This window comes from Ambystoma mexicanum, chromosome 14, assembly GCF_040938575.1.
Source record: "Ambystoma mexicanum isolate Mex_15411 chromosome 14, UKY_AmexF1_1, whole genome shotgun sequence".
In the NCBI taxonomy this organism is placed as follows: Eukaryota; Metazoa; Chordata; class Amphibia; order Caudata; family Ambystomatidae; genus Ambystoma; species Ambystoma mexicanum.
In genome coordinates this window covers 239,656,887-239,801,065 of record NC_090940.1, presented here as the reverse complement: position 1 = coordinate 239,801,065, position 144,179 = coordinate 239,656,887, and the positions used below count along the sequence as shown (strand labels likewise).

General features: G+C 43.8%; 1 protein-coding gene across 1 annotated transcript; it reads right to left on the bottom strand.

The window, feature by feature from the left end:
• Positions 1-48,623: 48,623 nt before the first annotated feature.
• LOC138526728 (cytochrome c oxidase subunit 7A-related protein, mitochondrial-like) lies at positions 48,624-133,851 on the bottom strand. The gene is made up of 4 exons (XM_069637377.1): positions 133,618-133,851; positions 52,872-53,012; positions 51,205-51,362; positions 48,624-48,784 (listed from the first exon to the last, which is right to left on the bottom strand). Exons 1-3 carry the CDS (start codon positions 133,687-133,689, stop codon positions 51,219-51,221), a joined length of 357 nt encoding a protein of 118 aa, XP_069493478.1. The 5' UTR covers positions 133,690-133,851; the 3' UTR covers positions 48,624-48,784; positions 51,205-51,218.
• Positions 133,852-144,179: the final 10,328 nt, after the last annotated feature.

Sequence of the window (144,179 nt, the reverse complement as noted above, 5' to 3'; positions counted from 1 at the left end):
AGGTGGGAAAGGCAGCCCTCATGGACCTGGAAAATCACCTCATCCCTCCTGAAATCACAAGTCACATCTTCCTTACCATAAGGGCAAGAAGTGTACACCAGGAAGTTCCCCCCATGCCGGGTGAAAATCCTGTCTGGTGTTGTATTGTCCTCACTGTCACTGTCAAAACAGTCCTTGGGGATCGGTCCTAACAGTTCATTTCCTAAATCAATGGAGAAATGTCGGTCATCAACCGCCATTCCAATAATGGTGCCTGCGGCTAGAGTAATACTCTTTAAGTCGCTGTTATCCACCTCTATTGGAATGGTGTCATGTTCTATGTTGACTAATGGTGTTGGGTTTACCCCTAACCCTTGCTGTTGGAGAGAAGCATTTAGATGAATATAAGCATCAGGGTTTTTCAATGTTTGTCCTCTTTTAACTTTCACTTCCAGGGAGAATTGTCGGGTTCTTTCTGGAATGGTGACTTCCTCTTTAATCTGAATTTCAACTGCATAAGGTAGCAATTGAGCTGACCTAAATGCTTTTTCTGGATCATCAAAGCCCATGGGATTATCCGCTAATCGGGACCAAGCTTTGAAGTTTATTAGGTCCAAACTAATGGCGAAGCGATTGAGAATGTCACTGCCTAAGTAAAAGGCGGCAGTGACATCTCGCACGACCCAACAATTATGGACTATGCTCTTGTTGCCAATGGAGATTTTGAGCATACACCTGCTTGGCAGGAGATATTTTGGAATTAGGTGCTTCCAGGTCCATTTCCCATGTGCCTATGAGTTTGAATGTGGGAATGGCTGGATCTTTTGGGAGTTGGCGGAACATGGCTTCGCTGATGAAGCTCTTACCGTTGTTCACACACACTCGAGCGAGAACAGTGTCCTTCCCATCATTTAACTGAACAGGGATGAACAACTGCTCTCCAATTTGCTGAATATCAGCCAGGCTCTGAGCTGATTTCACATCTTTCTGGACCATAGGAGTGGGAGTTTCTGATTGTGGATTAGTAAAGAATTTCAGGGTGTTTCCTTCCAGTGTGGAATACCACCTTAAACTGGAAGGAAGGTTGATTTTCAGAAATAGAGAGGACCCCCCATCACCAGTCTGTTGTCCTACTGCTATTACTGTCACGTCTGGAATTTGGTTGTTCTGGAAGTGAAATTCTACTTGGTCAGATTTTTGTTCAACCATGTGGCAGGTGCCGTTTAACTAACATGGTTGACACTCTGTTTTAATTTTATTGGTCGGCTAGTCTGGGTCCAGAGGACCTTGTTTACGCAATCTATTAGGGGTGACAACCTTCTCAGGAGGTCATTCCCTAGTAAACAAGGGGTGCCCTCTGGAGTCGCTACTATGACCGGGTGTTTCACCTTGTGTCGCCCAATTTTGATGTCCAAATCTGCATTCCCCTCGACAGGAATTTCCTTCCTGTCAAAGTTCTGCAGTTGTCCAGGAAGAGAGGTGAGAGGAATACGGTAATTCTCCCCCCTTCCTGCATTTAGTTCCTCAAAGGCCCTTTTGGACAGAAGGGTAGCTTGGGATCCAGTGTCCACCAGTGCCAAAATTGTACCCTGCCCCTGTACTTGTACGGGGGCATAGTATCTTCCCTCCTTCTCCTCAAGGGGGCACAGATAATGCACATTTTTGGACAACTGGTGGGCTAACTTTCTGGTTTTGGACATTGCTAGCGAAGAGATTTGGGCAGAGTTCTGTGGAGAGCCTTGGGAATCTGAAAGAAAAAGTTGGCAACTGGAGATCAGAGCCATTGTGGGTTCCCCTGGTTCCGGTTCTGGGCCGCCCCCCCTTTTTGGAGGCAGTCACCAGGATGGGTTTGAACCAGGGGATTTCGGTATTGTGGGTTCTGGGATGAGATTATGGGCGGCGGTAGCTCAGTCTCCATATCTCCCCAGTCTGGATTGGAATCCCTTGGGACCCATTTTTCCTTGGGAGGAGTTCCCCCATCTCTGAATGAGAAGATCCTTTTCCCAGGATCTTCTGAGGATCCCTCTCCCTCAAATTGAAAGACCTGTACCTCCTCCACAAAGTGGGTCTGTTTGGGTCCTTTGTTTCTCCTACCCCCCCTCTGCTCCTTGGGAGGCAGGCTTTCAGGGGTAGGAGATTTTGTTTCCGGTTCCTGGTTTTCCAGGGGCTCTTTACAAGTTGGGAAGGAAGCTTCCTCCAAGGCTTTACACCCCCCTTCCCCTTGTGCCTCCTCCCTGGCAACCGGTGGGTTATCGGGGTGCTGCCCCCGTCATTGTTCTGGAGCACCAGGTCCAGAATTTGGGGCATTCTGCGGTGGCATGCTCATCTGAGGGTTCTGTTGAGCCCTCAGTATGTGACCCAGATCCCGTGCCATATTTTGGACCTGGCGCTCAAGTTGTGAAACCCGCTCCGGCTGATACGGGGCTCTATTTTCTCCCCTGGGCTGATCCCGGGAAGGGTAGCTATCCCTTCTCTGGTAGTACCCCGGATTGGGAATATTCGGGTACCCCTCCACACTTGGCCTCTCCTCTCCCGGATTAGGTTGTCTGGGCTCAGGGAATTGGGGAAAGAAGGATGGATGATTTTGGGGCTGGAAATTGGTTGGATACCTGTGGAAAAAGTTCTGCCCAGCATTTGGAGAATTTCTGCCCTCCTGTGGGAAGTTGGGAGGGAAGTTCCCTGGGTTAGGTGCTTGGCTGGACCCCCCCCCCCATGGGCGGGAGGAGTCCACACATAACCCAGGATGGGTCGGTTTCCCTTGTAGCGGGGACTTACATAATCAGGGGAGCGAGGGACCCCATTTGTGGGACTACCTCCTCGACTCCCTGTCTGTCACTGGCCCGAGGGCCTTCTGGGCTGTGAATTATTTGGTGCAGGCAGGTTTTTAGGCCCCCCATCTCCAAATCTAAAACGGGGGTGACCTTTACCTCTGCCATCTTGGCAGCAGCAGGGGTGCTGTTGGTTTTGGGGTTTTTCTGCGCGTTATTTTTATTTTCGATGGGCTTCTGCACCTCATAGATCCGGGTAGCCTGTTCAATGACCCAGTCTAAAGATCTTTTCTCATGAAAATCTCTCACGAGCTTGGTCATTATGTACTTGGGTAGGGCATGGAAAACGTATTGATAAATTCTCTGCTATCCGTGCGCACCCTTCTGGTGGTCTGCGCAAAAGCACGCTTTAATTCTTGCACAAACTCTTGTGGGGCCTGATCCTCCCCACATTGCAAATTGTAGGCTGCCTTGCGAGCCTCTTGAGGATTTCTGTGCACAGAAAAATGTTTCAAGATGGCCGCCATGTATGTGGACCGCCTTGAATGGTTTTGATCCTCCAGACCCGCAAAGAAACTGGAGTATTCTGGTGAGAAGATCCACTTTACATATTGAATACAGCTTTGGCTGTCCTTCAAATGGAAAGTCTCCATCATTTGCTCATAGAGCTCCAAGTGTTCCCAAACAGAATACTTGGCGTTCTTATGATAAGGCGTGATGACACTCCTTATTGCCTTTATTTGTTTCAATGTGTCCTTAAGCAAGGCCCTTTTGGACTTTTTGGTTCGGGTAACCCTGGTCCATTCATCCTCCGACTCAGAAGCGCTGCTCCCAGAGGTGCCCGTCTGTTCTTCCAGGTTTTCCCGGATTCTGCGAGCCTGGGAATGGCTGGCAGAATGTGGGGACCTGGTCTCCTGTGTCCTATGATGCTAAGAGGAGTCTTCAGATCCCTCCTTGCTACGAGGATTTGCTGAGTATCCCCCCCACTGACCTAACTGAGCAGAGGTTTTCAGGATGCCCTTAGTGGGCCTACTCTCCTGGGGTTCCCCACTAAATTGCGCTGTGCTTGGGTGCCCATACCCGGATGCCCGCCCATCCATTCCTGGGAGGTACTGGCCGATGAGCCCCATACTTCTAGCTGGATAGTAATCTGCCATCCCGTGGCCCTAAGCTCATGTGCGCGAGGGGACATGGGGGTGGCAGAGTCCAGGGACTGGGAGAGATGAAGGCCTCTGGTACTAGGGCTCCTGAGGTTATGCTCAGGAGTTTCTCTTTCCCAGCGAACCTCATCTCTATCCGCCCCTGCTTCCTGTTGCAATGCAAGAGCCTGCGCTTTCAGTTCCTCAGTTAAGGCCTTACTAGACTCAGTCTCTCCTGCATGGCTACCTGTTGCTGGAGCCTATCATTGTGCTGAGAGAGAGCCTCATTTTCTCTCTGTGCCTCCTGATTGGTCCTGGAGTACTGGGCCAGTCTCTGCTGCAGGAGGGTTACCTCCTCAGTCCCATCCCTATTGGCCTGCTCCTTTCTTGCCAGAGCCTCCTCCACCCTCCTGCTGTGGTCTAGCAAGCCCTGATGCTCTTTTTGGAAGTCACCCAGCCCCTGGAGGGCCACGTGATTTTCTTCAATTTTTCTTTTTAAATGGCAGACTTCCTGGCCTAAGGTATCCCTTTCCTGACCAAGAGTCTGCATTTGTGATGCCAGGTCGTCCCTCTGCCTTTGAAAGGCACCAGCTTTCTGGCGTTCTCCATCAAACTCTGCCTGGGTATCCAGGTCTTTCAAAATCAATTTATTACTTTCCTCTTTCTCTCTGCCTAGTTGGATTTGCAGGGTGGCTACCTGCTCTGTGCATGCCCTGTTGAAATGGATCCGTTGCTCCAGCTTTTTCTGGCTCTGCAGTAAGGAGTCCAAACTGTTTTGGTGCTCCTTCTGCAAAGCCAGAATTCTGGTATCCTGGTCTGTCTTTTCCTGTTGCAGTATATCCATGCCCTCTTTTATTTTAATGATATACTGCCTACTATCATTTTCTGACTCCTGGCTCCTCTGCAGCCTCTGCTCAGAAGAGACCGGGTCAGATTGGGCCTTTTCTAACGCCATCTGTTGCCTACTTGCCAGATCTTGGCCTTCAGCGCATTTGTCCTGCATGGCTCCCATATATAGATACAAATATGCCGCTATCCTAACCATCTTGTCGTGTTCATCTTTAACTTTAGGAGCCATGTATAATTCACTCAGGGCCACATGTAATGGACCCTGATCTCTCCATTTATCTGACCCTGTTTCAGTGACCTGTTGCGCGATTGCCTGCAACCAGACCGTTTGGTCCTGATGAGTCCACTCACCTCTCACAAATAACTTATGTAAGAAGTGCTCTCTGGCTATTTTCATATCTACCAAGGTCGTCATTCCAGAATTTGAGTTCCTTCCTGACTTACAGAAGTTTGTATTTTATTTTGCAAAACAGACCCTTTCCTTAGAGCGTTCCTTTGAGGGATGCTTTCACAGTGTAAAACAGCGTGGTTTTCTAACCGGATATGTGTATCTGGTCAGTTGGCACACTGTATTAATCTGCACAAGTGGTAAATCTAACCCAGAATGTCCCGGCTCCGAGCCCCCACTTTTGTAAGCGATATTCAATCAACACTACAGCTAAGTCAATGCCTAGTCTGGGATGCTGAGGAAAACCCTTATTGATGTATTTTTATATTCAGTTCAGTACTCTGGATGACAACCCTTGTATAACACCCCCCTCTTAGAATCCCCCTGGCCCCACTGAACCAAGAAGTAGGTTTGTTTTGCAAATTAAAAGGTTTATTTGAAAATGTAAACAATATACATATATATCACACTTCTATAAATAAATTGATAATGGATATTACACTTGCGAATATGAGCAGTAGTCAGCAAGAGGTAACTTATGAATAGGAACAGAAGAATAAGGTGGGAAAGAATGCTTTATATGGTTCAAGGAAACGCAAGGTGGAATAAAATGCAGTACAGAAATAACTTGTTATGATTTTTGCAAAAGGTAAGATGATCACTTTTTCTTTTGACAATTCACTCCCCCCCTATGCAATACAAGAAATGGAAGGAGAGCACACAGTCTTCAAGAATCCCCACAACTCACACTTTATAATGCAATACACAGTTCCAGTTCCCCCAGCAAGCTTAGAGAAAACAGGGATGAGTTTTAAACACAGGCGAATTACTTTAATGTGGTTTGCAAGGAAGTGAAAAGGTGCTAAAATTGCTTTTAATTCCCTCTAGAGGTTCAGGGTAGGTGATAGATACTTTATATTAGTTCAGGCTCACTTTAACAATACTCTATGAATGATTAGCAGATTGCAAACGAATTTTAGCAAAGAGAAGCAAAAAGCTGCTGATTTCTACAGATGAAGAAATCGGGCCAAATCGCAAATCGCGGTAAATTTCGCGAGTGCGTGTCTCGTTCCTAGCACAAACGGTTCCGGAGATACGGATGATTTAATAAAGGTAGATTTTCGGATTTAAAGTAAAAACTCAAAATGACAGGTGACAGCTTGGGTTCTGCACAGTTCTGGCGGTACTCACAATATATTTTGGGCAGGAATGGGCCTCGCCACGGATCTGGTTAGGTTTTGGACTGGACTCCGGTTCTGGTCTCGGCACTTCACAGCGATCTGGGTCAGCTCTCTGGATACAGCGGCCTGTGGTTCTGTGGATCTCTGGTCTGCTTCTGGTCCGGATGAAGTGGATTCTGGATGTAACACTGCTTTCTGGGTACTGGCAAAAGTTCTTGGCACAGAATTCAGAGAACTCGCCCGGCTGTGGAATAGTTTGCAGATGATTTTAAGGATGCTGAGGCCTGCTGAGAAGAGTTCTCAGTTTGTGGGTTTAGGCCCTTGCTTTAAGTTCTGAAGTAAAGTTCTGGTCTTTGGAGATTGATGGATGTGAAGTCTGGAGTCTCCCGGCAGAGCGTCCCACAGAAAATGGAACTGAATGTCCTCTACCTGGGTTTCTGTGGCCCTTTTTATGTGTTTTCAAAATGGGTGTGTGCCTGGGCCTAGCTAAGCCTGCCCCTCTCACTTATCATTGGCCAAGCTTTCCTCTCTCCCTTGATTGGGGGGAAGAAATGGAGCGTCAGAGTGATGCTGTAGGTTTTATGGTCAGAGGAACCTCCCCTTGTCAAATTGCACACAAATCTATTTCTGATCCAAATCCATATTTATCTATGTACCATTTTTCTCATATTATAGGTCCAGTTTACATATTTTCTGTAGCACCAAACCATCCAATCCCTGTCTTTGTATGATGTTGTGTCCACTGATGACAGAATTCTCCCATTTTCATCCAGATAACGACCTCTAAACCTTTCCAGATTTTACACAAATGTGCTCCAGGGAGATGGGTTTCAGATGATAAAGTGTCAGATTTTTAACATGCATACATTTGGAGTGAGACCCTATTTTCCGCTAGCAACCCCCCAGAATACACCACAGGGTTCTAACGCCTCTTAAAACGTGCACAGAAAAATCACAAGAACAATGATATTAATTATATAATTTTGACCAGTCCGCACTGTGCGTTATCTATCTTTTTAAAATTATGCTCTGGTCAAAAAGGGGTGTGGCTTCCCACATCACAGGGTGGAATAACTGGTTTATCCCCTTCCCCAAGCTCAGCTGCTAGCAGAGGCACTGCCCCTCCCAGATTCCCCCAAGAGGAAGCCACTTTACGCCCCCCCCCCAATATAACATTTGCCTGAGCCAAAGAAGGCCCATTGTTCAGTTTCCTGCAGTCCCCAGCTGCCACACTCCTTTCAATCAACAGGGCCATGTGACCTCCTTTTTGTGGGTCAGCAGAATGCAGCCAGTCCTGGGAACACAGCTGTTGATCCAGTTTCAACTCCTGTCGGGGATAGTTGTCAGGCAGAATCCAGTTTCATTAAGCCAGGTTTCAGCTAAATGTCACTTTTTGTTCCCAGTTTTCTACATTCAAATCAAACTGACAATTTTTACACATGCAGCTAGAGTGCTGATTCTAAGTTCAAAACTATGACATTTCAACAGTTACAAACTATGTGATACTCAAAAGTAGGTCCCTCATTTAATTTAAACATTTCGATTTTAGTGTTTTTCAGTTCAGTTTAACTTAAGCTGCTGACCTCCACAGCTCAGCCAGTTTTGTTATGAACATTGTTTTGGGCTCTTTTTCTTTCCAGATTTTGTATGCACACAAAACTTCATTCTGCCAAACGTCTGCTGGTGTTCAGTGAGATTTTTGAATATCCTGCAATGTTTGACATAGGCATTTTTAGCTTGCATTCAGAGAAGCCAAGGTGATTTCAAAAGGCTTTTTAAGCTAACGGGCACTGCTGTTTTTCCTTTGGCACACATTCCACTCATGGCACCCCTGGCCCATCACGCTCGCACTGGTGGGTGGAAGGTTAGGTGACCATTTTGGTGTGCGCATAAACTGCGCGGTTCTCCTGGATTCTGGTGCACGTGTGGGCTTTTTGGCCATCTTGGATTTTCTAAACCCACAGCACCAAATGTTGCAGCTTAATGACTCAAACATGGGTCAATACACCTGACACCCTTACACCAAACCACTGTACACACACCCTTTTACCTCTTAACCCATCAAAAAAATACATCTCCATGAAAACTGTTGATATAATTGCCACATAGTAATTTACTTTGTGGAAACAAAGTGATACCTGATTGTTTATGAGGTTGGGGGAACACTGGTGCTCTCACCCGGATGAGTTTTGCCATTTTAGCATATGTTTAATTCGTTTATTTGAGGTGTGTTGAGCAATATGACCAACATTTGATCTGGGAATAATAAATAGACTGAAATTGAAAAATACGTACAGGTAGGTATAATACATACATTTATTAATGGTGTATACATTTTGCTGACTGAGAGTCAGTCATTGCATACTTTGATGCATCCATTAATATAAGTATTCAGTCCAGATATTTTTATATATTCTTTTAGAAAAACATATCTATTTAATAAGCAGTTGGTGTTCAAGTGATGGGTTCCAACCTTTTGCTGACAAAAGGGAGAATTCTTTTCATAGTATTTGAATGTCTTCTGTGTTATGTGACTTGAAGCCAACTTTGGTGCGCGCCTCCCACTCCACACCAGAAGGCAAGCCTTGGAGTGAAAGAATCCGGTCACCAACATTCTTTCAGTGTGAATATACCTTCACGTGACAGATTTGCATCAGTTTGACTTCTCCCCCACATGTTGCTCCCTCTTACACTAAGGTACGGAGCTACATTATTTCGTATAGAAGTTGCACCCTACTTAAAAGAACAAAAATCTCTTACGTCCTTAAAAGAACACCTCATATGACTTCTCTTCTGTTTCAGGAAGATAGGGATTGTGTAGAGGAGAATTCCCATACCGTTTTGTTTCCGGTGTCGAGGGAGATATTGACATTCAGATTTTTTCAAAGACTTCCATTGTCATCCTATCCTTTACATCTCCACATACTGCTCACTTGTTATCACACAAGGAACTAGGAGCAGGCCTGAGACTGCAAGAGAAGCAAAGGAATGCAATAGGAATGACGTGCAGTCAATCGATCGAAATCTTCATCCACTATGATGCAGGTTTTTTGCGTTTCCAAGCATGAACACTCTACCGGGGAAGAGCTTTCAAACCTAGACTCTCTGACAATCTGATTTGGAACAGGCACATATTCAGATTTCCAGTGACTTGAGAATTTGTCAAATGTGTGCGAATGTTAATGGGAAGATTCTGCTTTCCTCCTATAACTGTTTTTTTTAAAACAAGGTCATATCTAAAATAAGGGCTAGGGAGGGCTTTGAGACGAATTGAGGAGGCCATCAACAAAATAAATGAACATTTAAAAGAAATCATAAGTATATTTTAAAATATATTTGTAAATTATACTTTCCACTTCAACTGTAAAAATATAACATGTAATTCCAGAAAGTAAAACATTAAAAATAAACCACAACTTAAGTCTTTATTATTTATAATATAATTTTAGAAAACACTGAATACAAATACTGACATCCAAAAATGAATACACATTCATGCACATATTATTTTCACTAGTGTAACAGTTCAAGGTGAAAAAACAATAGATAGTGAGAAAAATAAATCTTACAGTTAAACCATTAAAATGGTTACCGTTAAAAACAGTAGAACTAGTAAGATTAAGGTTAGAACACAATTTACTGTTCATGCAAAATGTTAAATATATTGCCCATAAATAAAACAGCATGTTAACTTTAAATCACCCTCATAACTTAATTATCAAAGACACATTTTACAGTACATAATTACATATATTGCACATCTACATATAAAATTAACAATGTACCCAGAAAATAGATTTCAAAAACATGTACCTAAAACAATAGTTATTAACACAAAAATAACATACACACATCAACAAAACAATTATAACCAACATGTTAAAATTAACACCATCATAAAAATACATCTTAAAAGTAGCACAAAATCAGAAGACATTACATACTTGTAGACACAACTTGTTATTAAATCACATTCAAATTGTGTGTGCAAATAAACAACATAGCAAACTGAAATAAACAACAGAATAGTAATTATAAATACTAACAAGCAGAAACACAATCCAGATCACAGATTACATAAAATAAAACTTTATTTAAAAACTTAATTCATAAACTCAATAGGTGCAAAATACAAAAAGCAAACAGTATATCACTTTTACTACCCAAACATATGTCTATAAATACAGATAAACTCAACATAACAAAGAAAAAAGGCTGAGTTAACTTTACCGAGATGTTTGATTTATATGTACTATATTTTACCTTTTGCATAAACAGTATTTGCAATGTAATTTTAGCATTGTTATTTCTAATGTTGGTTAGCTTTAGATTTTTTTGTTGGGTTTAACTATAACCTTTTGCAAAACAATGTTCTGCTGGTAAAAGCTAAAGCCAACTATCATTAGAAATAACATTGAACGTTTACTTTTGGAAACCTCATGCATGTATTTTTCCAATGTGTTGGAAATGTTTGTGTCTTGGTGGATACCATAGATATACAAATATTTTGAAAATTACCCACACATTGGATTCGCAAAATGTTTAATTTGGAACAATTTAAAATAGAAACATTCCTTTATTTTTGCTTTGTATAGATGAGGTAAAGGCAAAAAGGGAGCCTAACACGTTTCGCTCTCCCTCTCCGAACTGAGAGCTTTCTCCCAAGTGTTGTTTGTTGTGTAAGGAACTCATGTGAAGACAGACACAAGTGATCACAGTTCAAGGGTGTTTATTAAACTGTATAAAGGGTGAGAAAACCACCTAATCTAAGCCTAAATCTAAAATGGGACCAAGCTACGACCATCAAATAATAACAAAGGAATCCTAGTGGCATCTTATCAAATAAAAACACCCTATACTAAAAAAAAAACTATTGCCAACCCTTATAACTAAGTTACAAAATAGTGTGGGATAAAATCCACAAGAAAAGAAAGAAGTGTTCACCAAATGAAAAGTCGGGGTGGTTTGGCTGGGTCTCCCTTTCCCATGTTTTTAGCACGGGACGAGGCAGGACCTTTGAGCACAGCACCCTCTTAGGCCTCGCCAGCAGCAGATTACAGTTCCTTTCAATGATGCCAGGAACTCCCGGGGCCAAGTCCGTTTCCTGCAAAAGTCTCTTGCCTTAAAAGGCCTGCTGTACCAAAACAATAAACAAACAAATGTTACTTTGGCAATCTTTTCACATTGGGCGACAGCTCTTTGCCCCTTGGATCCCCCTCAGCTGGGCTCTGATCCTTCTTGTAATGTTAGCCTCCCTCAATCGGGTTCACAACGGCCTTTCACTCAAAAAAGTATCACTTAACAGTCTCAATGTTCTTTAGACCAACTATCCATTGTGGACATCCCTCAGCCGGGTTTACACTTGTCATCACAATGTTCACGAGTATATCACTATTCACCTCAGTTGGCAGGCATCCCTCTGTCGGGTACAAATTTGCTAGTTTCCCAGTTGAATCAGTTTTCTCTCATATGTCAAAGACTTTGGAGTGTACTAAAAGTTTTGCTCGACCCTTGTAGGACCACTTTGACACTTTACACTAGCCTCTCTTAAGGCCTCTTGGTCTTTGTAGTTTCAACAAAACAACACAACCCAAAAGGGCTTTAGTCAGAGTCCTGCCAATGAGTGCCCTGCGACGCCTGACCACTCTGCTTCTGAACCTTTTACTAGGCTTTCTTTAAAGTTCAATTATACAAGTTCTTTGTTCAACAAGGTTGCTGCCTGCAACTTTGGGCCCAGCACAGTTCGGTTTTACGATCTGTCTTCACCGACTCACCGGCTGTGCAGAACTATTGAAGTTTGTCTCGCGAGTCAGGACTGCACCATGGAGGCAAGTGCTTCTCCTCACTTTGGCTATCAGCGCGGGAGGGTCCTTTGTGCCATTGACACCTGTCACACAACACGCCATCTGGGCTTCCCAGTTTTATGGTTTCCCTTTCGGAGGCTTCATGAGTCTGAGTTCAAAAGGGCAAAGGCAATTTGCTTCTCCTCGTCCCTCCAGGTCTCTCTGCCTTTCTCCTCTGTTTGAACTGCCGGGCCGGAATAGCTGCTTCCTCGTGCGTTCATCCTTGCTCGAAGTGTGCTTTCGTGCTCTGCCTTTTATCCCTCTGGGGACGGGAACAGGCAATCAGGTGTGCGTAGTTATTGTCAATTGCCTGACTCTGCCTGACCCTCATGTTGGGACATGTCAGGTAAATGGCTCGAGTGTTAGTCCGTTGTCTGTCACGGTGTAGGAAAGTGTTTGTGTCAGAAAAGGGGGGGTTGGACTTTTGAATATCCTACGGAGTAGGATGGGGAAAAGGTTTTATAGTGAAGTGGGTACTGCATCTGACCTGTCAGTGTCTCACTTCCACAACCTGAGGACCCCTCATCCAGGTGATCCTCCCACACTGGTCCACCTCAAGGAACTGGATCCAATAGCGATGGCCGTGCCCTGGCCACCTGGATTACAGATCCACTGGGACTCTGGGGTTAAGACACCTTCAGGTTTCTCACAGTTGACAATATTGATTGCCTATAAAGCTTGCATTGCATCAGAAGATAGTCCATCATTTACTGCTGTCACCATAGTTCTCTGGATACAATGTGATAAAACAGTTTTGGCATTTTTGGAATGTGTACTTTAATCTAGGCTTAAATGCCAGTTTGAATTGGCAGGCAATGACAATAAACAATGCGCATCTTCATTATGGATGTAAACTATATCTGCCTAATGGCGGCTAATACATATTCACACATTATGTTCCATGTATGTAACATATGCATTCTCAAATATTTTATACACGGCCCACGGTAAAATATACCTTCGGCCATGCACCCAAGACTCTAGGCCCTGCCCACAACCACCTCAGCATAACACACCCATAGAGACAAACACTTTGATTGTGGTATGTGGATTGCTTAGGGGATATGTTTTCAAAAATGTGAGTACTGATTTCTGTGGTGCTTGGAGATGGGAGAGTCTGAAATTAAGTAAGGGTTGCAAGGAAGGACCTGGTGCTTGTGTTGGAGACTGAAGGGAAGGGGGGAAATGTTGTATGTCTTGCTTTACAACACTGTACATAGTTGTAGATGATGTGATAGATATGACTGCACCTGTGCATAGTTGAATGCTGTTGTGAAATCTAGACCAGAATGGGCAACCAGCTGGAATGAGAGAGCTGTCTAGCTTGGAAGAACAGTTGTAGAGACAGTGGTGTTGTTTCAGCTGGGAGCCTTTGAAATGATATTGGCTATATGTCTGCATAAATAAAGATGCATGTACACATCCTGGCTGCGTGTAATTTTATAACACTCTAGAAAGGCTTTTTTGCATAATTATAGTGTTATTTCTACCATCTTTGAACATGAAATGACACTTTGTTAGATAGCTGTGTGTTGTGTCTGATTACTAATATAGTCATTTGCAAAGGAAGTTGAAATGATAGAATGTATGTGAAATATGCAGAATGTATAGAAAGGACATTGTATGTACATTTTATGCACTATTTCAAAAAAAGGTAGCAGGCGCTCCTCTCCAGAAGGGACATGGCATGATAACCTGTTCTTAGATGAGTTTGCAGCACACACTTTTTGCTCACTGTACCTTTCAGAGATGGGAAATATCCATTTTCATATCAGTCTTTGTCCCGCCCACATGGGCAGTCCAGCACCGAAATGCTATGGCAATTCCTCTCTGAACAAGAGTACCAACAACATCCCCATACACGTGTTTCAGCCTAGTTGGGCCTCATCAGTGAGGTGAAGCTGCGCCTCTCTGAGCACGGTGAGCAGGGAGTCCACGTCTGGTTGCCCTCAGGGAACTCAGGGTGACCAACCCCAAGTTCCTTACAAATATTTCAAAAAAAGGTAGCAGGCGCTCCTCTCCAGAAGGAACATGGCATGATAACCTGCGTGTGCTGCAAACTCTCATCTCAGAACAGGTTATCAGGCCATGTTTTTTCTGGAGAGGAGCGCCTGCTACCTTTTTTGAAATATTTGCAAGGAACTTGGGGTTGGTCAAAATGTTGGTAGGTGCTTAATCAACCGAGGCATGTTTGCTTTTATGACTAGAGTTGGCATGTTCTTTTGCAACAATGAGAACATTGACTCTGGTAATGTTGATTACTTTAAAGAAGATGGCATGTCTTTATCTTTTATGGGAAATGATGTGCTGTTTTGGAACATAAGGGTTGCTTTGTAGAAGCTATTGTGAAGATTTTTGGAGGAAAATAAGAAAACAAAAATACAAAATAAAAGATGTTTCTGAAGCATCTGAAAAAAGGCTCTTTTCAGAGACAACCTCAAAGGGGAAATGGGGCACACTATTTAAATTTTAATTCCCCATGTTCAGATTTACGATATGTCCGCGGACACCACGGTTGTCCATGGAGAGCATGTATTACATGCAGGATTTTTGAGGTTGTGAGGGATGCAAATGAGACATAGCACAGCACAGGATTGGTCAATAGGGTTTACTGGGTGTGATGTGTGAGCAGAGAGTTTGTTAGAAAGTCGTTTTCCTAAGAGGAGAGGAGATGGCTATGGCTGTGTGTTTCAGAAAGCAGATTGTCTGGATTTTGGGAGATTTGTGGATAAATTGGTTGGAGGTGCATTCAGATTGCTGCAGAGTGGCTGTACATCTTGGATTCCTTCCTGTGGAAGTGCACTGGCATGGAGTGCGTGCAATGAAGTGGCTGGATTTGGTACCTCTTTGTGCTACTTTGGTGACACTGTGTCAACCACACACTATTCATTGTGGAGGGAATGTTTTAGGACATGTGTCTGGAATCTCTTTGCCATTGGCAATGAAAGAAGGACTTGGGAAAGTCATCAACATGTATCCAAACTCCAAAGTAATTTTTTCCCATATTGCTCAGAGACAAATGTGGCTGCGTTCTTCTTCATTTGGTCCACACATGGAGAAAGCAAGGCGCAATGTTAACAAGGCTTTCTGTGCCTTTTTGAGAGATGTTGGTATGTCCTCTTTTCACAATGAAAACTATGTTTCCTAGTACACACATTTTTCGCAGAGATGGAGTACATCTTACTTATGCCGGCAATCCGATTTTTCTGCGAAATATACAAAATGCATTGCAACCTTTTTTGGACTACAGCAATCAATTTTGCGGTAGGTGTTGACAATTTGAAGTTTTCGAAACACAAAAACACACCACAAAAAGGCTCTTTTCAGAGCCACCACGTCATCCCAGCAAAACGTGCAATGGTTGTGACAGGGCAGCACCGGAAAGACTTTAGAGGTCCACGTACATCTGCGCTGTCCCCGAACATTTCGAACACCAAGAAAGGGCTCAAAAAATTCCAAAAAGTATGCAGATTGCCAGGGACATAGTGTGGGACATGTGCAAGGGTGAACTTTCCCAGGAAAATACCTTGGATTGCTGGGAAAATTACTTTCTAGGTGTACGGGGGCCCAGACAGTGTTCGTTAAGCTTAGCACAGGTGCAGCCAAATGATGACGTCGAGGACACATTGGCAAATGGGACGGCTGTCCGTAGGACACCAAATGTGTGGGATCGGGTCTACGCATGCGTGCGGGTGTTCTACGGACAGTGGTCCAGTCCCCGAACTAATTAAAAGTGTGACACACATGCGGCGGACAGTTGCAGACAGGCACAAAGTTCATAGGGGCCAGGGTGTGCTACGCATGCATGCGGGTGTTCTATGAACAGTGTTCAAGTCCCCGAACAAAACAAATGTGCATCACAACTTTGCGGACAGGCGGACGGGCTATGTGTACTACGGACATATTCATTCTGGTTACGAACAATGCAAAAGGGAGAAATGTTCTTATGACGCTTTATTTTGCATAGCTACGAACATGCGGACATCTTTAGTGTTCTGCGGACACCCCTATTTTCTCTACGGCCAATTCGAACAGGTATATTGTCCTTAGGACACCCCTCTTTTGGTTAATTATGGACAGGCTGACATCTTGTGTTTTCCTAAGGACAACTCCATTTTGATTGCCAACAATAAGAACAGGTATAGTGTCCTTAGGACACCCCCATTTTGGTTAATTGAGGACATCCCGGACAGTTGCACTGTCCGCGGACGACATCCTAACTGCCTTTTAAAAAAATAAGACACAGAGGAACATACTAGCAACACACTTCATATTTTATTATTGTATACACATATAAAAATTAAGAAAGAGAGGGGGGAAGCAGAAACTGAAACAAATACAGGGGAATTAGGGGTTTGGACATGATGGATGGTAGGGGAGGAAGGGATGGAAGTCTCATCAAAACGTTTTTCTTGCTGGGGAGGTTTTGGGGATAGTTGGGTGGGACATGGAGAGGGCGAACAGGTACATGTGGGACAGTGATATTTAATTTTGTCTTTTATATGGTCCTCCACAAAGGTTTTTATAAGAATGAAATGTTTCATTAACAGTTCCATTTTTAGCTCCTTTCGCTGAAGAAGATTTTCTAAAGTCTCTCTTGGTATATTATTTTTAATGTCTGTATGGTCTGCTACAAAATAACCATTACTTTATGTGTAATTATTTATTAATTGGCTTATAAAGAGAAGGGTAGTGTCTACCATTAGAATCACTGTCTTCACTCATTTCATCCCGAGGAACATTTTCTTCCAGCCATTCTAAAGTACTGGACATGTATGTGTAAAAATATATATATATTTATATTAGTTTTAGTGTACCTAATACAGAATGTTTATGAATATATACAATAAATGTAGTGTACTCACTAGTTTCTTGCAAGGTTTTGCTCTTACTGCTGCGTAGGTGCTCTGTTGATTTTTGCTGTGCCGTTTCTGTGAGGTAATTCTGTTGGAGGCATATTTATTGTGCTTTGGTATATTCCACTATGTTGCATATGCTATGCAATTGGACTGTTAGTGTCTTACATACACAGTTTCACTTCTTATTTATTATTGAATGTAATTTATTTATGTGCTGCTTTTTGAACATGTTTAGTGTTTTTTTAGGATGATATAACAATGTAAGGTACCCCTGGGTTTTTGGATAGTGTTGATGTTGTCCGAGTCCGTCCGCAAACAGGCGCATGGTTTGCGAATATCAGACGCAAGAGCGCAGGTAGGGGGTTCAGTATGTTCTATGTTATATGTATATAAACTAAGGGCATCCTCGTAAACATTTAGCACATTTTCTTTATCTATATACCTATATTCAGTGAAAAAACTTTGTTACAGGAACGTTATGGTTAAGTTGTGCTACTAAAACCCTATGAAATTCAGTGAAAAAACTTTGTTAAAGGGACATTGTGGTTCCAAGTAAAACTGAAAAACTTCTGAAATTCACCAGTTATTGTAAGCTAAGCAACCATAACTCACGCCACCACCGTGACTACTAAGACTAACACTCAAGACATCAAAGATGACATCACAAATGTCATTGATGACATCACTGATGACATCACATGTGCATTTAGTTTTCATGCACAGCCTCCACAAGGGATTGTCATTATAATGTTGGCAGAAAAGTATCGAGATCATTGAAGAACTATCATATGCCAAATTGTTCATTAAGCAATGGATTGCTATAAATACCATTGCATTACTGAGTTCTTTCAGTACATGAACAAACTCATGAAGAAATGTAGGCATTGTCTGTAGCATGCGCCATAGAGGTGCAATATTCTAAATCTTCCCATGTTGGATAGTAAAATGATTAATGCTTTCATTTCAAAATGTTGTATACTGTGAAACATAAGTACCTACCAATGCTTCACTTACTGCATAATTGTACTACTACACACAAAACAAAGAGACCACAATGCATAGAAATAGAAGCATATACAGGGAAAGTAAAGTAAGCAAAAAACTGCAGCAGGGGCGTTGCTAGGGGGGGCTAAGGGGGCTATAGCCCCTGATCTTTTGGTTGTAGCCCCGGATAGAATCTCAGGAGCTACAGCCAAAAGACTAGCTAGCCCCTAACCCCAACCTTTCCGACATCAGCTTAGCCCCGGGTCTTTTCCAGACCTAGCAACTCCCCTGAACTGCAATATTACCAGAAAGTGTTCATAACCTAACTAATTAACTTCATGCACAGAGAAGATTATTGTGTTTCAGGATTCCTTCTTCTCCTATGTATATGTATCATATAATGGGACTGTACCCTAACGAAAGTAGTGTAAGAATATATGAGAAACGTAAGATCTTCAAATATAGTACTTTTTACTTTTTTAATTCCTGATTTACATTGAAGAAAGCCACCTGGCCTAGATATGTCAGTGAACAAAAAGGGGGAGCCAGACATGTGATGTCATCAGTGACATTTGTGATGTCATCTTTGATGTCCTTGGTGTTAGTCTTAGCAGTGCACAGTGGCGGCGGCGTGAGTTATGGTTACTTAACTTACCATAACTGGCGAATTTCAGAGGTTTTTCGGTTTTACTTGGAACCATAACGTCCCTTTAACGTTTTTTTCACTGAATTTCAGAGGTTTTTAGTAGTGCAAATTAACCATAACGTCCCTTTAACAAAGTTGTTTTACTGAATATATATATACACTGTACATTCAGTATGCTTGTACCAAGTTAGTGAAGGTTTAGATAAAAAAGCGTCAATGCGTAAAAGGGAACAAGTTGATAATGTTAATTTAAGTCATTTATTTGCAAGCTTTAATGATCTTCATAAAGTACAGCATGACGTGTGAGCACTTGTCTTTAACCAAATCACACCCCTTTCACCTAAACATCAATATGCTCAAATATAATTTCAGCACAGAAAAAGCAAGGAAATACATGCAGAATTTAAATACACTGGCAGGTGGCTTAAACAGACATCACTGATACATGAGTGATTATCCCAATGATCAAACTCTCACTCTTTCCACCCATATAGATTTAGGGGTCACAAGATCCAGACCTGACACTTCCTCTCATTTTTTCTTAGGCTCATCACTGGCACCGAACAGGCACTATCCGCCAATCTGAGGAAATGGTGTGTTGTCAGACTCACTTCAGCCCAGCACCATCAGTGCTTTAAAGGCCTGAGCCTCTTAAGCTTGGCAGTGTTCCATGATTGCCCCTTTCCCACGTCATATTTTGCCCTTTCTACATTGGATGTAGAGGATTTGGCCCGTCTTTTCATAACATTCTTCACATGACAAAGGTCTAGCACATGCATCGCATCCCCTCGCTCCAAGGTTTTACAAGCCAAACATGTGGGCGACGGCGCGCCACCGATTTCAAGGAGAAATCGTACATATCGGGGACCTGACATATGGCCCGATTTACCTCAAGCCGATCAGCCTTTTAGAAGCAATGACTGGAGGAAAAATACACTGCCCATGGCCTTTGGCATTTGCTCTGCAATTGTCTAACATGTGGGGTTCTGTGCTCCCTATCCCTAGCTTAAATATAGCTGGGCATGTGTGTATATGGGTGTCACAGTCATGACACGGAGCTTAGGACTCATAAAACTGTACATTCGAAAATCAAAACATTTTTCCTGTGTAACATTCTCCAGATTTGAAATAAATGCATTTAAATAGCTCATTTTCATGATGCATATCTCAAAATTATCTGCTTATATTTTCGATATTTTTGGCACAGTACTAGACACTATCTCGAGGTTGTGCACATTGTGAAACTTTCAAAAATGAATGGAATCGCCATTCACTTTTTAAGAAAACAAATGTACTGATATATTTGTATGTACACAGTAGGACAGAAGGCACACAAAATGCATAAAAGGAAGTCAACACCAAAACTTGGAATGAAATGATAATACGTTCACAGGTCAAAGGAAACATCAATATTTGCTAATGGAATAAAAACACCAAGGACTGGTTAAAACACCACAAAACGTGAAGTTTTTCTGAGGATGAAATTGTACAAAACACCTAATGAGCGGGTGAAAAGACTAGACCCACACTCACACATGAAACACATATGCAAACATGCGGAAGATATATGTCCACACAAAAGCACCATTAACCTCAAGAACCAGAAAGGAACACACATTTGAAACTACCACACAACCAGGATGCTACACATAACAATGCGCAGAACTGCAGCAGAATGACAGAACAAGAGCAGGATGCATGAATGGAGACACATATGGGCAACAATATGCAGGACACTTCAGATTGAAAGAAAGCACAGCATGCAAAGCAACTTGCTTCAATAACATCCCAGGCTTGAGGCTAGAAATTTACCTGGGGGCAACCTGAGAGTTGAGACCCGCCACCCACTCTGTGTTGTAGGTCGTGAGGGTGGGGAGGGGGCGGCAGCCCATGCCCATTCATATTTGTGTAACCAACTGTGGTTCCCCTGAAAATCTCTTGTTGCATAGAGAGGCAGCAGCCCCTGGGAAATGCTGGCCAGAAGACCATCTGCTTTGAGCCACCAGGACTGGGGCACCCCTTCATGCCAAAACAGTAGGCAGACTTGATTCACTACAAGACTAACGTTTCTGAGCACACTCATTGTGGCGTCCATGAGCACTGCGAGCTCCGGCCTGCGTAAACCAAACCAAGACACAAACCTGAACTCTTACATGAATATGGAACACATGAAACTTGAGCCTCACCTCCAAAGGTTGCACTGTCTGCCTGGGGACTATCTGCTTGATGGCACCACCACAGTGACACCCATTGATTCTAAAATACTAGTAAGTAACTCTGGTTCATTACAGGATAAGCGTCTGTGAGCACACTCACTCTACCGTCCACAAATGTTGCTCCCTCCTCACCTGTGCAGACCAAAACATTTCACAAATCTCAATCCTTATTGAACACATGAAACTCAGGACCTCACCTCCAAAGGTTGCAGTGTCTGCCTGGGGATTAAATCCAGGAGGCCAGTCAAAAGTCAGCTAGTGGTGCTGAGTCGCAGTCAGTCAACCGATGACCACCACCTGCTGCATCTATAATCCAATTGAGTAGCACCCAATCCCCAGCATGCTCAACTCACACCTGAACATACTTGATTATTTACCCAGTGCGGGCCCGTTCCCATGCCTGGATAAAAGTAGGGTCATGCTGATGAGAGGTATGGGAGTCAAGAGTTTAGAGAGAGTTACAATTTAGAGCATGGTAGTGTCGCATGGAGATAAGAATGAGAGAAACCACCACACAGGTGAATAACGTAGAAAAAAGAATGGAAGATAGGGAGTGAGAAAGGAGAGTGGCAGTGAAGGAAACAGGAAACAGAGCACAGGTAAAAGTGGGAGAAAAGGAGCGCAGACGAAGGTGGAAGGAAGGAGTGAAGAGCGGAAGTGGGGAGAGAGGAGAATAGATGTTAAGGAGGCTGAAAGAAGAGTGCAGGCAAAGGAGAGAGAATCATACATGAAGCAGAAAGACAGATAAAGGAGACCAAGAAGAGAAATACTGGGAAGAGATAGTAGAAAGGGGATGGAGCGAGCAGATAGCTGAAACAGAAAGAGGTTTGGAGGAGGTAGCACATCAAATGAGAGGTAAAGTGGGAAAGAAAATAGAGAATGAGGTGGAGAGGAGAAACAAATAAGTTAAAGAGACAGAAGGTCGGAAGGGTGGGAAAAGAATAAGAATTAAAGAGAGGAGTTGAGCGAAAGAAAGAGGACATGGTGAAGAGACGAGGCAGTAAGATGTTAGAAAGAGACCCAATGAAGAGAAGAGGGATAAAAAAGAAGACAGGAGAAGAGGACAAAAGAAAGGAGTAATAGAGAGAAGCGAAACGTGAAGAAGGAAGGTGAGGAAATGAACCAAGAGGTGCAAAAGTCCTCAAACTTTCAATCCGGATTAAAAATAAAGATGTGGTGGAAGGTTCTCAGAACATTCCTGTGGGGCTCATGAGACTTACTAACCAAATAGTCCACTGTGCATGAGTGGAGGTAAGCATGGCAATCCCCACGTCCAACCTCTAGGAAGGAATCTATCACCGGTCTCCCAAACAGACGACCCAATGTACCAAGGGTGGTGGAGTACTGTAATCAACATGCCCTGAAGATACAAGGCAGCATCCTGAGATAGACCAAGAGGGGCCAGGAAGGAATCTACAAAATTCCAAGGAATAACTATGTGGCAATAAGAAGCCTGCAACATTATGAGTGACTGTTATCTGCTAGTAGGGTGGACCTCCTATATTGGAGGTTGTGGGGACTGAGGACCATGGTCCTACAGGAGGTTGGTATAAGTTAAGTTATATTTACTGCAGAATGCCACCAACTGGATCCAGTTTAAACCTAGTTCCACAGAATGCTTTTGTATATGATAAAGAAAGTTTGACCTCAAATGTTGGCCTCACATTTTTAGTCGATCCCTAAACCATGACATACAGTGTCAGAAGTGGGATTGCAGACATTGACAAAATAAAGGTTGACCAAATCTTCCAAATCCAACTCTTTGAATTAGACCCATAATGTATGTCCATCTCAAAAATGGGAAAGGTGGGGACCTAGTGAAGAAAAGGAGCTTCCACAGTAGGTCTGAGTCCGACTTAGGTGCCAAACCTCCACCCAAACTGTAATCAGGCTGGAATCATGCTCAGAAGGGGAGGCATCTTTGTCTGATATAGTGATGAAGAGTAACAGCTTTCACCTGGAAGATTCAGGAGGAACCCAAGCAGAAATGAAAGAGGGTCTCAACCCTACTAACCCATACAACATCTCACCTGGATCAAGCCCTCACTACCAGTCTAGAAAGTTGGACTGGAGCCTAAGCCAGTAAACCCCACCTCTGAAAAAAAGGCCAATACATAAGGGTGTCAAAATTACAGGAAGCCCAGGTGTAATGACTGTGAGAGACCTGATGGTATTCTCACCCCTACTCCCCCTGGATCCTCTGCTTAGGTGGCCAGGGAAAGGCCATCACTCTTGGATTCCGGCCCTGGGGGTGGAAAAGCAAAGGAGGATCCCTGGGTGGAGAATCCTTGGGGATTGGCAGTGGGATGCCCATAGGAGAGACATGGTATCCCCCTTTTCCTGTTGAGGACCAACCTAAACCTGCCCCGACCTTTGTGGGTTACTATAAAGCTGGTTCCCTTATTTCCCCACATGTGACACTTGACAGTACTGGGACTAAGAGTTATGAACACTATACAATTTCATAACTTTAGTATGGGGACGAGAAAGATGCCTGCAAAGTGCTGTGAGGTTCAGGGATGTCCCTTTAATGTTGGTAAGGCAAGTCTAATTATACATTCACACCTGAAGCCTGCCAAGGGGCTGCAAGTGTATAAACGGAGACCAGTGGTTCAGAGACAAGAGAAACAGGGAGGCCTGTGTGGGAGAGACCAGCAGGGGACCCAGATTGAAAGGAGGCAGCCGTAGAGGGACCCGAGAAGGAGCCAGGATGACATCAGATTTCCCAGAGGACTAGCGGGGCCCGGAGCAAGTGGGTCGTGGACTTGATGTTGGTCTGGGAGCCTCCGTGACAGAGAGCGGGCAGCAGGAGCTGCGAGGAAGCCCCAAAGAAGAGGACACTGCCCACGTCCATAGAGAAGCATGCGAGTTGCCGGCGAGCAGAAAGAAGCACACATCATTTGAACAAGCATCGAAAGAGGAGACGCACAGAGCCGGTGAGTGTCGGAGGAGGCGCTTGCACACTGGGACTGCAAATAAGCAACGGTCTTCGAAAGTAAGCAAACAAATGCATATTGAATACCGAACTGAATGGAAACTTAACATTAAGCATCATGAGTGTATGTTGAATAAATCGAATTGAATGAAATCCTGAAGCTAAGCATATTAAACATTGAATGGAACAAAACTTTAGGAGCCAAACAAATAAAGAGGACAGCCAATGCACCCATGGGAAAGCGAATTCCAGAAAAGGACACAATTGTGACAGACTGTCCTAGAAAAGTGGGGTACAAACAAAACCCTTTTTTAAAGTGAACCTTTATGAGTAGATAAGTGTGGCAAGGCTAAAGACTGGTGAGGGATGTGTGACACATGATGGCGAAGGAGAGTGTAAATCTGCACATAAAAGCCAAGAGAACGATAAAGTGGAACTGAGTGAAGGTGACTTGATACACAGGGGCAATTACTGAAGAACATGTGGAGGTTGCAGAGCCCAGGTATCCTGGTTGCGCAACCTGTGATGGGTAGACAGTGCAGTCTAACAACTGTGCCTAGACCAATGAGCCTTGAATGCTGACAACCAAAGACATTGTGACATAAACTAATGAAGAGCACTGTAAGTGAACTGGTGAGGCAGTCCAGAAAGAAGGTCAGGTTGACCTTGAGTTGTGTTAAACTGTTTGAAATGACTGAAACAAATATAAGTGGCAAAGCGGAAGCAAAGGGAACCCTGAGACTTGAGTAATTGCCTGCGGGGTCTTGAGGACAGAGCCTCAAGACCCATTTGCTTTTGAACTGTGTTGCTCATAACCCCAAGTATTTTTTGGAACTGTATCACCATGAACTTCAGAAAGTTAATCCTAAGACTTTTGTGGAACTTTCTTACACTTGGGGAAGGGGAGCAGGAAGAGAACTAACTTTGGGTCAAACACTATTTCTTTGATTATTGACATTCTTACACATTGTTTACCTTTTAGTTGTGAGAGAAAGTGTAGGTTTTGGACGCAGACAGACTTTTAAGTTGAATTATTGACTAAGACTTTTCCTAGTTTTGTTCAGGTAGGGAAATAGTACCTTAGCATAGGGCAGTGAGACCTTCTTCCATCCTGACATTTGATTTAATAAAGCATTTTATTTTGAACTTTTTGTCTGTTGTCTGTGTCTTGCTTCATGATGCCTTCACATGACATAACGACCAGGAGATACATGGCAAACCTAAAGTTGCTTCATCAGCTCTGCAGGTGGAACACCCCAAAACATTGATTACTTCTTCTGCATTTTGAGTCCAAGCACCTCACATCCATTTTGCAGCCTGGACACCTATATTCTTAGTGATATAAGCTAATATGTAACACATCAAAATGTATCACTAAATGTTGGAAGGGGAGGTACAGAGGTTTGCTATATGTCTTCTATGAAGGCTTTATTAGCCTTAATGTGCAGGCACAACTTAATGTTGGGCTTCCTTCCCCTTAACAACTCAATCAGAGAAACATCAGCTTTTGAGTGTGGCATCTGGGCATGCCCATTGACTTGGGGTGGAACATCACTACAGAACATCAGGCTCCTAAAATGATAAGAACAACTTTCACCATCACCAAAGAGCCCTTAAGCTAGCCATTATCAAAGCTAAAATGGCTGTCTTCTCTCATGCCACTGATAATGTCTGTAAAAACACTGCATCCTTGTTTAAAGTAGATTGTAGACGTATCAAGCTAAGCTCTGTGATCCTATCAGCCACCCCCACAAATCCTCTGTAACCAGTTCCATGACTTCTTCAGGTCCAAGATCAGAAAGCCAAAATCTCCTTGACACCTTCTTCAACCTTACAGTTGCTTCCCCCTCAACACCACTGCAAGCCAGTTCTCCAACATTGTCCCTTTCAGCAACAATGACATCATAGAAGCCATTAAGACTGTGGGTCACTCTAGCATCCCCAATAAACCACGCACAGCCTCAATTTACATCTCCTAGCCAAACACCTCAATCTCACCATCAACAAATCCTTGCCAGAAGGCTCATTCCCACAATTAGTAAAACATGAAATAGTGACTCCCTTGTTCAAGGAGCAATCATTAGACCCTTTGTCCCGGTTTAAGTACTGCCCCAATGCTAAGCTTCCTAGGACCAGAACAATCATGGAGAAGTTAGTGACTAAGCCACATCAAGGCTGGTTGGGGAAATGTCATTTTTAGACACCTTCCAATCAGGGTTCCAACCTGCTCATGCTACTGAGAGACCTCTCATTGACATCCAAGAATAGCTTCTTGAGGAACTAGACTCCAGTTAATCAGTCATCCTCACCGTCCTCGATCTGTCAGCGGCTTTCAACACTGCCTGCTCTCTCATCTCCAGGAGTGGTTAAGCATCACAGACAAGAAACTTACCTGTGATGACACACAAGGCCAGTCTGCCTGGCAATAGATTCTCTGAAATCTGGGGTCTTTTACCTCTCTTTTTACCCAGTGTCACCAAACTACTAAAATCTCAAGAAAGCACAAGGAGGTTGCATATTGATGGAACCGTAAAACGGTCTGTCATACCACTTATTTACTTGAACACTGACAATCCATCTAAAAACCATCATCCTATCTAATAGAATGAGCCAACTTCCACCCCAGCCTCTTCTAACCTTACGGACTCATAACACCAGATACTCACCAGGGCTTTTCCAAGATTACACATGTTGCCTTTTTTCCCTATTCACTGATATTGTCCCATCCAATCTGTAACCTAGTTTATACCTTTCATCCTTCTGCCAGACTAATTTTTAATCCCCAATTTATTTCTGATGTTTTGCTCTCATGTTTTCATTCAACCCTTTCCCTAGCCCACGCCTTTCACTTGTGTGTACTATCCACTTTATCACCACCTTTAATGCTTACAACAAAGGTGCACCTTCCACTCTATCTGTATGCACTGTTCAAGGTTCACCCCTTCTCTCCTCACAGCCTGTCATCACTCCCCCATTTAAGCATGTAGTCGAGCATTCCCTCTTTCACCACCCCCATGATGTGCTGCTTTTATGCAGTAAATCTCTCTCTCTCTCTCTCTCTCTCTCTGTCGAATTGTCCTTCCTCAATCAGCAGGCCTTCAGGAGTGCTGGTTCAAAGTTCATCAATAGACAAGGTGAGTGGCCAATGTGTGAGCACTACACCCAATCGTACACCAAGCATCATTCAAACAGAGAGGTGGTCAGCCAATGGCTGACCATCCCTCCAAATAGACCCAGACACTCAGGTAGGACTAACATGCACAAAGGAAGACAATCCACATTGTCCAAGGCAGGCATCTGCAACCAGTCATAGGTGGTTGCAGGCTAGTTACAGCACCCAGTCCTGGGATACAGGCATTGTGCGGCCAAATATGGCCACTTCCTCCCACCCACACATAGCGGTGAACGTCCAACACACACAATTAGAAAAAAATACAACCTGTTAGGGAAAAACAGCCAGAACACCTTTTACAAGGAGAACTAGGTTTAATCACACAAAAGAAAAATCATGCCAGCAAACAGCTCTGGTAACACGGAGCACACTGACAAATCCAAGCGAGACAGTACATTTTAAGGGTGCATGTCATCACTCATGACTTAGATTACATATAAATCCATGGAACAGGTTTATGCGACCTTATACACAGGCCACCTGCTCAATAAGGGATGCCAGGCCATTGGATCCAGCTTCATCTGCTCATCTTCTTCCACGTGGTGTGATTCTTCGTACATCATCAAGCGCAAAGCTCCTAATTGGCAATTACTAACACAGTTCAGTGCATCCCCTATCTGTGGCCTAATGTCCACCTGGTACTTCAGACATGGGCGCAGATGCTACTTTCTAGCTCACAATAAGTCCAAACCCCTGCTCGATCCCGGATGCATCAGCACCATCCCAGTTCTTACCACCACGAGATTACATGTGTTACTTTCCCCCTGGCACCTCACAGCACAAATTACAGGGACCCCACGGCGACCTCTCCTTATGGCTGGGATTCTCCTGATAAAGTAGTATACTAACAGTTTTATGGTCGGTGGTCTGGGCTTGATCGGTACACTGGAATGCCGGGATCAGGGGCTCGGGGTGCCCAGCCACTATAACTTGGACTAGTGAAGGTTGGAGGCTTTCATTCTCCTTCTCGTGGGATAGCATTTCAGCCCTCGTGGCCTTGCATGCAGGGCACATGCCTTCTGGGATACATGTAGCAAGGGTGTGGGACCATGAGAGGTTTATGAATCTCCAAGGAGTTAGCCTTCTATGCTGTTGCCTATGCGGTGACCCGAACCCTGATGCACACATTAATTTCTATGATTTGGTCCTAGGCCTAATACCCTCACTGCAGTGCTGCTGTAGGCCTCGATTTTAAAATGGCTGCTGATTTCTAAAATGGTGTTTCACTACCAGCCCATCTATACCTAAACCTATGATGACCTATCACAAATCCTGCTTTATTGACAGCCCCCCTCCCTCCTGTAACCTCCTCAAGCACATTCAACATGCTCTTATGCCTCTGCCTCGTTCGAAACCTCTTAGGGGCCTGGGACGATCATTCCTGCTCATCCAACTCGCCCGAAAAAATCCTGACTTCAATGCATCAACATCATGAGCAAATTTGCTAAGGAAAGTGTGACTGATTTTATAACTTGAAATGTGTTTATTTATTTTTTTACCCCAATCCTAGGGCCCCCCACCTCCAAAGCATCCATCAGGTTCAGCCTACATTTTACAAAATACGTTGTACTATTTTATTTTGAAAAAAGGTATGCATTTTTGTCAGTGGCCTTAACGAGTTAAAGACACTGCGTGCTCCTATAATGTGGGTCTTTTTTGAATTGTAGACACATAGCATAAACATTCACACTGCTTTGTTTTAGACATTAGATTATGTTTGAATCCATAAGGTTTTCTGTGCTATGCACGAAATCGATAGTTTCAAGGAACTCCTCGCTCATCTCTTTATGTATACCAAAATGTCAAGGCATTTTTAAGTTGATGGTCAATTGCAAAAGTTGTTTCATGTCTCCTGTTGTCGCCTGCATAATTCTAAGAAAACAAACAGCCCTTGTAGTGTTTACCAATGTAGGGAGTGATACTAAGCTCAGCTCTAGACTGATTAGGGGCATAGAAGAATTGCATGGCAAACCCAAAAAAAGCGCCAGAATTTGCCTTTTATTGTTTATTAGGGCATTGAAAAGAATTACAGCATTGTGAATGTTGGAGGTTAAGGCCCCAGGTAATTTCCGTTATATAAAATGATGCAAGGAAGAAGAAAGAAGCTTCCCATCTTCTGATCAATACCACGGATATAGACTCCCATCATCATCATCGCCTTTTTTGCTCTGCTACCTAACAAGTTCTTCTCAGTTGGTCTTGTCTATATCCCTTGAATCGAATATTTGGACTCATTAACAAATTTTAGATAGCTATTTTCTATAAGCCATGTGAATTTAGTTCACCCCTGTACTACTTTTTGAGCTGAGAAAATGCTTCAGTTTATGATTAGATGGCTTTACTCAGCATGATGATTGAAGGCATTTAAGACGTTGCAAACCCATCGGTGTACGATTGAAGATAACAATGTCATCCGCATAAGAGGAAAGGGGACAATGAATCAAGTCCTGCTTGGGTAGGAAAATGCATGAACCTTCAATAAGCGGCCCCGAAGGACTGCCAGGTAAATGTTAAATAGAAGGGGAATAAGAACACAAACCTGGTTTAGGCCTAAATTAGTATTATTTTTTCAAGCAAGTGTTCCATTAGCATCTAACTTGATTTTAAGAGAGGTCTCTAAATGAAACTCCTTAATACATTACCAAAGGGAAAAAGGCAAACCCATTTCTGATACCTTTCCAAGAAGGCAACTGTGGAATACCCTGTAAAAAGCTTGTGAGAAATCCATGAACGCCACATAAAGTGGTAAACTTTCTTTTATGGAAGTGTCTTTAGTGAGGGAGTTCAATATCATCAAATTGTGGATCAGTTTTCACTGAAGCCAATCCGTGCCTTACTCATGTTAATAGCCCATTTATGCTGTGTAAGCTTATACTTGCAAACGACTTGCTCCAATAATCTAGCAAAGGCAATTAATCGAGATGCAGAAGGAAAATATCTTACTCCATTTTTATAGATCGTAATGGTTCTGGTCTCTTTCCAAGATTTCCAGATAAATCCTATCCTAGCTGTTTGTTCAAAAGAGTGTCAGCAAATTTAGCCCACTTCTTCACCAGATGAATCAATGTAATATTGGCAAGCCCGTTCTAGATTTTTTCATTTTTTTTTAAATGTTCACTATTTCTAGAATAAGTCAGATAAACCTTTTTTTTTGCCTGTTCGGGAATTCTCTTGGAACACACTTTAGTTTGCAAACAGAGTCCTGAACATTGTCCTGAATATAATTGGTCCATACATCTTCTATGATGGGCAAGACCTCCCTGGAATTCCTCATGTCTTTAGACTTATTTAGTACTGGGTGAAAACAATGAGTGACGCTAGTCAGGGTTGTTTTAAGCATTGCAGGCCATTCCCTCCTGGTCAATTTGTATTTGTGGTATTTACACCAATTTTCAATGTTTCTGCAGAATTTGATTCTTGGTATAAATGTAATTTCCATGGCAAGAGGGCTCTTCAAGAAGCGCGTCAGATGAGTTCTGAGTACTTTTTTGTGGCCTTTAGCAGGGAGTCGAATGTAATCAGCTCCTCCGGATAGATGTGCCTGGGGTCACCTCCTTGCAGCTTCTTGCAGAAATTCCACCCTTTCGGTTTGAAAGGTGGATCTGCTGATTTAACTGCAAACATGCACATTTGTCAAAATGTCCCAGATTTAATTGGAAAAATAAAGGAAAGATTTTCACCAAATCAAATGAAGCACTTGAGATGGTCCATACGTCTGCTCCTCACAAAGGGGACATGCAGCTCTGGGACCCTGGAAGGAACTATATACATTCAGGCATGCCTATATTTTTGCCAAGTTTCGTTCAGATCTGTGGAATGGCGCCAAAGTTATAGGCATGTCAAAATTGCTTCTTCCAATACCAACCTTACCTCAGCTAAAGTCGCTATTGTCCATTCTGAAATTAGTATAGATGTATTCTCATATCGCACACAAAGCACTGAAGCATATTAGTTCGTGCTTAGCATCCTTTACAGAAATCATGCATGTGCATACCATGTGGTGAGGTCAGTTACACAAGCCTGGTGTACAGATGGAGGAAGTGGACTGTCTCAATGGTAATTAAAATAGATTTATTATAGCATGGAGCCTCTATCCCCTTGCAGCAAAAGGCTACGTTGCATTTACTGTAACACACAAAGAATGCCATTGGACCATGAAATCCTCCATTTCATTTTAACCTCAGCCCTTTGTTCGGGAAATGCCCCTTTTAAGCTGTTGGCACACAGTGCAGGAGTTCAGAGGGGTCCTGGCCATAATCCGGGGAGGACAAAGGACATCTGCTGTCAAGAGTTATTTTGAATGCAGGGCTTAGCAGAATGTTTCAGGGTAAACATCCCCTCGCAGAGGAATGAATAAAGACGGCTGTGTCCCCGAGTGATGAAATGTGATCCGGGCAAGTGAGGTAATGGAAAGCAACTACATTGGACTATGGTGTGCTCCGTATTAAACTACGCTCCACGTGACAAGTGTTAAATATTTAGAAGAAAAGTATACCGTCGAGATGAATTTCGGCTTTGTTTGCTACTGAAGTAACAAACAACAGATATTGAAAATACGAAGTACTGTGATGAAATTGATGGAGTCATGCTGGAATGGTTCATTTACATTTTCATCTCAGAAGACAGAACTTTTTAACCAAGTCATTTCTTTATGTGGACTGTTTAGGCCCACAAATTTCCAATTTATTTTCGTTAATTCATGTTTTCTATAGCACACATGCCTCTAGAAGAACGATTCCGCTAGTAGTGCATTGCACCGGTCTACAGGTGTGCATCATTCAGCATTTGCCATCCAGTCAGTCAGGACTGGGTGGGCAAAACTCCAAACGTTCAGGGACACCTATATATTTTATGAACAGGAAGTCTTGAACACCCCAACCTGGTTCAAATGAGTTAGGCATCCAAACACAGACCCCCGGTGGGCTCAGAGGAGAGTGAGTCTACATCAACAAAACAGGCATTTTGACCATCCCTTGGGGTTCACACAGACATAAAAAGGCCACAAAACAAACTTACCAGGGGTGGGATTAAAGAGATAAATCCCTTAATAACCGAAATGGCCACCATATATTCCTGATTGGCTAATAAAGCAGTAATATTGGCTACACACTTAGTGTCGCCAAAAGAATAGTGGAGCAGCCATCTTGATGAACGTGTTAAAAGGGCTTCTGGGTCCTGAAGAATGCTGGGCCATTATTTGTCAGTCTGTTAGTTAGCTGGAAACTTTAGTCGACCATTTACTCAGCACTAACTGATTGGTGAATACCAGGTTAAACAAACCAATGGTACCCGATTGGCCACTTGCTCTGAAAACACAATTCTAACACCCATATGATGATTCATACATTTGTCATCATCATTTATTGCCAAAGTGAATTGAATTAGTTATATTAAAAGGATTTCTATTGTCTTTGTTGTCTATGCAAGTCATTTATGTTCCTTTTTTTGCACTGCATAGTTATATGTCCATTTTAGGATGTTTTGTGTAAATTGCAACCACTTATTAAGTTAACGATTATATGTATTTTGATAGCTGAAGTTTTTGTTTTTCTGCATATTTTTCTTCTTGTCACATGAACTAACGAAAGTGTCATTTATTTATTTGGAAAATTATTGTTTTCCATTTTTTTCTCTGGAAACTTGATGTGGGCAAAACATTGGCACAGCTGCCATCAATCTCCTTCCGAACATACTTGCAGGGTGAGAGAACTCGCCCTGTCACCAAATAAGGTGATATTTAAGCACGTGTTGTTGTGCAACAATTTACACGGACTAGAAAGGCTAGCACAGCCAGAAAGCAGTACAGCTGCAGCGGGACGTCATTAGATATACCGCTGACAGAAAAAAGAAAAGAGAAAAGCCTCAGTAGTCTGCAAAAGGATTTGAGGGCCTACAAAGTTAGGCAAAAAAAAAACAAAAATGGAATTCCTCCCTAACAGGTACTCTTGTGTTTTCACCCATGAATGAGTTTACAGCAACATTAGTACTGTGAAATCACTCCTACCAATATGAGAAAATTAACCACAAAAATAGCTGCGATCTTAAATCTCCCATACTTCTACTGTGAATTCTAAGGTATCTATACGTATATATGTATTTAGCCAACCGACTCACACCTCACACCCCTACACGGCCCATGAGAGCTGCACAAGCCAATAGTTTATCTCTTTCTAGATTTAAACTACAAAAAGCTGGTGGCACCAGCTTCCCCGTCCTGGCTTCCAAGCTGTGGAATACCCTGCCTAATAATATCAGTGCTGAGTCTTTCTTCCATGCCTTTAAGAGCAAAACCAAGGCATGGCTCTCTGCACTTGACTTCTGAGACACCCATCACCTGGCAAACACACATTGTCACTTCTGCACAATGCTGCAGAAATTACTTGCACAGATGGCTTGTATTCCTCATTGTACATATTATGTAAACCTCCTACATCTGCCTTGCACCCTCTTGTTTGAAGAACTGTTTTTATATCTCTCTACCCGACTGTGCATTATATATTGTCTATATTTCTGCCTCACTGTCGCTCTACCTGCATGACTACTGTAAGTGGGTAGGGTTTAGTTTGAAATGACCTTAAAAAAAAAAAATCGTCGCATTGACCAAAAGTTCTAAAAATGCTACCACCAAAGGTTCGAACACCAAAAGTTCAAACCTTTGGTGGTAGCATTGAAAAAAAAACAGAGGCTGCTGGGGTGTCCCCCACATCGCTCGGGTCACTATACTTTATGGATGAAGTTAAGTGGGGTTTGGTTTTGTTGGGGGTGTGGGTAGGGGTGTGCGGAGGGTGTGGGTGGGGGGTGTTATGGGTGTGTTGTGTGTGTGTGCGGGTGTGAGAATATATTTGTTCGCATGAGAAAGGTGCAAACTTTTGGTAGTTGGCACCTTTCTCATGCGAACGATTTGCCCGCGGAACTTTCAGCCGTGGGCAAATCACTCGGATTCAGTGGGTAGAGCCTCCCATTGTGATTCTTGTATTTAATTGTAATGTTGCTCCAATGATATGCGCCCAGCTGCCCTCGGGCCCAGCGCGCTATACAAATAAACAAAATACAAATACAAATATACCGGTTGCATTAATAAAGTACAAGAATATAGCAAAAACGCTACTACTAGTCAATCGTTTAAATTGCTTATTCAAGATAGTGCTCCTTAATCTTTCTCTACTTACCCCCTCATTATTTCATCTCTTGACCGTCTATCACCTTACACCTACCACCACTGCACACTCTACCCTACACTTAGCAAGTCCCCTGTCCTCCTGTTGCTTTGTCTTGTCCTGGGTCTCTGTTACATATATTTCCCCATCATCCGCCAGCCATTTAGTTACTATCTTTCATGATAATGTATGGATCTGGTTATAAGAATTCCTTGTTCACTGTTAGTCCTTTTTTACGTGTTTCTAGATGATACAACCTGTAACCACAATTGATATGAAGAGATGTAAATCTATTGTCCGCAAGAAAGGGTGAGGGGCGGTCCATGCAGTAATGTCAAAAGCCACATGCCAGGCAGTAGGGTGCTGCGCAAAGAAATATACTCGCAAAAACACACAATTAAGATTTAGTTCCAAGGTATAGATAAATAGGGGTGTGAGAGCACAGTGATTGTGAAGAATAATCACACTTTTAATAATGACAATAGTATATGCACTTGTGTTCTATTTTTATTGTTTAAAGCATATTTTTACAGGGTTTTGTGGCACATATGCACATTGGGTTTTGTTTATTGTTTATTTTGTTAAGTATAGGTAGAGTATATTTAGGCCTTTTAGCTAGAGGTAATTGTAGGAGTAAAATAAAAGTATAATAAGGATTGGTGTTATGTGTATTAATGACCCACAGCACAGCCATCTTTTAGCAGGCCTAGGGCATATCGGATAGAAGGTATTATATTTTTAAGACCACAGCCCACAGTAAAATTGAATTTCTGCTGGCAGGTGAAGAAGCACGTGTTAAGCTGCCACAGTCGAAATACATGGGAGAAGTTTCTCATGGGAGGACGGCTTAAGCAAGACGCCAGGCGCCAGAGGTCTGGCAGTGAATACAATAGCAATTGAGAATTAAATAGCAGACAATACAAATTCACCAATGGTGGGGCATGGAGATGTTTGAACTAGAATTGGCACAGAACATAGAGGGAGTTGGGGAGATAGCAGAGCATGGGAGCTGGAAGGATGGGGGGAACTCAGAGAGCTAGGATGATTACACATTTTTTTTTTACCTTGGGGCCGTTATGATGGTCTTGCGTTATCTCCAACCAACAGAATCCAATTAAAACTTGTAGGTGCGTAGCTATTTTTTATGTTGAATTGTGCCAGACAATCTGGTCAGCTTAATGATGTAACAAAGAGCTGTTAGGGGGCAGGATTATGACATCAAAAAGGGGTGGTAGAGGGTTGTGTTCCAGGAAATATGTTATCCAATAGAACTACTCTTAAGCAATATGCCCTGAGCAGCGGGGCATTACCGAGTCGAACGCCACGGGGCATTACCTGACTCGGTAATGCCCCCGCCACGAGGGGCATATTGCTATTCGTACCCTGGCCCGCAAGATCTGCAGGACCAGGGCACTAAAAGCAGTTTTTTCTGTCCCAAAACGCTGCAGAAGTTTTTCCAGCGCGTCAGTTCCCAAAAGACAACAGAGAAGAAGGTAAGTGGGGTTGAGGGGTGGGGGAGGAAAAAGGGGGAAAAGAAGACACACCAGAATCCCCGTTGGGGGACGATGGTACCCTCCTAGCCTCCAGCCGTGTGGAGGCGCGGAGCGGGGATGGCCCCGCTTCGAGCCTCGACACGGCTGGAGGCTGCCACGCCACCAGCCATGGACAAAGGAAGCAGAAGGTAAGCAGGGTGGGGAAGGCAGGGAGGTGGAAGGAAAGGGGAAGAAACAAAAAAAAAAAAACCTTACCTGAGTCCCCAGTGGGGGACGAATGCAGCTTCTCAGCTGTGGGGAGGCTCGGAGTGGGGATGGCCCCACTTTGAGCCTCCTCATTGGCTGAGGGGCTTCCACGTCCCCCACTGTGGACAAGGCAGCTGGAATCCCAGCCAAGAAGCGAGGGATTCTCGGCTGGGTAATGACCCGGCGAGAGCCAATCAGAATGTGTGTTGCATTCTGTTTGACTCTCGCCGAGTATTCATAATCTATACAGCAATATAGGAGTCTGGTGATGCTCCATCAATCACTTCTTTGACCAGCCCCAAAATGTAACTAATTTGTTTAATTATAATTCTGTAGTTTATTTCAATACATTTTGAACCCACAGTAGGCAGAGATTGAGAACTTATCAGCCAGTTCAGCTTGCAGGACTGTCTGAATTGCTGACTCCCAGCTGTGGGGAGTTAATACATTTGTGTTTTTTCTTGCACTGTGTTTGCTCTTTTGTGGAGTATTGTTTTTTAAAAATGAGCAGAATCATGAACAGTTCATCTTTGTCACCCTGGAAAGAAGGACGTGCCAATGAGGGCCTTTTTGACCGCAGCAGTTAAAAGAAAAAGGCGTTTGGATCAAGGCGTATCTGTCCCTAGCCATACACAATCAAAAGGTGCAAGGTAATATTCCTATTTTCAATTCATCTAAATTGTGTGAAAATCCAAATGTAGAACTCCAAAACAAACAACAAAACAATCCTTGTTTCCAGGCGCTGGTTTCCTTCCCCTGAAAACTATTCAAAATGCTCTGATCCAACAATATTCTGTTAAAGTTAATGAAATGTCTCTTTCACATAGTACTTTTCTCTGGATGGCAAAGCAAATGTCTTCTCCACAACAATGTTGGAGTATAGCAAAAAGTATTTGCCACTTCATAGGATGGCAAAAAATGTAATTTCAACAACTGCTTCAAATGTCAAAGTTTCTCTTTCACACAACTGCTCCAAAATGATTTCCTGGTTTACTCCCCTACCAGGAATCCCCCTTTTAGGCTCTTGCAGATCGTCTAGTGAACTCTGCTGCCAGGTATCTCTTTCCAAAAAGGGTTTACTGCCTGGTGTGTACCTTTCACCAGGTCTTTCCACAATGTTTACTTTATTTCAAATATGACACAATTGCACTTCTTCACTGTTTATTCCGCCTTGACCTCAGATATTACTTGTTCCAATTTCCCCCATATTGACATCCCATATATGGGAGTTTGTTAAGTTCTGTCTGTCAACTTCTTTCTTAGTATCTCTTGGCATTTGGAGATGCTTGTTCCAAGTTCCCCAAATTGACATCTCACATAAGGAGATTTGTACCACTGCTGCCCTTCAATTCAACTTGGTCAGTATTCAAAACAATTACCCAAATGTTCAGGATTTTGTTGACAAGTCCTGGGGCCCCCAACTTTTCTGGGTCGACTCACTGATGTAAAGTGCAGCTGCGGTGAATATTTACAGTTGCACAGGCTTCCCTGTTGGAGAGGCTCTCGTTCTGTTCCCTTGTCGGCTTTCCACTTACTCGCCAATGGAACCACAGCAATCCCACAGGACCACGTCTTCTCCAGTCTTGCTGTGGTTGTATCTCTTCCAGCGGTCCGTTGAAGGCACTCTTGGTGGGTTTACCGCACTCCCACTCCTCTCCTAAGGTACACCTCCAGGCAGCTGCCTGTAAGTGTTTAGCTTTTCTAACACGCCTCGTCTCCGTATATCTGCTTCTCCTTTGGGTCTGCTTCTGGCTTCGCCTTCTCTGCAGCTCTCCTCTCCTCTCTCTGTTTGCTGGTGATTGCACGTTAAACTTGATGTTACCCTCATTCCACATTGATTCCATACTCTCCTTCTTCTTCTCATTACTTGAGGCTTTCTCGGACTTGGAGTCCAAAGACATTTTAAACCGTTTTGTATTGTATTGCTGGACATTTTTGTTTTCTTTGTTTAAATAATCATCATATACAATAGATGTTAAATGTGTTTTATAGGTGTTATGTACACATGAAGAATGAATATTATTCTGTCTGGAATGCTTGAAAAGACCGGCGGGCAGAGAAGAATATTGCGTCCCTCCTGTTGGAGTTATCACTTCTCCCTGAGAGCCATCTCATCCCATCCCATGTGATCCACCTCCAGAATACCACCCCCAAGGTCAGGATCAGGTAGCGGCTGCCTTTCCCTGGCCACATGGTAAGAGACTAGACTGGGGATCAGTGATGACTCCATAGGATTCATCACAATAGTTTCACTCCGCAGCACACAATGTTTATTCCCGTTAGATAACATTTTGACATATGGTTACATTACCAAGAATGTAATCTTGGCTGAAATTGAGAACATTGAAATTTCTGACCATGCCCCGATTAAATGAAGGTTTTCGTTAAACTTCACAAGCAAAAAAGTCTCAATCTTGGAAGATGAATACGTCAATTTTGGAAGATGAGTGTATAGTGGAACTGTTAGTACAGGAAGCTGACAGTTTCGTTGAAATTAACAAGAATGGTGAGGTCGGCATAGACACTGTTAGGGAGTCATTTAATGTGTTATGAGGGGGATCGATATGGGCTTCTGCAGCAAAAAAAGAGGAAGCATCAGGCATGAGAGTTGGAATTGATGGGAAATCTGGTTAAAAATCAAAAATCTGGAAAAGGATTTGATGGCTCATCTGGACGAGGCAAAGAAGAAGGAACTCTTTAAATATAAATATGACATCAATGTGCGTTTAAGTGACCGGGCTGAGCAACCTTTGATTAAGATGAGGTGTGCTTGTTTTGAGAATGAGGAGAAGAGCAGTCACCTGTTAGCTCACTGTTTGAGAACTTTGGAAGGGTAGCAGGGCTATTTGTGGTATAGAGAAGCAAACGGGGGAGTATGTATGTATGTATTTGTATGTATTTAATTTTTGTATAGCGCCGGTAGCCCGCGGGCATCAGGGCGCTTGTACATAAAACACTGATACTGCAAGACGAACAACAAGTACGAGACGGACGATGAGTACAAATAGCTACTGCCTAAAGAATGTCCCTGAGAGATGGCCTTCGCCCGAATTCTCATCTAAAGAGGTGTGTCTTCAGCATCTTCCTAAACGCGGAGTGATTGACTTCAGACCTAAGGGATTCGGGGACGCTGTGCCACAGTTTAGGAGCCAGCACAAGAAAAGATCTGCCTAGCCCGGTTTTTAGCTTGAACTTGGGCACGTTCAAGAGGCATTTTCCACCCGAGCGTAGATTTCTACTGGGGTTGTAGGGCACTACACATGTTTTCAAGTAGGCAGGCGCTGTGCCATAAAGGCACTTGTGTACCAGGCAGAGAGCTTTGAACTTAATGCGCTCTTCTACTCTGAGCCAGTGCAGAGCAAGCCTCTCTTCAGTAACATAGTCTTTCCTTTTCAGATTTTTCACTAACCTGACCGCGTTGTTCTGGATCACCTGACAACTAGATAGATCCTTGGATGAGGCCCCCAACAGCAGGGCATTCCCGTAGTTGAGCCGTGAGAGAATAATGGCTCTGGCTATCGTTGCCCTGTTTTCCTCTTTAAGCAGTGGCTTAATTGCTTTCATAAGCCTGAGATAGTACGCTGTGTTTTTTTGGAGGAAACTGGTCTGGGCGTGAGAGTCGACCACTGAATCAACCATCATACCCGGAGTCTTCACCTTGGTGACCACCTTAATAGTGGCGTTTTTAATTTGGAATGAGTTGTACTCTGCCCCTAGTTTTTCCAACTGACGACTGGAGCCAAACAACATCAGTTCGGTTTTTGAGTCGTTCAGGCACATCCAGTTTGCCTGCATCCAGTCGTCTATTAACTTGTAAACCCTAGTGATCACTTCACTGTCCGTGGCATGATTCCTACCCCCCAACTGCAATATGAGTTGGGTGTTGTCTGCGTAATTTGTAAACGACACTCCGGATTTCACCAGAAGGCTACACAAAGTGTGCATATATATGTTGAACAGCATTGGAGATAAGCTGGCCCCTTGAGGCACTCCGAATAAGATGTCACATGGGTCGGAGAAACTGCTACCCCAGTGTACTCTCGCTTGGCGGTTGGAAAGAAAGGATAGGAGCCAATCAATAGCTCCCTCCGAGCAACCAACATTCTCTCTAAGCGCCTTGATGAGAAGGTGGTGATCCACCAAATCAAATGCGGCACTAAGGTCTAAAAGCATCAACATCCCCAATTTGTTATCGTCCAGCAAAGTCAGCATCTGATTCTGCAAGTCTAGCATGGCTGTCTCAGTGCTGTGGGATGCTCTGAAACCAGATTGTTGCTGGTGCAGAATCTCCTGGTTCTCTACAAAGTGTTGGAGTTGCTGTGTAGCTACCTTACCTAACAGTTTGAGAACAAAATTTGAGTTGGTTATGGGACGAAGATTTGTGGGATCCTTGGGATCTAGTCCCGCTTTTTTAACAAGTGGGGTGATAGTGACTTTCTTCAGATCTTTAGGCACCATGCCCTCTTGAAATGAAGCATTCACTATTCTCCGGAGGATGGGAGCAAATATATCCTTGTGTTGGAGAATAATACCAGAGGGCAGGATATTTTCTGCGCAGGTGGTAGGTTTCATGTTTTTCATCACCTCTAGCATATCTGCTTCTGAGATAGGGTCGAATTTAAAAAGTTGTTCTCTGGCAGATACTTTCCCTTCAGTGGGGCAGATCTCCTGATTTGAAGAAGTTCTGGCCTTAATAATGTTTTGTCTCACCTTTTCCATTTTGGCTTGAAATGCGTTGAGCACCGTATTACAGTCCTCCTCAGATGGCGTGAATGGGGGAGTAAGAGATGCAGGTTTTTCTATACTCTTCAAAATATTGAAGAGTTTGCTTGTATTGTTATCAGCATGCTCGATTTCCGCGTTAAAGAAATTAGCCTTGGCTGACTTAATGTTCTCTTTATATTCCATATCCTTACTTTTCCAGCTCTCTTTACTATCCGCCGATTTATCTGTGATCCATTTTCTTTCCAAAGTCCGTTTTGCCTTCTTCAATGAAAGAAGCTCTGGTGTATACCATTTTTGGTTGTTACTGTTTCTCCTAGTTAGCTTGGTGGTGAGTGGTGCCACGGTTTCTACTAACTCATGTAAGTGTTTATTATATTTGTCTAGCAATTCGGCACATGAGTCCTGATCCTGAAAGGAGCACAGAATTTTGTCCAAGCAAGGCTTGAGCTGTAGTTCATTTAAATTTTTAAAATTTCTGATTGCTGCCTTAATGTGAGGGTTATGCTTATGTGCATAACAGGGCAGTTTTAGGTTGGCCGATATCAAATAATGATCACTCCAAATGCAGGGATTGGTGCTACAGTTTTGTAAAGAAATGTTGTGACCACACAGCCAGTCTAACTGGTTTCCCTGAAGGGTAGTGGGATCTTTATTAAGGACTATGAAGTCAAGGTTATTCAGAGCTTTTTCCAATGCTATAGCCCATTTGTCCCTCTTATTGCCTCGCCAAAGGTTCCAGCCTCCCATAACGACCGTAGACACGTTGACGGATCTCAAAGTGTTTAAGTGAGAGCAAAGTTCCAGTGAGAAGTCTGAGACCAATGACGGTGGTCTATAGATAGCTATCAAGTTGAGGCAATTGTTGGGTGAGAAAATCAATTTGAGGTGTAGTGCTTCGCACCCGCTAAATCCTACAGATACCTTGAAAAGTTTGAGGCTGTTCTTGGCAATAATTGCTACCCCACCTCCCCTACCCTGTACTCTGTTGTCGTAGTAAATAGTGTAATCTGCTGGAATGGCCTGCTCGCATGTGGGCCCTACTGGATCTTTGAGCCAGGTTTCTGTTATACAGAGTATATCGAAATTATTGGAGGATATCATGTCTTTGATGTTGATAGCGTGTTTGGTTAGGGAGCGTGTATTGAGAAGACCAATGTTCAGGCACATCCACTTCTCCATGCCATCCCTAAGGGTGTCAACAGACGAATTCCCCTCCCTCTGATGGCTAGTGGCCTCCTCCCCCTCCCTCAGGCTCGCTTGTGTGTCTAAAATTGGCGCCTGCATGTCTCTCGCCCCCGCTTACCAAAGCACTAGGGCACCTGGTGATCTCAAGAGACCCGTGGGACGGGTAGAGGAAGATGATGGTCCCAACTCGGAGTTGCACCGAGCGCCGACATGTCCGGCCACGGACCGGCACAGAACGGCTTGCCCCCTTCACGGCGGCGCGTTCACGCCGGGTTTAAACTGATAAGGCAGCCGCAAACTACAAGGCTGCTGGGAAGTGTAGTTCCACTACCCAGACAGCACGAGTAGGGAAACAGTCAGGTTGCAGTCAAACTGCACAAAGATAAAACAAGTACTAGCACGTAATCAGCTGAGCACACTAATAAAATTACATGTGAAAATTCTTAAAAGCAATACTAAAATTACCAGATGCGACGAAATACGGCAGCGTTTTAAATAAAGATTGATTTATGTCCTTACACTAATAAATGATGAGTTCAGGAGATACTATGAAAAACTTTTCTCTGAACCCCTTGCAGATGTTAGCCGTGATACCACATCATTTTTGGATGGTCTGCATGTACTGAGGTTGTCGATAGAAGGCATAGGGTCTTGGACTCTGATATTTCAGTGGATGAACTTAAAAAATCAACATAAAGACTTAATTTGGGAAAATGTCCAAATCTAGATGGGCTTCCAGTGGAATTGTATAGGATAAAAATACCAGATAGTGTGTTCTGACTCCTAGGGATATGTTTCGGCTGAGTAGGAGTAAGGTGTTAGGCAGAAACTTGTGCAGTCCCCTCTGGGACCACTGCAAAAGATTTAGGACTACAGGTGTTTGGCAGTAAACCCACTTGGTAGCAGTCTGTACCACACAGATTCACTTGGTAGCTGTGGCTGAGCAGTCAGACTTCCCTCAACACGGAACAGAGCTTTGGTGTAAAGATATATAGGTATTTATTTATAACAACACATCTATGGAAAACACTCTGGCACTAATACGGCAAACAACTTCAATAACAATTGCTATAAGTAAATCAATCCCCCCAACAATAGTTCGACAAGTCTAGGTTCAACGGCACCACTTATTTGCAGATGCCACTCTAGTATTCGTTAGGACGGGAGAGAAAAGGCAGGGTATGAAATCAACTTGGTACCAACACTTTTACGAACAAATGCAAGGCAAATGCAAGGCAAGTAAGGCAGGGTCTACTGTAGATCGCAAAGTTCAGAGGCCAGGCCCACTCGGAGAGAGGCAAGGCGAAATGTTCCAAAACGTATCACAGTGGAAATGCACTTTGAGTCTTTGGCGCAAATTGTCACAGAAAGATTGGACCAGTTCAGAACAGAAAGTTAAGAAGGCTTGGAGGCGACCCAATGGAGAGGCGAGGATTAAGACACCTCACTCTAACTGACACAAAGGAAGCCAGGCGGACACGGTACCTTGTATGTGGAGAGACAGCTCCGGCGGGGGCAGTTGTTCCTGGTGGTGGATGCAAGTTGGGGCTTTGCCAAGAGAAGAGATGATCTCGTCGTCGAAGGAAAGTTGAAGATCGTTGCACCAACAGGAAAGAGACCAGCCGCGGAGTGCTCCGTCACAAGGCACCACCTTTTGGTCGCTGTACAGGGGTTAGTGGCTATCCGGTTGCCGGGGTGCTCAGCATGGGCAATTCGACCACTACGTCCTGGAACAAAGAAAAAGCAAAGGGGACTGGTTGTTCCCACCAGTCAGGGGAAGAGACTCTCCGGCGGGGAGATCTCCTCTGTCGTCGGGAAGTGGTGAGTCGGTTCAGCAGGGCTCCACCGGAGGTGTCATCATTGCAGGTCGGCTCAGCTTTAACCTCGTCGGATTCTTAGGTCCTGTGGTGACTTCTGAAGATCCGGTCCCAAAAGCCCTGCTTTTATGCAGAAAACCCCCATTCATTCAGCCTAGCTGTCAATCAAAACACGCTAAGTGGTGAGCGGGGTGGCTCACCACTTGGGCCAATCACACCAAAGGCGACTTGAGTTGGCAAGGCAACTCAGTCCAGGGTGCCTAAACCCCCTCCCACATCCCCTGTGGTACCCAGACAGAATGGCACCACTTTGGAGGACTTCTGTGTAGAAGCCCGCCAAAAGTGGAACAAAGGGCTCAACCTTTGGTTTAGGAGCCACAGAGACAAACACAGATGCCATTTTAAAAACCGAGTTCTGGCAGAAAATACCAACCGATAGATTTATTTAAGATAAATAAACCGGTGGTATGTTAGAGATTCACGAGAAAAAGTATTAACCTCCAACAATGGGAAGAATCCCATAGGGTTATATTCGGGGTTGAATATAACAAGTAGTTTCCACTGCCACCAGCCAAAACTCGACGAGGGGGGATGGGACAGTGCCCCCTCGAATAAGAGACCCAGCAGTAATCGAATTACCCCTACTAGTACATCCACAATAGGATGGTTTGTACTAGTTCTGTAAGTAAATTTAGGTCTAGTAAAGCCAATGGTGACTTTACATGCCCTGGGAGACAGTAGTCAGTCCCAGGGTATGGAGTCTATGGTGGGGATCCTCTAGGACGCCCCAGTGCTACGGCACGGAGGGTGCGGTGTAACACGCATAGAAAAACATATGAGACCCTATGGAGTAAAAGGCCCCATAGCCCATAGAACACATTGACATTCAAAGGAATTACACACATTCATGTCCAAGAGTGGGAGAAAAAGAGTCTCACTCTTGGCAGGATGGAAAAAAACAAACTCCAGAAATCCAGCAAAACTGCTGGGGGACTCACTAGGTTAGGAAATTCAGCCTAAACAGAGAATTCTCCCTAACATAAGGGTGTACTGCCCTCCTCGTTTTGACATGCCACACTTTCAATATTGCTCAAGAAGAACAAATCACCCATTTCTTTGAACAGTAATAGGCCCATTAGCCTCATTAACCTGCACTGTAAAATGTTATCTAATGTTCTGGTGTGCAGGCTGGAATCAGTTCTGCCTAACCTTGTTAATCCTAATCTAACTGGCTTTGTTAAAGGGAGACTCTTCAACGAACATGAGGATGCTAATACCATTGTCCACAAGGCCTTCTGGGGCCTTGGGCCAAAATACCTTCAACTCTCTCTTCTGAAAAATCTTCCTTCTCGAGCTCTTCGCTCATCCACCTCCAACTACCTCCGGGTCAGCCGCTTCTCCAAGCAACGAGCTGTGGGTAGATCTCTCTCCGCAGCAGGGGCCTCCCTCTGGAACAGCCTTCCTGCCTCCCTGAAACCTGAGGAGAACCATCTCCGGTTCCGGAAGCACCTCAAAACCTTCGTCTTTGCCTCTGCTTTCTCTCCCTCTCTCCCCTGCTAAAATCACTGAACCTGCACTGAATCTGCTACTGGGCCACTCTCCGATCTCGGTCCTTGGCCCAGCCACTCTTCCCTCAACTGCCTACCTGCACTACGGGACTGTCTCTGTATCCTACAGCCCCTTCTCCCGGCACTTACCTTGCAGTTGCCACCAGCTGGCCCTATTATTTATCTTGTATTGCACCAACCATGTCCTGCACTTTTCCTTGCACTTGCCACCAGCTGGCCCTATTATGTATCTTGTATTCTACTAACCATGTACAGCACTTTCCCCCTCTCCCTTCCCCTTGCACTTTTTCCCAGTCCCCTCTACCCTTGCACTTGCGCGATCTGAATGACACCTGGCCTAGTAGGATCGTTGTCTGTCTCCCCTTGTTCCCCCCCCCGCCTCGTCGCGCCTTGAAACACTTGTGTATAGGCGCGTTACTAATACCATATCATATCATATCAATAGTAACTCGCACAGAGGCAGCCCAACTTGGGACAGGTGTGACTGCGGGCTCTGTGGATGGAGAAAAAGCATTCAATATGGTGTACTGGGGATTCATGTTCCCGACTCTTGACTTGATTAATTTTTGGTAGAAATTTCTAGGGTGGGTTAGGCTAATATATTCCTCTCCAATGGTAGCCAGTGGTGTCTCATGGGATTTGTTCAAAGTCTTTTGAGTTATACATGAGTGCTCATAAGGGATGCCCTCTGTCCCGTTTGTTGTTTGTGCTGGCTTTAGAACCAAATCGCTAGTGCGATTATGGAAGATTAAAGGACCATGGGTGTTCAGTTTCACTGGTTAATACAGAAACTGTGGTTGAATGTGCAGGATATACTGCTAGTTTTACAGGATCTTTCAAACTGGATGCTGGCCCTTATTTGACAAATTGAGCAGTTTAGGATATTATCTGGTTATAAAATAAATTGGCTTAAATCAGAGGTTATGCCCTGTTCTTCGGCATCTTTGAAGTCTGATCTGATATCTCAGGATTTCCGGTGGTGCCCTAGCAGGATGTCAAACTTGTGCATTTGGCTAACATCAGATGTGAACGTGCTGATGAAGGAAAATCTAGATAGTGCCATAGATAAATTGGCAGTGGATTTAATGAGATGGGAATCACTTAAGCTCTCACTATGTGACAAAGAGAATGTGTTGAAAATGATGGCCGCAGTATGTATTAATTACCTTCTTAGCATGGTCCCTCTACCTGCTTCTAAGAACTTTCTGAAGGGTGTAGAGAGGATGGTTCAGGGATTTTTTGTGGGATCATAAGTTGTGGAAGCTTCAGCTCCCATGTAGCAACAGTGGTATGAATGTCCCTAACTTTTCATGATATCATCTTGGTTTTCTGCGCAGCACATGTTGCCCGTGTGGAGAATTCCCCTGATGAGTGGACATTGGCTGTGATCAGTTAGAATGGCCTTTTAGACCCAGCTGCATTGTTTTTGACTAATAGTGGCAAAGGATTTGAAACAATGGCACCAACAGAATTTTTGAGGGATTGCTGGTATGACATTTCAAAACTTATGAACAAGGGTGCTTATTCAGGGAAATATGCTTCCTTATGGTTTAACCCTTCCATTAGGCTTCACAACAGACCTATATTTTGCCCAAATTGGTTTTTGGTTGGAGTGTGTTGGGGACTTATTTGAGAATGGGAGTTTCACCTCTTTCAAAAATATCAAGTTGTCAGAGGTCTTAAATAATTCACTTAGAGGGAGTATAGACCTCTGAAATCAGCTTTGTCCTTGCTGACTCAGGACGTTTTAAACTGCACTGGTTAAGGGGGCCTTCCTGCATGCAGGTAAACAAGATCACATGGCTTCTCTGGTGTACAAACTTGTGATTCGTGCACAATTGGTGACTGCTAAACTGCTAGACTCTTGGACTCACTTCGAAATCAATTTGTGGGAACATTCCTAAAATGACTTTTAATTTAGGGGAGCGGATAAGGCACTTATTGGACCACAGGTAGAACGTACAGGAAAGGAATGATGACTCCAATGTGTGTTGAGGATGTAGCATAACACTGGTGCACTGGAGCATATGTTATGGGATTGCCAAAGGGTTTGGGATTTTTGTTACAGAATTGCTCATGTGCTGAACAAGGTGCTAGGGGTGGACTTGGAATATGATTTTGAGATGTTGATTCTGGGTGAAGCTGCTTTACTAGAAGATTTGTCTAAGTCGCCACAGGTGTTTGACTTCAAGGATTCGCTTATTGTAAAATAACTGATTTTGCGAGAATGGCGATCTCCCAATTATACAGCTAGATCGGCGTGGCTTCAGGAAATGTACGCGCTTTCCCACATTGAAAGGGTTGTACTGAAGGGACAGTAGAAGTGTGAGGCATTTTATGAGATTTGAGGGAGGTTCTCGGAACTGGATTTGGTTTAATTGTTTCGGAGCGAGATTTGGTTAGAGGTGCCGGGAATTGAGCTCCTTTTTTTTTCTTTTCTCTCAGTTGTATCCAATGTGTTTGCATTGTTGCTTTGCCTGATGTTTAACGCGTTTGTTTATTTTATAAAATGTTAATTAAACATAAATGTGGGCAGCTAGCACCAAAATGCCTATAAGGTATCATTGTGTCAAGGCAGGAGAAATGTGGTGAGTGGAAAATTGAAATTTGCAGCCTTTTTCTGAACAGGAAATGTTTGCAAAACAGCAGCAGTTCTCCATCTTTACAGGTTTTCATTTCATGGGGAAAAGTGAGGTTTGTCTGTTGCTAGGATATGCTTTTCCAAATCAAATACATTTTAACAACTTTGAACAGCAAATCCAACTTTTACAAATTGTTAAACACATTGTCCTCTGTGTTAAAAGATAATGAAGATGAAATTGGAACCATTATAACAATGAATAAAAAACAGCCAAAAAATGCAACCAAGTCTACCCTGAATGGCAGCATGGTTATTTTTTTCATTGGATTTTTCACGATAATGGAATGTGTATTTTCTAACGCAATCCTACTCCGGTGACTGTATCAAGATTTAACCTTGATTTATAGAACTAACCCGCCACTCTAAATTCTGCAGTCTGTGCACCCAACTTTTTAATGGCCCTTGAAAATGTAGTGTTTGTATTTCTCATGGAGGCTGGTTTCAGGAGAGGCACCACTCCCCAAAAACAACTACTGTACCACCTGCTTCTGCCTGAGAAGCACACTCAACTTGCCCTCCGCCCGTCCCCTCACATGATGCCGCAATGAGCCAGAGTTATGAGGTGCCTGCCTGAGGCAGTGCAGGGATGTTTGCCCTGCTACTATCCAATATGATCCGGCTCTTTATTTCTTTCTTTATTTTATTAATAACGTGCATAATATCTCAGGTGAGATTCTAACCTCTGTGCTCTGCGTGGTCTTGCTTCCAAGACCAGCACATTGCCCCTGTGTTATCCTCAGATCTCTGTAGGTGAATAGTGATGTTATGGTTTAATGGAGTGATGTAGAGCTCTCAACACTATGCATGGACTGTAAATAATCCACATCCGAAGAAAAATAGACCTTTTATTCATGTTGTGCACTGTACATTCCCAAAACTCTTTAAGTGACCAGCTTTGAAAGCTCAAATACTTGATTCTTCACTGCTCATTAATGTTCTCCTTGTGATCAACGTTCTTCATACGTGATGTAGGTCCTGCTGGATCACCCATGTCTGCAACACAAAGAGAACATTAGATTTTCTAAGCCGCAAACTTAATTTCACAAACCAATCAGTACAGGTTGAAATATGTCAGATGTGGGTTTATTTTCTGAAAGGACTCTTTGCAAGAGTATGCTAATTTGTAAATTGAATGCCTAATTTAGTTTCTTCAAATCTGGCAAACAATTTTCAATCAGAACAGAAATCTTCCTTTAGGGTCAGACTTGGTCTGTAAAGTAAAGGTTGGTGGAGTGTTGAGATAAGCATGTGTATGCATTGCTAGAAAGGTATAAGCCATTTGAACGAGGCATTCCCCCAAACTATCGCACCTCCTAAAGGCAGTGCTACGAGCTGCCATTTCAAAGAAGAAAAATTAAGGTAGAGCATGCTACCTAACAGGTGCACACCGTGAAACTAGACTCTATAATTGTGCAGTGCTATGAAGAGCTTGGCATTCGACTCAAAGGCCCCATTCTTTGTTTTGTGGTAATTCCAGAGAATTGTTGTCAAACTGAGTTTATGTTCTTGCAACCCATTATAGCAGAATTTCTGCCAGATTACGGGCGACATTATGGCAGAGTTAGTCCCATGCTTCTAGTCTATAGACCTCCATTGGGACTTAGACAGGTGGTAATGCCACGTGCGGCAATTCCTAACATTCTTGTCATTAGCTACCTCCAGCAACACGCTCGAGGTACATCCTCCACTTCAAAGTCACAAATGTAATCTGGCATTGCAGAAACATGTGTTGGTAATTCCATTACCACTGAGGAACTGGCCAGTTGCATAATTACAGCCATTTTTCTTTTTTATCACGCTGCCAAAACAACCCCCTTTCCTGGAATTACACTTTAAAAACGGAACTTGATTCAAAGGCCTTCGATAATCTTGAATTCTGACCCTCTTCTCAATTTAAATAGTGGAGGACTCAGATTGTTAAAGATCCAAGTTCACAGCTCATGTAAAATGTCTAAACCAGAAGTGAGGATTCAACGAGCTAGAAAGAAGTGTGCTGCAGAGAGATGAAGTAATGACAAGGACATGGGAGGGATTCTGGGATTCGCAATAAGGCAACAGGGACTCGGTAGAAGTTACAATCAGATGTGGTACCAGGGCAGGGGCTCCACATCCTGCGGCTCTGCAGATATTTTGGACAAAAGCTTCTATGATCCCTCACACTTGACTATGCTGGCTCGAGCTGATGGGAGCTGCAGCCCCAAAACATCTGGGGAGCCAAATTACACAGACCCCTGCATTTGAGAAATCCCATCTCGTTCGTGTCTTCGGGAGAGCAAAACACAGAGCAAAACAGTCCAACACGCCCGTGAATTCTTACATAAAAATGTGACTATCATGCTGAGCCTTCAATGTCGATCAGTTTTGCTAAGCAAAGCAAATGGCTCTAAAAGACCCTCTCAACGCTGTGTAAGACAGATGTGATAATAACATGCACGGACTGAAAGTGTCCCATTACAGATCCATCCGAAGCAGCACTGTCGAGGGCTGTGGATTCAGCTCCAGGCAAATACACATTTCTCAAACGCAGAGGTCAAAGTGATTAGGAACTAATGGGAACTGAATCCGCTACTTTCAATGTTAACTGCCTAATTTTCCATCACTAGTGAGTTATGCAATTGTATGTTTTTCAGTGCTCGCAAAATAACGAGGGCAGCAGCTGCCACACATCTGTAGGATTTGCAAAAGCATAACCTAACAAATCCCTCAGCTCATATTTTCAAAAACGAGAGGTATTAAAAATACCACTTTTTTTGTTACCTTCATACTCCTAATGATGCCTTTAATGATTACTATATTCTTAACAATCTTGGGGTGAGATGTGGAGGGGATCTACAAACCATATCTATGGCACAGCCTCACACTCACAATGCTCCCTTTAACCTCTGGCACGGTACTGCTTGGGGTTAAAGACAGAGACATTTTTTTTTCATAAATCTGTTCATTGACGATTGACGTGATGTTCATAAACAACGTGATGTTCATAAACAACACATCAAAGTAATACATTTCATGGCAAACTGAATACAACTGCCACATGAGCCTTCCGTCAAAGCAAGTGATGCTGTCCCTTCACAATTTACAAGAAAATACACAAACATCAAGTGTGTCACTTATCTTATGCTGCACCTCGACCTAAGTCGTGTTTATTCTGTAGCCACACTCGACACCTGCCAAGCATCTGGTGGAGGGTGCCCCCTAGACTCCCAACCACTAGATCTTCAAGAAATGTCCCAGTGACTCCAGATCTTAGCTTGTTTTGGGGGGCAGCTTCTCTAACAGATACATCGATCCATTCCCACCCACAACTGTCCATGCTATGGACCTCCACAAGACTCGGTTCAGTTGAGATATCCACTTTTGCCATCATCTGAGCTGTGGGTACAAATATGTTCTCATATCTGGAGAGGGCATACCTTTTGATCAGCATCTATTTCTTGGTTTGGGGTTGGGCTGCTAGGTAGAGCGCCACCAGACTGTAGATGGTTCCACCAACAGCCAAAGCCATGGTAATGCGGTAGAGTAATTTATCGGCATAGCCACCTTTAAGATGCACCGGCAGCCCATCGGGTCTCTAGAATAAAGAATGCAGGAGAGACTCATCAGTCACATGGCACTCTTACTATTCCTGTAGCTTTGCTTAATGACACATGACAAAATTGGACACATAATAGAAAAACGCACCTTGTGTGCTCCAGAACCCCCAAAACCTTTCAAAATGGCCCACCAAGACTTGGACGGAAAGCATGATTATTTGCCTACTCTCACCTAGCACAAACATCCGTACCCCAAATATAACCATTTTCATGCAACAAGACACACTTCATAAGTGTCCTTAACTCATTAATCTTCCACCATTGTTTTCAAGGCAGCCATGTTCTTCCAGCCTGGACTGAGCCTTCGTATCCATTCTTTAATGGTTGTAAATGTGACTTCTTTCTCAATTTAAATGGGACCCATATGTCTTGGTGAATGTCAGTCTGGCATTACATTAATTCAAATAGCAATATTTTGGGGTTAATACTCCTAATTTAAAGAGGGAAACCCAAGTTACCTTCCCGTTTGCCACCTCCCTTCTCCAAACACTCCTACCACCAACCACACCTTTTATAATAAGCGCGTAATAAAATCCAGATATTAGCTTCGGAAGAAGGAAAGAGGTCAGCCTTTTTAAACAGTCCACAATGTCAAAAGATCCAGGCATGCACAAGTGTATGTATACCGGGAGGATAGGCTAGCGGCAACGTGCGTGCCTTGGAAGCAAGACAACACGAAGCAACTCAGGTCCGATCCCCGGCACCACCCTTAGAAACCTCTGGGTGTTTAAGCGCGTTATAAATAAGCAACTAAGAAAGAAAAAAAAACAATTCCTGTAACAGCGCCTTAATGCCCACGGGCTGTGTGAGCGCTTTAAAAATGCAAAAAAATAAAAATATGTGTTTTTAATAACGTTTACAAAGTATGCTTTTTTCACATTGCACAAATCGGAACGCGGCTCAAGTAAAAAGTGGCACCATTCCTACACTGGCCTTGTAGTCTATGCTGAACACATACCCACTCTATATTCCAGACTACAAGAATTGTAAAAATGTTCAGTACATGTTTAAAACTCAAAACAATATCTTCTCTAACCAGGATATGCTTTAAAAAGTTATAAACGGTAATGTGTCTTAAATGAACACACACATTTTAATGAAGTATAAACGTAAAAAGTAGATTTAAATAGTTCTATTTCATTAATGCTAGTGTTCTCAGTATAGCTGGTTATAAGAGTTCACGACATTTTTTGTAATTTACTTCAATTGAAATAATTAGCAAAAGTAATGTGTACTTTAATGTCAATCCGAAATTTGGCAACCAATACTTTTTACACACCAACAATATCCTAACAAAATTAACAGGTCCCTGCCTTAACTGAAGTCATCTGATTTTAAACCTTGAAAGTGAAACGACTGCTCTGTGTTGTATGGAGATTATGCAGACCTTGCAAGTGAACCTGTAAGCAGGACAGTTTTAAACGTATGGCCACTGCCTAAAAAGATCCAAGAGAGCTATGTAAGCAGACAAGTCTTACAACATGTACCTGGAAGAGTTTCTGCAGGTGAGGCACTTTGTTCCTTCCTAAAAAACTGGATTCTGGGCGAGAGCCGTGGTCTGGAGCTGGCCTGATGGGACCAGCGAATACCAGTGGTGCAGGATCCGGTGGGATAGAAGGATTCAGTCCCTAAAAATAACAGGATTAAAAACATCAAATTCATTTAATTTCACATTGGAAATGGGTGACCCAGTTAAGTGGGGCAAGTGTTGTCTATGCTGTACAGATCCTACAATCAACAGGCTTTACTACACATACACAGTGCTATAAGATGGCATCTTCTTCTCAAAGTGTATTAGCTTTTATACCAGATTCTTTAAATCTATCATAAAGAATCAACATCTATTAAAACAATATTCCTTCCACGAATTACTGACCAGCATGAAGGACTAGAAGGAAAGTGGATCTAATAGGTAATGAAGAAACTGGTAAATTAATTGGGTCTGTGCAAGTGTTACTGTTGCTGGATTAAGCGGCCATGTAGAATTCCTATCATGATATGAACCTTCAGAAGGTGCAAAACCATCAGGGAAACAGCCCACTGTGAAGACTGATGCCAGCCATAGATGGAAATAACATAATATACCAAGCCTAACAAGTGTGGTATGATGTAGTGCGAAGTGTAGCGTACGGGAGGGAACAACGAACCGTGCATAGATGAAAAAGAATGCACGTTTTTAATATTTTTAGGGGATGGTTGCACTACCAGTATGATTGGTTATTTATAACGCGTTTATTACCCAGCGGTTTTGTTTCCAAGGCGAGCACGTTGCCGCTGAGCTATCCTCCCGAGACTAATAATAATACACAGGCCGGTTGGATCCTGCTCCCCGAAACGCGTTACAAGGTAAGGCAGAACAACTTGAATGTGGGAATCTACAGCTGTGACATGAGGATATATGGCCTATAATAGACATGAATTTGTTTGTACACCGACCTATTGGCACAGATTCTAAGGGAAGAAGATTGTGAAATCAGAGCCACTGAAATAGCCAGTGACTAGACTGATAGTAGTTGCCCTTCTCTGTTGGCAACAACCAATATAGATGTTGGGAGGCAAGCTGGTGTGCAGTACAGCCTTTGGTAGAGATGTTAATGTTGCAACAAATTAGGCACAAAGCACCTTAAGAGCTGGTGGGAGGAGAAGAGCGAGAGAGGGAAGGAAGAGATAGAGATATTGTGGTGTCGCACTCGTGTTCGCGTACGGCTTGGCCATGAATGGCTCACCAGCATTAGGCAAACTAGACCTGGGCTGGTGGCCTTTGATGGCCAAGCCAGCCCGTGAACAAGGGGATACATGCCATTAGCAACCAGGCATGCTGTGCAGAGTGTTATTAGTTTGGAGTCCAGAAAAGTCAAATGTTCCCTTTGATGAGAGGGCACGCAGAGTGTAGGTATGCCAAACCAAACATGGCAATCATGGAAGGACATGTGATATGCGCTTGCCACGGTCTATGATAACCACCCTGGAGGAGGAAGATTGCAGATGCCAGTCTCACGCGTGCACAACAGCAGGCCAGTGGGGAGAGAGGCGGGCATGAGGAGGATGAAAGGGACATTTGAGCCCACATTGAAACCCTTACCCCATTGGTTCTTGCACCATTTAAGTGTAGGTTGCCATGGTAACACCTCATGTGATTGTCACAGATGGAACCTCCCACAAGATCATATAAGGTGATAGGGAAATCGGGCATAAACTCTGGTAGGCCGTTTAATACAGATGAATATAAATTGAGTGAAGTGAAAAATCAAAATGTGAAAACAGAAAACTGCGCAGAAAAAAAATCTTTTAAAAGTCACAACACTGACAAACATATACGCTCCTGCTGAGCGAGTCCATTAACATCCGTATGCCTGAACATTGTGCCTAAAAGATACATACCACTATAGTCCTATGTGCTGCTAGCAAAATGCACCTCACCAGGCAGACTATTTTAAATGGGCGTATGGAAAGTAGACCGACTGGTTTAAACGTAAGCTTCATAATTGTCTGAAGTGCAACCTTCCAAAAAAAGAAAAGAAATAGTCTTGGAATCCGGCAGCGCATTATATCCAGAGTGAAAACTTGCCCGACCGCATGGATAGCGAGTGCACTGCTGCCATATCTGCGAACCGGCTTGGACTGCCCAAGGCTCACTGGGGACCTTCGTCGGTTCCTGCTGATTGAAACATTGCTGCTGAAGTGGGGCCCAACTATGGATTTATATCAGGATTAAAAAAAAGGCTTTTCAATGTTATTGTCTTCAAGTCTAACAGAAAAATGCATAGGCAGTAGGAGGTGTTGCTATTTTCCTCCCACCTCCTGTACCACCAAAAGCAAACACCTCATGTAACCCGAGGCAGTCCTGCATTGCTGATGGTCCCGCAGACACCCTTATTCAATTCTCATCATTAAAAGCCCTGTGTCCACAAATGAACCAAGGCTCTGGAATGCAGTGTATGATGCAGACTTACACATCGCATAAAGTGGTGCCAGCGGTTAAGTGGGGTTCAAGTTAGCAGTGGGAGAATTGAATGTAGTAGGAATTACGGCGACAGTGGTGAGTGACGAGGTTTCATTATAAAAAAATGATGTCCTTTTATTTAAGTGGTGAAAGTGTGATGAGAGAGGTTTGACTGTGGATGCCTGGGGCAGAAGTGTGCATGAAGATTCAAGATAATGGAACCTTCAGAATTTCTCACTGGGTTATGCATGATGTTCCGGCAAAACAGGAAGATAAGACAGTAGGCTCAGTAGAGAGGCAGTGCCGGGCCGCGGAAGAAAAAACCACACTTGTTTTGGACAGAAGTAGCCACAGAAGTATAAACGTGACCCTAAAATTAAACACATACCAAGTTGTAGGTACATACAATTATTGGTTCCCCATGTGACAGGTGGTCGAGGTGCAACCGCAAACTCCACCCACATACAGCAGTGAGTTCCCCCCTGCGTCAGCGTGGACCTCCCCGCCATAATCTATTTTGGAGGATGATCCCAGGAGGCACCCCTTTCTTGTCCACCACCGTCCACCTCCTACCCCCCCCCCCTTTTCCCCTCCCTGCTGAACCCCCACTGACCCAAATCCACCCAGTGAGAGGCAGACCGTGCCCTGGGCACTGCAAATATACAGGCCTCAGGGTTCCCGGGGAGGGGAAAATCAATGAGCAAGTGGTGCTCCCCACCTGCCACAGGGATCTTGACCAACTGGTCTGGGGAAACCCTCCACCCCCTCCCTCCCCCATCAGTCTGTGTTGTGGTATTAACGCCATAAGGTTTTTCTAGTAACAAGTCTGTCCCTTGGACCAATAAGTGAACACCATCCTGATGCCGGTTTTCCCATTCCCCTCATTGGGCCAGGGGTGCAGGCAGCAGATATCCGGCGAATCCTAATATGAGGTTGGGCTCATTATGTCATAAGCACAGACTTATCTTTAACTATCAGTTAGCCTGTGTGAAAGTATCTATGCACTGAAACCTGAGGTCGATGTGTTGCTCTATCTGGGACCAAGTACAAAAAAATACGAGAATCATGGTCAAACAAAGGTATAAAAGCTATTGTAGATTCAGAATGGCAGAAATGATGCAAAAGGACGCTGAATTCATGCCGCATACCCTAGTTAAAATTGATTTAAGGGCATTATGGGCACTGATTAATGATCAAGTGTGTTCTACCATCGTTAGCCAATTGAATGCAATCTCTGAAACAGAATGGGTCGATTTTTTTCACTGATTTGCATGGGGTTAATCCAGGGGGTTCGAACAGAGACTTCATTGCCTGTCCCCATATGGCAGTGTGAATCAAAGCCAATTATTGACTATGAGGTGTGCTGAGGCTTATTAAAAGTGCTAAAATCTCCCATGTGGCAGGACCGAACGGTTTGATCAATAACACCTTTAAGGGACATCTGATTGTTTGGGCGCAGGTCCTCACCATGCATTTTAAGAGTATTGTGAAAAATGTTGATTTTCTGATCTCTTGGCAAACAGCCTATGCAGTTCCTATTTTGAAATGTGGGGAGAGAGATCAGGCCAGAAATTATCGATCCATAGCATTAATTGACGCTGACTGTAAAATGTTTGTCTCCATTTTACTAAGCCACTTGACTACATCAAACCTATTAAATAAATTCCAGACGGGGTTTCGAATAGGTAAACTTGAATGGATTGGTTATAAGGATGTTATAGGAAACAGCCTGGGGAAAGTATGGTGGATAAAAGTATGTGGCCTCGATCGATCTGTCATCAGCCTTCAACTGTGTTATTCGGAGCCGTTTGTGGGCTAAGCTTGTGAATTGGAAGCTTACGGGGGTCTGTTGTGTGGGGTGCATTTAAAGGCCACAAAAAGAAGTCCCTTTCACATCAATAGCAGGCATTTAAACCCTGCAACAAAAACGGCCTGGCTTTTGCTTTTGTCTTTCACATGAATGGCAGGCATTTAAACACTGCAAGGAAAACAGTCTGGCTTTTGCTTTTGTTTCATGTAAAGTTAAAGAGCCATGTGGAAAGGGGCCTGCCCATCATTATCAATGGACAAACAGCAGTTAATTTACAAAAGAAGGAGGAATCAAAGAATTCTTTGACATGGAAAACATGATTTTTAAACATTGAAAGCAAAATCAGCTTGCACATGTGTTTGCAAATAAAATTGGGCTTTAAAGAGCCACAATGGAAAAAATATCACTGCTCACAGAAAAATGTAATGAAAGCAAAATATGATGTGTGGGCTGACAAAAGCAATGTATATTATGTTTCACCCACAAAACTCCAGTGACATTTAAAGAGACACTTAGTCTCCAGGAAAAACCCGTTTCTGGCTGAGGACAAAACTTCACAATGGAAAGCCTTGCTTGCAGCTGGATGTCACATCTCCCATCTAATGACCCCACAACAAAATTTGATGCTGCTGAAAGGGTAAAAATTCAGAATCCTCTAGACCTGCTGACTAGGAAAGCAAGGACTTCAAAAGAAAGCCATCCTTGGCAGGAGCATGACTAAATGGTGTGAATCCTTGTTGCACCGAATTCAAAGAGCACAAACTAACTTCAAAGAGACTTAAAAAAAACCCTGGTCACAGGCTGAACCAGGGGAACAGATGGCTGTGTGGGATGAAGCAGCCATCCCATTTGCTGAACAGGAACACCCACAATTAATGTAAAAGCCTAACATGTTACAAGTTATTGTTAATTTGAAAGGACATTTGCACTGCACACTATCACCACCGCAGCGGCACTCTGGCGGCTCTGAAAAAGGGGGGGGCTTAGTTAATGGGAATATGCTGGAAAGTGCAAGAGAGCAGTGATGTGCTGTTGGCAGCCTCAGCCGGTGGGTCCGTTGGCTGGGCTTGGGGTGTTTTACAGTCGGTAGTCATCGTGTGCTGTTGTGCAGGTCTATGTGTGGTTTGTTTTGTTGTTGAAACATAGTGAGGTTTGTGCGGATTGCTGTGTTTAGGCTTGTGGTTGTGTTTGGTTAGAGTTTGAGAGGTGTATGCAGAGGGCTGAAGTTGTTAGTGGATTGTTTGTTGTTATTGAATCTCACCTTTTGTCCGGCATAATCTCAACACTGGTGAGGAGGAACCCGGAAAGGAAGGAGATTCACGGTGGACTGTGCTCGCTGTAACGAACCCAGCGCTGCAGGTCCGAAGACAGGAGGGGCACCAGCCATGTGGGCATGAGCAGAGCGAGAGAGCGAGAGGAGGAGGTGCTGCATTCCCCCGCCACACATGTCAGCAAGGGTACTGTGTGGTGTGGTGGAGGTGCAAGGAGTTAACAGCCCCAATTTTAGCTTTTGCTCGAGCACACCCACGAGCTGGACTACGCTGTGAGAGATTGGAAGGGAGGCAGAGGAATCTGCGCATGTGCGCAGCTAGAAATCCCTGTATGGACGTGTGTAGCTAAGCAACACAGAGCATCAGAGGAGCTCCTACGAAGTGCATCATCCCTGATTGTGACGTACGCTGCTAGGCAACGCAGCACGTCCCGGCAAACAATAGCAGCTGAGAGCTGAATTTGCAGAGACTGTGGGGAGATTCTCAGGCGGAACTGTGATGACGCAAAAATACTACAGAGACTCGCAACAGCAGAGAGAATTTTACATATCAAACATACAACACCTGCTGTGCTGGAGCCCATCATCATCAAAGTTGGCGAAAAGGTGGAAAATGAAATTATGGATATGCGTGATAACTGACATATTCATAACTGTTGTACATTTTATGAAAACAACAAAAATGTGACCCATGGCCATGCTACATCATAAGGATTTGGCGTTTGGCTTATCTAATTCCCCATGATCAGCTAAAACAGAAAATATGTTCAGTATGGCAGTTGCTAGTACAATTATGAAGCAGTGATACACATCTAGTTTTTGCCAAAAAGTTGAAAGGAAAACAAACGATGATGACAAATGGAAAAAGACAGATGTTTCGCCAAAACCCTAAACCAATCCTGACTGGGGGCGGAGAGAGAGAGGGTAACTGTCCAATCCTAGGGGCAGTGATTATTGCAGTGCTCTAGATTCCCTAGTCCACTAGATTGTAAAATTAGTGATGTAATTTCTGCTATATAAAAGGAACTGCACTAGGACAGAGGGACACAAAAACTGGGGAGATAGGAGGAGGACGGAGAGAAGGCTGCTGAAACTTACCATCTTTGAGGGTGGAGTGACCAGACCCCTGCCCTATCTTTCCACAGTGTGCTGAGATGCAGCCGGCTTTCATGAACCTTAAACAAAGGCTTGCTATGCAAGTAGCAATAACACCAGCCCTCAATTGCATAAGCCCTTCATTCTTGTAACATTGCAACCAATATTTCCCCATTGAAAACCCCAACTACCAGTGCATTTTAGTCATCTCAATATTGAAGAATCCTTTATTTGCATGTGTAGTTCAGTCATCTCCCCATAAAAGAATATCTTGTTTGCCTGTGTATTTTAGCATAATCCCCATTGAAAAAACCCTCATTTGTCTGTGTAAAGCCCTTGTGTATTTTGCAAGTAAATCAATTAATTCCCCCATTGAATTTCACGGGATCGGGATTGGTGGAATTCAAAACCAGCAATCTTTTTCCCAGCGTTTTTGTTAATTGTTATAGTTCTAAAGTGTTGCCCGAAATAATTAATACTATTGTGATCTAAAAAACAAATGTGTCCCTGTGTTAAACTGTGCCCTACAAAACGAATTTCCACCTGTAACTCTATTTTCTCCTGGCTCTGCCATCCTAATCCTAAAACCAATTTTCGTTTTGAGAGCTATTCCTTTGCCCAGAGACTACCTGTTACCTGTCATTTTAACTACAAACCGATTTCCTTATTGTGAGCTAACCCCTTTTCCAGAGCCTGGCTGTCATTTGCAACCTCAGAATAAAACAAATTCCATTCAAATTTTCTTTCCCATTGAAATGAAGCTTAATAACCCAAAAATCAATTTTCCACTTCTGTTCCTCTTTCCCTATTGTGTGGTCAAAACAGTTTTTCATTTGCATTCCCTTTCCATTACTCATGGGTTGTATATTCTAAAAAAAAAAAGAAAAAAAAAAAAACGATTTTCTGCTTGTGCGCTGACTATTCTTCCCTAAAAGCTATGTCAGTCTTTCTAAATATAAGCAAGCAGATTCCCTGTTTTCTATATCTTTCCCATAGCAGTTGTGAGAAATAATAAAAACCTGTTCTTCCATTGGTGCTCCAGTCTTTGAACATCTCTCTCATTGTGTCATTTATTAAATCCCTGGATCTATATAATGATCGGGATACAGTATAATTGGTTTTCCCCTCATTCGCTTCTATCCTGAAAACACAGTAATCAATGTATCTGCTCCCATACATGCAACTCAATTAGTGCAGAAATACTGTTTTAAAATGTTCCTACAATCTTTTTCTCTCTTTTTTACCTCTTATCGCTGATTAATATGTAATTTGTGATGGAATGTGTGGAATTTTAATGTTTGGTTTTATAAATGAGGATTGGGTGATCATTTTTAAAAAAATTAAACATTTAAAAAAACAAACAACAATAAAAATCGATGAAAAGTGCTAAAACTGTTTATTTTGTGGAATAAAGCTACCTATGGTGAATGGAGATGTATGCAATCATTTTCATATTCAGGTTCTATGAATTCATAGTATTTATGAAACTGTTTATGTTGGTGCAATAACACCAACTATGATGAATTGAGATGCATGGAACTGTTTCAATAACCAAGTTTTGTAAGAGCTTGACTGTTTGTTATCTTGTATTCCTTGTGTGTATGTATTTCATTCCATATTAAATGTTGTAAAGGTTTCTTCTGTAAACCAAAGACTTTTTTTAAAAATGTAAAAGATATCCGACGTGTCCCCTGATGGCAGGAGCGGGGGTAGTCCAGGAGTGATCAGTGGCGTTGATGGGTAGGAAAGAGGAGCGGATGCTCTTCTGTGCTCCTCTGCCCCCTTTTAACTTTTAATTTTGGTGCAGCTGACTGCCCGCCCGCCACCGTCACCCCTGCCGTGCCTCCATTGATGCTTTACCCCGCCTAGTTCTAGGCAGGGGCTTCCGGCAGCGTCCTGTTTCTCCCGCCGATCCAGGCGCCTCCCGCCCACCCAGCTGCCCCTCCACTGCAGGAGGGGACCCACTTTCATTAGCAGTTGAAGAGAAAGAAGGTCATGTAGCAATAGGAACAGAACGAACCCCTGACTGAAAAGACTCTTGGGAGCTCCTTGTGGTTCCCTCTCCTCCTAGGCTGGGGTGCGGGGGGCTCCTAAAGATACCTTCTGGTGCAGGAAAATAAATGGGCATCGCTCTGAGATGTTGAAACAGATCATGCCAAGAAAAGGTGGGCTGTACACATGAAGGGCTGAGCCCTGGCGTTCCTTTGTGTCATGATGAAATACAAGGAGTGGCCCCATTTTAAGATAAAGGCCACCACTGATTGACCAGGAAAAGGAGTAAGGGATTGTGTTGCACATTGTATTAGGTGCCTTTCATATTAGGCTCCTGGGTAACTAGGAGTCTGTGGTGCAATAACAAAGCGACTCTGCTTTTGCACCAAAAACCGAAAGGTGGAAAGGAGGGCCGAAGCACCGATTCTTAAAAGTTTCTCCAACTGAGCAGGTGGAGGACCCTAGATGGAGGGGCCGCCTTTGTAGAAGGGGAAAGAGGTGGCCTCATAGTCCAACTCTTAAAAGTGAGGCTTAAAATGAGGACACCGAATTTCGAAGATAAGGAGTTGATTTCATTTTCGGATTCATCAAGCCCAACTGTCTAAACTCAATCGATTCTAGGCGTCACAACAAACCAAGCACTGCCAGTTAGATAACATCGTCCATTTTATGATAGACTTCTAATGGGAGAAGATTCCACAGTGCAGGGGCCGGAATCAATCATCTACTATCTCGTCTCCTCTTGGTTTTAGAAGGTGTACATGTCAACATCAGTCCATTCAAGGGAAGGGTGGGAACTGTTCTTGAAATAAAGCTTCATTTTCGCCTCGAGATAAGGCAGTGCCGACCCATGTGCCCGTTTAATGGCAAGGAATATATCTTAAACAAAAAGCAGACATGGGCAAGGAGCCAGAGTGCTGCAGGACGCAAACACGGTTTCTCTTCCACGATCCAAAATTCAGCGAAATACGGGCATTCTGGGCACAATGTGGATGGTTTTGTGGGATGCCATTGCTTGTAACTCCAGGTGAGCGACTACACTGGTAATAGCCTCATTTTTGAGGGGTCCGGAGAGGACGCTCTCATCCACAGAATCCCCTGTTGCAGATTGGAGAAATTAGTGCATTGGCACGCCACTTCCGCTTGTTTACAGGAGCCTCTGTAGCAAATTAATTCCATGTAAAAAGTTGATTTAACTTTGTTCAATAAAAGGCACCGGCGCTCGTGTTTGTGGCCGAATGGTATTCTCTGTGAATCTTTCTGTATACGTTTTGCTTTTCAACTCCTGGTAAGGCATGAAAATCAGAAAATGGTGAAAGGCATTCTGTGCGTTATTTTAATTTAACACACACCCTGGCGGCGACATATGGGGTGATAAAAGCTCCGTCAGGTTCCAGAAACGTGTCCCTCCCCCGTTACAGAATACAGGTTAATGTTATTTTAGTGGGTGAGTAAATGGCGCGTGGCCTCCTGCAGGCACAGTGAAGGAGTGTAACCAGCCTGAAAGAGAAGATGGTCACAAGTGACTGCCCACTGGTAACTCCCACAGGTGCCTTGAAATTAACTCTCCCGCGAAAGAGAACGACGCTCGCGCCCCAAAAGCAGACACTTTTCCTCAAATGAACGCCGTGGGCAAGAAGACTCCACCGCAGGCTCAGCGAAGCCCAACTACTCTCTAACGATCTGAAGCAATCGACTGTCCTCCCGGGAGGATAGCTCAGCGGCATCGTGCTCGCCTTGGAAGCAAGACGGCACGAGGCAACTTAGAAACCGCTAGGTATCAAGCGCGTTATAAATACGCAACTAAGACATGTTCCGTAACAGCGCCCCATGCCCCCAGGCAGTGTGAGCGCTTTAAAAATGCAAACAAATAAAGACTGTCATAAGCAAACGAAACAACAAAGCACCCGATGCACACGTAACAGGCAAATATTGCAAAATATGTGCACGCACCACAGCAACAGACACAAATCGACAATCCACAAAGCAACTGAGTCTACAAAATAAGGCATTCCTAAACCTGCACTTCGGTCAACGTGCGGTGGGCTGGGGGATGGCTTAGCAGCAACGCGCCGAGCTGCATGGGTTCCTTACCGGCCCCGTGCTTAGAAGCTGGACTCTGGTATGAGGCGCAATACAAAAAGGCCAAATGTATACAACAAATGCTGCTTTCCATTATGTAGAGCAGCACATCTGTGCGGACAGAGAGAGCAGAAATGCAAATGCACAGCATCATCGAGCACAAGAACAGAGACGGCCCTGTTTGGGAACACGAAGGAAGGCATGAGGTGGGAACTTTACAATACATTAGCAGAGGAACGCCAAATGACGCGAGCATTCGGAGCTCCTGGGTATAGAAGGAGACTCGGGGCCAGATTTACAAAGCCTTTTTCAACGGGGTCAATGTTTTTGTAGATCAGGCCCTGCATGACTGCAGGTGCTACTTTATCCACATCCTTCGGACTGTCTAAGCAGCTTCATCTTAATACACATTCCAATGGCAATGGGCAGACGGAGCTAGGCCGCTATTGTTCCTTTGTAAATGTGGGCGGGGTGCAGGCTTCATGTATCTTGGTTTTTGGGGCTGAGTGAGTCAATCTGACCCCCCCCCCCCCCCCCGTGACCCCTCCCCCACCAGCCAAGTACCTTGGCTGCATACGTTTTTTGCAACCTCCCAACGGATACCTGCAAATATCCCCAAGGTCCTCTGCAAGAATTCGCAAACGCAATCCCACGCCCCTGTTCCAGATTCTGGAGTGAGCATTCTTGCTGCAGTGCTGCTGGGGACAGGTGGCAGGGGTGTAGTTGCACTGATTTCAAGTGTCTTATGCTATTGAGAGTGGCCAGGTGCAAGGGGAGAAGGGAAAGTGACATAACATGTCCTACCATAAAGAAGTGCACATGCCAGAATACACTCTGCCTGTCCCGAATCTTTTTAATGGGGTCTGAAAATGTCACTATTTACTCGTTGCAATGTCCCATATATTCCCCCTCAGTGAGGCTAAAAAGTTCATACTCGGGTTCCAGACCTCACAGTGGAACAGTGCAATGCTGTGTGGAGGGAAATGTTTTCTGCTCCATGGAATCCAGTATTAGTGTCTCAAGAAGATTGTAAAGTGTAAATTGCTATACCACAAAAAAGCATCAGAGGGTATTGTGGCAAACGCATTGCTGAAAGATCCAGGGTTTCTAGTAGGACAGCACACTGCAAGATGGCTGGTGTAGTAATGAAAAGTACACATTTTGGTTCCCGGTCTTTCTGTACAATGGCACCTTGCAAAAGATGTGCTTTATCTGTTGCGGGAGAATAGTTCAGGGGCAACGTGCTCGCCTTGGAAGCAAGACAACATGGAGCAACACAGGTTCGATCCTGGGGTCCACACTTTGAAACCTTTGGGTATTAATCACAGTATAAATAACCAATAATACTTATCGAAAAAAAGTTAACACGTTTGAATATGCTACAAGGATATCTAGTCCTGATCTACCAAATTATTCTACTCTCCACTTGACACAGACCCAGATCCTCACACACACACATGCTTACTTACCCCGGAACTGGCTCAGTCACACTTAGTAGACATGTTCTCAATGGCACGTCCCATGATGCACGTGGGGAGAATGGTGAACTACTGACAAAACAACAGCCTACGCAGCCTTGTCCTACCCATTTACCAGCCCACCCGCATTGGCTTTGTTTGGGTAATACGGCATGGGTTTGTGGGATGGAATTTCTTCAGAAAAGCAGACTCATTTAATAAAATCAAGAAGAGGCGCTTTGGAGAGAGGGGTGGTTTGATTGCTCCTTCTATGGGCTGGGTAGATGGCTCAGGGACAGCGCGTTTGTCTTGGAAACAAGACAACGCAGAGCAATGCAGGTTCAAATTCCAGTCCTGCGCTAAGTGACTAGCCTCTGGTTTTGAAAATGTGTTAAAATATTAGTTATAATACACGCAGACAGTCAACGAAAATGGGTTCATATTCTGCTGCCACCATGTGAGTGTTTTTTGGCAATCCACAACCCTTTCATACCACACAAATGTGCATGGATATTAGATCCAAGTGGATTGCTGAAGAAAGTAGGCGTGCATCTCCATAAGAAGTTGCATTTGTTCCATCCAGGGCAGCATACACTGGGCAAGCCCTGCCCCTCCACCTTTATTAAACTCAACTAGTTGCAACCTCAACCCCAACATAATTATATACATAGACCATATTCTGCTACTCCCCCGATTGTGCTCTGTAACTAAAGGCGTTGCTGTCCATGCGCTCATGCCACAATATTGTGTCAGGGCATAGAAACAGTGGACACAAAATTTCTGACAGAAGATATGCTATTTAACATTGATAGAATTGTTCTAAGCTAACACTAGGCAGACAAAAGGTTACCCTCAACATATGCGAAAGAAGGATCTGTGGTACAGAGGACTAGATAGAAAGAAAGTCAGATGGCACTCATCGTCCATTGGTATGACAAGCACTATTAACCTTCCCTGACTGTACAATTCCGATAAGAAGACATTTTTCTACAGAGAAGTTGGATACGTTTTATGATATTTGGGAGGTGAGAGGCAAGATCTTTAGCAATGTATGACTGTATCCCCGGGGTGAGTAGACCAATACAGAAGTAAGGAATAAGTGGTGATGATGTGAAGTAAAGCGATGCGTGTCACTGGCTCACAGAGGTGCGAGTTAAGCTGGTGTTTCAGAGTCTACATCTCCCCTTGTCTTTGCTACCCACTGCTTCAGCGCTTCTGTTCACACTCCGTTTGCCGGCCGGCTCCATCCTGCACCGTCTCTCGTCAGCCGGCATTGGCCCATCTGCACCAGCCCTCTGTTGGCATCGCCAGGCTATCCCTTATTCACAATCAATAACCCCTTATTCACTTACTGTCACAATCAATAACCCCTTTCCCAAACTCACTTTAAAAAAATTCATGTGTGGTCGTTGGCTTTCATTGGCGTGAAAGTTCTGCAATGAAATCACGGGGTAACTTAAGGCTAATGCAGTCTGGCATGAAATGCTTCAACTGACATTGTTTTGGCCAGAAAAAACGAATTCTTCCATCTTACACCCTTTTGCTCTGGTTTTCTTCTCTACAACAGCCTTCCTGCACTGAACCACCCCCCCTAACCCCCCCCCGAAGCCCCCGTCCTGTCCCGCACACTGTACAACTCCTCGGCATGATCAGAAAAGTAGTCAGGACCCAACCCCATTTTGCTTAAGAACTGTGCCCGTGAGCAAATGTCCGCCTTTGGCTCTTTCCACAATTTAGATGATCAGCTCATTCATTTGTCCAACATTCGGGTGAAGGCGGGGCTGGATGAATGCATGGATGGATGCATAGATGGCTGTTACCACAGTGAACACAAAAAGCCTTCAAGCAGCGGTGTGGATTATTGTCTAGACACATACTGACCTGTTTTTGCATCACTTGCCAGATCAGGAATCCTTTAGAGTCAGCTCGAATTACATCTTCATGAATTAAACTTACAATAACAATAGTACACAGCAGGTGGCCTTAAGTACAGCATAGGGGCTTTTCAGTTCGCACCATGTGATATACAAAACACTGGAACACAACTTATTTATGAGAAAAGGAAACATTGTGTAGGGTACACCGCAAAGCAATGCAAGAACGTCTCCTCCATGCTTCCTGCACCTTAAAACACTTAAAGGTGTACTCTGCAGCAGGAGCAAGAAGAAATGCCGTAACGGTGTGCAAAGCTTTCTTATATCCATCTTCAAGCGATGTGTGCAAAGAACATGTCTTCTGGAACTTTATTCCTGCACTTTTAAAGTTCAAAATCCACTGACTGGTAGAGCCATACTCAGCTGCGGCTCAGTAGTAAATCATTACAGCATGATCTGCATGGTCTACAAAGGAGCTCCAATTCATTTGCGTCCAGCAAGAGTCCTCCAAGTCCTGCCCATAATGGCCAGTCACACCAGGTTTTCAGGATAACCAGCGCCTGTGTAAAATACTCAATGGGCCAGATTCTCCAATCTTTTTTGGCACGAGACAAGCCAAAATCACAAAGGACATTCTAATGAGAGCACCCGCTCCACCCTCCTGTCAGTGCATTTGCGCAAATATGAGGGCATGTCAGGGTATTTAGAAGTGCCTCCCGAATTCACAAATGGAATGAAATGAGGATCACCCCCCTGCGTCTTTTGAAACAGGAGTGGTGGGGGGTTGCAATCATGCAGGTCATGATTTTCCTTTGAAATGTTACAGCTGCGGGTTAAACCATATCACACTAGTATCTCCACCCCCAAACGGAAATGGAAATGCTTTTCTTCTTTCTTGGGCATTTAACCAGGAGCATCCCAGTGAAATGCGCTCCTACCAACCACGTGGTTGCAGGGAGCCTGTCATACATTAGTGTCTGGAGTGCAGTCCCTAAACAAAGGTATGCAAGGGAGCTGGAAGACCAGGATTGTGCTACAGTCCAGCCCCTCCTAAACTGAGCAGGCCAGCTTTCTGAATGAAGTACCCTGAGCATTTCTCGAAGCATCCCAAATTCAACGAGTGCATTCTTTGTGCTCCTTTCATTTGCACTGGATTTTGAGGATATAGCCCAATATACTCAAATATATTTTGTTTGGCTGTCCTGAAAACATAATGTGGATCATGTTTTTGAGTATCAGACTCAAAAAACACTCCACGAACACTATGGAATGGTATTCCAAAATATAAAATATCAAAAATATTAGCTCCTCAAAACAATGTATATAGAAGATTTTAATAAACAAAAAGGCCTATGTAAGCATCCTTCCCCCTTGCCCTTTCAGGATGCCACATTGGCTTCTTTAACCCTTTCAGTGTCATGTATATACATGCAGCCCCAATAAAGTGGCCTTATTTTAGAATTAGGGGGGACCTCTATGTTAAAAAAAATGGGTGGTCGAATGAGATCTGTGCATTGCCAAGTCATGCTGATCCCCGGTCTAATGCAGCATTTTAAATTCTGTACTGTGAACTTGCCAAGAACACAATGTTGCAATTTCACTGCAAGACAGCATTTTCTACACATTAAGAGGGAATTAAACGCTTACAAGAGTTCTTCCAGAACCAAAGTGTTAGAAAAGGTAGAGTGAAAACCAAAATGGCAGACAGGCCAGAGGAAGGATCGACTCAGCACCTTAAGCCCAAAGTTAGGCCAGGTGCATCCAGAAGCAGCAGTCAATCCCAACCTTGCCACAATTACAGAACACGGGGGTAGCCACTCAATAGGAGCCCAGTAATAGAAGAGCAGTATAAAACCCAGGGAGCCCAGTCAGCCATTCTGGTTTGGAGGAGTGGAGGCCTCCATTTGGCGGTGGCTGGAGATTGGAGAGACTCGGAGAAAGCGGACACTGAAGAGAGAGGAGAGCAAGTGACAGCAGGGGTGAGTAACAGGAGGTGGCACAAGCTAAGGGACTGAAGGAGGCGGTAGTAAGATCAAGGCTGCCGGAAGAGGTAGTATCATTGGCAAGAGAGATTAATGGTTGTGAGGGGGGGTCAGAACAAGGGTTCAGGAGGTGGTGGTAACCTCATATAGAGAGGTTGGCGTAAAGAGGAGGTGCTAAAACTAAGGGTACAGGGGGAGTGTAATATAAAGAGAAAAGAGTATTGATCAGAAGGCAGTGGTAATGCAAAAGATAAGGTGTTAACATCCGGTGGCAACAGGGGAGGGAAGTATGTCCAGCAACAGTGGAGGCAGTACACACAGATGACTAGAGTGGAACAGAAGAGGTGGAGGTAGTAACATCAGCTGAATGGAAGGTGATACAGCAAAGGAGAAGGTGGTACTATCAGTGCTAATAGAGAACACGAGTAGGCACAAGTGACAATCTGGTGGAAAAAGCAGTAGCGAGGAGGGGATAACATCAAGTGGCAAACCCCGTACAGAGGAGAGGGTGGTAACTCAAAGGTGGTACGGTCAGGAGGAGAAGGTGGTGGTTTGGAGGTAGCAACAGCAGGAAGAAGAGATGGTAACATCAAAAGATAAAGGGAGGAGATGGTTGGAATAACCTCAGGAGATGAAGACAGCTTAGAAGAGGAGTGGGTAGAAACATCAGTAAGTGAAGCTAGGTCTCAGAGGAAGGAAGGCAGTAGTCCTAATGTCACAGAGGAGAGGAAGGCACCAGTGGGCCGTTTCTGCCCTAGGCAGGTGGAAAAAGATGGGAGGAGGAACTAGAGTGGGTCCAAGAGGTTACGACAGAGGTGAGAGGAGAAAAAGAGGCACTCTAAGTAAGGCCAAAATCAAGAACTGCCTCTCCACCCTACTCCTTGTGACTTGTCTTCTGATAAAACTCTGCCCCCCCCTTCCGCATTAGTGTTGGGGTGCATGATGATAGAAAGTTGTCCACCTGAAGAAGGGTTTGGATAATAAGGATGACATTAGACTCCTGAGAGGTCGAAGAGGCCTGAAATCCTGGATATCTGCAACAGACTTAGTGGAAACTCCCAGAATTGGAGACAGTGTAGTATTTAGGTGTTCCGCTGACCTAGGCCCAACTAAGTGTATGAGCACCACCCCAACTTTACTCCCTCTTTGCCAGTCTCTGCACCTTCACCCGATTCCGCCCCTTCACCAGACTCTGCCCACTTGGCCAACCTACCCCTCTTCACTGCCATCACTGTCTTAGTTGTCCTTATAACAACAAAAAGATGCTTTCAAGGCTGAGGGGATTACAAATGTATGGCTTCCAATCTGATTCAAGCCTGTTATGTATTTAAAATCTATAGCTCTTACCTATTATTGGAAAGGTTACTTATAAACATAACTGCTATGTTTTGCGTAGCATACATTGCAGTTCTCCTGGCTGTACTACTGAATGTGCCGATGAACGTCATGAAAGCCCAACAGGGCTGCCATTTGACTGCTTAGCACTGAGCATCTTCTCTAAATAGGGCTTTTCTATATCTTATCAGGACATTTCAGAAGGTTCTGTTTTATAACTGAGAAACACTGTGTGTACCTTTGGCACCCTATATTTTTTCTATCTAGCCTTTCTTTCGCTTTGTGTGTCATTTCACAAGAAGTAAAGAAATTGCACTATTTTCCACGCGCGTTCCTTTTGGGTGCACAGAGACCTCTTAAATGTGAGGCACGGGAAGGAATGCAATGCTTGCTCCTGAACATCATTTTAGTGCCCACCTGTGGGAACTCTCTACTTGACTTAAGCATTAGCAGGAGTTCTATATTGTAAAATGATGCATCATTTATACTAATTTTCTAGAGGGTAAATCCTAATTTTTGCAATATCTTAAAAAAGGCATGCCATGTGTATTTGACATGCAAATGATTAACTGTGTGTGTGTGTGTGTGTGTGTATATATATATACATATATATACATATATATATATATATATATATATATATATATATATATATATGAAAGAATTCCAATGAGAATGGGGAGTAGCAGTAATAAAACCAATGAGGTTTGTGATGCTTTGCATTTCAAGGGGCATTTTGGGAACATATGAATGACCACAGAACTTTACATCTGTCATATGTCTGTGAGAGTGGTATGATTGAATCACTACACACATTAAGCATGCTGGGTTTGATACAAGTTTCCTTTTTTATACCACAAAATGTATCCTAACAATAAAGCTTTTGTGGATATCAAGCATATATACAAGTTTGTACAGCAAGGCCTTTGGCGGTCAGAGTACATGACTGCTAATACCAAACATTAACCCTCCTTCATAAAAAAGCAGAAAGGCCATGGGCCACACATTGTGAGAAAGGAAATGTCAGCAGCCAGAAACAACAAAAAAAGTGTGCTTTTTAAAAATGACAGTATTTTGTAAATAATCAGCTATAAAAATGCTGCTCTAGTGGCAATCTGCCTCCCTAGGCTTCGGCCTAGTAGTCCTTATTGTAAATACACCATTGGTTGAGAGGGTACATTCAGACCAAGGAGAAGAAATCCTGACACACTTTGGTTTTGGGAAGATACAATCTATACTTTAAATTGGCCCCTTTTTGTAACCACTCCCCTAATGAAGTTAAACTTGGTACATTGTATGGGCGTACTAGTTTGTCTCCAACATCCTCTATGCTATTTTTTTTTTCATGTGTGAAGATTTTCATTGCATTTTTTTCAAAATGCAAACGTTACCTGCGAGACTCTCATAGGCGTGGCTCCTAAAAGAAGGGTTGAATGTTCTTGTTCAGATGGAGACAATGCATGGATCGTACACCACACAGTTGTATTCCACTCTTTCAAATGGGGAATGCACAGGAAAATATTTTTGTTAAATGCTGACATCATGGATATGCTGGTTGCTGTCAATCTTTAGATTTAAGAATAGAGAAGCATCCAAATATGGCTATTTTCCAACTGGGCTCCACTGGTGAAAGCCTGCCAAATGCCAAAGGCTTCATACTCAACACTGACAGGTCGCCAGCGAGCTAAGGGTTCAAAGGGCGTTATCTTTCCACCATTCAGTTTCTTCCTTCTGGAACTGCCACTTGCTACGCCTCTAACTTGAGCTAGTCCACTAGTTTGTAATGAAGTCTCTGGGGACACAAATATTGCAGACCAACGAAACATGGCCCTTTGTTCTAGCAATGAAATTCCACCCATGAGGTGTCCCCTTGCAACATTCTCGCCAATTCTGTGAAGCGACTTGTGGCATGTTTACTGAAACCCCAAAGAAAGAAAGAAAAAGAACATCCAAGAGATTCGATTATTTTTGTTCTTTGAAGGCAGTGAAATGGTAAGCCATAATACCACACCCCCGGTTCTTAAAACAGAACTTCAATATGACAAATGCACTGAAAGGCTGCATATTCCACACACTCTCGTGTTGTAATCGATCCGTATTTTATGCTAATTAAGATGTCGCTAAAAGTAGGAACTCTAGCATGTAAATGTTCTTTTCTTTACCTGGAGAACCTGGGGAAAGCATGATCACCTGGGGATGGTTCACAGCCAGGGAGTTCATGAGGTTAATGGGCCATACCTACCTGCACCAAAGCTTGGAACTTGTGCCATCCTGTTAAATAGGATCCTGTTTCTGGGCAGCAGTACTTCCTGGTTCGCTGGCGGCTTTGCTGCACATATCTGGTGACACACACACTCCTTGAGCAGCAAATCAACCAACCGGCTCCAAAGAGGAGAGGACTCACAAACAATCCTTCTCTTCTCATGCACTCACCCTCTGGAACTCGATATCTGCTTGGAATGCCCCCACAAATCTCCAATTTTGCAAATCTCTCAAAACGTGGCTTTTTCAACAGCACCTGGCCATGCACTAATCCCAATGGACGAACAGAAAATAACTCACAATACGGTGTGACTGTTAAACGACCCTGTACAGTGCTCCGCCGCTCTCAAGCTAGGTCTGCGCTTTAAACAATAAAAGAAAAAAAGAAAAAGAAAATATTCTTAGGTCATGAAGCGGGCAACTTTGTAGAGTCCAAAAGAGTGGGGTCTCCACTTTCCTTCCATGTTTTTTACCAGTCCTATTGTTATACTTGACTTTCCTTATGTCTGTTCAGTTATTGAACTCTACAATTCCAATACAAACAACTACTATAAACAGACAGATCCATAGCACTGAGCCTTTAACTTAACTGGGCCATTTTATCATCCACATTTTTCTGTTTATCCTTAGCTTGTTGGAGTAAAAAAATCTCTGACTACCCTTATATTTTCTCTGGTGCTTTGGACAAGCTAAGGGGTGATAGTCCCCTTGGTGCTCCCAACTCTTTTCTAGCGTCGACAAAATATCCTGACATGGTCTCCCATAAACCAACTCGAATGTGGATGCTTGAGAGGTTTTCCCCAGATTGCAACCGGGGCCACGCAGGGGAGCTCATTCCAGTTTTCTCCATCCTGCATCGCAAGTTTCATCAACATGTTATTCAGGGATTTACTAAACTGTTTAACCAACCCATCAGTTTGGGGTCTGTACATGGAAGTGCAGAGGGTTTGAATCGGGGGTATCTTTTTGCCCCCCCCACCCAGGAGATTGGACATAAAACTCATCCCCTGACCAATTAAGATCTTATTAAGGAAACAATTGAGCACAATGGGGTACTTGAAGTTTATGAATATGTCTGCAAGTGCAAACCCTGAGGGGAAAGACCCTGGGATAGCTGGTTCCAAAGTCCACAGATTCAGAACATGCCAATTTCCAACTCCAAATGACTCCATTGGTCCCATAATATGCAAGCATATGGGGCATCAGTAATGGTTCAGTGTTTCAGTGGGGCATTTGTCCCATCTGACCTGTATGTGTATATGTTTGTTTGCATACAAAGCACCTTGTTCAGTATTTATTCAGATGGTTATAAATCCCCACGGGACAGAACATGGTCCTATGCTTTTGCTGCACACTGATGGTCAGCAGGGAGGTGATAATGTCTCATCTCCATCACGCTATAATGGAAAGCTCAAGGTACCAGGACATCTCCTTTGGTGTTATTCACAGCTCTGTACAACAGACCCTCCCTTTTCCACAAAGTAGCGGCCTTGTATGTCCTTTCCCTCTAACTCCAACATAACAGTGCAGAGTTATTTCTTTGGGGGCAGCAAAGTTAGGGGACTTTAGCAGCTCTGCTATCATTTTGTGAATGACTTACAAGACTGTCTAGAGCCAACCCTGCCACCCTCTCTCAATCGGTGTAAATTCAGTGGCAATTTATCAGGAATCGCCAATAAAAATCAACTTGCTCTTAAGCTGGGCAATGGGATCTCCTCTTCCCAATGGGTATGGTGCTATCCCGATATTAATGAGCAAAACCATAACATTTCCCAGAAGTGTACGTCAGCCAACCCTTGACACAATGGTTGTCAGCTAGCTATTCCGTAGTGGTGTTAAGAGGAGAAGCTCCCAAGGAACTTGGTATGCTCCGCCAACAGGGCGGGGGGCGTGCGTTTGAATGAGGTGTTTTCACCTTTATTCCTGTCAAGAGGCCCCGGCAGTTCAGGGACTGGTGGGCAGGGCAGAGTTTTATAAAAGGTGCCCCGGTGTGGCGCGAAGAGAGAAGCTCCCGGGGAACCAGAGAGGGCAGCCAGACTCTCGATTGCTTGCTTCGGGCTGGCCTGTTTCTCTCCCCAATCCTGGTTCGAGAGTGTGTGCCCGTCCGGAGCAGAAGTAAAAGGTTGGGCGGTGTGTTCCCCACTGCCAGCACTGCTCTGTTAGGATAGAGCCTGGGCTCCCTCACGGTAAACAGTGTGTGACTAGCTCTGAGGTAGGAGGGAGAAAGTGAGGGGTATGAACGTACATTCTCCAACTGTATAGCAGTATATTTTTCACCTGCATCACACAGACGTGCTTGGTAAAGTGTACAGTTTCTGTCAAAGTGAGGAGGAGGAACGTACATTCATGAACTGTATAGCGGTATACCTTTTCGCCTGCATCACACAGGCGGGCTTGGTAAAATGTACAGTTTCTATCAAAGTGATGGGGGAGGACCGAGCCGACTGGGTCCATTGGTCCCTCAATACGTATTGAGGGAGAGGTTTTTACAGTCCCACAGAACAGGGCTCCTGCAGGGGTATTTCAGGTTGGGGAAGGGACCGATGGAATATGTTTGGCTAATTAATAAAATGGATTACAAGAGGACATAAGAAGAAACTAAACAAAGCAAGCAAGGGACAGTGAGGGGAGTGGTCACAGACCCGCTCCCCAGGTTCCTCACGGGGTTTCCTCAGAGGCGGGCACGCTTCTGGAAGTTTGGTGGTTATGTCACTATGGTGTACTGTTTACATTTCCCTTTCAAGTTAAAGGTTGGTGTGCATATGCTCACAGAGGACGGGGGTGAGAATCAGAGTGAGCGAAGCGCATATGACGGGAGAGTCCAGGACTCGTACCACTGTTATTATTTAATTATTTATTTACCCGAGGCGAATAGACTCACTCCCAGGTGACACAATTTATGATATTCAACTATGTATGTACCAATAGAGAACTGACTTACTTACAAGTGATGCTGTCGTGAATGTTTGATTATTTATTTACCAAAAGTGAATGGACCTGCTCACTGATGACCTTTGTTATGTAATGATTTTTATACCAAGGTTTTACTTACACAATTTCTATCATATAAAGAAGGCCGTCAAGCTGGTCAACTGAAGATACTTCTGTGAATATTTATTACCCATGGTACACACTAATCAAAGTTAGCCACCATGGCTAACACATCCCATAGAAGAGGGCCTTCACTGACTCGGAGCCTTTTATTTATTCACTCTGAGGGCTAGCAATGGTCATCATAGGAGAGCCCACTCATCGCCCCATGGGTTGTCATTTAGCACTTGTGTGTGGTAAGGTGCAAGTATCCCATGCTCAGGACGCCTACAGGTTGCTGCCCACCCCTCTTTTTAGATACCTTAGGGAGAAACACTTTACATTTAGGTAAGTTCTAAACAATGTTTAACCTCCTGCAGGAATCCCTATACAATTTGCACTGCAGATATTGAGGTCAGCAGCCGCAAATGGAGCCCTGTAAAACAGCTTCTTAAAATACATTTAAGGCTGGCAGAGTCATTCTTTCTAGGATGGTGCCAGTATCAGGCTTTGAATGCCACTGCTATCACAATCAGTCTTTAAGGATTTCAAGGAAAACACAGGAACATAGTAGAGGGTTCACTCCTTTATTTTAAACAGGGGGAAAGGCTGACGCGGAAGATAGAACGTAGCAAAGGACCTTCTACGATGAGCAATACTATCAGGATAGGTCAAACAGTACAGGATTTCCTCCTGCTCTAGATAGAGCCAGAGCCCCAAAAGCTAATCCCTGATAGCTCTTAAAGTCTATATAAATTAAGCATGGCTGTTTTTGACGTGGTGCTATCATTTAGTTTTGGTGCACAGCTTGGTTACATCCAATATACCCCTATCACAATCTCCTTGTCTGTCACTGCCAGCATGCTGCTCTTCACCATCCTGCAGATGCTCCAAGCTCATTTTAAGCCTAGGTGATGCACTTCTGCACAATCCCTACTCTACCCATATTTTTTGTTCCTCGTTTCATCATGAAGAACCCCCTGCAGGTTCACAGCATGACTCCCATAAAAAAAAGTCCTGGTGCTGCGTCAAAATCTGGTGAGTTGTGGCTATTGTTTATGGGGAGAATTTTGCATTTTTGACAAACTGCCCAGACAGGCAACAGTCTCAGCACCACAGCACTTGAACACATTAGAGTGAGGTTTGTGGCATGAGTGACCGAGGTTCTCATATTTCAAGCAGCACTTTCTCGGATTCAAAAGTAATTGACTCCTAGAAGTCTTAGCATGTAGTTTATGGTAATGAGTGGAGTTTCCAGACTGCCCCTTTTCTTCATCTGCAAACTCACAGATGCTTGTTTTGTAGTACATGGGATAAAATATATCCATGAGAGAGAGAGAGGGAGAGAAAGAGGGAGAGAGAGAGGGAGAGATGGAGAGAGGCTTGGGGGAGGTGGCTTGACAGTGGCAGTGTGCATTAGCAAAATGGGACTTTTTGTAAGAGGCCATTGGTTGGAGTGCAGTGTTGCAGGATGTTTAGTCTTTTAAGGCCTAATTCCTTCGTTCTCACATCTAACCAACTACCTTACACTACACACACACAAAGAAAATACAGATGGCAGCTACAGGCCTAACCATTAGCACATTAACCTCAACTGAACCATGACTAAGCTCTTCTCTCTAGACCTATTACACTCTCCCACATCAGCATCTAACCAGATCCAAAGCAGGGGTCCAGGCACTTCCGACCTGCATGCATCAAGTCCACAGGTTTTGCATCTGCCACGCACACTGGCTCACTAAGAGGCTTCCCATCTCTTTACCTTACAGACTTATGAGCAGCAAGAGCACTATACAATACCATTTACAATACCTTGCATCACATACTACATTGTACATGGGACTGCTTCAGTCATCAAAAGCTATCGCTAAATTGCATATACTACACCTTACCTGGTCAGGATTTTGACAGCATAACTAGCCCCCCCAAACTGCACCAACTCCACCGTATATGGTCAGGCTTCAGACAGCTGAGGTATCCCTGTAAATTGCACAAATCATACCATACATGCTTAAGCTTTATGCAGCAGAGCTAACCCCCAAGTCACATGTTCTGCACCATACATAATCGGAAAATAGAGAGCAGGGCTATCCCCTAAATCACATACCCTACTTGATCAGGATTTAGAAAGCAGAGCCGCCAAATTCACATGCACCATACAAGGTCAGGAAGTAGACAGTATCCCCATAAATCACATGACTTGCACTGCACATATTATGCCCTATTGTGTTTCACATGCAGGTATTGCTAAGAAACCCACCAGAAATCTGATATTTCAAGCACCCGCACTCACCACATGCTGGCTGAACATGCCAAATAGCAAGAGAAAACCCCCTCATCCAGTCTAAACATTTCAAAACTCTGCATCTCTTCAATCAAGTTTCAAACCTCACTAATCCACCAAACACCCTAAGAAGTCAATCACTTGAGGTCTCCCATCTGCAGACAAAACCCTCAGTGCACAAATCAATACCGACATAGAAAACATACCTGCACAGGGTGCAAATGCTCCTGGTTCTACAAACTTCAGAAGTTAAGTACACCGTGGGTCTCATTACGACCCAGGCGCTCCCGTAATGAAGGGTGCTGGTACGGGACCGGCACCGTTCATTACGGGACGTCCTATTACGAGGTTCCCTTGTGGGACCCGCTCAGAACGTCTGGTCAGACGAGACGTCCTTAGCAGGTCCCGCAAGGGGACCAGGGAGCTAATAACAGGCCCGTTATTAGCTCCCTCCCAATTCCCTTTGAGCCCAAGGTTGGAATGACCCGGTAATTCCTCATTGAAGGAACCTGGTACTGGAACCCGGTATGGAGGCAGCCATGCCCTTATTAAGGGCATGGCTGCCTCCATACTCCTAATGAGGCCCTGTGTCTTTTCCCTCTCCCGTCACCAAACAACCCCCTCCACTCTTCCTTTCAGATCCACAAAAGCGCCTTGAGACTATGTAAATGTCAGGGGTGTGCAATATAGATTCCATGACATAACATGGTCACCATACCATGAACGCTCAACCTTTAGAGAGCATAGCTATCCCCCCTAAATCTTATGTCCTGCACCGTTCATGGTCAGGATCTAGGAAGCAGAGCTACACCCCAAAAATGCACATCCTGCACTGTACATGGTCAGATCATAGATAACACAACTATCCCCCTAAATTGCATATACTGTAACTTACAGGTTCCTGTTTTAGGCAAAGCTATCTGCATTAATCACATGTCCTGAACTATACATGGTCCGGCTATAGACAGCAAAGCCATCCTTCTAATGAGAATGTCCTGATTCATACATGGGCAGTCTGTAGACAGCAAAGCTATCCTTCTAATGAGAATGTCCGGATTCATACATGGGAAGGCTATAGACAGCAAAGCTATCCTTCTAATGAGAATGTATTGAAACATACATGTTCAGATGCCTGATAACAGAACTGGTCCCCTAAATTGCCTAAACTATAGCTTACATGTTCAAGCTTTATATAGCAGAGCTATCCCTCTGAATCAGGCGCCACAAGAAGTAGAAAATTACCACATGGCCAAAACGCATGACGTTTCATAGTTTTTGAAACCAGTTAAATGATACGCAAACACAATTCTCTGACCATATTCCTCAAACATCATTTCAACTTGTGTAAAAGTTGTAAATGCAAGAGCACAAATTAACACCTAACGTACACCAGAAAGGCAATCTCTCTTCTGCAGAACAAGGTCTCAAGCCCCCCCCCCCCCAGCAAGCATTTATCTTAGGAAACGCTCCTAGCTCTTTTTGTTGCTAGTTTAAGACTGCTTATAATGTGCCTAAATACCACCTAACAAATAACAGATAAAATAACCATTTCTAATCTTTTATCTGAAGCATAGGTCATTGTTGTCATTATAGAGGTCACCACAATGGATTTTGGTGAGTTACAGCGCCACGAAATGGAGTGGACGCGACTTGGGAAGGGGCATAAGGCCAATATATGGTATCAATATTATTGCTAAAGCCAAACGGACAAAAGCAAAGTGCCTTGAATTGTCACCACTTTGCCAGGGTAAGCTACTGCAGGGTGGTTACTGTCAGTCGTGTGCTATGAAGCCACAGGTGTAGCCGTTCCAATGCATTTATTTCTAACACCAGACCTTTTATGATGATAAAACCCATCTATCAGGGAATCTACCATTAACCAATTTAAATTCTCCACCAATCACAATGACTGAGCAAGTGGCTGCAGTTGTGTCAATGAACAATTCCGAAAAATCAAGGATTTGGCTTGTAGCATAATGCATCATTTGATACTAATCTTTTTACCTTTGGAGAAATGGAAAAGTTCTGGTTAAATGAAGAGCAGATGTTATATACTGGCCAACATGGATTTGGATCACACCGTAGCGATTCTGGCAAGAAGGATTCCGATCATGGCTCTCATGGTGTAGTTACTATCCACACCTCTTTCTTCTTTGGGTTTAACCTAAGCCTCTGTGGGGACATCCCTGTATGAATGGCATCCAATCTTTTCCGTGTAGCCCATCACCCAACCACACATCACTTCTATCAGATTACCACTTGGGCACTGTATCTAAAAAAACATCCCCTCTCATCTATAGACCCAATATGGTTATTTGTCCACCCATTGACTGCCCATGGCCGTGCTAATCTCTATGGCCATTCCCACCCAGTTCCTGCCCCTCTCTGCCTAAAACACCTCCTAATTGGAACTCTCTGAGCTCACTTTAATCAAGCCTTTCCATCAAACTTTGCGTTCAAAGTGCCTGCCAGTGTTTTTTCACAGCAGTGTTCCGATAGTTAATAACCTTACTGGAGTTGTAATGTCTTAACCAGGTCTGTCTTCAGCCACTCTATTTATAGGCACTATGTGTGTCCTTCACTGAAATCCTGTTAAAAACATCCACTGGCAAAGCCAACAATTTTTGCTTGTGTAAATGCATTATACATTTATCAGGCACTGCTATCAGATGCCCATGTACTCGCACCATTTTGCATCTGAAACCTTCCATAGCCAGTTACTACCACTACGGCAGTGTCTGGCAAGTGCCTTTCCCATGTCTGCACTGAAGCCCAAACTGTTGGCATTGCCAATGCTTGTGTCTTTTGTTCTGAGATACTGCATGCTTCTCATTGCTGGCTACAGTCCATCAGCTGTGTATCAATATAGTGGGACTATGTTAATAGTCACAATATGCTTTAAGGAACTGTTTTATGAACTGGAGTTATATCTGGGATTTACATCAGCAGAGTACCACGCAGCTCCTTGTTCACATTGAGTAGTTCATACACTAATGCTTGTAATCTTTGCATTCTGGTAGGTGTAGTTTTGATGTTCCCGTTATACATTGACAATAAAGAAAAGCAACCCATGACATTTTTGTGCATGCAATTTAGAGTTTGCAGCCGTGTGTTTGTGAAGGACAGTTGTGTTTAATTGTCCATCATTGATGCATATTTTGACAACCAAGAAATTAATGTATTCCAGACCATATTCTGCTGTTAAAATTGTTATTTAAAATCACTTCTATTCATATATTCACATTTGTTTACAATTGTACGATATTTGAGGGGTGAAAAACAGGAACCCTGTTGACAATTGCAAAATGTGAACATAAACTGATTAATAAAAAGAAACAATGCCGGTCCGATAGCACAGCGAGTAGAGCGCTCGCTTTGACGAATCCCGGCAGGGCCAAACTCAGCCTTTCATCCTTCCGAGATGGATAAATGAGCACCACACACCGTGGGTAATAATAAGCAGCACTCAGATGCCTGAGGGTTCGTAGTGTTATAGAATTGCTAAATTATTAGTATTATAAATGCTATTGTTGACTATACCCATTCAGCCTAGGCAATCAGATGTTATTGCTTTTTCCCTCAAGGGAGGTAGCGAGTGCAGCATAAGTAATTACAGAAAGTGAGTAATGCAGCATGTAAAGGTTTTCACTGCGACATACCACATGACTGAAGGCCGGCCATCACGCTTTGTGCAGAGTGCGTTTGCGGCCTTGGCTACACCAGACCAGATTTACTGCACTTTCACATTCCAGGGGGTATCTTTAGCATCATCTGGTCAAGTCGCCCTAATTATGCCCCCTGTAGTCAAGCTGTAGTTACCCTAATATGGTTAACAAGTTCCCCTGGGATGAGAGAAGAGCCAGCAGGTGAAGGCCACTCTCCAGCTTGTTGCCATGCACTAACACCCCTCCCCCCCTCCTTAGTCACCCCTCATTATGGGCGGTTGTTTTATTGTTACAAAGTATGTAATTCAAAATGTCAGCCCCTGAATATTTAGTCTGGTACAGTGTGAGGTGTTTGTTGGGAAATCTCAAAAGCCCTGCAAATACTGACCAAGATAGCCCCTGGGTACGAGCTACTCATACCTGACCGGCAGGGGGTCCAACGAAACCTACATTTGGAAGGGGGCTAACACTTCAAATGTTGGCAGAGGCACCAACTTCAGAGACGGTGGGGACGGGAAAACGGATTTGTGTGGGGGCATCCAACTTTTTTGCGCATTCTAATGAGACTATTCTAATGCAGCTTCAATGTCAGTAACATTGAAGTCCTTAAAGTCTGAAAGCACCCACATAAGGACTGCCAAGAATGAGCTTTCTCCTGTCCTGTCCCTACCCTTCCAATCACTCCCCTGGCAGGCAAGTACTAACCCCACATCACGATTTCAATTGCCTAAAAATGTATGCATATGAATGCAGGTGCTAACAGTGAAATGCTTTACGTTAGTAATTGTAGGGCCTTTGTTAACGGGGAAGCTCAGGCACCGTTTAACAGCTGTGTCCTGTTCTGTCCAGCCACGGATCTGTAGGTCAGCCAGGTCGAGTCAACATTGCCCAACATTTCGGTGGGGGCCAGTGGGGCTGAAGACCGGTCAGCTCAATGGTGTTGGCAGCAAATATGTCATAACCACGTTATGACAGAGAAGCTGAGGCATCAGTTGATGTTCCTCAAATCAGTGTGTCTCAGGTTGCCTTGGAATTCGAACCCAGGAATGCCAACTCTCCTCCCCTGCCCTCCCCCCACACTCACATAGTGGCACACGCTTCTGTTCTCTTTGTTACCATGCCATCGCCTTCTTGTCCTAAATGCCATTAACTTTGAGACCACCTGTTGCTCGTCAGACTTGTTAAACAACCAGCGCCTTCCTGCGATGACCCTTCTTGTCCACAATGCTGGCAACTGTTACAAATGCAACAAGCACGTTTTGCGCTTACAAAAACACATCGCAAAAAACAAAAAAAAAGCGGTGGGAGAATTTGCCCTAAATGTGTCTTGGGAGGTGGCGTGGGCTCAGATTACACAACAACTGAACAGGTGGGGTGCGTGTGTTGACGATGCTAATTGGATTTGCAGACAGCTTCTAAAGCGAGGGAGGGCGGATTTAGGGGAGGGGATCTCGTGGAGGATGCATAGGGATCCAAACCATACGATCAGCTTAACCTGTGTATATATGGGCAGTCACTAGGCGGGTGACAACTGGACGCCCAGGAAATTGCTTAGGATGTTTTAGCGGAATAACACAAGAGAAGTGTTCCCTTCCTGGGCCAGATGGAAAATGCTAGCCTGACTCGTCAATAAAAATACCAATATTGGCTTTTAAGATGCACAGAGGTTTGATTATCCACAATGCTCATTTATTGCAACAAATGGAGCAGAGGAGCACAGTCATACATGCCAACATGCCCCATTTCATTCGGGAGATGCAAGTCCAGTCCTTGTTTGAACTCTGCATTATAGTCCTGTAGTTGCCCAAACTTGAAGCTAGGACTGGATTAGCAACTGGCAAAAGAAATAGGGCATGTATGCCTGGGAGTGCACAGTCTAATCTGACCAGAAAGTGTGGAGGAACGCTTCGGAAGCATATCCTGCTTTGCAGCTTACACATTATGTTCTGTTACTGTGATTTATACTGTGCACTGCCGCCATTTGCATATTCTCCAGGTACTGTGGCGCATCTTAAAGCGTGTACACTGTGAGAAGAGAGGGAAAATGAAAGATAGCTTGGCTGCTGTGTTGATGCGTTTGAAAGTACACATATACGGTGTGCAGGTCCGTTTCATCAGAGCACTCTTGTTTCCCATGGCCATGCATAAGAAGGCCACCCAGTCCTGCTTTTTAACTTGAATTCTGGGACTTGCAGTTATAGAGGAGCAAGTGGGCACATTTTCCCCTAACTCCCGCCCCCTTACCACCGTCATATTGGAACAGTAGGAGAAGGGCCCAATGTGAGACTCCATGTGTTATGCCTATACCACATTGAGTGTACGAGAGACGATATGCAAGCCGTATTGAATGTACTCTCACACCAAAGTGTGGAAGGATGCCGTATGGAAGGATGTCAGCACGCACCATTGGACATCATGGAGCGCTGAGTGAAATGTGACGGGGGCAGAGTGATGTCATGAAGAAGCTATACGAGGACTTACTGAAATGATATGAAAATGCTTAAGAGTGACAATGTAACTGAAGCGATAAGAGAAACATGTACGAAATGATAAAGTAATCATGAATGCAAAAGAAAATAAGTGTAAATATGCAGTAACGCAGTAGAAAAGATACTTAGAAGCTTGCTATAGAGGAATATATAACGTGGCAACGACAGACGTAGTTGGAAAATGGACGTTGGCTTGTGTAAATATTCAATTCAACTACCTCAGAAACAGATCAGGGTTGCAGGGTCTGGAGACGCTGGAAGAACAGCTTTGTGTGCAAAACAAAGAGGAGTCTATGTTGGCTTGGGATCAAGGATGCTATGTTTAAAGAAAAGCTGCAAAGCATGAAGGCAGGCAGACGGATAAGCCATGGACGAGACATTTTTCTCTTAGATTAAAGAAGAAGAAAACATCTGCAAGAGCCGAGTATTGGACAATTAAAAGTGTATAAAGTCTATAAAAGGTAGAGTGAGCAAGTCTGTAGGGGCTAAGAGGCTCAATGATACCCAGTGTAATTAAATCAAATAACAGTAAATAAGAAGGGAAACTTTGGCTAATGGCCGGACTGATGAGAGATGATGGACTAATTGGGAAACTGGGGAGTAATCTGATGTGATTCAAGCACCTGGATTTCGGTTTCCTTACATGCTGCTAGCCAAAAGTCCAAGGTTGGTGAGAATGCCAACCAATCAGTGTGTCTATGGGCATCCTGCTATACAATGTTGCATAGATCAATCCATTGCCATTTTGTTAGCTATAATCAGTATTATAAGTATTTAGAGGTAGCTTGAGGTGTGTTTTACAGATAAGAGACAGCCAATGGAAGTACTAACCTATATACATTCTATAAGTAGATATGTTCCCCTAACCAATCCCTCCCGCTAATACGTTGTATGGTTTTCCATGAATGATGACATCATAGATGATGCATATTGTGGTATAAGACCTCTGTGTAATCAAGTTTGTCTGTGAGTGTGAAAGTATCCGTCTGATGTCTGCCAGTTGACCTTGCTTTATTAAATTGAGAGTAAAGTTGTACTTTGTCAAATTCTTTGAGTCTGTCTGGTTTTTTGTTCTGAGATATTTACAGGTAATTCCATCTAGCACTAGACGTTTCAAGGTGCTAGAGCACATGTTGGTAGAAGTACGGATGGTTCTGATCTAATTGACCTAAGCCCAGATCCAGGTCTTCAGATTTTTGACTGCTCATGCCATTAGCCAGAAGACAGCAGAGCTTCCGGTGGAGATCGGGAGGCAACAATACACGTGTAAAAGGATTTGGTTCGCAGGTCTTCCTGTAAGTGATTTCAGCCCTGCACTCCACCTAAGTCAATGCCTAGCGTGTGAAGCACAGCAGGAACCCTTAATTATTTATTTATGTCTATAAGTTCTTTTATTTCTGAATGATGTACCCTTATATCACGCCCCTCTCTTTGAATCCCCCCGGTCTCACTGAACCAGGAAGCAGGCTGTTTTGCAAAGTTAAAAGATTTATTTTATGGATTTGAACTTTATATATATATATATCACTATTTATTATTCATACAATTATTACCAATGGATGATGTCACAACAATCTCTTTAATCAGAAGGAGTATGGATAGGAAATATAATGCAGCATAAAATAATACTTTGTGTGATTTCAGTCAAATGCAATGTCACTCTTTCTCCCTGCACACTACTCAATCCCCCCAATATGCAAGATAAAGATATGGAAGGAGAGGAAAAAGGTTTCAGGAATACAGAATTCAACAAATACAGCTCAATCACAATTTCTCCCAGCAAGCATAGAGAGAGAAACAGGAATTATTGCAAACAGGTCAAATGCTTTTGAATGTGGCTTTGAATTAATGGTTAAAAACACTGAAAAATGAATTTAATTCACTAAATTGAATTCAAACTAGTGGGAGCCGCTCTGTATAGTTTCAGGTAAACACTAGCAATGATGGTTGAATAACTAGCAGGTTGAAAACTGAATTCTGAGGTTGGATGAAAAGAACAGCTGTTTTACACGTGATGAAATTGAGCCAAACAAAACATTTGCGGCAAACTTTTCCGTGGTCGTGAAACGTGATTGCGGAATAACTAGAAGGAGTTGGAATGAGGTTTTGGATTTGTTGGAAAGGTGAGGATGTTAGCTTCAATTTGACACTCAAATGTTGTTTCTAGCATGCAGGGTACGGAAGTTATGAAGGTTTTAGTAGAGGCTGTTTTTTCTCAGAAAGTCACCATTTTTAATGAAAGATGTGCTTTTTTAAAATTACAAACAAGTTTCTGATACTAGAGAGTCTATGAAGACACAAGATACCCAACGGTACAGCCACCAGATCAGTGACACCTCTGTCTGGCTTTTGCCCGCCGAGACACTTGTCTTTCTTCAGCAAATATATTAGCACAAAGATGATATTATCACTACCATTACCAAAGGACTCTACGAATGAGAGAAAGATTCAGGAAAGACAAAAGATTTTCTACAATGCAGTTCTGGATATGATAGAATGGGTTTGGATAGGATTACTTAAGGATAAGATACTTGCTAGTGACAATTCTATGCTATAGATACTCACTACTACTGTTTGGAATGGGCCCGTCAGGGATCTGGTCAAAGATTTCTGGACTGGAATTCTGCTAGCCCACTGGACAGGATTCAGGGCGCACGGGTTCTGCACTCAGAACGGCACTCTGGACACTGCACGGCACTCTGGACTGGATCTGATGTGTTGGTTCTGAGTTGCAGCTATCTGGTTACAGCTCGGCTCTACTGGTTTGGATATCTGGATTCTAGCAAGAGTTCTTAGCGAAAAAGCAGAAACAGCACAGCCAGGCTGTTCTTTTTGTGCCCCTTGGAGATCTGCGGTAAAATCTGGTTTCAGGATTTTAAAAGGCCAAGCTGAGAAGGGTTCAGCTTTGGAATTGGGCCTTTCTGCTTTCAAAAGTTCTGGAGTCTTGGATATGGGTTTCTCCTGCAGAGTGCTTCGCCAGCAATCAGTTGATGGGTGAATCGGTGTCCCTTTAGGTCCTACGCTGTCTCTATTTATGTATTTCCCAAAGGGGTGGGTAGGCTGAATTATACTAGGCACACCCTCTAGGAATCCTATTGGTTAGGGTCTGGCCTCTCCCCTGATTTGAGAAGGAAATCTGGTGCCATGATGATGCTGTATTTTACAATCCAGGGAGACCCTCCCCTTTGTTTCTGGACAGTAAATCTAGTCTTCATATAAGGCATATTCACAATATTACCAACTTGCTAGCAATAACATATTTACATCACAGATTTAGTGGAGCAATTATCCGTCAGAGTTCCATCTCGATGAGAGCTTCGGTTCAGATTTGACAGTGTTTCGCGCTTTTGGTTGGGTACCCAATGTCCATATTTTTCTACATATATGCGCATGACATCTGGGCATAATCCTGTGAAGTTTCATATTTCTAGCATCATCACAACTGCTACATCACCACAATCTCTGTAGTCATGTCTCTGAACATAGCACAGAGTTCTGAGTAGTTTCAAAAGTTGACCGGAATTTTCATGTTAACAACCCTATATTTTACAGATTTTTACAATTTTGCAAAGTTCTCTGTGAGTCTTTTTCAAAAAGATACTTTTTGTGGTTTACAGATACACATATATGTCTGTCCTACCCCTAAAGTTTTGCTGGACCAAGAGTGATCCAGGTCTCTCTTCCTGCTGGCAGCGGTTTCTGTTGACACTTGAATTTGCATACCCTTTCAGTCCAGGAAGTCTATTGTCTCTCATTCAGCAGCAGAGCAAATCTCCTCCCCTCTCCATTAACATCCAATAGAGTTCTTGGCTTTGCTGAGAAGAAGTAGAGTTGCCTTTGTTGGAGCAAACTGTGGAATGTGCTTTGAAGTCCTCTGGCTTTTATTATTTCACTTTAAAACCCAACTTGTTTAAATTTGTCTTTGATAAAATAAACTTACATTTAAAAATAGGCAAACAGATCTCTAATTCCAGTCTTTTTAAAACATAGAGATTAAATAGCGGCAACCTATATTGCTTTAGATGGCAAGTCACTTCTTTTCAACAGTTTGATTTTAATGCACAAGTTTTAAACTGCCAGTGTAATTAAATGCCAGCTTTGACACAGGTGGCCAGCGGTACTGCGCCCATATTCTGACAGATTTCCATAAACAAGCACACTTTTTAATGTGGATATTCTCTGATAGATTTTGCTTTTTCTGACATAGTGCGCTTATGTGGATTCCTTAAATAAGGTGATGGTTAACACCCATCAAGGATGTTGGATCTTTTCTGATGTTTGGGAACCATGATTTCACAATTTCAACAGCCAAGGAAAAACGGATTTAAGAGCACTTTTGGTTTTCCTGGCAATGAAGCACTGCCTTTCAGTAGTTTCATTTTACTCTGTGGGCAGCCCAATGACAGGTTTTGGCAGTGTGGCCTCCTGTTCTACCACCGACACAGGCAAAGTAGATTGGCATCCCATTCTGTTGGTTTTGGTGAAAGCAACGCACAGTGATGTTGCAGGGCAGAGCCTAGTGCGTCAATGCATCCCATGCCCACTTGACAAAATTCCTGTCTGGTCACCGCAGGTGCCCCATGGACGGAGGGCGAACTGGTCAGTTGAGGGAGAGTCGATGTTGAGCTGAGCCACTTGAAAGTGGCAAAAATAGGGAGAGGGACTTTGTTGTAAATAATATATATGTATAAAAGTAACGTAACAGGGTTTTGGGGATTATTAAGAAGAGAAGTAGTTACCTTGATTCCCGGTTCCAAGGGAATGGAAGGGTACACACTAAAAAGGCTCCAAATAGGGTGTTTAGGATTCCTGAGGCAAAGCCAAAAAGAAGAGTGCGTATCAAGCTCCAAAATGGGGCAACTATTAGATGAGATAGATTTATTAGAGATAGTAAAGGCAGGAGTACGCAGGGGAACATTTATTAAAGTGCACATGTGTGGGATTATAAAATACGTCAGTCCAAAGCTTTTGTTGTGTTTAAACTAGTATATATGAAACAATAGTAAAAAATGAAGGGGATTTTTTGTATGCTTTGATCAAGAGATTGACATCAATCAGAAGGATAAAAATCAAGGAAACTAATAACTATGTAAAGAAGAGACTCTTAAAATATCAATGGTAGAACAACAAGATATTAAAATTGATAGAAAGTGTAAACGAAGGACCAAAACAGAACATTGAGTGTGTAGAGTTTTAAAAAAGGATACCATTTTGATTTTCAGGTTATTATGCGGCAATTGGTGGTACCTGCTCAAATTGATCAGTGTGGTATATTTGATAACTTCAAGAGAAGAATAAAAACAATTAAAAAACATTGGGCAACTATAGACAGTTGAAATCGACTTGTCATTATGGGAGACACACCTCTTCTACATTTATGCTGGGCATTGCCAAGATACACAGCTAAGATAATGAAATATCTTTCGGATTGGGTCAGAAGCACCACTAATAAGACGCTCATGCCATGGCCTCAGCAGGGTTTGTTTTGAGCCCCCTGCTTACAACAGTGAGGACAATGCAGAAGAGAGCAAAAGCAGAGAATGCAAATATATCTCGACATGCGATCAAAGTAAACAGCGTGATGAGAGAAAGGACAGACAAGAAAGACAGATGGAAATAGAGGTAGAAACAAAGAAGCAGAAAAAAATAAAGGACAAACCTAAGTTAATAACAATTGTTCCGAACAAATGTATGCAAGGACAGATATTACTCAAACTGGATGATAAGGGCATTGATGGGGTTCGAGGAAGAGAAGAGCCAAAAAAGAAAGAAAAGGAAGAAGAGAGCATATGAAGAAGAGAAAGAGAATGCAGGAGTAGGGAGAAGATATGAGGCAAGGAAAGACTAGAAAAGATGAGAGGAGGTAGAAGCACAAAGGAGGCAAGGGGAAGATGAACCAAGGTAGATGAGGAGAAGGGAAGAAGAAATTAACATAATTAGGGGACTAAAAAATGATGGGATAGATTATCTATGCCATAGAAGCATAGTGCCGATCATAGCACAAGAACGACTTGAGGAAGACAGAGGGTCACAACAGCCCTGCAGAGAGCTGCAAGGGGTACCAAGTATACCTGTCATGGCCACTGGACAAGGGGCCAGTCCTTCCTCACCCCCAGGGTCCAAATGGACCCAGTCCTGGTGCCTCTGGCACCAGGCTCAAGAAAAATGTGCCTTGCACACTCTGTGCCTAAGGCACGTGCTGCAGGGCCGGGCGTGGCCATAGAACATCACTGGAAGGCACATGTAAGAGTCCCTGGGAGGGGCAAGGTGGAGCCACTAGGTGGAGCTAAAGGGAGGGGCCAAGTCCAGCCTATATAAGGCCAACCCATCCACGTGACCTCGCTTCGCGTTAGTCTGCTTTCTGCAGCGTAACGCTTACCGCTGTCCTTCCTGTGCATCCACTTGATTCCAGCTGCTCCATCGCTGAAGACATCTTACCTGATTCCAGCTACCCCATTGTTGAAGGTGCCTCTTACCTGAATCCAGCTACTCCACCGCTGTAGGCTCATCTCACCAGAATCCAGCTACTCCATCGCTGTAGGCGCCTCTTACCTGAATCCAGCAACTCCACCGCTGAAAGCGCACCTTACCTGCTTCCAGCCGCTCCATCGCTGTGCATGCTTCTTACCTGCATCTCATCACTATCGGAGTCGGAGCCTTCTTCTCACCTGATCCGGGCGTCCAGCTACTCGGAGCTCTGCTTCCTTTCTTCTCCTTCACAGTACCTTCACCCTGCAACCGCAAAGCTGCATTGAACATCAGGACTTCGCTATACACCGCCGGCCTCCTCCTGCAAGGGAGAAAGAACACAACAGGTTAGAAATCATATAGATAACAAACTCTTGGACGCACTGTACTTGAGACTAGAGTTCCATCATTAAGGCCAACTTACCAGCTTCTTTGGGAGCTCCATCATTTCAAGGGAACGCCGGATTCGCTCCACGGCTCCGATCTGCATTTTCACACCTATCAGGAAAAGATAAGACATTGCAAGAATTATTCTTAATGAACAAGATAAAGACATTATAATAAATGAACTAGAATCATAACCAAAAGACTTACCTTCTATGTGGATTGGTCACAGTCGGTCTGGATCAACCCTTCCAAGGACCAGTGAAGCAACTAGGTCCACTCTACGTGCCCCTGATACAAGAAGCAGGACGGATGACTCAACATTACAACACAACAAGTTAGCTTGTATGGGAAAAGGCTTGCACACTTCATTCTGGCACGAGAGGGTAGAGGGAAATCATGACACCACCACGCCATTCTCATTGCCTCTCACCTTCTCTCAGGAGCAATACCAGCATCCAGAACAGCTGGCTTGGCAGCAACAGGAAAGGGAGGCGATCCAGGGGAGCCGAGTTGAGGAAGGGCTCCAACCGTGCCCAACGTCCCCGCAGAGACCAGGTGAGCATAACAATACCATCATGGGCTGATGTGCAAGATACAGAAGACATATATAAAGGACTCTGGGGTTTAAATAGGCAAATGAGGAATAAAGAAGGGCGTAAAACCCAAAGAAACATAGGATTATCTCTTTCGAGGGAAATGGGAGTTAGGTCAGATGATGTCATACCAGACGAGCATAGAACACTCTCTTTAAGCAGACTAGATCTTGATGATGCAGAAAAGGATAACAGTCATACAAGCTGGGGCATAATGTCGTCAGACAAAGAAAGGGAAGAAAATGAGAAAGCGCAAAGGGAGGGCGAATGCAGATTTTAAAAAGAATGGAGTGTAGAAAAAGGGGTAAAATGGAAAGATTTAGAGGACCCCAAAGAGAGACCAGACACACCAGGGACACCAGAATCAATATCATATACTGAGAGACCACAAGCATGATCGCGCAGCGCAGAGGATGTATCCCCATCTTATGTAACCAGATTAAGAGCATTACCAGGATGGAGACAAATGGGCGAGACTAGCCCGCCTAGAAGACGAAAAGTGTAGGCAGGTATGATTATGGTCTAGGATTTTCACAATTCCCATTATTAAAAAAAGGGGGAGGCCGACCACAATATATACTGTGGCCACAAATGGCAAAGACAATTTAAGATGTAAATTACTGAGTCTAAGTTCCGGTGCGGGAAAATTGATTTATGAGCTAGAAAAAAATGACATTAGTTATTTATGAGATGAAAGGCTTGCTAGCAGCAATCATTGGCAAGAGAGCTGACAACATTTTGAAACAAGCACAATATGCAGGTGTGACTGCACAAAACAGTACACACAATAAAATAATTGCAGAACCGATGTATGGCAGGCGCTGAGAGTACAATACCCCGGCACATCAGATGTGGGTGCGATTATGACCAATAAAATGGGGGAGGATGAAGACCCTTTTGCTTATATTCAAACACGCTGGCACCTTGAGATCAGTGAACCTTGGGATAAAACGGTAGCATTATTTTACCACATTGTGTCAGGGACTGCCCGAGCCAGTGCAACAGCAACTGAAGATACAGGTGGGAATGGAAGCATAAGAATGGCCTGAAATACAATTGATGATCGTCCATCACTGCAGATTGATGCAGGAGAAGAATAAGAAGAAAGCAGAGAGTAGAAAGCAGGAGGAAGCGAAGTTAATTCAGAAGAGGTTTTTACCGATAGTCATAGAGAGAGCAGTGTTGACAAGTAATGAAGGTGGGGTGACGCAGGAGATGCAATCAGTGCAGCAAAACAATGTAGTGTATCCCACAGATCAGAGTGGGTAAAGGTTTTGGCCAACGGGAAGAGGAAAAGGGCTTAGAGGAGGACGAGGTGGATTTCAAAACCCTCAGGGGAGAGGAGGATTTAATGGAGGACAAAAGCAACAATGCCGGAATTGCAGAAGAATAGGACACACAGCCAGAACATGTAGAAGCAGAGGAGGCATGCAGCAAAAATGGCAGGCTCCAAGAGGTGGGATGGGATGGGCTATGCTACGCAATAAAATACAGAACCACTGAATATTATGCCCAAGATCAGACACAGGTTCAGACATATGTGCTGCAACCACAGCAAATACAGCAAGCAGCATTACAAATACAATCGCCACAAGGGCAATCACAGCAAGTACCCATGAAAGCACAACAGGTACAAACGTAGCAAGCACAGACACAGCAGGCTATGGTGCCACAATGGAATATGACAACAGGAGTCCAGCAAACACCTGCACCCAAATAAGGGAGTGTGACTATGGTAGGAGGAAATCCTTTCAAAGGTACAGGGATGCATTTATATCCACAATAGGACAGCCCACAGAGTGACCTGATGTGTTCAGTACTATCAGTGACACCAGACCCCTAAAGAGGAACCAAGGGTCAAAGAGACGATAAGAGACAAGACATTTTCATTTCTTGTGGACACTGGAGCAACTTGTTGCTGTGTCCGTGAGGGAAAATATCCAATGTCAGGTTGTCAGGTATTGCAATGAATGTGCAGGGATTCTCTGGGGCGATGATTTTAGTTCCTTTTACAGACAAATTACCAATCTATGTAGGAGAACACGACACTTTTTCCCCATCTAAGTATTTGGCGGGTCCTCAGGAGGTTCCTACGTATTAGTTTTGGTATTATACTTGCTTTTGCTCGAGTGTTGGTTTGTTCTCTGATTCCAACAATAAATAATCTTAAAAATAGGAGCTAAACGTTAGAATGTCGAAAAGAATGTATACATAAATGTCTAGCTAATCATAATTGACAAAACCCTGGTTATTGCGAACAGCATGGAATTGTGTGGCAACACCAATGTACAGATAAAATAAAATACCTCTTTCATTCAGGAAATTACCAAACTTGAAAACGAACGTTCAACAATGAACACTACAGCCAAACTTGACCCGACAAAACAGACCTATCAGGATTTAAGGTAATACAAATTACCTTAACAAAACTTTTATACGTATAGAAGCTTAATAAAAGCTTATTCAGGTCTGTAAGAGGATTGTCAAATCGACTATATGTTCTTTCTAAAAATCTTTCCAAATGTAAATTTAACAAGAGTGTACTCTGCTAATAGACCACAATTTTGTTCATTTACCAGCAGATCCACTAAATTAAGTGGTTGGATTCTTTCCAGCAAATAGGAAGCAAAAAAATGTTTATTGTTGGAATCAGAGAACAAATCAAAACTCAAGCAAAAGCAAGTGTAATACCAAAACTAATACGTGGGAACCGCCAAATACTTAGACGGGGAAATACGTGTCGAGGACCCTTGAATTCAAACGAACAAGCTATCATCTAACAACCCAATGCAAAAAAACATTATTTCACAAACCAATTGAATAACAAGAAAAATGACTCAGTGATTGTTTTGCGAATGAAGGTCACCCTACAGATGAAAGCGGCAAAAAAAAAAAACTTTGTAACATAACGGAAATCACATCAATTTAATTAAGTAAAGAACAGCAAAAATAGTAAAACTAATTTTTCATTTCTACAAATAATAAAGGCGCAAATTCAAACATCACGGTAATTGTCTCTCTTTTTGCATTTATTCCTAACCCTGGTCAGCCTGAGGGTAAACTGTAGTTTGAATTTTTCTAGCTGCCATCTCCAAAGGTCATCAACAACGCAGAACTAAATATCCATTACCCATTTTTTCAACTAACCACTGCAACACAAGGGTGCCAGTAGCTGCAGCAAGGCTGAAAAACTCTTTTTGAAAACTTTATATAGGAGAACACCACATGTCTATGTCATTGTTATATTCTAGGCAAACACCAGTTAACATATTAGGGTGTGACTTTATGACACACCTTAACATGATGAGATCTTTAACCGATGAAGGAATAGTGTGTTTCACTCATGGGATACATTATATGAATGTGTGAGAGTTTATATTTGCCTTTACAGACCAGAAAGCATTACGAGGGGTCTCTTTGGACTCAGAAGTATTTTTGTGTGGAGTTACTGTTTTAATATCGTAGCTGCCCAGATTGATAGACAAACTATTAAGAATAATTGATGAGTTTTTGTTCAGACCAGAAATCGCTATGAATGATGAAGAAGGGCAGATTATCACCTGGAGTTAGAATCAGCAGTTGTTAGAGAGGAATGGGTGGTTCTTCATGGGACAGATGATGAGGGAAGAGGATGGATTACAGTGATAGACCTAAGTAAAGGATACAGGCTGACAGATTTGACAGATAAGGAGCTTCTTAAGAATTAGTACTCAGATGATGAATTAGTATTTTTCATAAGTCTCACTATTGGATAAAATAAGAGGATAGAGAAATACTGCAGAGAATGGCATTGATAAAAATGATACCATTATATTTCCAGGAAGATTTAGAGAAAGCGGCAAAGATTTTATGGACCACAAGTCCATATGATGTGGGTGTATTGAAAGGAGTAGGAACAGTTAAAATCAAGCTTAAACCAGGAGCACTTTTGCCATGTGCAAAGCAATATCCCATATCCCATGTCCATAGAGGCAGATGAAGGTACATTCGAGATCATTTCTGCCTTAATGAAGAAAGAAATATTGGTACCATCCAATTCGCCATGTAACACAACTGTGTACCCGGTGAGAAAATCGATGGGGCGGGGGGCTTGTGGAGATGTATTCAGGACCGCCCCCCTATAAACAATATAGTCGAAGCTGAGTTTCCTTTAGTTTCAAGTCCCACAACAATAAAATGCAACATTCCATCTAAGGCCAAATAAGTTACAGTCATAGATTTGAAGAATGCATTCTTTTTTTATTCCCCTCCATGAAGACTCACAGGATTGGACTTACTTTTTGTTTAGAACGATCCACCTGAAACATACTCAATTACTCTAAGGGTCCTGTGATTCTCCTTCAGTCTTGAATAGAGTCCTCCAAATAGACTTAGGCAATGCTCAGCTCGAAAGTGCAATAGTTCAATATGTGCATGATGTTTTGGTGTGCAGTGAGACAGAAGAAATATGTAGAGATGATTCAATTAAGCTTATGACTTTCCTCTCAAAGAAAGGATATGAAGTGGACAAAGAGAAGCAACAATATTGTCAGGAAGAGGTCTTGTATATAGAACAGTTGATTTCTCATGATTGAAGGAAAGTGATGCCTGAAAGAGCAGAAGTAATTATGAAGACCTCAGAACCTAAAATAGTGAGGTAAACACCAATTATTAGGCCTATGTAATTATTGCAGGGCCTGGGTTTTCGGTTACAGTACATATATTTGACCACTTTTAAAAGGGCTTAAAGAAGCACAGGAGGACAAGAGTAAAATAATATGGACAAATGGGATGACTGAAGAATTTGAAGAATTAAAAAGGTCGATCAGTACATCCCCTGTGTTGGGAATTCCAGATTATCAAGAAGAATTGTATTTATGTTACATTCAAATGGAGAAGTCATGACAGCAGTCCTTACACAGAAAAAACATTAAGAATGGACACAAACCATCAGCCTATTATAGTGCGATGTTAGATCAAGTAATGAAAGGACATTACCCCTGTGCATAGTGTTTAGCTGCTTCTGCATTCGCGATTGAAAAAGATTCAAGTACAACAATGGGGTGTTCAGTAACATTATTTGTTGCGCATGCATATCTTGCAATTTTGTAGAAACTCAAAAGTACATTAACCACACAAAGAGCATCAGGATCCATGGTAATTATATTGAATCCTGCAATTAAATGTATCAGATGCAAGACAGTGAATCCAGCAACATTTATAGCTGAACCAGTAGGAGAGGAGTGGGGGCGGGATCGGTGGGAGTAGGTGAGTTGTTTTAATTGATGGTTCTTCAAAAATTGATAAACGACCGGTGAAAGGCATACTGGATCAGCGGTAGTAAAGCTGAACCGAGAAGGTGAATTTGAAGCAGTGACATGCAAGAGATTGCCTTTGTCTGGGACAGCAAAACCTGCAGAATTAGTGGCGCTTATCGCTGTGCTTCAGAAATTCAAAGATGAGGAAGTGACGGTGTACTCTGACTCCACTTATGTGACGTCAACTGTACACACAGGTCAGTCATGCTCAAAAATGAGGGGCTTCCTCCACGGAGACGGCACTCCAGTGCAACATGCAGCTCTATTGGATACACTTTTTGAAGTATTAGCACTTCCATTGACTTTAGCAGTCGTAAAATGCACAGTGCATTCTAAAAGGACATATTTAATTTCTCGTAGAAAACAAAGCCGCAGATTTAAAAGCCAAAAAGCAGCCTATTTTCCAACCATTTCTAATTTTGAAAGTGTTAAAGAAACGACAGGACAATATATGTTGGTAAAGGAGGGCTTTAACCGGCTGTCTATTGTCCAGTTAATTGAGATACAAGGGAAAGCACCACAAGAGAAGGAATTGTGGAGGAAGTGGGGGTGTTCTTTATCCTCCACTTAGGCAATTGGGAGACAGGATAGCAATGGAAAACCTGTTATGCCTCTAGGATTATTGAGGGTAGCGCTGGAGCAGCAGCTCCACTACCCTGTTCATGTGACTCGAGAGAGTCTAGCTGCTACAATAGCAGAAGAGCGTTTTTTGCCATATTTTTGTTAAGAGTATGTGGCACAGTTTATTGTAAGTTGCATTGTGTGCCAGAGATTGACTGCTGGGTACATTTTGCGAACAGTGAGAGGAGCAATTCCTAGACCCAATGGCCCATTTCAGCACCTACATATATACTATGTAGATATGCTGCAGACATGCCATGGTTACAGATATATGCTGGTCATGGAATGTCCTTTTTCTAGATGGATAAAGGCCAATTTATGCAAGCACCCTGATGCCACTTGTGCTGCAAAGTTCGTTGTGTATGAAGTATTCCAAAGATGGAGTGTGTTTGAGATTTTGCAGTCTGACAATGGACCACATTTTGCAAATGAGTTGTTCAAACAAACAGTTATTTTATTAGGCATTAAGCATACGTTTTCCCCCGCTTATCACCCAGAGGTGAATGGTGAAGGTGAACAATTAAATAGATAACTGAAGGAAAGGATTACAAAGATCAAGATGACTCTAAAGAAGGGATGGCTACATTGCCTACCGCTCGATGCCCTAAGAAACCAGCCTGGCTCAGAGCAACATGTAATTCCTCATGAGTTGGTGACTGAACACTGCCTAAGGACCCCCCCTTGCTCCTCCAACTAGGTTAAAAACTGAGGCTCATAATGTAGAGGAGACAATAAGTGATGAGATGCAAGATTACCTAACAACAATGACTGCAAGTGTTTCTTTCCTGTCTTAACAGGTCAAGAATGGAAGCAAGGGGTCAAAGAGAAGTGACAAAGGCGATCGACCCATTGAAGCAGAGGATCTGTTAAAACAACCAATTTTATACCCAGGAGACCAGGGGCTGGTATGAAAGTTTGCACATACTTGGAGTACTCCCCGCTTTGAAGGTCCATACAAGGTCGAATAAGTCACACCCGCAGTAGCCTAACTTCATTTACATGACAACAAGCCATATAAAGGTGAAACCCCAACCTGTCCTGTAACTACCCACAGTGAAGCAAGAGAAGAAGTTCCACATATGCAGACTTGTTCTATGGCCAAGAGTAAGGACAAGGAAAGAGAAGAACACAGCAGCACCCTAGACTAAAGGCGATATCTTTTAAACATTTGACAAGAAGTAAACAGACTTGCAGGTAGCTGGAACTTTTTAGGTAGGCTCAAGAGACAATGGGCCTCATTACGAGGTTGGAGGTAGCCATGCCGTTTATACCAGCATGGCTACCCCCAAACTAAAGTCTGGGTCCCGCAAAAGGGGAATTACTTGGCCATTCCGAACTTGGTGGGCCCGGTAATTCCCCTTGCGCGGGACCTGGAGCCGGTACGTCCCCAATCACATTTGAGCCCCCATAGGGCTCAGTGGGAATGGGGAGGATGGTAGCAGCAGTAATGTTCATAACGGTACCGTTACTACCATCCTGTTCAGCTCGCGGGTGCCACCCTGCACGCCTGGTCTGACCAGGCGTGCAGAGCGGCACCTGTGACCAGAACTCTTAATATGGCGGCATTGTAACAATGGCGTTGGTAGCACTACCCACGCCATTGTTGCCTTACTGCCACCATCGCAATGAGGCCCAATGTATTGAAGTAACGGTGCTGAACGAAGAAAAGCACACTTCATCTTTATGTTACCTATTGCAATAACATTACACACATTCTTGTATGCTGTTTTTACCTACATATTACAGTCTTATCCAGCTCTAATAAGAAGATATGTCAACGTCATAACATTTCTTGGAAATCCTAAGAACAATAATATTATTTTTAGAATAGTTATTGCAATCATCTTGCAGTTCTTGACATAAAGGTGCCATTCATAGAGACACATTGAGTTGCATATTAAAGGTTTGAGCATAAATGAGGAGGTTGCAGAATATAGGAGGCTCATTGCCATCAAGAAGATCGATGAGTTTCCAAGGAATAATAATTCTGGTGTCATTCTGCATCATGATATGTGTTTTCCTCCTGATTATTGTGACATGTAGATATGTTATAAGAAACAATACAAAAAAGGTGGGTGTTGATGAAAGTTACTGTTGCCCCTGATGAAAACATGAACAGCATTTCTTTATAATTTTACTAGGAATTTATTTATATTTAAAAAAGGTATGTTTGTGAAGATCATGAAGTTATAAATACATATATTGATAATTCATCTCATTTAAAGAATAACCTATGGTATCAGCACATGAAAAGGGTGGGAAGAAGAACGTCAGATGAAAGCAGCTATGTGTGTTCCCTTATTCCTTATGCTTTGGAAACCTCTAAATTACTCATAGCAACAGAAGTATTAGTGAAAAGGGAACATTGCCTGACATACCTTGCACTTTTACCTGAACAGGGGACAGTTCCAAGGCAGAACAGCATCCATAGTGTGGATGAATAAAGTGACAACTCAAAGAGAACACAATGATGTATAGGACATAAAGTCAAGAGAAAAGCCAGAAACAACGCATCAAATAATAAAATATGAACAGCCTGCAATAAATGGAGCAGGAATCAAGATTGAAGAACATAAGATGTTACAATGCAAGGATAAGAATCAGAAGGAAATACTAGAGTGCTGGGAAAGAGGTCAACTACAAACTAAAGAAACAGTGCTTACTCGCGAAGGGTAGGCTAAAGGATTGGTTGTGTGCAAAGCAACAGTATTAACCGGACAATGGGAATTCATTGTGGCAAATGCAGAAAAGGAATGCAAAACCCAATGGCCTAAGATTGTTTATAAGGGAGGACCGTTGCAGATACTATCTCTGAAGAATGTGTCTTTATGCTTCGGAAATAATGGCACAGTGAAAGTTGGACAAAATCACAAGTGTGGCCCAGTTGTGGGTGTGCCAGGCTTGAAGGAAGGAACAGCAGTCCTGATGGACCATTATTGGCCCTGTGGATCAAGTACATGTATGACGTTACCACCAAAATGGGGAGGAGTTTCTTCATTGATGCCGATAAGCATACCAGCCTTAGTAGTACCACAAAGTGACTTGCCGATTACAGACTTACACATTTGAGGAAAAAACAGGTCATTAAGGAGAGCAATACATTGTAACAAAACCTTTGAAATTCAAGGAAAAAAACTGTAGTTGCATGGATGTTAATGTGAGAACTTAACACATCAAAACCCCTGAAATGTATCTAAAAGGCACCTTAACTTTGCACCCCCTTTTGTACAGCCTATGACCACATCAATGACATCAAACATCACATCACTACTTACTTTACAACAGTAACTGGTATTAAGCATGGCCTTCAGCCGTGGCCAAATATATTTTAACACATGAATGGGTACTAGTCATGGCCTTCAGTTATGGCCAGCGGTCACAACCTTCACCTATGTGCATTGAACATTTTAAAACACTAACAGGCTATCAACCATAACAGTGGATACAGCTTTCAACCGTGTAAATGGGCACTAGCCCTGGCCTTTGACCTTGAGCAGTTTGTACATCGTTTGGCCATGTCCACTGTATATTTTAAAATAATAAAATGCAATAAGTGATGGCCTTCGGCTGTGCCCACTGTGAATTATGCAACACTAACTAGCCACTAGCTATGGCCTTTGGCTGTGCCCACTGTACAAAATGTACACTAACCAGCCACAAGCCATGGTCTTCAACACAATACTAGCCAGTGTCCATAGCCTTTCGCTGTGCCGACTGTATATTCTAACATATTAATGGGCACTAGCTATAGCCTTTAGCAATGGCCATTGACTACAGCTTTCAATGTTACCCACTGTATATTCAATGATATTTTTGAACACTAACCGACCACTACCTATGGCCTTTGGTGATGCCAGTGACTCCAGCCTTTGTCATGGCCAAGTCCACGGCCTATGTTAAGGTAATCAAACTTTTCATGAGCTAACTTATAAATGATGTTATGTCTAATTCCATTATTGATGTAATCTGTAATATTCAATGTAATTAGTGTTGTCACCAGTGATGTGAATTGTAGTGTCATCAGTGTTCTCATACAACATGTAATTAGTGATGCCATCAGTGATGTGATCTGTGATGTCATCATTGTGGTCATAGGCTGCGCAACAGGGGGCACAAAGTTAAGGTGGCTTTAGCTGAATTTCAGGGATTTTGTTGCATTACGTTCTCACCTTAACGTCCCTGCAACTAACGTTTTTTCCTTGAATTTGAAAGGTTTTATTACAATGTATTGCTCACCTTAATGTCCCTGCAGGTAAAAAAATGTTCCTTGAATTTAAAGGGTTTTGTTATTCCAGAGACCACTAGCATGGTCTTCAGCCATGCTCAGTGGGCACGGCCACTATATATTTGAAAGCACTTGCAACCCATCGCTCAAAGACATTCATCAATCTCAAACTGATTTTTCGCTGTTTTGACAGTGGTATTGTTATGTATAAAAGATTGCAGGCTTCGCGAATTAACAATGTTTTAGGCAATGCACGGTGACATTAAATTATTTGACAGGGATCGCACACTTTGGTTAAGCAGCACGCTACAAGGCCCTTGCTTTAATGCTGGTCTCTTGGTGACTGTTGTGATACATTGCACAACCTCTACTAACCGCATTTAAGCTGCACGGAAAAGGCTAACAAATGATCAGCTGCAAGAATAACATATGCCCAGGTACTTTTGCCTCCATAGCGAAAATCATAAGCTGGCACCACTGGAGTTCAATTGACCTCCTTAGAAGAAAGTGCGCAAAACAAAATAGCATTGGACTTTTAAAAAAAAGTAATGAACACCAGAAAAATAACCTGAGAGATGGAATCTTCCAATAAATATGCTGGCAAAGTATAAAAGGTGCTCACCTTTTAAATCCAACAACCTGTAGTGAAATATTCCATGGAAAACGAAATCGCAATACAAAACAAGTGCTTCTTGTCTTGTGGGTAATCGTCTGTACTGGGAACATGACAACCCGAGTAAACACCTTTTATCCAAATACTTTAGCAAGCTTGCCAACCTCAAATAAACCCAAGGGGTTGGGTCAGCCCTCTGAAAAAAATGTTACGCTGTCCACCCAGATATGCCCTTTGTGGCTAATCAGGGGAAAATAACTGACCAGTGTCCAGGATTGCTCTCTTACCACATCGTGGGCAAATACTCATGATTTACTTGCCCTCTCATCATTCGTCTTCTCTCCCCCATGTCTGGCTTTCAACAATACTCTGCTTTATTACAGACCCTCCATCTTATAGCGATTTTGCGATCCCGCAAAATGCCGCGAAAACGACCGTTTTGCGCAAAATGCCGCAAAAACGGCCATTTTGTGCAAAAACAGCATCTTTATAAAAAAAAAAAAGTTTTTTTTTTTTACATTTTTTTTAAAGTAATCTGCAAAAATTACCGTTTAAAAAAAAATAATACTCAGGATGCCAGGTTCTCAACTTTTTTTTACACAAGAAATGAAATGCGCTAACACATATCACTTGCGCCCCAAAAAAGTGCAGCCCAATCCACAAGGGACACATGAATGGGCATATTTTATATGCACGCCCATTCAGATGGCTTTTTTCACCTCCTTGATCAAATAAAGTGGTGTTTCTGTCAATTTAAAAGTGCATCCCTCATTTCCAAGCAAGATGCACTTTTAAATGTGCAGAAATTGTAGGCAACCCTACGCGCATGGGATGTGGGGCTGCCACTGCATGACAGGAGCCCTCATTACAACACTGGCGCTAAACCATGGTGCTATTAGCACCATGGTTGCTGCCGGTATTGTAACGAGTCCACCATGGTGAAATGGGGAAGTACCACCCCATTCCAAGGTTGGCGGGGCGGTACTTCCCCATTTCACCATGGCCCTTCCCCATTCCCATTTTTGCCCCATAGGGCATAATGGGAATGGGGAAGGCGGTAATTACGGTACCGCAAATTGCGGTACCGTAATTAGCACCAAGGTCCCTTTGCGGGTCCATTCCTTAACGGCTGGTAAAACCAGCCGTTAAGGTGGGAACCCGCAAAGGGGCCTCGTAATCAGGTGCTAAGGGATTACCGGTACCGGTACCCTTAACGTTACCGGTAATCCCTTAGCGACAGGGTCGTAATGAGGCCCAGGGTCTTTGCTGACCCTGTCATGCATTTCTTTTAAAGGTATGAACCGCTGCTGTCGCTTGCATTTCTCTTCCTCAAACAGGATAAAAATGCATTTTTTGGGTCGCATTTTCCAGCGCAGGCACCTGGAGGGCCTGCCCGTGTGAAAGGCGCTGGGAGCTTGCAGAACACTGTCGGGAGAGCGATTCTATTCAAAGTACTGGCCATTTTGATGACAAAAATCTGTCGAATGTTACAATTTGACCTATTTCATCCAGTACTATTCAATCGATTTTGATAAATACTGAACATGTGTTGCGGGGGTGTCACCTGCTCCCCATGTTCAGTATTTTTGGTCTAGGGTGGTTGCAGAAGTGTTTTCCCCTTTTTCCTCAAAATTGGAGGTGGGGACAGAAAAAAAAAAAATAACAAAAAAGGGACCCGGATCCGACCCGCGTTCGAGGGACGGATCTGACACCGCAGGGTTGCAGGGGAAGCGGCAGCGACCAAGCAGTTAAGTAGGGGAGCGGGAGGGGTGGTGGAGAAAGGTACATTTTGGGTTGTTTGGCTGAGGTGCAAATCAATTTGCAGCGAAATTGACTACAGTCAATTCCGCTGCAAATAATTACACTTCGGTCAAACAACCCAGAACACCATTCAAGGCAGCTGGCCAGCGCACAATTTGCGCACCAGTAGAACAATGTGGTCCAAAAAGGTCACTATGAACAGCCAGCGCTAGTGCCAATTCTTTAAGGATAAAAAGGCAGCGTTCAGCATGAAATGTTTGAGGGTGCCCAGACCAAGAACCCTCAGTAATAGCAAGATGAGTATAACAGTGAACTGCGCCAATTAACAATGAATATAACAACCAGTTGGTTATAATTTTAATTTCATTCCACAGCCTGACACGTGTTTCGAGCAAAGCTCTTTTTCAAAGGCTGTACATCAAATTACAATTTCAAGCCGTTACCATGTGCACCAATTTAAATACACCATAGCATTTGGATAAATACAAACCGGGGGGGGGGGGGGGGAGGGGTGGCAGAAAATACAAGAACATAATTGTATAATACATAACATTGCAAAAATTGTTAAATCAATATAATAAAATGAAATTAGAGTTTGTAAATTAGTTACCGTTTCCAGTAGAGTAAATCCAATTACGGAAGCAATGAAAAAGAATGACAAAATCAACATGAGAGAATGAGTGTGGTACGGTGGCTAAACAACTTTGGATGAATTAGTTGGCTAGATCGCCAATAGTACTCCTAAAGCAATTAATTTTATTTAAGGTAAGATTACCTTAGATCGTTGTCCAAATGAGTAATCTATACAGAACAAAATAAAACCCAAAACCTCACAGTTAGTGCAAAGTTGTGACCAAATACAAGTATGCCACTTTTCAAAAACCTAATACCGATAGTTAGCACTTACCAATACTGCAGATTAGATAAGGAACAGTTCCTGAACTAAACAAAAATAAATTGATTATTTGTAGTCAGCATTCAGTACTAAAACTCAATCACGATATTAATATATTAGACAGCCAAAGTCAATTAAGAGTAGAGGATTTACCTTAATTTAAGTTGCAAGTGCAATGACTAATAAGGTAGCCTGCATCGATCCACGAATACGGGAAATATTGCCCACGAAGAAAAAAACGATTCATCAATGCGGTGTGTCCAATGTAATCCATATCAGTTGACAATTAGACAAACCCGGACAATGGGAAACAAAAACGGGCCCGGAATTAGTTAGTTTGTACGTGCCACCTGAGAAACAGGGAGCGCATTGAAGAGCAGCATCTGCCTCACCGTCCTTCCGGCAACAGCCGTATCCAAGGGAGAGCGCGCGCGCAAGACGCCGCCCGTGAAGTAAAGAAGGGGAAAACACGAATTCACTTGAACTACAACGTGACGCCACCGGGCACGGTGGCCATATTGGGTGAGGAAAACTATCGATACCAGTTACCCCACACCAAAGACAGGCTGCTTTGCCTCGAAAATAGAGAAGTGTTTTCCCCTTTTCCTCAAAATTGGAGGTGGGGACAGAAAAAAAAAAAATAACTAAAAAGGGACCCGGATCCGACCCGCGTTCGCGGGACGGATCTGGCACCGCAGGGTTGCAGGGGAAGCGGCAGCGACCAAGCAGTTAAGTAGGGGAGCGGGTGGGGTGGTGGAGAAAGGTACATTTTGGGTTGTTTGGCTGAAGTGCAAATCAATTTGCAGCGAAATTGACTACAGTCAATTCCGCTGCAAATAATTACACTTCGGTCAAACAACCCAGAACACCATTCAAGGCAGCTGGCCAGCGCACAATTTGCGCACCAGCTCAAACCTGTGCAAATGCGCCGGTCACCTTTGAGAATAAGGTGACCTGCTCATTTCCAAAAATGGGTTGTCTAAAAATAGCATATCCTCCGTTCTTTTTTTAAATGCCCCATTATTTGAGGAACTGGGTCAAAATCTACATTTAAAGAAAATAAAAAAAATGGTTACACTATGAGAGAGAGGGAGAGTGATGGGTGAGATGTGAAGTGATGGGCAAGAAAGCAGAGGGAGAGCAGTGGGTCAGAGGAGGAAGCGCTGCACAAGAGAGCAGAGGAAGCAGTGATGCGGTGGGAGAGAAATCTGAGAGTGAGCAGAGGTACAGAAAGTAGAGGGAGCGTGTGGTCAGTGAGCCAGAAAGCAGAGAGGAAGCGGTTGGCCAGAAAGAGGCAGTGAGCTGCAGATTGGGAAAAAGGATGAGGGAAGAGTGAGATAGCATGGGAGAAAGGATGCAAGATGCAGAAGCAGCACAAAAGAATGAAGGACTGTATATTGCGGGAGGAATTGTAGAGTGTAAGGTGTGAGTTGGGAGTATGATTTGGAGTGTGGCAGGGGCTGGGCAGTGCAAATTGTGACTTGACAGTGTGACCTAGCACGTGAGTATTTGTATGACAGAGTGAGAGGTTAAGTATTGTAAGATGTAATAGAGAGTTGGTGAGATGTGTGTTGGTGAGAGAGGTGTGTGGGTGTTTGGGGGATTGGAGAACATAGAAGGGGAATATTTTCAGCATTACAATTGATAATGATCAATTTAGTTAATACTATTAAATAGGCATGAACATTAAACCAGGAATGTAGCCAAATCAAACAATGTTCTGCCATGCCAGAGACATCTGGGACTCTTCCTATTAAATTAATACAAAAGATACATAATAATGATACCCTGGCTCTCTTGTAGCCTTGCACTCTGCCTATTTCCTGCAATGTGGCAATCTTACACCCTCCAGTTAATACAAAATGTCCCGCAAAAATGCCGCAATAAATAAAGGTTTGTGCCGCAAAATTTGCCATTTCATGCCGCAAAATTTGCCATTTCATGCCGCAAAATCCTGGAAGGTCTGTTTATAAAGCCAACTTGCAAAGTACACATATAGTGTCACTCAAATATATAAATCCTTATAGAACTATGTTAGGAAATAACTGTACAAGTATTGCATTATCCTCCCATCTTGACAATGAGACTACAAATACCAGAATGCAATTCAGCAATAGGCAAAACAAAATGTCTCTGAGTGCAAAACCTTCAAGGACTAACAGTAGCATGGTTTTAAAATGAAATAGTGTGGATGCTGTGTGTTATGAGATATTTAAAACTAAGAAAACACACAACATTCAGGACTGTGGACTGTCTCCCATCCATGCAGTAACTGGGATTGACCATGCTTAGTTTCAAAGCGGGGAAGAATCCAGGCCTCCTAAGGCCATTTTTCCCTAAGTGGTCTTGTAAGGTGGGCTCATTAATTAGGCAACATGGTCTTAAGGGGATGACCTCTTTCTCGCGTTGAAGGTAAGCAACGTTCGTCCCAGTTACTGCAGGGCTGGAAAACCCAATGTTGCTGTACACATTTTTTTTTTGTTTGTTTTGACTGGGAGACTACAAATACCAGAATGCAATTCAGCAAAAGGCAAAAAATGGTCTCAGTGCAAAACTTTGAAGGACTGACAGTAGCATGGTTTAAAAAAATATATAATTTGGATGCCCATTCGGTCACTCATCCATGCAGTAACAAAGATTTGCCATGCTTAGCTTCAAAGCAAGGAAAGGGCCGACTCATTTCTCTAAGTGGTCTTGTAACTTTGGCTCATTTATCGGGCAACATGACCTGAGGAGGCTGGCCCCTTCCTCACTTTGCAACTAAGCAGGGTATGTCCTGGTCACTGCATGGATGGGAGACCTGGATGGCAATCGTGTGATTTTACACTCCCAACGTACCTATAGCTGTAAAAATAGCTTTAAAAAAAAAAACTGTGTTTTGGCCACCAGGGGGCGCACGGGTGATGTCGTGCCCCATCTGAGCTCGCTCATCAGAGGTCCTGCGAGTGGTCTGATCCCCCACTTCTAGGACCTCCCCACAGCTGAGACTCGAGACGAGGCTTTGGGAAAGTGCCCCCCGCCAGTGGCAAAAAACCCGGAGCAAATCGGTGGAGTTTTCGCCTCGCACCGATCAACTGAAGTGCTCCCCCGTTTCCACATCGAAACGAAAGCGCGGAGCCCAGCGTAGGCCCCGCCTAGCAGGAGCTCTGCGGAGGCCTTGCTTCCAAATACAGGCAGCTACGAGTGACTGGAAGCGGCAGCGGCACAGCGCACATATTGCGCCTTCCCCCCCTGCACAGTATCGAACGGCGGATCGGCAGAGAAAGCCGTGGACATTGGAGCACCGACGGTGCACGGAGGTGCGCTCCCGGTCTGCGGGGAGGCCCCGTCTGCGCACGGCTCGTGTGCTGTAGCGGTAAGGGGACCTACAAATCTGCAGCGGGGCGGCTCTCACCCCCGGCGGATGAGCCGCGGATGGTTCCACGGATTTGGGAGCTCGAAAGACTGCCCTACACCGCCCTACGCCCTCTCAACAGTGCGGTGTGGACGGCCGCGGTTGGGGCGGGGTAGCCCCGCAGAGCCGCGGATCCCCATGAGATCCGAGACAAAAAAGGGCGACCACCCCTTCCTACAGTAACGGGTCACTCCGGTGAGTGCACAGCAAAACATTTGCTAGGAAGGCGGCCAGCTCGGCAACTTGCGTCGCAGACTGCAGGACCAGGGACAATGCCTCTAATAGACATCCTGTGGGGAAATTGAAAAAGCAACCCAGACCCACGGGACGGACTCCTCTACATAGGGCCACATAGCATGGTGGGGTTCGCCCAGTTACTGTGACAATTGGCAAGCTGAGGGTTGGGCCCCCAAACCTTGGGGCGTGTGCCCTCCTCGACTACGCTGGACATCTTGCTTCACCCAATACCGACAGCCAAACCACGTCAGTAGGTGGACCCCTCACACGCTTAGGGTGGACATCACAGCGATGAGTCTCTCCTACTCCTGTTAATCAGGCAACCCACTCATTGCGCACACAGTGACCGAGGTAAGGAGCTACAAACCCTGCACCCAGAAATCCACACTGCGACTTAGAGTTCCCTCTGCCGCCCCTCTGGCTCCCTACAGACTCGTTCCAGCACTATTCGGGCCCTGCTTAACGGATTACTGGCCCACTTAGATCTATGGACTTTAAACAGAAATTGGCCAAATTTCAGTATAATCAGGTCTCTGAAGCACCGCCCCTGTGCGAATCCTCTACCATGGCCTCCAAAAATCCAGAGGCTGCACTGACCAGGGGTGACATCGCAGACCTCCTTTCAGAAATGAAAGGGATGAGAGCAGACATAGGCAATAAGATTGACAAGATCACAAGCAGAATTGACAAGATGGAGGAAAGAATCGAGGAGGTTGAGCACAATCAGACCTCCTCAGGCATCCTTGAAATGCAGGTCGACCACCGCCTTATGGAAATTGAGGGCAGGGAGGAGGAACTCCAGCTAAAAGTCGATGATTTAGAAAATAGAGAGCGTCGGAACAATATACGTGTCTTTGGTGTTCCTGAGGTGGACGGAGAATCAGAGACACACCTCAAAAAAACCCTACATGACATTCTGAAACTTCTGTTTGAAGACGATGGAATAGATGAACCCAAAATTGACAGGATCCACAGAGCCGGAGGTAAACCGGGTAGCCCGAGGTCCATCCTGGCCCGGTTCCACAATTATGCAGATAGAGCCCGGATTCTAGATAAAGCCAGGCTTGCATCGCAGATTTCCCTGGAAGGGTCACGCATCACCATTTTCCAGGACCTGTCCTCCCTTACACTAGCGCTGCGAAGGAAATGCCAACCAATTACCAAGTTTCTCAAGGATAAAGGTGCCAGATATCGGTGGGGCTACCCATTCTCACTAACACTCGAATGGGACGGCACGAAGATGAAACTCACCTCAGAAAGAGACATTTCCAACGCCGTTACTGAATTACCAGGCCCTCAAGCAGATGGAACTCCCATCCCAACAAAGAAGAATGCTGAAGAAACTTGGCAAACTAAAGGCCCTCGAAGACGGAGAATGCAGGGTTCCAGGAAATTTAGGAGGATGAACGCCTCATCAGACATGGAACATTGACTTCTCCACTATTTTGATCATCCACTATGAAGAGGCAACTCGAACGACAGAAGCGAATCGGGTGACACTTCTACTAGACTGACTCCCAAGCTGGACCCAAGTAAGAGGTTGGAGGGCGGAGTCATGCGAATTGAGGTACAGGGTGGGATCAAGGGGGGGAAATGTTTAAGATCTCGACTACACCTGAGCGGAAAGGGCCATTTTCGAGATTCTGTTGGCCGGTAATGGAGGAGGCCTCTTTCCCTCAGGCATCGAATGACTTGATCGGGGGGCTCGAAAGTTTAAGTTATGATGTGTTTTTATTGAGAACGGACCGATTGTTGTGCGGTTCACACTGGTGGTTTTGATAACGGTTGGGTGATGTCAACCCAACTGCATCGGACGCCGCGGGAGGGAATGTTTAGGGGTGACCCTACAATGGGCCACTCTGTTCTTGGTGGGTGGGAGGGGGTTTGGGGTAGAAAAGTTGGACTTTTACAGGTTCCTTTTACAGAACGCAGGATACATTTGCAAACAGGTGTCGACCTAAGAGCACTTACTCAGTTTGGCAAGGAGCACCCTTCGACCACATGGCTACGAGGGTCCACAGAGTCAACACGACAGGCACAGAGAGTAGCGAAATCTTCATCAGTAAGCCCTGATGGCAACCACACATAACATTGATCAACTACGCATAGGCACACTGAACGTTAAAGGCCTAAACTCCCCTACGAAGCGTTCCTTGGTTGCAAGAGAATTTAAGCGCTCCAAGATTGACATCTTATTCATCCAAGAGACACATTACCCGAGAGGACAAGAGAGGGCAATCCCAGGTAGACCTATTGGCTATACCCTATGGAGCTCCGGTATAACAAAAAAGGCAGGAGTGGGGATATTAATTCGTAAGAACCTACGCATGTCGGTCCAAAGCTCATGGGTGGACACAGAGGGAAGAATGGCAATCATTTCAGGGCTCATACAGAACGTGTCTGTCACTCTGGCCACGGTATATGCTCCCAACCAGGGCCAAAAGAGGTTTCTCCACAAAGCAATTGAAAAAGTGTTTAATATGGCAAAAGGGCAAACGATCCTTGGAGGAGACTTCGATATGTGGATGTACCCCGCCCTAGACAGACAAAGTGAAACAGACATACTCAAACCACCACGGCCGGCTGAGGACACCGATATGAAAGTAGCGCTCTCAACATTTGGGCTAACTGACAGTTGGCGTCATCTCCACCCCACAGACAGCGGCTTCACCTTCCGCTCCATTCCCCATGGAACCCTCACACGAATTGATTACTTGTTCCTGTCCGAAAACCTACCACGAGAAACCTTTGCTGCAGAAATATGTCCGATCTCGTGGTCAGATCACGATATGGTTATGACAGAGATACGATGGGTGACGCACATCCCCCAAAACACAAAATGGAGGTGCAACGACTCTCTGTGGAAAGACATGGCGTTTAGAGATGAATTTGAAAACGAAATTAAACAATTCTTTGTCTCCAATGACACTGGGGAGATTTCAAAAACTTCGCTATGGGAGGCAGCAAAAGCAACATGGAGAGGTATTCTTATTAGAAAGGGGGCCCGCAAAAAGAGAGAGGGAACCTTGATCAAAGAAAATAGCAGGCAGAAATTGAGCGCAGTAGAGAAGCAGGCACAATCAAACCCACATGAAAGAGCGAAATACATCAATGAAGCCAAGGAACTCAGAGAAAAACTAAAAATACTGGAAGTCGGCAAAATTACCCAAACCCTACAGTATTTAAAGCAAAAACTTTACGAAAAAGGTGACAAGGCTGATGCTCTTCTAGCAGCAAGACTACGCGCACAGAGAGCTGAGAGGTGGGTGAACGTAATAGAGAGAATGGACGGCACACTCCTAGACACCACCGAAACCTCACCCCAAGGGATCAGGAGGCGTTCGCTTTTTTCTACGAAGACTTATACACCTGTGACCCGCCATCTCCGCCAGGTGCCATAGAAGATTACCTCAAAGACGTCAAACTACCATTGTTGTCACGCGCTGAATCGGAGGCGCTCGATGTCCCTGTAAGTGAAGAAGAAGTCGCCGACGCTATCAAGAGACTCAAAGCAGGGAAGTCTCCAGGAGACGATGGATTCACCCCTGGCTTCTATAAGTCATTCACCGCGTACGTTGTCCCCTTCTTAACAACGCTCTTTAACGAAATCTTTGAAACAGGCAAAGTGCCCCCCTCCTTCGCACAAGCACTGCTAACGGTTATTCCAAAAGAAGGCAGAGACCCGAAATTATGTGAATCATATCGTCCCATATCGCTTTTGAATATAGACGCCAAAATATACGCAAGGGTCATAGCAGCCCGAATAGAAGTCCATTTACCGCGACTGGTGAATCCGGATCAGGTTGGCTTTGTGATCCAAAGACAAGGGGCAGACACCATGAGGAAAACACTCCATCTGATACACGAAGCACGGGGCATGCCAGGGGACCCCACCCTCTTGTCACTGGACGCCGAGAAGGCCTTTGACAGGGTGGACTGGGACTTTCTAGAAAAGGTACTTATCGAGGTGGGACTCGGCCCGAGGCTCCGCCTTGCTATAAAAGCTTTATATTCATCCCCGCAAACATCAGTCTCTGTCAATGGTGGCTATTCTAGATGGTTCCCCCTGGAAAGAGGAACGAGACAGGGATGCCCACTGTTCGCCATCCTGTTTGTCCTCTCTCTCGAACCTTTGGCACAACGGCTAAGACGGGACACCGGGGTCCGGGGGATCAGAGTCGGAGACAAGGAATATAAGTTGGGTCTCTATGCCGACAATATATTGCTTCATCTCACCTACCCGCTCGAATCTATCCCGGCAGCTCTAAATATTATTGAAGAATATGGACAGATGGCAGACCTGAAAATCAACACTGGGAAATCAATCCTGCTCCCGCTTGACAAGAGCAGAGACGATGAAGTGGAAAGATTCGCCCCACTAGGAATGAAAGTGAGCCTGACCACCCTGCGATACTTGGGCATCAACGTCACCCGAGATCTCGATACTTTGTACCAAGCTAACTTCCCTCCCATGTCACTAACATTGCAAAACGATATGAAAAATTGGGCCAAACTCACAATCTCATGGATGGGGCGCCTAAACGCCATTAAAATGGTAATTCTCCCTAAGATCCTATACCTGTTTCAGATGCTCCCTATAAAGATGCCTAAAGAATTCTTCACTGAAATGACGAAGTCCCTGTTGGCTTTCCAGTGGCAAGGTAAAAAACCGAGAGTCCCCAAATCCCTTCTGTATCTCAGGAAAGATGACGCGGGAGTGGGCCTCCCGAACTTGGAATCATACTACAGAGCGGCTCAGCTGCGAATATTAATCCCTCACCTGAGACAGCAGACGGACTCACATTGGATAGCTTTGGACAATTTTCATCTTCGTCCGTATACTGTTGGCGAATGGATATGGGTTCCTGGACCCCAACTGTGAAACAGTATCAGAAATCACCCGATACTCGGGACCATTTGGTCAATCTGGAAACCAAATAAGGATATGAAAGGGGTTACAACCTGCCCCTCTCCCCTAGGACATCTTTGGGTCCCGGGAATATGTAATGACATATCTGAACCACTAAGCTACCAGTCTTGGTATGAAGCCAGCCTAGAGCGGGCAGGCCAATTGTGGAGAAATAAGGCTTTCATAACCATACAAGAACTCGAGGAGGCACTCAATATAGGTCCTCTATCAGTCTTCCAATATTTAAAACTAAAAGGGGTGATGTCACGAGAGAAGTGGAAGGACCAGCTGCAGAGGGACCTCACGCCTTTTGAAAAAATTCTGGACACCTGGACGGGCCCCAGAGGTTTGATAAGCGCCATGTATAACGCCCTGATAACAACCAATACAGCCCCTTCAACCAAACTGAGGAACAAATGGGAAACAGACCTACGCAGACCCCTGCACGACGAGTTGTGGCTGCGCATGTGCAGGCAGACAGCCAAATCATCAATATCGTGTCAATATAAACTTCATGCGCTAAAACTCCTCCACAGGTGGCAGTTTGACCCGCTCAGACTTGCTAAAATGTATCAAGGGGTCAACCCGCAATGCTGGAGGGGCTGTGGCCAAGACGCGAACTATTGGCACATGTGGTGGGGCTGTAACAAGGTACAGGCTTATTGGGACAAAGTCCTCAGTTGGATAAAAGATCTAGATGATGAGGACAGAGAAACATCCCCTACTGGTCCTCTTCGGCTTAATTGAGGAAGACGAAATGATCCTAAAAGCCCCTAAGATGATCTTGGGTCTACTGCTGGCTGCAAGAGCTTGCCTCACAATGGCATGGAAAAGATCATCCCTCCCCACTAAGACGGAATGGGTGAATGTCGCACGAAACATCTTCAGAATGGAGAGTTTGACCGCTGCTCTACACGGACATGGTACCTCGGTGGAAACCGAATGGGCTGACTTCCGTGCACAATATATTACATGAAAATTGGTGTGTGTAATGCCTTAGTTTGATCTCATAGACTTATCTGATGCCTGTATAAATAACATGTTGTTTTCATTTTTCTCGAACACTCATGCCTACTGTTGCCATTCGAACTCTGTAAAGAACTTAAGTATGTAACAGGAGAAATGTCCCTGTTCGCATCCGGGACGCAACTGAAAGGGAGGGGGTGATTGATGTTTGTGATGTTCTCCTTTTGCTGTTACCAGTATATCACATGCCATACTCTTATATGGTTTCTTTTGTTTCCAGGTTATATGTTCTTTTTCCGCGCGCATGCTTGCATAAAAGCGGTGTCTCTGTTTTACCTGTAAAAACCAATAAAACTGAAATTTAAAAAAAAAAAAAGAAAAAAAAACTGTAACCGCGCGTATTGAACTTCACATACCCTCTACTATCCTTAGTGCTATATAGCCGTGAATATGGAAAAAATGACCAGAAACAAATATTTTCCTGCCCCCCAGGCCCTCACCAAGTACCCCCCTCGTCTGTGTCAGATCCCCCCACTCCCCAGATGGCCTTGTCACCTCCCTTGCCCTTTCCCTTTCCCCCCACATCACACGCTGTTTCTGTGAAGTAGTTTGCTTTGAGATGTGGGCTATTCACGACTATAGCTGAGGACAAAGAAAGCTTAGTGTTGCAAATTCAGTCCCTAGACCCCCTCCAACTCCCAAATGTACATTTGGTGCTCTCTAACCACCCCCAACCTCCAGCCCAATGGCTTTTTTCCTGTGTTTCATTTTTCCATATCCTCGGCTGTAACCTCAAATATCTCGCACAGAGGAAAAACAAGATGGTGGTTGTTTCATTTCTAAAAACACCAGGTTTTGGGTAAATCCCAGAGATATAGCCATCTATTTTTGAAAATGTCCCTCATGATGCAATCACTTACGATACTAACCCCATTAGTACTCGCAGTAGTGTGAAACATAAATTATGTAATATATATTGCTTCATGTACACCTAACACATTTTGTTTTCTGTAAGAGAACACATTGGAAAGGCAAGCAAGACAGCACAAGCGCTCCCCATCCACAACAGCATACGGGCATAGGAAAGGAAAGAAACTCTGTAAATAGCAAAATGGACAGCCTGGAAGCCAAAATTGAAGAATTGGTAAACAATTGTGCCGCCTTAAAAGATTGCGTACAAGGGTATAATATGGACAAAATAAAATAGCACTGCCAGACCTGCACCCCTTCCCCATGTCACAGCCCACCATCCCCTCAAAATCTGTGTGATGGGAGACGTTATGTGATACCGCAATCCCTTCCTCCCCTCACTACCAACTTGTGCCAATCCCCAATTCCACACAATAAGTAAACACCTCTGCTACCCCTTCCCTTTGCTAATGGTGTGTATGAATGTGTGCAAGTAAACGTTGATATTTAAACTGTTGCTTAGTGTAAATGTGGTATTGTTTTTTCTTTTTTGAAATGCCGCTATGACTCAGCAGTGCAGAGTCCTCGTAGGAATGACCGCAATTAAGCAAAAGGAACCTGTCGACCTATCCGCAATGACAATGGAGGCATCCGTACGATGCCAGTACGACCCGCATGTCCACATCTTGTGCACCACCTATAATTACGTGTGGCAGCGGACGTTTGTTCGTTGCGGAAGTACATGCATGTGTATCTGTTGCTCTGTGTCCTGGTAAAACCACCACTGTGCAGCATATGCGCACAAACTTTATTTCTAGCCACCCACACACATCCTACAGGTAGCTTTACACATAAACATCCCACCTGCTATACCCTATAAACACCCAACATGTCCCAAAATGGTCAGCACACGTGTGTCGCACTATTAATCAGTACAGAAGTGGCAATGGTGTGCATAGGAAACCTATGCACATGCGCACATTGTATTCCACCCAAACACATCCTGCGGACAGCAGTCCCAAGGGAGAACAGGGGCAACGTCACCATGAGACCGCACCCACACTGCGCGTGGGCCCTTATTTTGGGGACACAATCCGGACGCTCAGACAGCAGAAAATACAGTGTTGTGTAATGTACAGAGTGTTTTTCGGAAAGTACATGCTTACAAACACACCACAATGTGCCATTGCACATGTGTATATGTTTTTGAACAATGTAGGCCTGTTTTCTGGGTGCATGTTCTCCACAGTAGCCCTACAAAAGGCCACACCCCAGAGCTCCTCCGCAATCCATTTGTAGCTTTTCAGAACAGAGTAGCAGGCCACATAGGTTTGACCTGCAACTGATGTTAGACAGAACCTGCTGTGCTATATTGCCTTTGTAAGTAATGGCAACCATGTCAGCCCGGCTCACTACGCGCAGTAATGGAGAAGAGTATTAAACGGCCATTCCTGTGAACCACACCCTCAGTTGCGATAGTCCCCACTGTACCATTTTCATGGGTAGCATGCTGAAAATGGTAGTATGTGGCACGTGCGTTTCCCCAAAGCAGAAGCATTCCTTCTTCCCCTTCCACTTTCTTCTTTCCAGCATGCCGTCTTTGGGTACTGTTAAATAGTTCCACATGCATCCACCAATCACATTGAAGAGCTCTCCATGTAACAGTAGCAGTTCTGTACAACAGTCTTCTGTGTACACACCACATCCAGAAACGTTATTGCGCAATCCCTCAGCCTCCACAGTCTCATTTCCATGGCCGCCATCCTCAAAATCCCCAGATGTTGCTTTCGTGCTGCGTGCGGCCTTGGGGGAATAAATTGCATCCAGGGTAGTTTGTTTTTAGTGGCGGCTCTAGGTGCCACTAGAGAAACAGATTATTTCGGTTTTTATTTGATTTTGTGTTTTCTTGTGCTCACATTGTTACAGTAAACTCTTCAACGCATCCTGTAGATGGGCAAACAAAACAGCATTACCAATGGGCGACAACGAAATGCCTTTTGCATGGAAAAACTCTGCATTTCCACAACTAATGAGGTTATTGTTGCAGAAGAACATTCCACCAGTGGACAAGAAATTTGAGATGCTTCGGTTGATGAGACACCTTCCAACCTTTGGCTGGGAACAACATACATTGGCATTGTCCCATACTCTTCTTGGTGTTATGGATGAGAAAAGCACCTGAGCAGTGGGAAAAAGCCTCTTCACTACATTCAGCAACCGCTTCAGTCAACGGAACAAACCTAAAGAAGCCACGTAACCCAAATGCATGCCGCTGTAGTGCACGACGACAGCATTAACAGTAGCAAAAGGGGCCAGGTCTCTGCAAAGTGCATGCATATCGGTGAAACTGCAGTCATGGACAGTGCACCACAATGCGTCCACTCCTTCCAAACGAAATTGCCATCAAAGTGTCTTTCCTGGGCATACTTGTGCAGATCTATCACAAAGGCATCACCCAAAGTCAAAACAATGCGTTTCTCCGTGTCATCCAGCCACACTATGCAGAGTAATGTAAAACAGCATGAACACCCCTTCCTGTGAACCACACCCTCAGTATCTGATTGGATAATCCCCATAATCCCCACAGTCCATTTCCATTGGCCAGCATGGTGAGAAGCGCAGATTGTGGCACGTGTGCTTCCCAAAGTACCGTGAGGGCCGCTCCCCAGTAAAGCAGGAGCAGTCCTTCCCTTTCCACTATTTTTTGTCTACCACTACCTCATTGGGTACTGTTAAATAGACACACACGCATCCACCAATGCCATCCAAGACGTTAGCATCTAACACTGTCAGTTCTGTACAACACTTCATATGTACCGTTACACATTCAGCCTGCAAGTGTTGTGTCATTCGAAAGCACGTCCAGTAGAAAGTTCAGTAAAAGAATGCAAGATTTGTGCATCCACATGAGCACCCATCACCACAAAATAGAGGCATGAATACTTTTTCTGCAGTATGTTTACAACTCTTTTATGCACCTATGCAAACGGTATATGTCCATTACGTTCTTAAAAATCTTACTGTTTTTTCTCCCATCCCCTACCATCAAGTGGCACTTCAATAGTATATGCTTGCAATGTTTTCATTTACCCATATCATCCATTGTAATTTCGAAACAGGAACTCTCTTCTTTCCTTTCTGAAAATGCTATGAATTTTTCTTCCCCACTAACCCATCTCCTACATAAATTATAAAAATATGGCACCAAAACCAGCACTGCATGTATCTTACAAGCCTAAAGCAAGTTCCCAAACGGTAACTGTCTGTACAGCTGTGGTTCTCTCTAGGCTGGACTATTGCAACAGCCTCTTTTTAAATCTGCTGCTTCTACTCCCCGCCCTCTGCAACTCATCCAGAAGAGGACTGTGCGACCTTGGCCTCAAACCCAGGGATCTTATCTCTCCTGGACTGAAATGTCTGCACTAGCTCCCAGTGGCTGTGGGGAATAAGGTGAAAACCCTCTGCATTATGCACAAGGCCTTCTAGAGCCCTGGGACCTCCATACCTTCAACTCTCACTTCCTAAATATCTCCCTGCTCAAGCTCTTCCCTCATCCACCTCCAACTCCAACTCCCTCAGGGTCTGTCGCTTCTGCAAGCAACCAGTTGGTGGTAGATCTCTTTCTTCAGTCGGGGCCTCCCTCTGCAACAGCCTCACTGCCTCACTGCCTCCCTGAAACTTGAGGAGAATCATCGCCGGTTCCGGAAGCCTCTCAAAGCCTCTCTCTTTACTTCTGCTTTTTCTCCTCCTCTCCCCTGCTGACTTCCTGGCTGAAACTGATTCTGCACTGGTTACTCTGAAGTCAGGCCCAGGTCACCTTGCCCTGCCATTCACACCCCTGCACTTCCTTTCTGGCAAACCATGCATTTGGGGATTGTTTTCTGTCTGCCTAACAGTTCCACCACATGATGTCTGAACATATCCTTGAACTTGCCACCTTTGGCCCGCATTTTTACTTATTGTAATTTGTTCTTCTTACCATGTATTGCACGTTCCCCTCCCCCTACCCATGCACGTGGGTGATCTGAGTGACACATGGCCTAGTAGGTTTGTTGTCTCGGTCTCCTCTCTGTTCCCCCTCCCATGGCTCAGCCTGCCTTGAAAAACATGTGTATAGGCGCATTATAAATGCCATATCATACAATTTGACATCATATCATACCATAGACACACGCATTCATGACAACAGGATTCCTGCCCCTTACCTTATACAATTCAGATTTTATTTTTCCGGCAGTGCCCCACTTACTACAAACTTTTCAAATTTGATCGCACAAAAGCAGCACTGAATGCATGTTAGCAACTTCAAACAAGTACACGCAGGGCATGCATACAAACAGGTTGCCTGTCCCTTATCTTGCACACTTCCACCATAGCCTTTTGCACTTCTCTGTACAAAGAGACATTCTGCCACAGTTTTTGCGTACACAACACAACCAGAAACCTTATTGAGCAATGCCTTAGCCTCATCAGTCCCATTTCCATGGTTGCCATCCTGAAAATGGCCAGATGTGGCACGTGTAATCCTGAAACTACAGCAGAATCCGCAGAGTTTTCATGCTAGGAAGGGGGCGGGGTGTGAAACAGGGTAGGGCATTGGGTCTTTAGTGGTCCCTCTGAAAAGATTTCTTGTTTTTCTGTTTTCTCGTGTTTTTTCTTTTACATGCTTGCAAACAAACTTTTTAGTTTTTTTCCTCTTTGTATCAGTTTCCGTTTGCTTCTCCTCCTTCAATTCTTACCAAATTATGGTCAACACTTCTTGCACAAAGTACCAAAAAAAAAATTATTGCCAATGGTGTTCAAAGAAATATTATTTGCATGGAAGCAGTGTATATTTTGCAACTTCATGCTCTCATAGTGGGTAGAGAACATCCCATCAGTGCACAAAAATGCGACATGTTTCTAGGACACCTTCCGAGCTCTGGCTGGGGGAAAATTACACCGGCATGGTTTAATACTCCTCTTGGTGGTATGGTTGAGAAAACAACCTTGGCAGTGGGAAAAATCTGCATCACTGCATTTATCAACTTCTTCAGGTAGACCTCCAGAATGCACCACGACAATTTGAACAGTAGCCACATATCTGCAAAGACGAACCATCCTGCCGAAACTGCACACATAGAGACTTGCCCACAAAGCGTGCACTCCTTCCAACCTGAAATTAGCAGCAACGCCACTTTGCAGGGCATACCTGTGCAGATCTTGTACAAAGGTATCACCCACGATCAGCACTGTGCGTCTCTCCATCTCTACCAACCTCATTACACAGAGAGTATTGGTAAAAGGTAGTACTGCCTCTTCCTGTGACCCCCGATTCCATAATCCCCACAGTTCCATTCGCAAGCCCACCATGCTCAGAATGGCAGGATGAGGCACGTGCGCTTTCCCAGCTACAGCGAGGGCTACGCCCCAGTAAAGCAGGGACACCCCTTCTCCCCTCTCCACTGTTCCTTTTCCAGCACTCCCTCATTGAGTACTGTGAAATGTTCACGCACACATGCAGCAATCACATCCAAGAACTCTGCATCCAACACTATAATTTTTGTACAGCACTCCAAATTTACTGTTGAACACTCTGAGTACATGTTGCATGTGATTTCAAAGCACCTCCAGTTTAAAGATCTGGAAAAGAGTCCACGATTTCAGCATCCAAACTCATCCAGAGCAGCATCCATCACGCCTTTGACCATGCACACACCAGTCTACTGCTTGCCCACACCCAGCACAACATAATGGAGCCATGCATGTGAACATGTGGGCAGAAACCAAAATCCACAAATGTAACATACCCAGAAGCACTTCTACCCAACCCCAACACCATAACACAGCGATGCAAGGAACCATATAACAGTTAGCAGATTCCACAAACATAACACTGCCTCTGCCACCCCTACCCACTTCCATTCACAAAGTATTGTGTCACTGCCAACCCAACCACACAATCTTCACAAGATTGGGCCTACTCCCAGGTAGCTGCACAACCCAGAGTATCCCAGCACATAGAAGATTCACTTCAACCCCATCCTCTTCTATACAGACAGTGTTCCAACATTGCACCCAGTGGGCACACTGCAGGACTTTTTACTGCACAATCTCCAGCCATACACCAAAAACTGTAGGATACTCTAACAATGACCACACCCATGGAACCAACAATATACGCATGTCAGCTCAATTTTAGTGCTCTATGAAGAGTAAAATGTGCTCCACAACCATTCTGTAAAGGTGGCCACCCTCTGAGAGATGCAGTGAAAACTGCACTGCTGCGGTGGGTGTGTTGAAGACTTTGGCTTTTGGGTGCATGGCCTACGGCCTATGGCCTTTGGCCATGCACCCAATAGTCTAGGCCTTGGCCACACCGACTGCAACATAATCCAGCCATGCATGGCAACATGTTACCAACTATCACAATCCACACACGTACCACAGCCACTGGCACTCCTACCCAAACATGCAACATTTAGCAGAATTTACAAACTTAACACAGCCTCCGGCACCCCTACCTACTTTCATTCACATATGATGGTGTTACTGCCAACCGAACCAACCAACAATATATGCATGTCAGCTGACCTCTGGTGCTCTATCAAGTCTACAATGTGCACCACAACCATTTGGTAAATGTGAACACCCTCTGAGAAATGTAGTCTAAACTGCATTGCTGCAGTAGGTGAGGGCAAGGCCTAGACTATTGGGTGAATGGCCTAAGACCTACGGCCTTTGGCCATGCACCCAATAGTCTAGGCCTTGCCCACACCCACCGCAACGTAATGCAGCCATGCATGGCAACATGCGACTGCATGCCACACGTACCACTGCCACCGGCACGGCTACCCAACCTCTGTACTGTAATACAGCTATGCATGGACACATGCAACAGTTAGCAGAATCTACAAACATAACACAGCCTCCAGAACCCCTACCCACTTTCATTCACATAGTATGGTGTTACTGCCAACCAAACCAATTTTTTTTCTCGCAACAGTGGCCCTGCTCCCAGCACTCCATTCAGTGCACAAAACCAATACTTCATAGTGCAGTACATTAGTCAGCACTCCACGCAATGGACACTACCCAATCCTATGAAATATGCAGTTCACCCCTATCCACTTCTATGCACACACAATTTCAATTTTGCACCCAGTTCACACACTGCATTACCCAAGCACATAGAAGATGCACTTCAACCCTACCCTCTTCTATACTGACAGTATTCCAACACTGCACCCAGTGCACACACTGCAGAACTTTTCACTCCATTAGCTGCAGCCATGGAGTAAACACTGTAGGATGTGCTAACAATCACCACACCCATCAAATCAACAATGTATGCACTGCTGATGAACCAAACACAGAAGGCAACAATGTGAAACCTAATAGCAACCACAGTTGTCACCACGGTAAGAGGTCGCTGCACCAGCTATCTTGCTGTAACGAAGGCTGCCTGCATTCAGCATACATGGTAGTAGGCTGTGCAGGGACCCGTGAATTGGCGCAGTATGCACGGATACTGCAGGCACACCAACATTGACATATCTCAGATGAACCACTTCCCACTCCCCTACACTTTCCATCCCTTCTTCCCACCACCACATGGCGTAATGTATGTTTTGCAATGCACTCCCCTTCTGCAATTGAGCTGCCACCATTCACCACGGTAAGAGGTCGCGGCATGAGCTATTGTGCCGTAATGAAGGCTGCCTGCATTCACCACACATGGTAGTCGCCTGGGCAGGGACTGGCGAATTGGCACAGTACGCACCGGATACTGCAGGAACACCACTGTCTTCATCCACCTAATAATCAAATATCTCACTTCTCACTCCTCCACACTTTCCATCCCTTCTTCTCACCACCACATGGCGTGAAGTATGTTTGTGAGTCCCTTTCGGTGCTGCACTGTCCTCCGATACACCATAGTGGCGTTTCCCAAAATATTTGATGCACAGCACGCGTTCCTCCAGCCAACCACCGGCCGCGTTCACCGTTCACCGACATCACGTCGTACTACAAGCCAATGAGACTTTTGTGTGCGGAGCAAACAGGGAAATGGGTTTGCGGAGCCAGATATAACTAATTTTTTGAGACGTACATTTCAGTTCTTTGCAACAAAAGTACTGGTCGGATTTCCACCAAACGCACAAAAGCACGCTTTTGCAACGAAGCCCCCTATCCTGCTGCAAATCTGATTAAAATCCGTCCAGCCGTTTGGGCTGTAGCCGTGCACAAAGTTTTTGCCAATTCAGTATATGGAAGAAAAAGACATTTTGGGACCCCCCTATAACTTTGCCCCCCTGCACCAAACCTCACCAAACTTGCCAAAAGAATTCAGAGCGGGCCATATACTTTGATTTGCAAAGTTTGGTGAGGATTCCTCCAGCAAACCTATAAGCCACCCAAAAAGTGGTCTTCCTATGTGTTTATCAAGTTAACCAGAACTACACGGCCTATAAATATAACAGTTACTTACGGGACATCACCATTTTTTTAAAATTCTACTTAAAGTTCTTGGCAGAATGTAATGGATTATACTTGTCATTCATTCTTTCAAGATAGTTTGCACTTTGCTGTATCGTCCCTAGGAGACATCACAATGTCTCCTCTCTCGTGCCCACTGTCCTCTGCTTAGGGCCCCAGATAAATATTTTCTAAATATTGTAAGTTAATTGATATTTTTTCAAGTTGGGAGTAAAATGATATATAGGCAGTAAAAACGTAATTCCCATTACCAAACGGGATATTTTTAGGCAAGCAAAAATATCTTTTTTATCTTAAAAAACATATTTTAACAATTCATATGTCATTCCAAATAATTTCATAAGGAAATTAAAAGATACATCTTTACCTTAAGGTTTCTCCTCAGATGCATCAAAACATGAGGATGGGCTCTGTGAACAAGTCCCCCAGCCATCCCTGGGGGTGCTGGACGGGGTGGTCACAGGTGCCAGGGGCCACCATCTGTGGCGAGATGCACGACCCCGAGGTGGCATTTGGGGGCTCCACTAGAACACCCCACCATGTCCCAGATTCATGGCATAGGACTGCTCCAGGGAACTTCCCCGTGTTGTGCTATTCCCTTTAAGGGATTCCCCAAGAGAAAATATATTTTGCTGTCTGGATTTTTCCATACTGAAAATACATCTTCGATTCAGAAAATAGGACATAGGAGTAGCATGAAACTTACTGTAACTGAAAGATTCCCAGTGCCTAGTTTGCTGGCATTCAGCCTGGCACAGATGAAGCATGAGCACGTTGAAATGGTAGAAGAGAGCCAGGAGCACATTGGCCTTGCATGTCGGTTCCAACATTGCAGGCAAGGTCTTTGAGAGCTTGGTGTGATCCCAATGCAGTCCTGTGCAGCAGCTTAACTAGCAGGTGTGTTAAAGAAGAGAAGATGAATAAACCAATGATGGATCCAAAACCATTGCTTCCATTGGTGCACTGGTCATGGTTAGCATGGCACATATGGAGGGCCAGGGCTCCATAAAAGCCAAAAGGCCCTGCAAATTCAGTGTGGGTATTGGGAGTTGGTGAGTGAAGCAGTACGACTATGCAAGAGAGAATACTGCGGCAGAGGAAAAGAAGGAGGTGAGTGGACTGTGGATGAAAAAGGCGGGTTGAATGCTGGAAGGAGCGCGAGAGAACACCAAGAGGCAGGTTGGAGGTGAAAGCAAGGAGAGATCGCAAGGAGCTGTCAGACGTTACCAGCAGGGTGATGAAGAGAACAGCACAGAGGTGATAGGAGGAAGGATGAGAGACCACCAAGGAGGGTGTATGGTGGAATATTAGGAAGAATGAGGAAATTAGTAAAATAGGGAAAATAGGGTGGTATGGGAAATCATAAGACCAATACTAAAGGGGAACATAAGAAGTAGGGTAAGAGCACTATTGCCCTTGAAGGTTGTGGGAAGATAAGAAGACAAGACAGGCGAGAGGAGGAGACCATTGTGCATGATCAAGGATTTAGACAAGGTCAGGGTCTCGGGGTGAAGATCTAGGACCCTGGGACAAAGAGGTAGTGCCTGAGTGATTGTGAAGAATGACACACTGTTCATTCACTGGCTTTGCCAATGTCCAAGCTCAACACTTTGAGTTAGGACAAAAAGAAGATGACCAAATCCTTAGGAGTCAAGAAAAAAGTATTTGGGAGACTTATAACCCCAACACTTTGAGTGATTGTGAACCAATTACTCTCTCCGTGAAGGGGAACCAGGCCTGAGACCTGTTAAACCAAGAAATGTCAAATCTATCGAGAAGCCATCCTGTTATTGTTGCTGACTATTGTCTGACATTGCCTTTCACCATTATTTTGTCTTAACATTGTAAATAAACCGAGTACAAAACTACTTCAACTCTTACCTACCTATGCAAGGCAGTTTTTGATCAGCTTTGTTTCTTGACAGTACCTGTCAATGGTTTCATATTTTATGTAGGGAGTATTTTGACTCCACATTTTGTTGGAAGTATTTGCCTCTTATCAGGAGGAAAGGTTGTTGATATGCTGCTTTGTTGTGGGTCTGATGACACTCTGTAATATGTACATACAGCCGTTGGTGATAGACATCAGAAGTACAGTCTGGATTCCAAGATTTACCCTCATGATTATGGGGTAGAAGGAAGTACGTATGAATGTCTACCTGATCGGTACACCTGTATGTCTGACAGCATGCAGGCACTTAGTATAGAACATCCTGGAATAATGATGGTTGGAGTAGTAGCTTCTGTGTTTCTGGCCAAAGACAGTGGGTCTAGAACATAAGAATTTGCCAGCGGTGAAGTTACAGGGTCCCGCTTGAACTTAAACCAGTCCTCACAAAAGATTTCAGAGGTCACCAAGACCTAACATTATATATATATATATATAGGAAGAAACGTATCTCCCTTTTTGACTGGCTAGCCTAAGACATTATCGACTATAGCAAAATCAGAAAACCAATACTTGTATATTAACGCCATCCTCTAAATTAACAGCGGACAGAAGACTGTATACAGGAAGAACCGGCTTGGTGGGCATAACTTTTTGGTTCAGGCAATCAGACAATGAAATACCATGCCTGCCGAAGTAGGTAAAGAACCCAAACTTTTATCCTTCTGAAAAAGATGGAAGACCCATCTTTTCAATCAGTAAGTAGATCTTCTAAGATGGCGACTTCTTCAGCTTAGTTTTGGTTTAAGGCAGTATAATGCTAAAATACCGTTAGGTGATTGGGCGCTTGCCAAAACCACACTATACCATAACATAACCATGTTCTCCAGTTTGGGCTTTGGCATTGTGCCATATATACTCTGGGCGTATGCAGATTCTCTAGCCAGTCTTAATTGGGAATACACGAGTCTTAATATTGACCCATTCACTCAAAGGAATATATCTTGCCCCATTTCACCCACCTATTTTGGTTAAAAGTTGGACAGTGGATGTTGTACAAGATCCTGTTTTGCATATTCTTGGAGCAGCTTTCCCACACAAGTACATTCTCCCTCAGAGTGAGGAACTCTCCAGCTGTCAAGAATCTCCTGACATCCACAAGCTCCGTAGGGTCAATGTTATGTGTATGTCATCTCTTTAAGTAAAGTCTTCTTTGACAAATCATGTAATCTTAGATCCACAAACATTGAAGCAGCTTTTGAGACTCGTGGAGTGGTGAAACAGAAATCCTGAATGTGACATTTACAACCCTTCCGTCTACGTTTTTTGTGTTATTTGTCGATTGTAGAAGTTAAGTAATGGTGCAGAATTGTCAAAGGTTTCATTGGGCTGGTGTCTTATTGCCCTTCAAATGTTCAGTAGCTGCTGCTGTCAGGGTTGATTAAAGAATACAAACTAACTCATACTCGAATGGATCTCTCTTCATCTCCGGAACTAGTGCCAGGAAGAGAGTGAATTTTAAGCAGCCACCATAAAACACCTGGAGCTTTTCCAGATTGGCACAACAGTATGATGCCGATTTGCCCCAGATGTCAGGTCACAAGCATATACAGGGCATGTGTGCTTCCCTATATGTTGGTTCCTTTTCTCCACACACCACGGATGCCATCATGAACTAGCCACTTCCTGTCGTTCCATCACAGTGTTAATGTTTAGAATGTTGTTCACAAAATCATAGCTGACCCCACAGTTAACATTCAAACTTGGCTTGCATCCGTTTGACCTTGCTCCTAAACAGTGTCAGGTAAGAAAAGCAGCCTATCTTGTGACGCATCCTACGGACCCCTCACTAAACCCCTGCCTAAAGTCTCCTCCCAGGTGGCCAGGGAAAGGCAGATGCTTTCTGATGCTGATTTTGGGGGGTGGTGTTCTACAGGAGGTTCACCTGGGAAGAGTGGAATCAGTGGGATGCGACAGTATTTGTCTTCCTCTGAGGAGGAGGATGACTCCGCCATACCCAAGTATATAAAGGCTTGTTGTAATAACCATCTTGCTGTTCCACAGCATATAAAGAGGGGTGAAATCAATCCTACACTCCTGAGACAGAGGAAAAATCAAAACCAACATAAGGTTCGGGAGATTTGTACAACTGAAAGCCTCCTTAATGCCAAAAGGGCCAGTGAAAGGAAATTTGGGAATAACATCAGCGTAAAAGTATTGCCTTCCCCTGTACAATCAAAGCCAATGACTAGCTCTTCTGATGTTTCTTAAGAACATTAGAAGGAACAAACAGAGGTTTAAAAGTAAAACAACAGAAATGAGAAACACTTTTTATTGTTGGGGACTTCATGTCCCATAATTCCTAAAGTACTGGGACGAAGAAGAGGAATGAAGAAGCACAATGTTGTAGGAGTCGCCAGTTCACTATAGCAGGTGACCCACCTGGGAGACTGATGCTTAAAAGGACCCCTCAGGTGCAAGTTATAGAGTTGGCATTGTTAGTGGAGAGTAGAAGTAGTCAACAGTCAGCAGCAGAAGTAGTGTGGTACGTGGTGGCAGCCCAGGCAGAAGCTGGAGGAGCGAGAACACGGCAAGACCATTGCTGGACAGATATCAACTGCCGGTCCTAAGGTCGGTGCACCCATAAATCTGAAATGCAGTGGTTGCGCAGCGGGAAGCGTGCAGGAGTCTGTCTCAGTTGGCTGGCATGCACCTGAAGACCTTGAGGTTGTCTCCGGTGGCTGGTGTGCACCAGAGAGCCTCAGGTGCAGGACACACTCCAACTGGAAGTGGTGTGGATGAAGGCAGACTTGCCAAAGTGGTTTGCCGGTTCAAGTGGAGCCACAACAACTGAAGTAATGTGATCAGCGATGGAAACAGAGGGGCGTGTCTGATCCGGCGAGTACACCGCTTGCTATGGACCCCGGAGCACTATATACCCGCTTGTGTAGTGAAAGCAGGCCCCCAGCAAGTAAATTGCACTTGCATAGAAGCATTAATGATATAAAGAAGCAGAAGCAGAACGCATGTGTGACTGAAAATGAGTCACACGTTACTGATACACATTGAACTATTGTAAAACAATAGCAGCAGGATTCCTTTGCGAATGAAAGTGATTCCCAAGTCAGTTTTAAACATCAAACCAGGGAAAAGCAGCAAAACCATTGCAAGCCAAAGCCAAATGATTGCAATTTTGAAAGTTATAGGCTGTGGAAAACACAACCAACTATGGGGGTGACTTGTTAAGAGATGAGAAGCATTGCCCAAGCCAAGAACAACTGAACCAAGAAAAACACAATTTAAAATATTGCCAACAGCAGAAAGGGGTTGTCTTGGGCTGATAGCTCAGCGGCAACGTGCTCGCCTTGGAAGCAAGATGACATGGAGCACCACAGGTTCGATCCCCGAGTCCGTGCTTAGAAACCTCTGTGTATTAAGCGGGTTATACATAACCTATCATATCAATTCCAAGTACATCAACTCAAAAACATGTTATCCATACTGTATACAACATCTGGTGCAAATTGGGAAACCCACACATTGCCACACCCAGGGGAGAAACAGGAGGAGACTCTATCCCTATCATTCTTTGGTTGCTTGTACAGTGGGAAGCCAAAGGAGGCCAAAGGGGTGCCCTTCTGGTAACAGTCAACCAGAAGCAAAGAAGCATAATTTGCAGAAAGGTATTGAAGAGCATCATTTTGTTTCTTGTTTTCCCCCAAAAGTTGGTGAAAGTTTTGAAGCTTCAAGTCATTGAATGTTGTGAAGCTGCAATGAACTCTTATCAGTTGACAATGATCACAAAAACACTTGTAGTAGTAAAAAGCCATTCTTGGTATACTTCCCTGCCCGATGGTCAACCTTTAAGCCTGGCAGGGAAGTAGACCAAGTGCGAGAGTGCTACAAGGTGGTCTTGACACTTTACGTTGTTGGGGAGTTGAAGAAAGAGCCAGGCAAGGCTGTTACAGAGATATTGAGTTCTTAAAGTGGCAAATCATCCTGACAAAGACAATCATTGTTGCTATCAAGGAACTGAAAACGTAATTAAAGAAAAGACTTACATCTTCTGTGTTGGAACTTTGTGTTAACAAGCAGAATCAACATTGAACTGTGCTGGAACTTTTGTTGTGATTAAGGATTCCCTTGTGTTCTTTCTTGAACTTTGAAACTGAAGTACGTTTGAACCTGGGTAAGGGGAGTCTGCCCAGGTTATGACTGTATTCATATTTTGAATTAAGTCATTAGTGTTTTGACCGACATATATGTTTTCTTGTTTATATGACGTATGTGTAAGTGTGAGCGACAGATATCCTTTGTTACAATGTTTCCTTTATTTTATTTTAGGCAGGGAAATCCTTGTCAGGTTAGGGATCGTGAGGCTTTCTACCAACCATATGCTAAACTAAAATGGCATTTGTTGAGAAAACTTCCCAACGTGATATGCCTCACATTTCTGACCCCTCACGATCTCCACTGAACACCCTTAAAACATGGAGAGGTTACAGTTGCCCATTGATGTGCATGTTACACATGTAAGTGTATGCAGAGAAAAGAACGAAATGTGGGTGATAATGGAACTAAAACCAAGTAATTTACCAACAATCGAACCATTTAGTTTAAGTAGAGTTGAAGAGATAATGACCCAGACATTCTGCTTCTGAAGTCACCAACTTGGCATTAAACTTCACTTCTCTCTTTCCTCTGGTTGGCAATTTGTTTTAGTTTATTTCTAAGCATCCACACTTTTGTCAGACGCGAAAAACTGAAGTAGAGGGGGAGGATATTTACCCCATAACACAGTGTGAACAATGTGCACTCACCAATAGCCATTGGCTAGTGATATTTGACTTGGATAGCAAGAAATGGTGTGCAGTGTGTATATAACAATTGAGGGGACAAGTGACTTTTTGTTGGCTGAGCTTGACACTTGAATTGTTGCCCCGCCATGACAAACATCTGTCCTTTGTTCATTAACTCAGGTGAACTGTGATTTTCCCTACAACCGTGCTTTGCTAGGTTGAAGATTGGCGAGCATGAAATATTTCCCATAATGTGGGAAATTGTCCATGATCTACGTTTCCAGGATGGGGGAAACATTCAGCAAATGGACGGACCACTTTCCTCTTTCTAGGACCTCTCCTGCAGGGATTTCTTCTTCATCCTGATATTGGTCTATGATTGATTTTAAACGATTACATTTCTTTTTGCTAGAGGCAATTAAATGTGCTCTTGGTACCTCCAGGGCACTACAAACATCTGAATCAAAGCAAATCAAACTTCAGCAGCAAGTCCACAAATCCACCAAGCTTCCTTACTAGCATTCAAACCTGTGACACGCAGGTTATATACAGTGCTCTCTGCAGAAAGATGCATAAACCTACTAATCTCTTTAACGGAGTGGAGAGTGTCAGCCTGCGGCAAGTGAGACACACAACACTACTCGGAACAAGGAGCAAGGCAATGCCTGTGTAAATACCAGTCACCACAAACTGAATTAGCTCTTGCAACAGAAATTATAGGTGGTATTATTAGGTCAATCTAGTCTACTAAAAATGATCATGCCTCAAAAGATGAAAAGTTGGGACAGCTGGCAGGGCTTTGAAGATACCGCCGGTAGATTACGCACCACAGTAGACAAAGTCACCCAACGGCTTGCACTATTGTGATTCCAACAGCAAATTACACTCTGCCCAAAGATCCTTTTGTCTCTCCACGTTGTTGTTTGGTTCAAGACATAATATTCTGGAAAGATAGTTCACCAAAGATGAAGAATGGCAAAGAACATTTAAAATGTGAAAAGGCAATGAGGTACATATTTAAAACACCGGTCCAACCGATGGATGCACTTTGTTAAAAATGATGGATGAGAGAGGGGGTCACTGGGGGTCCTGAAGTAGCCTTCGCTCGGCGTGATCCACAGCTCAGCATCAAGAGGGCAGCACAGGGTAGACTCTGACTGTTGGAACCAACATAAGTAAATTGGAGGATGCTGACTGACCGTCCACTTCCTATCCCAGCCCCGACGCCATCCTTCTCCTCCTGCTGCTGAGAAGTGTGAGACAGTGCATCTGAGTTTGAAATAAGGACTGGTTAGGGAGATGGTATTGACACGTCTTCTACAGTTTATCAGGTTCAAAGCCTGGACAGACCAAGGCATCCAATCCACAAAATTCAGGAACATTCTCGCTTTGTATTCAATGGTGTGCCAGGCGGTTTTGTAGCTGATTCAACTTAGTTCTGATATGTGAAAAAGCAAGAAATAATAACCAGCAATGTCTACAAAAACTAAGCCAGATGATCAAATTGCAAATGGCTACAGAGAGGTTGAATGGTAATGCATGTTGTAGCCATACTCTGCTCAATTAGGGGAATGTTGAGCATCTTATTTCATCGGGGATTGAGATGACAGGTCACCAACAGGATACAAGTGATTAAAAGACTGCAAATAAAGTAGCTTTTTGCAAAAGCTTTCAACCACACGACTACATCAACAAGAACCGTGTGGGGATGAAAAAGTGACGGTATACGTTTTATTAAGTACACGATAGGTAATGTACAGATTTTATTTCAGGGAACATTAAGAAAACACAGATTGCCCATTAATAATTTCAGGCAAATGTTGGCGTTTCTGGAAGTTGACACGTTACAGTTAGTGGCAAAGGACCATTAGAAAGATTGGTCACACCTTTGCTCATCTGTGCCTTCATTGCTCAATGTCTGTCTTGTCTGTTTGCAATACAGTGAAAAAAGATGTTTAAACACAAAGGCAACGTTAACTGAGCTCCCAAGACCAGCATGTCAATTAACTTTTTTGGAGAACACTAAAAATGCGATGCCTAAAAATATGGAAGTCATTTCATTATTGTTTAATGTAAATAACACAATACTGAAAAATGGGGAGAAAATGGCTTCACATGCAGAAGAAAAAACACGGGTATATAGCTGTAGGGCTGTGCCTGTTTCACCTTTATGATTTGGATCAATGCTGCCTGGTTTAGTAGTAGTGTGGCGCTGAGTGGGACATGCATCCACTGCTCGTTCCTGTGTGTACTCCTCCAGAGCGGTAGCCATTGCGTTGTTGCTTCACATCTAGAAATCGTATTTTGAACACAGTGCAATTTAAGAAAGTTTTAATTTCCTGGCTTCTATTATTTGTTGCTTTGGGCCCGTAAAGCGTCCAAAAATTAAGTATTGGCTGATGGATGTGGTGCAGGAAGGGGACAGTAACAGGTGAGATCCGGAAGAAGACGATCTCAAGACATGTACAAAAGAAGGGGAGGCTGAAGTAGAACGAGGCAGCCGCAAAGAAAGACAGAAATGTGTTCGAAATACGGCGAGCTGTAGGGGTGCCGCGAAAAAAATGAGTGCCAACTTCAGACGATGTATTAAAGTGGGGAGTCAGCTGCGTCAGAAAGAGTATCCAGCTGTGTAAGAAAGAATGCCCAGCTGAAGAATATAGCACAATAGGAAAGTACTTGGGAAAGAGCTGGAGAAGGGAGCTGTAAAATGAGAGTATGTCTGGGCAGCTGCAGAAGACATGGGACGCACAGGTGACATCAACATCCTGTCACTGCCAGCTGTGAATGCACGCTGCAAAAAGAAAGTCTTATGGATAGTTGGTGAAAAAATAGAACAAAGAATAGTGTGAGTGCACACAGACTTGACTATCAATTTGTTTTGAATATTTACGCGTTTGAAGTCATGAGATCAATCCTTGTGGAAGGTGATAAAGGTTAGGGGACACGAGTGAAGTCTATGGGATACGTGTGGGGTAATTCGTGCGTGAGAGTAATTCCGTGGGCGAGGGGGGCGGACCGTTCTAACGAGCGTGACCTGGTGGTATGGTTGCGGTGCTGAAACCACTTCTTTCCCTGACATAAAACCAGAATGTGAAAGATTGTGTGATCTATAGTCCCTTTACTATGTCTACGACTCTGTTCTCCTTTCCCTGCCTATGTCCGCTCCCTATCAAGTTCTGCCGTTTCCCATCCACGCACTTCAGCATAAGTATTATGCCCTCACCTGCGGGAAATAAGCTGAGCGAGCAGTGGCGCCTGCTAGCTTCTGGGTTATCCCGTCGAATTTGTAATACATCCTTTGCAAGCGCACAAGAGAGGTCACAGACACCTGCAGAGAGCAAGCTCCAGCCAAGGACGGAATTCTCGTTCAGCAATGTGAGTGGAAGCAAGGATGCGGCTGCGCATAGTCCATGGCATCATGGGAATTGTAGTATTCTGTATCTGCGCAACACTTTTTACACAGCAGTTTTTTTTTCCGTACTAACACGAAGACGTTTCCCGTAAGCAAATCACGCAGTATATAATTGCTTTTATCTGGTTGCGCGTAGTATTACTTTGTGCTGCTGCGTTGAAACGTTTGAATTGTTTTTGCATATATGCACTTTAAGCAAATATAATTGCCTATTTAATTTTTAGTCACTTGAACACCTTCTCAGCTACTCATTGTTTCTAATCAGGCATAATGTAAAACGCTACAATTGTGATTTGATGTGTGTTATGGATACAATGTATCACGAATTGGGTCTTCCCTCTCAAAGGACTAAATAAGATAAAACAAAATCGTAAGGGGCTGATTTACTTTGCAGTTCGAAATTAACTGTGCATTAATTCCCCAATAGTAAGAGTGAGTGTTTAGATTGTATTGAAGACAGAGTCGAGTATAATGCATGCATCTTCATTCAAAACAAAAGAGGTGATGGCTGGAAGGTTTGGAATTAACAGAAGGGGAAAGACCGTATGGAAATCAGACTTGGTCCCACCGCACTGCGCTGTTCTGGAGGGTTGGCCAGAGCAATGCCAAGATAAGTTTGATTCTAAACCTTCCAGCCATCACCTCTTTTGTTTTGCTATAGTCACCCTAGTTGGACGGACATGCCCAGACATGGGTCCAGTGCCTGCTGGGCCTAAAAACCCAAGGTACTCCTCACTGATGAGGCCCAACAAGGCCAAAAGATGTTTGGGGATGCTTATGGTCTTGTGCAGAAGGGATTTGACCAAGCAGTTTGGACTGGACTGTCCCTTTTGGGGTGGGACCAAGCCTGATTTGCATATAGTCTTTCTCCTTTTGTAATGTCTTGGCAGGCAAAGGACAATGGTCTGGAGTGTTGCCCAGAGCAATGCCAAAGGTTAAGATTGATTCCAAACCTTCCAGCCATCACCTCTTGTTTTGCTAGAATCTTCATTTACTCCAGGAGCAAATAAAAATTCATTTGAAGAAATTTAACAAAAAAAACAAAGTTAAACAATTTTCAGAGGACATGCAATAGAATGCCTTAATGAGCTAGGCTTAAGAACTCTATGACGGCCAATCACAGCAGGTCACATTGCATAAAGTACTATGTAATCAATCTTTCTTACTTCTTCTTTAGCTCCTGGAACCACAGGCACATTTCTTTGAAACATTTCTTTACATCAAATCCAGAAATGATTCAGGTCTGGCGACACTGTGGAAGGGTCACAGTATTGCACATTTCTGAAAAGGCCAGACTCCAAAAGTCCACTACAGTGGTGATGGACACAGTATGAATATTACATAACACAACATGCAATCTCAACGGGTTGGGTAAATTCCAGACATACCCCTGGCGTGGCAAACACCTCTCTCCTGTTATCCTAATAAATATATTGAAACACAAATAAATTGTGACTGTCACGTGATGTGCACCCTTCAACACAGACACATTCAAAGCAAGACTGGCGAGGCCAACTCTGCTTCGATAAGACAATGGGCCTTCTCATTATACCCGACGCGTAGGTACCCACAAGCTGCACCCCTGACCTTGTACTAAATTTACTGGCATCACCACTGCTCCTATTATCCCAAATCACTGAACGTTCCATACAAGGCTGGCCCTTTTCTCCTTCAAACCCCATGTGCCTGTTAGGGCTGATATTCTATACTCCGGGCTGGTGGACAGATGTATAGAAGGCCAACCTATATTGTGACAGGGACAACTCTGGGAAGCTGTAGCCAAATCAGTTTAGGTAGCAGTGACAGACGGTCTAGGCTAAGTTCTTCAGAGAGGTGAGCTTGTAAAGGGTCCACAATGGGGTCACAAAATGGGAATAACAAATTGCACTTAGACAGGATGTATAAAAATACAGTTATTTAATTATGGCCAAAACACACTATAAGAAAATGAAGACAAGCAGGTAGGTTTATCACACATTATCATACAACTAAATACATATACATTCACCAGGTTATAATGCAAAATACAAATTAAATGCTCCTGCAAAGGAATGGATAGGTAAGGATTATACACCAAAACGTCCACAGAGATGATCCCTAGCTAAAATTGTTCAAGCCTAATGTGCCCTATTGTTCAGGATACAGTTCCAAAAAATTTAGGATGCAGGAAAAATTGCAGGTGGGGTCTCTGGGGTCCAGTGAAGGGTTCTTAGAGTTAGGGTTCAATGTAGACTAGTGCCCAAAATGATCCCCAACAGAAGCCTGGCAAAGGCAAAAATTGGCAAAGCCAATAGTGTAAGAAATAGGATTATTATAAGCCCATTGATTTATAATGGGAGCACAAGGGTAGGTTAAACGCTCTGTAATTTACCCCCCTTACTCTGAATCTTCCCAAGTCTTTGTAGAACAAAGGAAGGGTGTCTTGGCTTGCTTTTGCCGCCAAAATCCACGGAGCTCGATTTCCAGGGGTTGCAGGTTTGAAAATGACTCAGAGTGGGATCTTTTGCTGGTGCATGGACTCTCGGTCAAAGAATGAAAAAACAAATAGTGCAGCAGCCCTTTAGGGACTGAACCTGTGTCAGAAAAGCAGGTTTTGGACGGTGCATGCCGCGCACAGCGATGCAACAGGACTCAGTAGCTGTGGTCGGACTTTCCGGTCTTTCTCGGGTCCCCATGGTGCTAGGATGCCGACATTTTGCAGAGGGTGTCTCTGCAGTGCCAGCTGAGGGTGTTCCAAGATTCAGGTGGAAACTCAGAACGGCGACAGAGTTTCCACGGTAGCCCAAAAACAAAGCTGGTCGGCCACAGGACAGTTCAAAGGGCACTTCCAAAGGTAGTTTTTGTGCTGGGCACTAAGCAGACATCGGGAATGGATGCTATTTCCAAGTTTAATAGCACCTTCACAGGGCAACTAAAGATCTCGAGACAGACAGGGCTCTACCAGGACTGCAGCATAAATTGGTTGACAGGCCTCCTTCAGTCAGGTTCCTGGTTTCTTCGCGGGTCTCTCAGCTGGACAGGATACTTGACTCCTTCAGGTTTCTCCAGGATCTCGGAGAATGCATGCAGGGGTCCTCTTCTTATCCTAAAAGCCAGGTAGGAGTCAAAACTCCCAATAGCAGAACTAGCCCCCCCCACACACACCCCACAGTGGTCCATTCAGGATCACTGGCGGGAACACTCATGCATACCACTCAGACACGCAGAAACCAAGATGTGGATTAGGGTCAGACTGACCTAGCCCACATCCTGCCCACAAACACACAAAGCCCTCCAGTAGCCCACCAAAAGCTGCTGCTTTCCCGGGCACTGGAAGTCCTTAAATCCTTAGCCAGGAAGAAGGCTGAACAACAAGATGGCAAAAAAAAGAACAGGCAAAAATCTTGTGGCACAGCCATGTTTGAAAAGTAACCACATTCAGTAGCCAAACACGGTAAACGCAGTAAAGCTAAAACGAAATTCCCCAAAAAGTGGGGAAAAGTCATTGATGCCACCAGCCCATCTTTTAAGCACATCTAGAATAACCAACAATCCTCAGAGTGTTAGTCTAGGGCAAAACAAAAATGCACCCCATTGCACTGCAGTGTAAGCTGCTTTGTGCAATAATAAAAAGTTACCCTAAGTGATACAATTATAACCACAAGTAGCAACTTAGTAACACAACTAAGGGAAACATTGTTTCCCAGTACTGATAGCATGAAGAACAAATCAGTTTCCCCATAACATATGAGCAAAGGCCAGTGCAGTGAAGCTTCAGGCTTCACTGTACTGCAAAAAGTACAGGTCTGGATCAGAAATAAAAGCAAAAAGTTTGGGGGTTCCATAAAGATGGAAGGAAACGTGCAGTAAAGAGAATCTTTCCTAACAGTGCCCAGTAATGACGTGACCAGGGCATCACGCTTGAGTCTGAATTTCAGGTATTTATTTGCTTTGGTTATGTGCCTACTTGTAGTTCAAATAGGATGATCACTCCTTGAGTGAGGGCAATAATGCTCTAAATCTTTGCCTAACCCGTTGGCATCACGAAACCTCATGCTCTATTCTCATTTGTCCTTCGAAGGGCGCATGCCTACCTGCCCTCCAAACAGTTAACATTCCATTCCCATTGCCTTCAGGCTCTGCAGCTGGATACAATTAGCTTTATCTGAGCAATGTGGGTGCCTCTAACCTTTACTTCTCTCTTGAGGAATGGAAAAGGTTTTTTTTCTTGGGGCTGAGCTAAATAGAGTCGCAGCTCCACATCAGGGCCTTCATTCTGTTCAATGTGCACTAGGCCTTAACATCCAATATGGTGGCAGTCCTGCTATGTCAGTATGCTGACCTCGCTCTTTACCGCAGTACCTTTCTGGCTCCATCTTCCAACTACTTCAGCTGTCACCTCGCACCTCACTGGAAACGTGACTTTTTGTAATACTTCTAAGCCAGGGTCTATACCACACTGCCCTATCTATCACCTCTGCAACCTCTACATTAATATATGTGTTGCTCATTCTGAGTTGCTATATGAAGTATCTACTATGCGTCAGAACTAACTACAAGTGAAATGTGCACCTTCTCCTGTGCAAAACTCAACCTGCACACACCGTGGAACGTACAAATAGGTTTTTCTCAACCTGAACCTTTTTGCCCATCTAGGACGCTGTAAGTACCTCCCAACGCAACTATCTACCTAACCTTACTCCACCCTACCACCCTACATGTTCCATAATACTCCATTTTCCCTCCTGGACAGTCAAAGTTCTTTGATGCCACAACCTATGGCAGGAGGCACTATACAAATGCAACATATAATCGCAGATCAGGACTAAAAGGAGATCCAGAACTCTCTCCGCTTTGTGTTAGCCACTGGCATTCCAGCATCCAGGTTGGAGACCAATAAATGTTAGACAGGATCTTGTCAGTCACTAGTAACTGAGTAAAAGAGAAAAACAAACAAGATGAGTGGGAGGGACTAAAGACACTGCACATCCTAATTGTTGATCACCTGCGTTAGAAGATTGTAAATACAAAGACCCTTTTCATATTTTGAGAAACTTTATTACCATTGCACAAGGACATTCAATTATATTGTTTTATCACAGTTATTACAGAAGCAGGCCTTGATGTTATACATTACCAAAATCCATAGTGTACAATGTTTTATTAATTGAAATTAGTTAGATGACATTGAAAACATTACGTGCTTATTATTTTTCAAAATGGTGGCGCGTTCACCCTGGGGAACGCAGCACAGTGCCTTACATGGCAGTGATAGTAACTGTCCCATTCACTATTGAGTATATTTTGCATTCGGATTTATTGCAATTACATTTATTATGTCATCTTTGAGGTCCTGGGTGTTAGTGTTAAAAGTGCACGGTGTTGGCACGAGTTATGGTTGCTTAGCTTACCATAACTGGTGAATTTCTGTTTTTATTTTGGTTTTACCTGTAACCATAGCATCCTTTAACGTTTTTTTGGTGAATTACATAGGTTTGTATGAATAAAAATGTTTCATGATGTTACATCACAGTATATAAGTTATTCATAATTCCTATTTTAACATATAAGGAAGAACTGTAAACCTCCTTTAACAACATATTTTTTGCAACACATCTTATGTGTGTTGTTATCAGCAGGGTATGCTGGGAATGCAAGTCATGGTTGAATTGCTTAGGGTATGAGGCTCAACCATGACCCCAGCACCACCAAACCAACCCCGGTTGACTACTGCACCTACCCTGCATCCTAGTTCAGTGTCCACTATACCATTATAATGTGACCAATGGCCAGTACTCCTGGCTTGCATGGTCAGTCTCCACAATCCATGGGACATGGGCTGCGGCCATGCCGCATTGCCCAATAGGCAATCAGAGGAGATATTTGTCCTTGCTGAGGGCCAGGCCCGCTGCCCAGGCAGCAAAGTTATATCCCTATTTATTGTCCTCACTTTTTTACACTTTCAAAAAAGTAAAACACAGGATAGATATGCAAAAGCATGCTCTCAGGTCCTTGCTGATGCTCCTCGCGCAGGTTTTCTGTAATCCTGTCCAACACTCCGGACTACAGCCACAAGAAGAATTATTTTTACCATTTAAACTAAGAGCTTTGGCAATGCCGCATGCCCCAATAAGTAAATCATAGTAGGCATTCGTCCTTGCCGAGGGCCAGGCCCACTGTCCATGCGCCAAAGTTATATCACTAGTTTTTGTTCTTGCATTTGTACACTTTACAAAAATAAAACACAAGACAGATTTGCAAAAGCATGCTTTCAGGACCTAACCGCTTCTCCTTGGGCAGGTTTGATGTAATCCCGTCCAGCACTTCAGGCTGTAGCTGCAAGCAGAATATTTGTACGCTTTCAAACCTAGGGCTGCGCCATGCCACATGCCCCAATAAGCAAATCAGAGTACGCATTTGTCCTTGCTCAGGGTCAGGACCATTGCCCAGGCTCCAAAGATATATCACCATTTTTTGTACTTACATTTTGACACTTACGAAAAAATAAAACACAGGACAGATTTGTAAAAACCATGCTTTGAGGTCCTTGCTGATGCTCCTTGCAAATGTTTGCTGCAATCCTGTTCAGCACTACGGGCTGTAGCCTCAAGCAAAAGTTATTTTCCCATTCAAACCTATCCAGATTTCAAAAAACATTACCACATAGCCGGTCCGTGGTGGCCATGCCAACTTTAGCCCCATTGCCCCTCCCTCGTGGTTATGGCAGACAATCTGGCCACTGCCCATGGCCACAGGCTATACCTCAGTCACCAAAGGTACATTACTGTTTTTGTACTTACATAATGACACTTTTCAAAAAATAAAACAGACTCATTTGCAGAACCATGCTTTCAGGTCCTTGTCAATGCTCCTTGCATGAGTTTGCAGAAACTCCGTCCAGAACTTTGGGCTGCCGCCGCAAGCTGAATTTTTCCCCCCATTTAAACCTAGAGTTTCGGCCATGCAGCATGTCCCAATAAGTAAATCAGAGTACGCATTCCTCCTTGCCGAGGGGAAGGCCCACTGTCCATGCGACAAAGGTATATAACTATTTTGTGTACTTAAGTACTTTTTTGCAGTTTCTTAAAAAACGACTGGACGGATTTACACCCAATGTACAAAAGCATGCATCCAGGACTAGGCCGCAGCTCCTGCCGCTAATTTGGTGAACATCCGTCCAGCGGTTTGGGCTGTAGGTATGAGCAAAAATCTTTTTCCATTGTGGCTATGAGGATTTCCACAAATGTTGAGACGCCCCTATAACTTTGCCCTCCTGGACGAAACCGCACCAAATAATTCTGAGGGGGATATATATATTTTTTTGCAAAGTTTTGTGACCAACTTACCATAACTACAATGCCACTACCGTACGCCGTGTAATATATATGGTTAAGTTGCTGAACCCATAGGAAGAGCACTTTTTGGGTGGCTTATAACTTTGCTCCCCCTGGAAGAAACCTTACCAAACTTTGCAAAAATAAGTATATGGCCCCATCTGAATTTTTCTGGCTAGTTGGTGAGCTTTCATCAAGAGGGGGACAAGGTTGTAGGGGGGTCCCAAACCGTCTGTTTATTCCATAGACGCATGGTAACATTTTTTTTTGTTCACGTCTACAGCCGAAACCGCTGGACGGATTTTGGCCAAATTTGCGGCAAGATCCCGAAAGCATGCTTTTGTAAATTTGGTGCAACTTCGTCCAGTAGTTCTTTTTAAAACAGCCCAAAAGTAGGTAAAAGAAAATTGGTGATATCTGGGTCCGGTCCGCGGATTCACTTCACTGTTTGGGCATGCTCACTGATTGGATGGTGAAAAGACTGAAGTGCTTCAGATTTTTGGAAATTCCCGCCATGTTTGATTCATGGACAGGTGCCATGTCCGCAAACATTTCAGTAAAAACATATTAAAAAAAAGACAGCATTGCACTAGTCAAAATTATCAAACAATCTCTGGGGAGGTGAGGGGTGACGACGATGGGATGGTATATGGCTGTAAGAAGCCAAAAAAATGATGTTTTTAATCCCCTAAATCCGCGGACAGTCCGGATGTTCGGGTACTGTCCTGTGATGTTCGCAAACATTTCAGATGTTCAAGGTCATCTATGACTATTTCTGCATTACATCAGTTTTTGGATGGTTTATAACTTTGGCGCCAAACAATGAAACTTCATGAAATTATGGCATTTTATTCTAGACCTGATTCTGAATAGTTTTGGAAAGCGTGGAGCTGTTTTGTCAAGAGGAAACAAAATTAGAGGGGAAGTCCCAAAATGTTGTAAAGGCTTATAAATGTGCCATTTGACAAATGTACACAAAAGTTTGCAAAAAAGATTTTACATCTCTATATAAATGTTTTTGTAAAGTGTGGTGGGATTTTGTCAGGAGGGGGCTAAATTGGAGGGGGTCCCGACATTTTTAGATGGCTTATAACTTTGTTGCGTTTTCACGAATGTGGATTCAAGTTTTCAGAAAGATTATAGACCCAACCTTGAATGTATGTCTATAGTCTGAATGGATATTGTTAAGTGGGGCTAAGTTATATGACTATTGTATGTACATACATTTTGACACTTTTGAAAAAAATAAAACATGGCCGGATTTCCAGCAAACTTGTGTAAAGAGCTTTGGCAAGGACCTTAAAGCATGGTTTTGCAAATGTGCCTGTGTTATATATATATATATATATATATATATATATATATATATATATATATATATATATATATATATATATATATATATATATATATATATAAGACATATATATATATATATATATATATATATATATATATATATATATATATATATATATATATATATGTGGCCATAGGCAGTGGCCAGATTGTCCGGATCATGGCATAAGGTCATGACCCGGACAATGTGGCTACTGACCATGGCCACGAGGGACGACAAATGGGGTTAAAGTGGCCATGTTTTAAAGTGGGATAGGTTTGCAAGAGAAAAATAATGTGCTTGTGGTAATATGGTCATAGGGTTCTCTCTTCACCTTCTGCATGCTACCATGGAAAGGGAAGAGGGGATCTGGTGGCCATCTTGGAATAGGATTTTCCTACCTACAGCGGGATGCTGCATGCGTCCCAGTGTAGGAAGAAAAATCTTTTTTTTAGCACCCTGGGTTCCCGCTTTGGAAACCCGGGGTGCTATTGGCCTTCATCCCCCATTGCCGGGGCTGGAACTGGGGATAACAGTCCGGAGCCCTCATTCGCTTGGGCTGATAACTTTGGCTGCCGGGGGGGTGAGCGTAATACACACAATGCTAATGGAAATGTTGGAAAATCTTATTGAGTCCATGTACTTTACTGAGAAATGTAAAGTAGATGGAGTCTATAAGATTTCTTTTTAGTTCTATTTTATAACTGTGAAAGGTGGTTCCTAAAGGAACCTTTCTTTTGTTGTTTTTTTGATGTATTGTTTTTTGCAGGAGATGTTAGAACATAAGGTGGGGGAGGGCAATGAGGGAAGAGGCACCAAGCACTAATATGTATGGGCAAGTGGACTGGGGAAGATGGTGCACGTGTGTTACGTCCATGGTAGGAGGAAGTGTTTCTCATGCTCCTTGATTACAGCTTAAAAAGCACTTCGAAATTGCTTCCCCCTGCAGAGTGGTGTGTTGCAGTATATACAGAGGACTGTTGTCTTTGAAAGATATGGATCAACAGCCTCTTTTATTGCTTGCAAGGTAGCTGTTTTTTTTTTTTATCCCATAGAAGTAGGCTGTGTGGTTACAGTATTGGTTGAGGAAGATGAGGTGGAGGATGAAAGCCTACTACTTGCTAAGAAAGGAACAACCTTTCTGAGAGCATTGCAGTGGTTGGGTTTGGCGTATCGGTGCATGGAGATGGCCCCCTAGGAGTACTGTCCAGGTAGTCCACGACCGAGTACAAAGTTGCACTCAGTGCGTTTCACTTTGGTAGCTTTAGCCTTTGGTACATTCCCAACAGTGGTAAAGAACAACCACACCCATGATTACCACACCCATGATTCTCTCTGGATGTTAGAGGTAGGCACTTCCTCTTCCTCATCTTCTTGGTCCTCATTATTGTCTTTGGAAATACTGTGTTTTTATTTTGTGTAGGTCCTCCAGCTCATGGTGGTGGTGGTGGCTCTTGGGGAGGAGAGATGGCAATAGCTGATGCCATTTTTAAGATAAATAGCAGTTTTTATAATATTCTTCCAAGTACGTGCTTTGCACTAGATTGTTAATGGATAATGAGTGAAATGGATAATGAGTAAGTATAGCTGTAGGAGATGTGCAAGGGTACATTTTGAGCTTGAAAGTTCCTAGATCAGAAGAAAATGCAGTTCCGAACTGACCTCCAAGCAGAGACCCAATCACAAAGTAAAGGCGTGTTCTCGGACATGTCATCATGCCG

Excerpts from the sequence above, each read along its gene's own strand:
- LOC138526728 (XM_069637377.1), bottom strand. The coding sequence starts at position 133,689 with ATGTATTACAAATTCGACGGGATAACCCAGAAGCTAGCAGGCGCCACT. Across the intron at positions 53,013-133,617 it reads GCTCAGCTTATTTCCCGCAG|GGACTGAATCCTTCTATCCC; the intron begins GTGAGGGCATAA and ends TGTTATTTTTAG. Across the intron at positions 51,363-52,871 it reads ACCTGCAGAAACTCTTCCAG|AGACCCGATGGGCTGCCGGT; the intron begins GTACATGTTGTA and ends TCTTTATTCTAG.